Source organism: Cupressus sempervirens, chromosome 1 (genome assembly GCF_028749045.1).
Source record: "Cupressus sempervirens isolate cs-2001-9-10 chromosome 1, ASM2874904v1, whole genome shotgun sequence".
Classification (NCBI taxonomy): Eukaryota; Viridiplantae; Streptophyta; class Pinopsida; order Cupressales; family Cupressaceae; genus Cupressus; species Cupressus sempervirens.
Genome location: NC_143118.1, coordinates 16,629,200 through 16,773,378, shown reverse-complemented (window position 1 = coordinate 16,773,378; position 144,179 = coordinate 16,629,200). Strand labels below are relative to the sequence as shown.

The 144,179-nt window shown below is 35.7% G+C and overlaps 1 protein-coding gene across 2 annotated transcripts; it reads right to left on the bottom strand.

The window, feature by feature from the left end:
* Positions 1–47,061: 47,061 nt before the first annotated feature.
* On the bottom strand, positions 47,062–132,030 carry LOC149575938 (alpha-L-fucosidase 3-like). Of its 2 annotated transcripts, XM_089816038.1 has the most exons (5): positions 131,654–132,030; positions 130,452–130,631; positions 78,984–79,147; positions 65,450–65,720; positions 47,062–47,405 (listed from the first exon to the last, which is right to left on the bottom strand). In XM_089816038.1, the coding sequence occupies exons 1-4, from the start codon at positions 131,910–131,912 to the stop codon at positions 65,697–65,699; spliced, it is 627 nt and encodes a 208-aa protein (XP_089672164.1). In that variant the 5' UTR covers positions 131,913–132,030; the 3' UTR covers positions 47,062–47,405; positions 65,450–65,696. The 2 variants fall into 2 exon arrangements, with proteins under 2 accessions (XP_089672164.1, XP_089672166.1); XM_089816040.1 differs by lacking the exon at positions 65,450–65,720 and having other exon boundaries at positions 47,204–47,405; positions 131,654–132,006.
* Between the last annotated feature and the right edge of the window lie 12,149 nt (positions 132,031–144,179).

The window sequence follows — 144,179 nt, the reverse complement described above, 5'->3', positions numbered from 1 at the left end:
TTGATATGCACTATTTCTACTTTCCTGCTATTTGTTCCCCCTTTCTTTTCTTTGTTTATTTTGTAACTATCCCTATCACATGTCTCCACCTTGCATATATCTTCTCTTTTAATATTTCTCCCCCTTTTTGACACTGATGTCAAAGGGTTTATATACTAAGTGTTTATTTATTAAGGAATTTTTTATTAACTTCCATTACAATCTTGAGAGCAACATCCCAATTGTCTATTGCAACATATAGTGATTTGATTTGGATGGTTGTCTTTGCTACAAGGAGAACTAAGCCATCCAATGTTGAAGGATTAGGATCTTTCTTTAGTATTGTTTTAGCATAGGCTAGTTCTTTCTATAGGATTTCCATGTGAGGGGTCAAGGAAGCTTGAATTTGGACTAGCTTGGCTCTTCTATTAGCCTCTTCTGCTATTAATATAGCTATTTCTTTCTGTGTGTAAAGTGTGGAATGAAAGTACTTCTCACGTTGAGCTAGGTTTTGCAGTAACTGCATACTAGATATTTTCAAGTTTCTTTCCAGACTCATAATCCTTTGGCTCATTTCTTGTGTGAAGAGTGTGGGATCACACAATTTGGTGTACAATGAGAATATATTCTCAATTACCTTCTTCACTTTTTCTATCTTTGTAGCCAATTCCACTTGTGATAGTGCTATCTCACTAGATATATTCTCATTTACCTTTCCTCAAAACTTGTTTTCAAACCATTCCATAAGTTTTGCATTGGTTTCCTAGTCTTCATTTATCACTTGTTCAAAAAATTTTGACAATTGTTCCAATATTGGCTTGGTTTCATTAGGTGTTTGCAAGCTGAATGCATCTAAAAAGATGTCTTTTACCTCATGTAGTGCTTGCCTTTTCTTATACTCCTTTCTAAGTATTTTTTGGTTTTTCTTCCTTTCTAATGTCTTCTACATCTCATTGATCTATTCAAGGCTCATGGTTGCATAGTCATATTTTGGTATAACAATTTCCTCATCTAGTGTTGGGTCTCCATAGTGAAATACCCTTGCAACCTTTGATGAGCTCAAGCTTGTTGCAAAAATTTGAAGTGACATTGTATCAGTGCTCAGCTCCTGAAGAACTTTTGTAGGAGTGTCAGTAGTTGGTAAATTAATAGATGTTTAAATGGCTTCCTACTCCTTTTCCTTTGGAATTTCCTTCTCTTCTTTTGATTTATCTTGATCAATCACAATTACCTATGGTGCACCTTGTGTTTGTGCAGTAGCTATAGATACCTCTGTCTATCCTATTTGTTCCTTTGGGGGCTCCTCTACAATCTTAGTCTGTTCAATCATGACAACTTTAATTGTAGTGACAGTGTGTGATGATGTATCTTTTGATGCTTTCTCTTGAGGTTGTCCATTGGTAGCTGTAGCAATGGTAGAAAGTGGTTCTTGTGTATTCACCTTATCCCTAGTTAGGTCAGCTACTACTTTCTGTAACTCATCCACATTAACCAATACTGGATTGTCACACAATTTTTCCTATAGTGTAGATCGGTCAAGGATCTTCTTTAGATCCTTTGCAGTTAGTAGATTGATATTTCGAATTGACCTATCAAGAAAATCTCTTACTTTTACTATCTCTGCAAGTGTGCTTGTGTCATGTGGAGGGCTTAATGGTGGAAATTCTATGTCTTGCACACTTTGATATGTTTGCTGCTCTTCAGTAGTTGTCATTTCATCTCCCTTTTGTTGTGCCTCCTCCACTATGTTATCTACCTTTTCTTTCTCTATTTCACTTTCTTTGTCATTATCTTCCTCTTCTCCATTGTTTCTTCCCTCAAAGGGATCCTCCTCTCCTTCCTTAATAGTAGTCAACCCATATATCAACTTCCACATTTGAGTTGATTTCTTTACAACATCTTCAATCTTATTTTGAAGAATGTTGAATGCCCTATACTTGGGTGCAAATTTCCTACCATGCTTTTGATTTGCTTTTTTTATTTTTCCCTTTTGATAATTTTGGCATCACTTGTACCAATGAGGACTCTCTTATTTCCTTCTCCATGCTTAGGCAATAATGTCATTTATTCTCAATAATTGAATATAAATCCTTGGGCATTGTAAGTCAAATTTGAAAGGGGTATTCTTGAATTTTTCCATCATGGCATACACTAATTCCTCAACCTTATTTTGATCTTCTCTATTTAATTTATTGAATTCAATACTTTTCAAACCAATTAAGTTTGCATTATCCCTAATATTATCACAAATGTTTTCAATATTAGACTTGGGAGCATGACTTACCATCTCAACTAGCTAGTGTCATTTGACTCAGTTTCTTTATCAGATTTTGGTTGTGCAACATATTTCCTCCTTAATTTATTTTGTACTAGACCTGGTTGCTTAGTAGCCTTCTTCTTCTCTTTTATTTTCTCCTTAGCCTTTTGAGTGTTGGTCCTTGTGGTTTCTCTTTTGGTTGGAGTAGTAGACTTTGCGAAGCTAGGTTTAACAATTTTCTTACCCTTGGGCTGAGCTGTAGGCTATGTCTTAGCCTTTCTCTTCTTTGACTCTTGTTTTTTTGGTGCTTCCTCAACTTGTTCCTCCTCGACACTTTCTTCTTCATCTTCACCCATACCTTGGGTTAGGGAAAGAGGTTCTTGGCCTTGATCTTGTTCTTCCTCTTCTTCTTCATCATCATCTTCATTATCACCTTCAGCTTCTTCACCAAATTATTCTTTCAGCTCTTAACCATTTTATCCTTATTTTTGAGAGTTGAGGCAGTTGTCAACTCCATTTCAACCTTGGATTTGACAACATCATAATTTCCAAAGATTATTGTTACCTTGTCAACTTCCTTTGCAAGTAGTGCAGTGATGGTTACTGATGCTTCATCGATATTGATTTCATAACCCAAAGGCCTTAGCCATCTCACTATGGGTCCTATAGCCTAGATAAAAGTGTAGTCAATATCTACCAAGAAACAAATTTCATTGAAGTACTTCTCCACTAGGGAAACTGGGATTCTCAACCTCTATTTCATGGATTGCTTGAAATCCTCAAAGTAGTTAGTCATTACAGACTCAAAATTATCTCTCATTTGTTCTATGTACTCATTTATTTGTATTTCCATAGACCTATTGGTCTTCCATCCTACCTTACCAAAAGAGGGAAACTCATTTTGAACATAGAAAAATATACATATCAAAATTGAACCAAATTTGCATTGAGCACTTTTGGATCTCCTTATTGCTCCTAAACTCTCCATGATTTGCTACAACTGTAGCTCTGCCAAATCATAAGTATGATCTTTCTTCACACTCTTATATCCTACATTGACTACAATACATGGCACACTATTCAATTGGCTTGACTAAAAAAATTTGTGAGATATGACTCTTACTACAAATTCAAGAAGTGGATCCTTGATGGTATCAGTGGTCATTCCTCTCTTGTTCTATTTAGCCCCTATATTTTGTTCAATCACATCTTTAGAATCACTTCTTAGGGTCTTAGGTTGTTCTAGGATTGGATATCCTACAACCCTATGCACAATTCTCTTTGAAAATTTGATAGGTCCTCCTAGCCATAGGCATCCATCATGGATTTTGCTCAAGACAATTCATATCCATTCAGTCTTTAAAATAGTGGGGAAATCTAGATCATGGGTTAAGCCCTTCCTTTCTACTATAGACACCTAAAAATCCTTTAGAAAATAATATTTTTATTTTCTGAAAAAAATCCCTGATGACATCATCATTAATTAATTAATTAATTAATTAATTAATTAATTTTTATGCCATTAAATCCCTTTATCTTAATTAAAAATATTTAATTAAGGAATCCCTCCCAAAAATGTTTAAATCTTATTTAAACGTTATTTCCTTATTTATTAATTATTTAATTAATAAATTGACCAAAAAACCCAAAATAAATTAAAAAAATTTTTTTTTACCAAAACTTGGCCAATTTTCTTAAGACCATTAACCTCTTCCAAAATCTTCTAATCCTTCTTTAATTTTGATTAAAGGCTAATCCCATCATTTCCTACCCCTAATCCCAACTCAAAATATTTAATCAAGATTAAATATTAATCCTCATGTTTATTAAAAATATTTTAATAAATATCTCCTCAACCCAAACCCTTGAAATAAATAAAACTTTATTTATTTCATAAAATCTTATCCTAGGAAGTTCTAGACTCTTCTAGAAAGTCTTCATCCTCATCCAAAACCTAGACTCTTCTAGAAGATGTCTTTAACCCTAATCCTAATCCCCTCCTAACCTTGTCACATTCCCTAAACATGGGTTAAGACTTGCTAACTCAAGCCAAAGTTAACAAATATCTCCTCCTTCACCCACCCTCATTAATTGCAATCCACTTGCCATCCACTTGCCTAGTCCTAAGCCATCTCTAACCCTTCCTCTAATCATTTTTACAACCCTAAGCAAGCTTAAAACCCCCCTAAACCCTCAAATTCGAATTTCATGGTATCTCTCACAAATATCTTCAACCACAAAACTTTATAAAGCCCACAAAGTCATAAATGTTCTTACAAAGCACTTATGAAGGGTCTTTATGAAGATTTTATCCCTTGAGCCTCCTTTGTTGACTCATCCTTCCCCTTTCCTCCATCCTCTCACCATGTGACATGTGTCACTCCTTGATTGGTTGTAAGGAAGCACAATCCATGTGCTCTCCTCTCATGCAATCTAAGCCCTCCATGAGCTTTTTCCCATCCTTGCATCTTAGCCCTCAATCCCTCAAGCCTCTTGCCTATAAATTGGATCTTTCCCCTTTGCAAAATAACACAATCCATGAAGTAAAGTTATAATGCTATTTTGAGAGCCAAATCCATACTAAAGCCATCTATCCACACCAAAAATCCACAATCATCCATTGAAGCCTTTGAAAGCATATTGAGCATACATCCTATCCATTTAGATAAAGCTACTCAACAAGAGAGCTTCTTATTGAGAGAGTCCATTAATGGCTCATATTCTCAATTGAGAGCTCATCTTAGTCTATCTTGAAGATTATGAATTTTGTTTAGTTTGTAGAAGCTTTATTTAAATTTGGTTTCTATTAGCATACTAACATTGCTCATATACATCTACAATTTGGAAATTTTCTTTCAACATTATATTCTCACATAGTTTATCATATGCTTGGTAAATTTCCATGTCTCCTATCCCTCCAACCTTATAGTTATAACATTTTCTTACATCCTAAACCATTATGACCTTGGGTGGAATAATTGATAATGTGTCTGCTAAGTTGTTCTTATATGCAAACTCAAGAATAGCCCTAAATTCTAGCTACTTAACCTCATTACTAACCAACTAAAATTCAAAAGGTTCCTTTTCCTTAGGATTTCTAGAGCTACAAGCCATCTTGCAAACTAGGGTTTCAATAGATATTAAACTATGTGACTGCATATCTCAGCATGTGAAGAATACCTTTAGATCAATGAAATAATGCTTGATATTTGTTGAAATCCATACAAAAGCTTCAATCTCTTCTCATGAGTCACTTCTTCACTCTGCTCACTCTTGCTTTGTGTTTGTGATGACAAAAAATGGGCAAAAATCTACCTTATACGCTTTCAAAATATAGCATTTAATGCATGGTGCATGTACAGTTGTAAACTCAGCTTCTATACAATTTCTATTTCACTCGACATCCATTAGTTTTCCATCACTCAACACCTATTAAAATTACCCTTACTCAGCTCCAATCAGAATTTCCTTTACTCGTTAGATACTACTAACTTGGCTTCAACTAACTTTGGTTGACAACTTGGCACACACTAGATTTTACTCGATAATTGAAGAGAAATTTTCACACTTGATAGTAAGATGAAAACTTAAAGTTTGACCTTGGTTTTTCTTTGTTGACTTGCATCTTTATTCATGTTAATTTTTCCTTTTTAGCACTAACTTTATCTTGGAATTGATGTATGATGAAGCATTTAAAAATCAGTCCCACATACCTCCTTTTGCTTAGTTTGATGAGATGTGATCACTTGACCTTTTAGGTGAAGTGATCCCTTCATTTGATGTGCTACATCCATATTTCTTCCTCCATGTCTTGTTCATCTATCCTCTGATGTGTTCAACATCAACCTTTCCTTTTTCCTTTGTTCAGCTCTGAGTTAGGTGCCTTTGTCCTTGTTGGGCAGTGCTTGCTGATATGACCAGTCTTCAAACAACTAAAGCATGTATTTTGACTCAACCATCTATTGTAGCTACCTTTGAAATGTTTTCTTATGCAATTCTCAGGAATATGTCCATTTTCTTAACAATAATGATAGCTATATCTTGTATTGTAATCCCAATTATAGAAATTTTCATGGCTTCTTCCCTTGTTTGATGACCATGTGAACCTGGATCTACATTCAAAGGATTTGTATTCAAACTTCTGATGATTGTCAAAATGCCCTTCAAATCTTGGTGCATGCATGGTCTTTTTTTTGCATTCATGTGCCTGATGACCTTGTTTGTTGCACTTGTGACATTGAATCATGTTCTTTGGTTTGATATTTTGACTAGCATTCTTTCTTCTATAAACATTAGCTATGTGTCCTTTCTTTCCACAATGATGACAAGTGGATTTAGAGTTCTTACCTTTATTATTTCTTTCCTCAGTAGCTATGGATGATTCTCCTTCTTTAGTGCTTGTATAGCCCAATCCTGATGTTTCTTCACTAGATCTAGGGGATTTCATTTTTTGCTCAAAGTACTTGATGGCTTCATTAGGCTTATTGAGACTTTGAACAAACTCCTCCTCTCTTTATAGGTCATTTTTTAATTTCTCATTCTGCCACTTTAATTTAGTTATCACAATGTCCTTAACATTCAACTCATGATGGGCATTCATCATTTGGTTTAGGGTGTTCAACTACATGTTTGAGATCCTAGACAACTCTGCTAATTTTTTTTCCAATCTATTTGACAAAATTCTCTTGTCTTATTCAATCATGGCCATGTCTTCTATAGCTTTCTTCTTTTTCTCAGTCACCTCATATAGCAATAGTGCTTGTGATTCTTGCTCCAACTTGAGATTTCTTATCTCCTCAGCTTGTGCTCTGTTCTTGTCCATGATCAAATTCATAGTAGTTACCATCTACAAATAATTTTGTGGTGTCAATCTCTTTGTATTGAGTATCATTTTCTACTATAGCAATCTCTTTCCTTCTCTTTAGTGAACTTCTCAAGGCATCTCTAGCTTCATCTAGTTCCTATAGTAAGAGATGTATCTTAGTCTCTTGATTCTCAATGGTATTTCCCAACTTGTAAACTTCCATCTCAAGATATTTTCTCCAAGCTATAAGGCTTCTCCTAATGATAACTTTGTTACCGATTGTTAGAAATACAAATGGTAAATGTATACTTCTAAGAGGGGGATGTGAATCAGAAGTAATAATCTCTAACCAATAAAACTTTTAACTTTAAATCAATGCATGCATAAACATATTTAAATAACATGAAAAATAAATGCATCCAGATAAAAACTTGACACCATATATGATTACCTAGAAACCCTCCAATAAGAAGGTAAAACTGGGTGGGGATGACACCCACAATTCTTCGCTAATATAGCAATAAAATTCACCTGTTAAGGTTACATGATTTGACTATTCTCATGATATGCCCTGTGAAAGGGCCTGCCCTATTAAAGGATTAAAAGGATTCTTAGATCCTACCCTGTTAAAAGATTTTAACACCCTGTTAGAAGTGTGCTTGGCTAAAGGAATTTGGAACACTCACTTGGAATATCACCTTGTTAAAGGATTTCACAATGACTATTAAGTCAACCTTAATACAAAGGATTTCACTCTAACAATATAGTTGTTAGAAAGTACAATAGAATGTTTGATCTGATACACTTACAATCTGGTATTGCTAATTTTAGATCTCAATTTAGTTCTTCTTAGTCCTTTCTGATTTGATATGAAATTGTTGTAACCTTCATCCTCTGTTCTGATAACTAATTCTATAATTTTGTCCTTCTTCTAAGTCACCTTGAATGTATACTGATAAATTCACCCCTTATACTTTATTCAAATCTTCACTAGTATCACCTCCTCTCATGCATTCTCTAATGTTCTCTCTCATACATACTGAATTATGGGGCTTTGACTCCCTTTAAAATACTTCGGTAGCTTAGGGTTAGGTATGAATCTATGATTGAGATTCATCCAATTTTTCCACTGAATTCTTTCCATTTTTCTTATTGGTTGCATGTTGATCGCATAGGGAATCCAAATAGATTCAATCTTATCTTCAAAGCTTCAAGATCTATCCATATGTTGGCTCAAAAATGGTTTACATAATTATTTGTGCCATCACAAACAACTAGGTCAATTCTATGTTACTCGGCACTTGTTAATACTAATGCTCAACACATACTACAATTCTGTCTTGCTCAGTACTTGAACTTGCTTGACATCTACTATTCACTCAACACTTGATCTAATTGGCTCCATCTATTTGTTTGACGTTTGGTTTACTCAGCACATGAGTGACTTAACACTCATTGCAACTCAGCATATGTTACTAGTGTAGACACCTAAATTTGATTACACTGCTTTGGTAATCTAATTTAGCCATCTCTAAAGGCATCATTAATTAAATTCTTATTTAATTAATCTTTTGCCATCCCTAGTTGATTAATTTAATTAATCATCTATAGTCCTAATTAATAAATCAAATAATCTATTAAATCCTATTCTTCTATCTAATTCCAAAAATCCCCATTTATTAAATAAATCTATTTGATAAATGAAATCCTCAAATTCAAAAACCCCTAACCTATCTCTAATCCTCCATTTAGCCTAATCCACCCCATCCACCCATACTAACCAAGCTTATCCACTAACTCACCCACCCTCATTAATGCCATCCACTTGCACATCTCTAACATCCCTAATCTAATCCTAAACCCAAGCCTAATCCACCCCCTAATGTTGTCACATTCCTTAAACAAGTTTAAGACTTTCCTAATCCAAACCAAAGTCTCCCCTCAAAAATCCCAACCACTAAGTCATGAGTGCTCTTACAAACCATAAAAGACTCTTACAAGCCCACTCATGACTCTTACACCCATCTTCCACACTCTTCCCTCTTCCACACTCATTCCTCTTACAACCCTCTTACATACTCAAACCCACTCATCATGCCTTTAACCAACCTTTTACCCTACCCTCTCACACTAATCCTCCTTGTGACAAGTGTCACCTTCCCATTGGTGCTAAACAAGCACAATCCATGTGCTCTCCTTTGAGTGCATCCTAGCCCTCCTTAAGCCTTCATCCATCCTTGCATCTAAGCCCTCCATCCCTCTACCCCTTAGCCTATAAATTGAATCCCATCCCAAGCCATTTCATCAAAAATATTTGAGCTAAAGTTACCATGCTATTTTGAGAACCAAAGCCATCAATCTTACCCTTATAATGCCAAATTGAGAGCTCACAAAGCTACCAATTTTCTATTACCCATCTCCATTGAAGCAGCTTTTGAGCGTCTTGAGCATACATCCATAGCAAAAGGACACATCTACAGAATCAAGAAAGCATGGAGTGTTTTCTCTTGTGAGGTTTGCACTTCTTGTTTGCTTTCTTTGTCTAAGCATATATGTGAATTTAGTTTTTGGTTTGTGAATGTTTACTTTATTTGTTAATGTTCTTTGCATACTAATTCTTGTTCTACAACTAGCTCGGCATGAACTTAGTAAATTTCTTAAGTGTGTTGACACTCAATTGTCAAAACCAATCTAAGATCAACGCTCAACAAATTACCCAAGCTTCTATTTAAAATAGCATTTAGACCATTTTAAGCATTTTTACGCGTAGAAAAAATAGCAAAAAAAGTTTTAAAAAAATTTCCCATAGTTAAGCTCTTGTTTTTGAAGATTTTGGCTAACTAACTAAATCGCTTTTTTTTTTTTTGTTGTCTCATTGCAGGTTGGAGCACATATGGAACCACTAACCATGCTTCTTGCAGGTTTTCATGTTGCTAAAAAATGAACTTGAATGCTTAACCATTTGTCTTTGAATGCATGTTGCTAAAAAATGAACTTGAATGGTTAAACACATTTTCCATTGAATGAATGTTGCTCAAAACACACTCTTGAATGCCATGGATTAAAATCAACTTTCCTTGGAATGCATGCTTAAAACAACAAATCCAATCTTGAATGGAGCTTCTAAAATTGAACAAAACAAATCTCTTTTCCACATGCAATCTAGGTAAAGTTTGATTTTTGGACATTTAAGAAACTTTGTTAAGTTAAAATACAAATTTACAAAAATCAATTTGAGTAGTTCCTTGGACTCACCTCTTTTCTAATCACCCATCAAATATTAACCATTGGTTGCAATCTCAGCGCCATTTATGGGGATGGGTCTACTTGAAAAAGGTGTTAAATGTTCCACAATCTAACTCACTCACTTGGTCTTTGAACGTTTGCTTTAACTTTATCAAAATTCTTAAATGGCCAAAACTCTAGATTAAATCGATCACACTTCAAGTTTGGGCACTAAAATTGAACAAAAACTGACGTGGAGAGCCTCCAGGCGCGTGCTTGAAATCGAATCTCACACACTTTTGTTTTGGGCTTAAAACAAACTCACACTCAATCTTGAATGCCTTGAAGAAAATTAATCGATACTTGACGTGGAGGGCCTCCGGGCGCACGAATTTGCTTTTGTTGACCCTAACTCTTCTTATTGTTTGCATTCTTCGATCGATTTACTTTTGTTGGCACTTCAAGTTGGAATTGAACATTGTCTCTTAAACATGAGTGCTTGCAAAGTCTAGATTAGCACACATAAGAGTCAGTTGGTAAAAGAACAAGCGTGTTTTTTAGCCCAAGGTCATCCAAGTCTTCTCTCCCCTTTTCGTCTTTTGAGGCCATCTTGGGTGCATAAGATTAGGATCCAAAACCTTGTTTCTTTTTAGGAGGCCTGCTTGGGGATTTCATCACCCCTTGGACAACCTCAACACCAGCATTCCGACAGAGTATAAGAATCGGGAGGTGAATCGAAAGACACCTCTCTTGGGATCAAGATTTTGTCATTCGGGCTAAGCCTCAAGGAACTTTATACCCTTGAGAAGTGAAAGAGGAGAAGTGGGTTACCGCTCCTCTCGACTGTGTGACATCCTTTTGGTCTCATCTATGGATTTGGGCCTCACATACCTTGCGTATATCGAGGACTCCCTAGCTAAACCAATTGTCAGCCTTGCAGAAAACCATCTACGATGTTAATGTGTTTGGAGTGACTGATCGAAACATTTGTAGAACATACACACTCCTTGGCGCAAGTATCACATTCTGAGAACCACAAACTTCTATCTGGGTGTTCCTATCTATTGCTTGTTTTTATTTTACTTGTTGAATGAATGTTTTCCAAACGTGCTCAATATTAGCTTAGGGCACACTTAGCGTAGTCACTGCTTATTTTAGAAGTTGAACAAGTTGAAGCAAAAAAACTAACATTTTTTCCAAAGTCAAGCGAATTCAGGAATTTATGTCGGAACAACCCAAACCCAAATAGAAGTTTCACAAGGTCAAACTCAAGCCATCTCTAGCATACCAAGAAATTTCAGCCAAGAGAAAAGAAATAACACCAAGCCCACGAATTGCCAAACTCCACAAAGCAGAGGACAAAGCTACCGACAAAGCACTTCAAGAGGCCTGGTTAGAGCGCACCATCAAATTTAGCCAACATCCAGGAGTTAATCCTGCTTATGCCTTACCAACTAGGCATGATTTCTATGATTAGACACCCTTTTTTCTCCACATCTTCTTGGATAAGCTTCACTTTAGAGTCATCTTTGTAAAAAAGCCAGCCATCTTAGGTTATCCCCTTAAGAATTATTAGCTCATCCATCTCATTTAGAATCATACCATCTAGCCAGTAATCAAAAATTTGCACATCTAAGCTTTCAAAATTGTTGTCACCTTGCTAAAAGTTTGCCATTCCTAAAATCTTCCAAATCCACCAATCTCACCAAGGTTATCCCTTTGACAGAGCTTTGTCTAGGGTAATCTAGCTTTATCACTTGTTATCCCTCATCACCTTGAGCTAAAGGTTGGGATTCGCAAGTGGTCAATCTCGTGTTCTTCCTAAAGGATCATCAGTCTATCCTTAAGTTGACACAATCACCACCAATCTTGCACATAGGAAAGTAGACCTTTTGTGGTTTGACAACATAAATTTGAAGTTAGAATCCCCAACCCAATCCTCCATAGGTTTTGTCATATAGCTTTGCCTCAACCTAGGAAATCATTTGCATAGAAAAGCCTTCCCCCTTTTGCATCCATCAGCATTATTGCATCTCATCCCTAGGAGCATTTTTCATGCCACCCGTCACTCGCTTAGCCAAGAAGAAAGAAACAATGGAGCCCTATCATTTGGATCGAACAGCCTCACCCCCCCCCCCTTGAGCACTCAGCCATCCTTCAGCCCAGAGCAAGCTATGCCATCACCTACTGACATTGAAGCTTTCATGAACCAACCAGGAAATGCAGTATTGGTAAACACCATTATAGACAAAAACAAAGAGACAATCATGGCTAATTTTCGAAGGGACAATGTAGGAACCTTTGACTTTGGAAGACCCCCTCCATTATCAAATCCATCTCACCCGTTGTTTGGGCAGCTGCCACCACCCATAGGCTCTTATGATCCAAATTATCCTCAATATATTCCAAAAGAAGAGCCTCCAGCCAATCCATATGACCCAACAGACCCAAACATACCATCATCCACCCAAGTTGAAATCTCCATGCCGCAAGCCAACCCAGTCACCACCACTCCATCCTTGGTTCATACCTCTCCGCTCCAAACCCCCTTTACCCAAAATAGCACACCATTCACCCCCTTCACTATTGCTGCTACTGCTCCCCAACCTAGCCTTCCAAATCCAACCATCTCCCAAATCAGTGCTAGCATCTTTGGCCAACCTCAACAATACACAACAGGGATGTCACCCATGGGGCCAAGTAATCAACCTTTCATCACCCCCAGCTTGTTCACTGCAGCCCAGAACACAATCCCATCATTTCCATTAGGTCTTGGGAGCTCAATACCATTAGCCACAAATCTACAAGCTACTACCCTCACTCCACAAAGCTATCAAATCCCACAAGCTACTACCAATTTTCTACCAAGCTCCCAAATGACCCCAGCTCCCGCCACCACTCTACCAAGCTTCCAAATCCAGCCAACAAGCTATCAAACCTTATCAGTTCCATTCCCAAGCTTTCAATTCCCACCACCTCCACCACCAACTAATCCATTACCTCCAATTACCAACTAATTTTCAATGCCACTTCTAGGAGGTAATCCACCACCCCAGCCAACCACCAATTATTTGCAGATACCATCCCAAATGGGGGCACAACCCACATATATTAGTCAAACCCCAAAAACCCTCTGATCCTTTCCCCAAGCCTCACAACCATCTTATACCTTACCTCCACAAAGAAATCCATTTATCCCACAGCCAGCTTATGTTCCTCAACCCCAACCTCAAATCCCATATCAACAGCAAGCCTCATAGCACATGCAGCAATATGCGCCACCTCCCCCTCAACAACCCGTCATCCACCATGCAGCTGCCCAAACAATGTACAATCCCTATCAGCAAATCCCTCATAGCCATCCATATTCAGTGGCCCCATCCAGCACATACCTACCTCAAGGCACTCCTATATTGGGGGCACCCCAACCATCACCTATCAATTCAGAGTGGGAGCAAATGAAGACAGCTCTGAAAGCCATCCAAGAAGGGAATGATCCAAAGACATTCAAGTTTGAGAATGTGTGTCCTTATCCATTTGACAGAGCCATTACCACGACACCATTTCCCAAAAACTTTGAGGTACCTAAATTTGACAAATTCAGAGGAAAAGGAGACCTTGTCACACATATCAAAGAATTTTACATGCATTGCCAGGATGTGGCATACAATGATGTCTTCCTCTTGCGCCTTTTTCCCAAAAGCTTGGCTGGACCAGCTCTTGAGTTGTTTTATAGAATCCCCTATGGCACAATTAAAAACTTTGCTGAATTATCTGAGGCATTTGTAGCCCAATATGCCCATCTTGTTGAAACAGAGCTATCAATAGTTGATCTTGTCCACACCAAAAAAAAAGGTGGAGAAAGCCTTGCCGAATACCTGCAAAGATGGCAAACCCTTACCACCCGCATATCCTGCACCTTGCCAGAACGCCATGTGGTGAAAATGTTTATTGATAATGCACATCCCAGCTTGGCTCACCACATGACCATGAACTATTGGCAGACCGATAAGGATATCAAAGAGAAAGGAATGATCCTTGAGCAAGGACTCATCAAAGATGGTGTGGTAAAGATTTACAAAGAGGCCAACCAAAATCAATCACATTCCAATGACAAGTCTAGGTATTGGAACAAAAACAAGCATGTTGCAAAAGATGGGGTTACTGACACCAGACATGTGAATATCATTGGTCCTTCTCAAAACCAGTCTAACCCACCATATCAAACAAACAACCAACAAGCTCTCAATTACCAACAATGAAATAACCAAAGCTATCAAAACCACAATACAAGACCCAACTTTCAAGGGTCTAACAATCAAGCTAATGCCATCAATGTAGCTGCAGGGCAAAAGCCCAGATTCCAACCTGCACCTAGCAACTATACACCCCTTGGTGAGCCATTGGATGTTATTTTTGAGAAATTGGCTAAGGAAAACCTCATCAAATTTCCTCCTACCCAGCAAATTGATCCAAGCCAATCCAAAGCTGCATGGTACAAGGACAATGAGTATTGCAAGTTCCATAGGGTAAATGGTCACACCACCCTCAGATGCATGAAACTGAAAGACTATGTGCAGGACCTCATTGATCGGAAGGAAATCACTGTTGGTGCCCAAACCTCTCCCAATGCAGGCTTACAGATTTATCAAAATGCTTTTCCTCCACACAACAACCAAAATCCTGGAAAAGCACCTATCCAAAATAACACCAACAACCGCCAGCCAAACCAACAGCATGGGAAGAACAATGACCACACTTCATCCTATATAGACTATGGTAGCCTTATAGGTTGTATATCTGAGAAAGAGCCTTCTATCAACGTTATCAATATCCGAGGACCAGACAATGAGTGTGCGGTCACCACTCAAAGAGCGTAATTTAACATCGTAGGCCCACCAATTTCATCAGCACCATCAGCTCCATCAAAAAGCCGGTACAATATCTTGGAACACCTTGGGAATATGCCAGCCCAAATATCCATTTTAGACCTTCTCCGCACTAGTCTTGTGTACAAAGACATCCTTGACAGTGCTCTCATAGAATCCCGTGTCCCTTTCGATATCAATGCTACTGATTTTCGTAATCTTGTTGGACACCTTTCATCCTCATGTGCCCTATCTTTTAAACCCACCGACATACCCGCGGTTGAGCTAGATCACACCCTTCCGCTTCGCATAGCCATCATGGTATCCAATTTTTCTGTGAAAAGAGTAACGATAGATAATGGATCAGCCTTGAACATTTTCACCCTAAAATTCATAAAACAAGTTGGGTATACTGAGGCAGATATGATCAGTGAGGTTATCACCATCAAAGCTTATGACAACTTGGAAAGGACCACAGAAGGGACTATTTTGCTACCAATCAAGGTTGGGCCGGTCATTCAAGAGATAGTTTTCCATGTTGTTGATCTAAACCTACCATTTAACATCCTCCTCGGTCGCACATGGATTCATGCTATGAAGGCCGTTCCATCCACCTACCATCAGTGCATCAAATTTCTGCATTAGGGCACTGAGGTAACCATCCATGCCGATCGAGAACCCTTTGCTTACTGCAATGCGGTTGAAGCTTCATATACAAACCATTACCCTGGAATAGACATCGGCACAGCCATCGCCAACTCATCCCACACTTGTAATGACACAAAAACCATCCTCGCCTCCACCCTATCTACTGTAAAGATCAACAACAAAGGTTGTGGAGAATATAGTCTATCAGATGCATTTGCTGTTGGAGCAATCCCACTTGATCCACATACCCATGGACAGCCAACATATCACAAAGCTAAGGAGATTCCACCTCCTCGATACAAACAGTTTGGCCCAACCACCTTTGTGTCCTCAAAAATGTCTCTTCATGAGGAGCTCACTCCAGATATCAACAATTGGTTACATAAGTATGCACCTCCAAGAAATCAAGCATGCCTTGATCACTTTAGCCAGAAGTATCCCCAACAACATAAGCTCATCACTAAAAAATGGTACTATCAAGGAGGTGGACTAGGACCAGAAGAAAGGGGCATGCAATGTCCCATCGAAGCACATAATTGGGAAACGAAGTCAGGTCTTGGCTTTGGCATACCCACAACTGGGGGTACCAACGAGAACGGTCACGCTTTTTCAAACATCCACCGCGACCTTGTCAAAATTGAAGATATTCCCGAGGAAGTTGAAAAGAGAGCCTACGACGATATCCTAGACCAAATCTTCCTAGGAGACTCTGTTCTCCGAGAACTATCCATCCATCTCATTGACCTACCACTCGCTCATCCACAACTTATAGATTGGGACCAACCAAGTGTCATACATATTGACGAGTTCGCATCAGAGGAAGCGCTTCTAAGATTCATGGGAGCCGAAACTCCTCATAAGAAGACAAAGCTAGACTCTGCCTACATCTACAAGCTAGATCCCAAGGGGTATTTTGGAGAAAATCCCCAACCTAGTTTCGATACACCCAAAACTGGAACTAAGGTAAATCTAGGACTAGCTAAGGCAGTGAAGAGAACCCCTCAGCAAGAAAATCCAGAGCCACAAGCAAAACATGAGGATTTAGTATTGCCTTCTCAAGATAATCGACCAGAGGTGTCTTCTATTCTAATAGAGGATACTACAGAAGTCAACATTGGTTCTTCGAAGATCCCTAGAATTGTTTACATTGCTGCATCCCTATCACAAGACCAAGCTGACCTCCTCTTTGAGGTTTTATGAGAGAACATTGGTCGATTTGCATGGTCATATCAGGACATGCCAGGACTTGATCCAAAGCTTGTAGTTCATCATCTTGCAGTCGATCCAAAGATCAAGCCCGTCAGACAAAAGCTTAGAAAAATGCACCCCAAGGTGGCATTACTAGTCAAAGCTGAACTAGAAAGAATGTTAGCTGCTAAGGTTATCCGACCTATCGACTACTCAGAATGGATCTCCAACATGGTCCCTGTCACTAAGCCTTCTGGTGACATCAGAATCTGCACTGATTTTAGAGATCTTAACAAAGCTTGTCCAAAGGATGATTTTCCCTTGCCCAACATAGATATGATTGTAGATATTATAGCTGGACATGAAATTCTGTCCCTTAGGGATGGATTTTCTAGGTATAATCAGATCAAGATTGCAGAAGAGGACCAGCATAAGACAACATTCACTACCCCTTGGGGAACCTTTTGCTACACCATGATGCCTTTTGGCCTAAAGAATGTTGGGGCTACCTATCAAAGAGCTATGACAGCCATTTTCCATGATCTTATCCATAGCATTTTGGAAGATTATGTGGATGATATCCTAGTCAAATCTCACACCTTCATGGATCATCTTGCTGACCTGGAAAAAGTCTTTGATAGGTTGGCCCAATATCATCTCATGCTAAATCCCAAGAAGTGTGTCTTTGGGGTCACATCTGGCAAGCTTCTAAGCTTCATAGTTTCTAAATGGGGTATAGAGATCGACCCCAAAAAGGTCAAGGCTATCTTAGACATGCCTCCTCCCCAAACACTGCGACAGCTTCGCTCTCTTCAGGGAAAACTTCAATCTGTCTGGCGCTTCATCTCCCAACTTGTAGATAAGTGTACACCATTTTCACACTTGCTAAAGAAGAATGAGAACTTCAAGTGGGATCTTTTATGTCAGCGCAGCTTCGATCAGCTCAAGCAGTATCTCACCAATCCCCCTATCTTGGTTCCACCAGTTCTTGGTCGTCCCTTGATCTTGTATTTATCAGCGACACCTACTGCTCTAGGGGCACTTCTAGCACAACATGATGATTATAGTAGAGAGAGAGCCATCTACTATATTAGTAGAACCCTAGTTGGTTATGAACTCAATTACACTCCTATGGAAAAAGCTAGTTTGGCAGTTGTTTTCTCAACTCAAAAGCTTCGCCACTACATGCTAAGTCATACCATCCAACTAGTCTCTAAGATTGATCCTCTCAAGTATATGCTCTCTAGAACAGCACTCATAGGTCGGCTAGCAAAATGGGTTATGCTACTAAGTGAGTTTGACATCCAGTATGTGGACAAAAAGGTAATCAAAGGGCATGCTATAGCAGATCACCTAGCTGATGCACCTCTAGTAGATGCATATCCTTTGCTCACAGAATTCCCAAACGAGCATATCTGCCTAATTGAAGAATAGCCCCCATGAAAGCTTTATTTTGATGGCTCATACACCTCTCATGGATCAGGGGCAGGAATATTATTAGTTACACCTCAAGGAGATTACATTCCAAAAGCCTTCAAGCTACAATTCCCTAGCACCAACAATATAGCAGAATATGAAGCTCTTGTAGCAAGATTAAAGATAGCTACAGAATGGAATATCACTGAGTTACAAGTCTTTGGTGATTCCCAGCTCATCATCAAACAAGTCTTAAATGAATATCAAACCAAAGATGAAAAGCTATTACCCTACAAAGAGCTAGTTGATCAGCTAACCCAGCATTTTACAAAGCTTCAGTTTACACAAGTGCCTCGAATGCAGAACAAGGTAGCAGATGCCATGGCCACTATCGGCTCGCTCTTGGAAATTCCCCAAGAAGCTACGCAGTATGAGTTTTTAGTTGAGCAGCTCCTCACAGCTGCCTATGCGAATGAGGATTCAAACTGTGTTTGTATCTTGGTTGGTTCCCAATCCCCTTGGTACCATGAAATTCACGCTTACCTTAATGATGGTATCATATCCCCTCACCTCACACATACCCAATGCCAGAACCTCATCCGAAAATCATCCTGCTATGTTATCATAGCCAATACCCTATATCGTCAGGGTTATCATGATACTCTCTCTCGATGTTTAGATGAAAATGAGGCCGCGATGGCATTAAAAGAAGTACATTCTAGACTTTACGGTGCCCACACGAGTGGTATTGTCCTAGCACGACAAATCCTTAGAGCAGGCTACTATTGGCCTACCATTGAAGAAGACTCTTGTGACTTTTTCAGAAAGTGTCTCCCATGTTAGCAGCATGCAAATCTTGTGCACGCTCCAGCACAAGATCTACAGCCTATTGCACCACCTTGGCCTTTTGCTTGTTGGGGCCATGATCTAGTTGGAACTATCACACCTCTCTCATCTGATGGACATAAATGGATAATAACAGCTACAAACTATTTCACTAAGTGGGTGGAAGCAGTCCCCCTAGTCTCAGCTACAGGAGTTCAAGTCTCCAAGTTCATCTTGTACCACATTGTTTGCCACTTCGGCATCCCATCCACCATCTTCACTGACCACGGAGGTAACTTTGAAAATCTCAACATGGAAGAATTATGCACTTCCCTCCGCATCCATCACCGCTTTTCTATCCCATATTTCCCACAAGGTAACGGCCAGGCAGAGGCAACTAATAAAACCCTCCTCAAAATCCTAAAGAAAGTTGTCAATGATTCCGGCCGTGATTGGCACCTTCAAATAAATCCAGCTCTATGGGCCTATCAAACTTCCTTCCGTACATCCACAGGCACAACTCCATACTCCCTAGTCTATGGTGTCAAAGCGGTATTACCTATAGAAGTTGAACTTCCCTCACTACGTATATCTTTGCGAGGGCAAATCTCAGATGAAGAATATAGAGTAGCTCGACTCACCCAGCTAGATCTCTTAGACGAGAAGAGACAACAAGCCTATGACCATCTCACAGTCTATCAAACTCATCTCAAAAGGAATTTCAACAAGAAGGTGCTCCCATGACACTTTCAGCCAGGTGACATGGTCCTCAAAGAAAATATGAAAGTCCAAGCAGATCGAGAAAAGAAAGGCAAGTTTGAACCTACATGGCTTGGTCCCTATGTGGCTACTGCCTCCTTTGGCTTCGGAGCCTACCAATTATCTACACCAAAAGGAGAACTCTTGAATGATCCCACTAACATCATTCATCTCAAGAAGTTCTATGCTTGAAGATCCTTGGTATACCCAACTTTTGAAAAAATACAAAAAAATAGTAAAGAGAAATAAGCGTCCAATGGTGAAAACTTGGCAATTCAAGTGCCTTGGATAGGTACCTTGGTGAAAACCTGGTAATTCAGGTTCCTTGTGTGCTAAAGACTAATCCATTATCTATCATTACCCTATCCCTCATCCATCCACCCACCATCCCATAAAACACCTGCTCATTCCCTTGGTGTTCCAATCAAATATCCAAAATCTGATGGAGCTTGTCAATACCTCCTGTACAACTTGTAAATCTTGTACCAAAGCTTGTATTATACCTTGTAAATCTTGTACCATACCTTGTATATATTCTAATCTTGTCCAAAGCTTGTACCATATTCCAGCTTGTAAATAATCTTGTATCCTAGCCTGTATCCTATCACATGCACACACAGAATCCCATTTTCCTTAAGCTTTTCACAAACCATCTACCTATCCACCTATCAAATATTATAGACATCCCATCCTTCACAAACATTTCCATCTCACAAAAAACCAAAACATGAACAAACTTGTACATTTGTAACATATCTTGGTCTGTCAGCTTGTACATCCTCTTTAGCTTAGTATCATTGTATCTATCTGGCTTTCGTGTTAGTTCATCCTTGGTCAACATCTTGCACACATTGCACACTTTGGTTAGATATTCCAATGCATCCTTTAGCTAGATCTCCTATCACCAAAGTGTTATCCTTCTTAGTTCAGCTTGCCAGACGCATCACTCATCCAGATCCATCAGCTTAGGTGCTCTCTGATAGATCCTTGCAGGATATAGCTATCCTCATGTCTGATCTTGGTCCGTTAGTACCTCGTCCTACCCATCTCGTTGGCAAATAGTTATCTTTTGGATTTTCGTTTTCTTTTGATTTGGGATCTTCCCTTTTGGGTCTTGAAATATCTTTTCCAAGCAATCTCCTTGTTCCCTCCTCAAGGTTGCCATGATCTTCCATATCATGGCATGCTGCGAATGGGGCAATTAGAGCGTAAGGTCTTGATCAGGTCTTTTTCTTGTTTTCTTTTTCTGCTTGTGGGTTACCTAGTGTCGTTTCCACGCTGCTTCCTCTAGGATTCATGTGTGATACTAGGGAAATCCTTGTGTGTTTGTTTTGAGTCAGTTCATCAGTCCTCTGGACGGTTGGTAAAAAGGCCTTGATGTTCTTGGTAACCCTGGCAATTAACCAACAGTCCTATAGCAAATCTAGTGCTCAACTACATGGTGGTACTTCTCTTTGAAGTATCCCCCTGCTCAAAAAGCTTCAATGGATTCCCTTCATCTCCATTATCCCCCATCCATATCCTACATCTGTTGCTCCTACCCCAGCTTATGCATCAGTATCTCTTTGAATCACTCCTCACGCTTAGCTTTAGGGATCCACAATCCTAGTCTTAGGGATCCACCAATCAAATCAATCCACCAAGCCTCATCTTTCGAGATCCACAATCCTAGTCCTAGGGATCTCCGAAACCCATCTTCCGCCAGTCTGACTCTTTGAAATCCTGTTGCATCAGCTTTATCATTCTATCATCCATCTCCCTACCATGGATTCCTTTTATAGCGCTCTGCTCCTTCATCCTCCACCTTCCCTAAAGTCTTAAGCTTGTTTCCTCTTCTGCATCTGATTCTCCTTTATCATTCTCCCATAGTGAGAGTTTGAGCTAATTCAGCCCCTTCTCTTCGCTAACCTGCATCTCAGCTCATCTCAATTTCTTATACTTTTCAAGAAGTCATCGAGCCTCATTTCTCTCCCCGTCGCCTTCTTGAGGGGGCATCATCTAAGTCTAGTCTCTCCTCTTCTTATCCGAGACTGGGGCAACCTTGTTGCTAAAACATCTTCCTCGTGTCGTCTTCATGCGAACTTCTTTGAAATAGTGTTGTCTCAACACTATGTCAAAGAGGGGCAAAATGTAGACACCTAAATTTGATTACACTGCTTTGGTAATCTAATTTAGCCATCTCTAAAGGCATCATTAATTAAATTCTTATTTAATTAATCCTTTGCCATCCCTAGTTGATTAATTTAATTAATCATCTATAGTCCTAATTGATAAATCAAATAATCTATTAAATCCTATTCTTCTATCTAATTCCAAAAATCCCCATTTATTAAATAAATCTATTTGATAAATGAAATCCTCAAATTCAAAAACCCCTAACCTATCTCTAATCCTCCATTTAGCCTAATCCACCCCATCCACCCATACTAACCAAGCTTATCCACTAACTCACCCACCCTCATTAATGCCATCCACTTGCACATCTCTAACATCCCTAATCTAATCCTAAACCCAAGCCTAATCCACCCCCTAATGTTGTCACATTCCTTAAACAAGTTTAAGACTTTTCTAATCCAAACCAAAGTCTCCCCTCAAAAAGCCCAACCACTAAGTCATGAGTGCTCTTACAAACCATAAAAGACTCTTACAAGCCCACTCATGACTCTTACACCCATCTTCCACACTCTTCCCTCTTCCACACTCATTCCTCTTACATCCCTCTTACATACTCAACCCCACTCATCATGCCTTTAACCAACCCTTTACCCTACCCTCTCACACTCATCCTCCTTGTGACAAGTGTCACCTTCCCATTGGTGCTAAACAAGCACAATCCATGTGCTCTCCTTTGAGTGCATCCTAGCCCTCCTTAAGCCTTCATCCATCCTTGCATCTAAGCCCTCCATCCCTCTACCCCTTAGCCTATAAATTGAATCCCATCCCAAGCCATTTCATCAACAATCTTTGAGCTAAAATTACCATGCTATTTTGAGAACCAAAGCCATCAATCTTACCCTTATAATGCCAAATTGAGATCTCACAAAGCTACCAATTTTCCATTACCCATCTCCATTGAAGCAGCTTTTGAGCATCTTGAGCATACATCCACAGCAAAAGGACACATCTATAGAATCAAGAAAGCATGGAGTGTTTTCTCTTGTGAGGTTTGCACTTCTTGTTTGCTTTCTTTGTCTAAGCATATATGTGAATTTAGTTTTTGGTTTGTGAATGTTTACTTTATTTGTTAGTGTTCTTTGCATACTAATTCTTGTTCTACAACTACCTCGGCATGAACTTAGTAAATTTCTTAAGTGTGTTGACACTCAATTGTCAAAACCAATCTGAGATCAACGCTCAACAAATTACCCAAGCTTCTATTTACAACCTCTATCTATCCATCTATCTATAGATGGAATATAGAACTAAAATTCAGCTTAGTATCCATCTTCTTCCATAAAGTCTTCCAAAAGTAGCCAACAAACTTACTATCTTTGTTAGAAATAATATATCTTGGTAATTCATGCAATCTAACAATCTCTTTGAAGAGAATGTTAACAACATGCTTAGCATCTAATGTCTTCTTACATGGTATAAAATGAGCCATCTTAGAAAATATATCCACAACAACAAATATAGAATCATACTCCTTCATTGTCTTAGGTAATCCAAGAACAAAATCCATATTGATGTCACTCCAAGGTTTCTCAGGAATAGAAAAAGGTGTATACAAACTAGTATTCCAACTTACTCCTTTTGCAACTTGACAAACTCCATAACTCTTTACAAATTTCTAAACATCCTTATACATTTGTGGCCAATAATACTTATCCTTTAGAAAACTTAATGTCTTATTGATTCCAAAATGTTTAACCAATCCACCACTATGTTTTTTCTCAATCAAATTAACTCTCATATCACTTCTAGGTATACACAATTGAATTCCTTTAAACAACATACCTTCTTGAATGAAATATTCATCATACTTACTCATGTGATATGATATATTTAGTGATCTGCACTCTCTCCACACCTCATAAAAATTAGGGTCAGTATCATACAACTCCTTCATTTCATCAAAATAAAGAACTTCAACCTTCATCTCAGTCAATAAAGAATTTCTTCCTCTCAATGCATAAATAACTTAATTAGTGACTCCACTCTTATAATTAATCACAAATGTGAAACTCTACAAGTACTCAACCCACTTCATATGTCTCTAATTCAATTTTTGTTGACTTTCCAAGAACTGTAAAGCTTTATGATCAGTGTACAATATAAAATGCTTAGGAATCAAATAATGTCTCCACTTCTTCAAGGCTTGAACATTTTCATAAAACTCTTGATCATAAATAGAATACTTCCTTCTAGCATCATTCAACTTCTCACTAAAGAAATAAATAGGTTTACCTTCTTGACTTAATATAGCTCCTATTGCACTACCACTTGCATCACATTCAACTTGAAATACCTTATTAAAATCATGCAAAGCCAATATAGGTAACTCAACAAAATTTTATTTCAAAGTCTCAAAATTGTTATCAGCTCCATGTGTCCACTTGAAATTCTTTTTGTCTCCTCTCATTGTCTTATTCATAGCATTACAAACAAAACTAAAATTCTTTATAAACTTCTTGTAAAAATAGCCAAACTATGAAATTATCTTACCTCACCCACATTATCAAGTGTAGTCCATTCCAAAATTTCTTTAACCTTCTCAAGGTCCATTGTCAAACCATCAGCTGAAATCACAAACCCCAAATACACAATCTCCTCTTGAATAAAAAAATGCTTTTTCAAGTTAATTATAAACTTCTCCTCTTTCAATCTCTACAATACTTGTCTAACATGTTGAAGATGTTCTTCCTTAGTCTTATTAAATATCAAAATATCATCCAAATAAACAATCACAAACTTATTGAAAATATCTTGAGTACTTCATTCATAAACCTCATGAAACTACTAGGTACATTAGTCAAGCCAAAAGGAATTACCAACCATTCATATAAACCATCTTTTGTCTTGAAAGTAGTCTTTGATTCATCACCTTCTCTGATTCTAATCTAATGATAACCACTCTTCAAATAAATCTTGGTAAAATACTTTTCTCCCCTCAAACAATCCATTATTTCATCAGTCCTAGGCCTAGAAAACCTATATTTCACTGTGATCTTGTTAATAGCTATGAAATTAGTACACATTTTCCATTCTCCATTCTTCCTAGGTGCTAATATAGTAGGTACAATACATAGACTCAAAATTTCTCTGATCAAACCTTTCTATAACAACTCATGCACTTGTTTGTTAAGTTCTTCATTCTTTGTAGGTATCAATCTATATGGTACTTTATTTGGAAAAATAGCTCCAAGAATCAAATTCATAAAATGACTTATACTTATTACAGGCAATAAATCATTAGGAATATCTTTTGCAACAATTTCTTTATATTCATTCAATAAATTTTCAATTTCTATTGGTGCTCAACTTCTACTAGTTTCTTCTACTCGGCCATCACTAATTGTTACTCGATCACCACTATTTTATGTCACTCGACTGCTACTAGTACAACTTGGCTTCCTAGGAATTATAGAAAAATAGACTTGCTTCTTCTTCATTTCCTTTTCAAATTGTTTTTCATTAACCATGCAAATTTTCATAGTAGTAGAATTAACCTCATCTGAACTTTCAATCAAAGGAAACAATATTTTTTTTCTCCCATTCACCCAAAGAGTATATTGTTTCAATCTTTCATCATGTACAACATATCTATCATATTGCCAAGGTCTACCCAAAAAAATATGACAATAATCCATAGGCATAATATCACACAAAAATTCATCAAAATAATGTCCAATCTTGAACTTCACAATACATTGTTCATGTACCAATATCTTATGTTCTTCTTTGATCCATGAAACATGATAGGGTTTAGGATGCTTCAACCTCTGTAATTATAACTTGGTAACCAATTCTTCTAATGCCAAATTTTGAGAACTTCCACTATCAATGATCACCTTGCAACATTTTCTAGCCATCTTATATCTACTCTTGGAAATACTTCTCCTTAGGATAGGTTCTTCATCACTTCCCTTATTACATAAGGTTCTTCTCACTATCAAATTTCCTCCAGCCTCAAGTCCACTGGGTGAACCCTCAGTGTCTCCTTGAACCACAACATTTATGTTACCTTTCCCACTTTTAGAATATCTACACTCAAAATATATATTCCCTTCTTTACCACATCTAAAATAATTACCATGAAAACCACCTCTACAATAAGAATTACCTCTTCCTCAATAATAACTAGTACCTCCTCGCTAAGAATCACCACCTTTCCACTCAATCTTGTCTTTTTATCACTCTTCCATTTAGATTTATCCTTATCTTGCACATAATTGTTAGATCTATCACCTCCTCCATTAAATCTACCTCTACCTCTCTGGAATATACCACCTCTACCTCTTTGTCTTTGTTCATGCTTCTTTGTCAAGATCTCCTTAGCTTTCAAGGTATATTAATATGCTTCCTCCACACTTTCCAATTTCACAAAACTTATTTCATTTTGAATCCTAGATCTTAATCCATTTGTGTACCTTGCAATTTTATTGACATCATCATCCACATGTCTAGATAAGATGTCCAATCTATATAATTTCTTATTATACTCCTTCACAGTCATGTCCCTTTATCTCATATTTTGCATCGTTCTCAACAAGATAAGTTGGTAATCAGTAGGGCAAAACTTTTTCTTCACCTTGTTCACCATTTTCACCCAAGTTCTAATCTTCTACTTTCCTCTCCTTTGCTTATTAGTTTGTAAATGCTCCCACCACAGTGAGGAATGACCCTTCAATCTAGTAACTACAATTTTTACTTTTCTATTATCAAGAGTTTTTTCATACTCAAAGAAATTCTCCATATTAGAGATGCAATCTAACATGACATTGGTGTCCAATTTCCCATCTTAAGGAACAACTTCTACAATAGGCTTTGAATTTTCCCTAGACAATACTCTCAACAATCTCACCTCATCTTGATCTTCTTTAGGTTCTAGATTAGGGTTTGGTGTTGCTGCTTCATCATCACTCACATCATCAAGATGCACTACTCTCCTTTGGGTTGTCTCTACAACATCTAATCTAGTTTTAATATGTCTCAATGTACCTAATACAACATTATCAATATTTCCTCTACCTTATAACCAAGTTCATGCAAGATTGTAACTCTCTGCAAGTTGTAGGTCAACTCCTCAGATCTAATACACCATAACCAAATGAACTTAGGGTTTTACATGATCCAATCTACACAAGGATGAACCTCAAGCTCTGATACCACCTAATGTAGGGAGGAACTTGGATAACTAGGGCCAAAGGCACACCCAACTACCAAAGTCACCTGCAAGAGTAAACATAGCAAAAACACAACTTAGAGAACTACAAGAAAATGAGATAGAAGAGAAAAAAAACTTTCTTGATTCATCAAATCATCAAAATACATGACCAATATTACAATTCAAACTTTGGTCTTCAATGATGATCTTTGCATTCTCACTCTACTTCTACTCTTCCTTATCTACCAATCATGCCTAAGACTCTACCCAACGCCCCTTTAAATACTTGCATAGCCACAAGTCATTGTGTTAAAAATTACCAAGTAAATAAACACTTTTATTAAATGCATAACCAAGCCACAAGTTGGATCTCAATAAATATTAAATAAAAATTATGAAATAAATGTGTAAGGTCGGCCCAAATTGGAATTAGATATAAACAGCTCAGCCAAAGAAGGACTAGAACAAAATATTATCACTCGACAATGCTCATCACGTACACGAGCTTGACACCAACAAGAACTTGGCAACAACTATGAACTCATAATCAACATGAACTTGGAAACCACTATGAACTTAGCATTGACCATGAACTTGGCATCGACTGCAAACTTAGAAACAACTATGAATTGACACATACAAAGAGCTCAATAGCAACAAAGAACTCGCAAAGACTAAGATCTCAGCAACACCAAGGAGCTTGATAACAACTAAAAAAGAAACATGCAGGATAACAATGCAACCTAGGATGCTCCTGCATCATTTTCCAATATTGCGAAAGTTTTTCACATACTCAAACAAACATGTTCCAATTTCTCACAAAACATGAAAAATAGTTATTGCTCAAAAACCCATTCTAGACACATATTAAGCCTATTCACCAACTAGGTCTCCTTTTATTATTTTTCTCAACTTTCATCTAGTAATTACAAAATATTAGCAAAAAATATTACACTTGAATATTCTTTTTTAATTACTATGACATAAACCAAATGTAGATATGGTTGTTCTGGACCAAATGTACAAACCAATGTTGCTTGCATCAGATTTGGGCATAATTAGGTTCTATTACAAAGAAAGTATGTGATATGTTTAAGATATAAAATCACCACTCTCTATAATATCTCACCACTCTATAATGTCTTAATATATTTTCAAAATAAGGAATATAAAACCTATTTCCTCATATGACCTCTCCCCATGTGTTTTTCACCAAACACTCACTAAAATGGATCCAAAATAGATATTTATATTTTGCACATTTCTAATAGATTTTGAACCCAAAAAAAGTTCCAAAACTATGCATAGGACCTTCCATAACTACCTCAATCATTATAGCATGTGCTTATTAAGGTAGAATCTCTAATGTTATAACTATTGCATCATTTTCATTCACTTTTCATGGTTAATTCACAATGTACGCCTTATAAAAAATTCTCCTTGCAAATGAAATGGTCAATAACTCAAAGATATATTAAAAGGGATCCATTTTGTGAGAAAAAATAAGATACATTCACATAATGGATTTAAATCCCATTGATTCCCTCAAAATAGTTAGATTTATAATGCTATCATAGACAAGTGTCAGCGCAATGTATGGATATCTTATTCTTTCATGATTGAAAATGACCAAAATGAACATGTATAATATTCTTACAATTATAACATAACATGAGGAAATCCAATCTTCACTCTTATCTATAAAAATATTCAAAGAAAGGAACCAAAATGCAAGAAATATAAACTTTTATTGGTCTCATAGTTTATTTATGTACAACACATTCACCTCTACATATCCAATGAATTGCATAGAATTTATAGACCTTATTGAAAATTTCCTTAGTCAATTCCAATTTATTTGATTCATTAAAGAGTCTAAAATAATCGATTTCTTCTAATCTCACGTGTAAGAATTTGCCTCAAGCTCTGATACCATGTAAGAATATTCATCAAGCTCTAATACCATGTAAGAATTTTCCTAAGGAAAAGAATGTAATGCCAAGATCTATAATCTCAATAGATAGAAGAAGAGAGAAAGGATGATCAATTGGGAATCTAAATAATGATTAAATTATAATATATTTATGACAAAATACATGTAGAAGCGCCTTAATATATATAGGCAATACAAGATATCCAGGAGTTATGCAAGTGATAAGCACAAAAACTAAGCACATTTCCACTAAAAGTGGATTATCCTCCACTGTACATGAAAGTATGTACACCGAAGGGAAGATAAGTATACAAATGTGTCACACAAAGAGAGGTGTGAGACAACATGTGCTAAAATAGAATTAAAAATCATGTGTATCTACACGACAACTAATATGAAAATGCAAACTCCTAGGTGTCTACATGGAAACTAATATGAAAATGAATTATTCTAAGTAAACTTAAGGATAGTGAAATTAGTGATATTTCATTACACTAAATAGCAACACCCCCCCCCCTCTTTAAGTGCAACTTAGGGGAATGCACTTAAGCTTATAAAATCTAGATGACAATGCAAGATGCGTCCCAACTACTAGGCCATGTTAGGTACCCATGTATACTATTCAATTGAAAATATAATGCAATGAAATCTCTCATAAAAAGTAGAAAGAGAGAAAACCTCATGGGAAAATCCCTCCCCAAAAAATAGAGATAAACAATGAGGAAAGATGCATATGTCAATGAAGTAATCAAGATCCCTCTATCAAGACATACATCATGCATTTCCAATAGGGAATCCCTCCATACAAAGGAAATAAGGAGAAATTAAATCCTTCCATAGTGAATAATGTTAGAGTAAATAATTAATAATTAATAATTTATTCTATTTACTTAAGCTTATTTAGGTTAATGTGTTTATTTAATATTTAGTATTTAATAGTTGTAGTGGTTAGTTGTTGACAACATGGGAGTTTGTTCCCTTCTAGCATGTTCCACCTTTTTGTGGAAGTGTGCTTAGTTGTCAACCTTATCTTCTACCTCCTTCTAGCTTGTTCTACAAGCTTCCATGAGGCCTTTATATTTGGTCTCTCTCTCATTGTAAATTCATCCATTCACATAGCAATTTCATTTTCCTACTATGAAATATTTTCTCTTGCTTTGTTTGCTTCAAGCTCTTGCTCCTTCGATTCCTCTTTAGCAAGCTATTTGCGTGCAAGTGATCTTGGCAAGCTGTGGAGTTGGATTTTATCAACTCCTACATGGTACCAAAGCCTCCCTACTGCTTCTTGGTCTAAAGGATTTTTGAAGCCACGATTCGGAGACACAAACCCTAGTTTGTTTGTGATTTTTTCTTCAATAAGGAGGAAGAGCCTTTTTTTAGTATTTTGAGAAAAGGAGAAAGAGGGTTTGACATAACATATTTGATATTTTTTGGGCTTTTTTCTTTATTTTTTGGAGGTGCAATGATGGTAATTCAGAAAAAATAACTACAAAGGTGATTTTCAAACAGCAATATCTCCCTCGTACTGACTCATTTTTTCGAGCAATCTTTTTTGTTTTGGGGTAGGATTCTGTGATCTACACATTAGTGTAGGTGGTTTGAGATCTCTATTCTTGAATTTTTTTTCAACTTGCAATTCCCAATATTTGTCACTTCAAATGCTTATTATGGGCTCATTTGGACACATAATCAGGTTCTATTTTTTTTGAAAGTGTATATTTTTTAGTCTACTTTCCATATCTGCAATTAGATTATAAATTCTATAGACAAAAATACAACTTTCAAAAATAGGCCCTAAATTGGCTATTGTAGTCGCACTAAGTAAAGAGTGCCCAATTTATACATTGTGGGGGTGGGGAGCATTTTCTTTTCTATAATTTACTTCAGAATAAGACCCTTCTACTTCCATCTTCTTCTTTCTTTCAATGGCAGATCCATCTGCGACCTATCTCACACAACACAACTATCACACCTAGAAGGCACAAATGACTAGGCTTCTCATGTTAAGAGGCTTATGGTCTTGTTTAGATGAGCACCAACCTGCTCTTATGTGCCCTTTTGAGGTTCTATGGCACAGGAAAAAAATGGATGAAGCCATGGGATTGATTGCACTCAACATTTCAGATAGCCTGCTATTTCACTTGGATGGTTTGACTACTCCACGAGCTTATTGGCAAAAATTTTAGACTTTGTTTGGTCAAGTGAATGAGTTTCGGGCACTTCAGTTGGATGCAAAATTGACATCTTTGACACCTACTAATTTTCCTACCATTGAGGACTTCCTAATGAAGTTCAAATCTATGCATACACTTCTGTAGGGATGTGAGAAAAAAAAACTAGTGATGAATGTATCTTTTTGATACTCTTCAAGTTGCAAGGCCAATATCAAATTTTCTCTTCCACCTTCTACTCCACTATGGATGCCTTGGGTGATAGACGCAAGATGCCTTCATTTGAGATCTTTTGTGACCGATTAACTTGTCAATAGTCCAAGATCAATCAAAGGGACTCACTTTCAGGTTCACAGTCACAAGCTTTTCTTGCCAAGGATACACAGGAGCAGAAACTAAAGTAGATATCAGATTCCTCTAGTTCATCATCTTCTAAGAAGAAGGAGAAAAAGAATATTGAGACTCCTATCTATCCCTATTGTAAGGAGGGACCTCGTGATGATTCATGTTGTTTTCAGAAGAAATTTGATGGCTATGAGAAACAAATTATGGATTTGCAAGCTCTCCTTCAGAACAGCACTATTTCCTCTCCATCCTCTTTTACCTCACAGGGGTCTTCTTTTTATTCTTCTACATCTTTGACATCTACACACAATATTGGATAGGATCATGAATTATAGGCATCCTTAGCATCCCCTTTATAGGTCCCTTGGATACTGGATTCAGGTGCTTCTCACCATATGACATCTTCTCAAGGTGTCTTCTCTACTCTTGATGCTTCTCCTATTCTTCATATTCTCATGGGGAATAATGTTTCTCTACCAGTCTACAGAAAACTTTCAGTTTGCACCCAAGATGGTATATTCAATGATGTATTGTGTGTTCCATCTATGTCTTCTAGCCTTCTCTCAATTTCTCAGATTACATGCAGTGGATTAGGGAAGACAGTTGAGTTCACTATTAATTTAGTCTTCATTCGAGATTGTCACAAGAGGTCTTATTGCTACAAGGAAAATTGATTCTTCCACCTGTCTCTACACCTTCTCACACTTTTTCCCATCATCTCCATTTTCAGAGCATGGCTCTCCTCTTTCATAGGAGCATCATGTGGTGTAGTCAGGATACTTGAACCTTTGTATTGTTCCTAAGATCCCTATTTTGACTGCCATACCACATCTAGTTGAGGGCTTTTCTCTTCTACAAGATTCTACTTCCACTCTACTTGATCCTCTAGCTTCATTCATCAAGCCTCCAGATGCACTTATTGTAGATACACCATCCTTGGGGATTCCCTTTCCGATTCCTCATACATTCTCCTTCGGGCATCAGCTAAGCTTTCTAGTTTTTCCTCTCATTCAAGGATTCCCTTGTTATGTACCCTTGTTTCTTCCACATTGGAGTTACATTGGTTCGATCCCTCCTTTAGGGGCTCCTTTATTTTAGGGAGGCTTAAGTATCTCTCATACAGGGGCTGGTTGTACTTATGGTTTTGAGCAGATCTCCTTAACTCTTTTCCGATGGAAGTTGTCCTTGGGGGGATTGGCTAAGGCCTTCCTTCCTTCACTTCATGTTTTTTTTTAGCATGTTATTTTTACCTCTTTTTGGGGGAGGGTTTTCCCTATTTACAGAGTTTGCATTTTCTTGCATTGTACATGGGTACCTAACATGGCCTCGTTGTCGGGACCCATTTTGCATTTCATCTTAGTTTTGTGAGCTTAAGGCATTCCCCTAAGTTGCACTTAAGGGGGGGTGTTAGAGTAAATTATTAATTATTAATTATTTATTCTATTTACTTAAGCTTACTTAGGTTAATGCATTTATTTAATATTTAGTATTTAATAGTTGTAGTGGTTAATTGTTGACAACATGGGAGTTTTTTCCCTTCTATCATGTTCCACCTTTTTGTGGAAGTGTGCTTAGTTGTCAACCTTATCTTCTACCTCCTTCTAGCTTGTTCTACAAGCTTCCATGAGGCTTTTATATGTGGTCTCTCTCTCATTGTAAATTCATCCATTCACATAGAAATTTCATTTTTCTATTGTGAAATATTTTCTCTTGCATTGTTTGCTTCAAGCTCTTGCTCCTTCGATTCCTCTTCAGCAAGCTATTTGCATGCAAGTGATCTTGGCGAGCTATGGAGTTGGATTTTATCAACTCCTACAAATAATGTACTATGAGTATGGTGAGTTCTTGAAGATTAAAGATGTTCCAATGCCTAAAAGCATCATTTCTCCCCTTAGGAAGAGAATACACCAAATACAACTACAAGAAGGCTTCCCATTATGGATAGGAAGAATGCAAATTATTGTGTGTCTAGTATGACAACTAATACAAAAATGAAAACTTTGAGGTGTCTATATGAAAATTAATATGAAATATGCATTATTCCAAGTAAATTTAAGTAAAGTGTAATCAATAATATTCAATTACACCAACACCACCCATTTCCAACTAGTCATTGGGATTTAAAAATTACAATTCCTAAATCCTAATGACTTCTAAATAAATCTCAACCATTATAAAACCCTTAAATTAGATCTCCTTGCATAATTTATCTATATCTAAACCTTTTTTGAATACCTTACCCATCTTACCCTCAAGAGTTTCATTATTTGGTCCTATGGTCCTTTTAGAACCATTAGGACATTTTGTAGTTACTATAGAATCATTACATGGAAAATCTATTATTGGCTCCAAAACCATGTAGTTGATCCTTGTAGACCTTTTCACTCCATTTTTTCTCCTTGTAACCTTCATGCCATCACCTAGTTCATGAGGCACCATCGTATGACAAAAAATGTGCTCCCATTGTATAGACAATTCTTGACATAACAAGGACTTTATTACTAACAATTATGACAATAAATGTTTTACAAGATTTTGTCAACTTTTCAAGATTAATTTTATCATTATGAATTTACTTCCAATATTTTACCATTTATATACTATGATTTTTTAAAAAGAATATGGATGGAAATTGTAGAAAATGTTTGAAGACAATTTCTTAGCATATTTTTTGAACAATTTTTTAATATTGTCTTTTTTATTTAATAGACAGATTAAAGGAAAATTTATAAATACATTATTCACAAAGAAAACAAGTAGGAAACAAATCTATAGACACCCATAAAAATCTAGCTAAAATATAGATGGGAGAGAAATCGAGAAACAACAACATGGAAATAAATTGTTAAACAATGATAGCAGTGTGTGGGAAAAGTTGAGGATTGTGATCATCTTTCTTTAGGAGGTAGAGAAAAAAAATACTTAAAGGTATGTTATTAATTTTAGCATAATTTACACTAATATAAGAGGGTATAGAACAATATTTTATTTCAATCTTGACTCAATGTGATGGGTCTCTCCCAAGCTATTGGAAGAATTTCACCATGAATCACAAATCAAATGCTCTTCTTCATCTTGACACACCAATCAACATCCCTACACTTGCATTCCAATTCCCAAATAATTCTTTCAAATTATATCCCGACATCAAAACTTGGAATTTGATTCACTCAATGTTGATTTATTGTTGTTTAGAAAGTAAATTATAATAACCTAAGACTCTTACTAGTTATATTTTCCCATTATTGTTCTACACACTTCTTCTTTTGGGAATGTATTTCTCATTTTTTAATATTTCCCATTTACAAATTTTGTAATGATATTCTAGAACTTTTTATGCTCAGCTTGCTAATTTTATCAAATTAGCCAAGATTTTCATATTTTGGTATCTCGATTTGTTATTATGCTTCCTTGTTCTATGCTTAACTAATTGTGCTTCATTGTGTTTTGATATTTTTAGAGGTTCTCTTGCACCAAACTCCCATGGACAAGATATTTCAAGGTTCCCTTGAATATCTTTCTTCTTTTGCCCTTTCCAATTTCTTTGCATCATAAGGAGCACATTTGCAAGAACAATGGAAACAACTTCTAGTTATTCCACATAGTGTTGAACCATCGCTTATAAAACCTCCAACACTATAAAAATATTATTAGAAGTAAACATATTTTTGACATTAATAGTATTTGAGTCTTCTTTCAGAATCTACACTTCTTCAAGATCTGTGTGATATTCACCAAATGTCTCTCCAAAAATAATAACTAATGAAATAGTCTATGAACAAACAACAACCTTGTCTTTCTTTGTACATTCAATTAGTTTCACTTCTTTAATATGAAAAGAATTATTTATCACTCCTTCCTTTATAAAATATTCTTTTCCTTTTTTATGTTTTATAACAATCTCACTTTCAAATTCTTCAATCTCTTTTTTATCACAAACTTGATTAGAAATGCATTCTTGTTGTGACTCTTCATTCTACAATATAGTATGCTCCCCAACATTTTTACCAATACCTTCCTTAACTTTCTCTACATGCCTTCTCTAAGTTCTTTCAACATAGCCTCATTATCCTCAAGTGCTTTTCTCAAAAAAATTATCTCCTCTTGTAGTATCCTCCTATTTTCTTTTTGTTTGAAGAAAAATAACTAGGCCCCATAAATATCAACATTACAAATTTTGGGGAGGCGGCTTAGAGAATATAAGAGCTTAGAGACTATCTGTTGACTACTTAGCCTATCATGAGTAACTTATATATCAATATTTTTAAGTACAAAAAGACCATAAACCCTTCATAACATGTGTAGGTATTAATATCCTTTCTTCCAACATCCTTTTGTGTTAAGAAACTTGTAGAAATAACATTATGTATTGTACCACTTGGGCTTCTCATTCCACTATGGTTATTCTTGTCATGGTGGTTGGATCCGCGTCTATTATTATCTAAATCTAAGTGACACTTTTACATTAGACTACTAAGATCGTCCATCTCAGATTGTGTGAGAAAACTTTGATAGCTATTAATATATGTGGAAGCTTTTACTTCCTCCTTATGGATCAGTAGGGATCCATCATACATCAGCTTTATGAACCTACTTTTGGGGATATCCAACAAAATAGATACCTATCACATTATAGAAAAATGTATGAGTTTAAGATTAAAATTACTAGAGAATCTTCTAACATTTTGAAATATCTCTTTATTTCTATCTTTCCAAAGAAGCCATTGAATATCACTAGTTAACACAAACCAAAATCTATTCTGATAAAAATTAAAGGATTCAACATAACCATCAAGAATCTCACTCCAAGACATTTCAAGCTTCTTGTTCCACTCAATGGGGAGACTAGGGAAAATAGGAAAAACTTTCTTAGCATAAACATATTAAATAAATAAATATTAAAAAAATTCAAGATTTTTACACATCACAAATAATAGGTTCAACATTGATGGAGGACAACACAATGCCAACAAAAAGTTTTTTGATTAAAAGAAGCCATCTAAAATAAACTTTTTTTCTCACAAGGACCTTTCCAAAAAAATCAAAAAAAATGCTAGTTTGAAAATGGACACTCAAATCACCAACATTGGTACACCTAGGTGAGGATAGGGTGATCATTCTTAAACAAGTCATAGATCATTTTTGTATAAGCATCTTTAAGAAGAGTACAATAAACCCATTTTAAAAACCTACCATGTGCATCTTTGCTCATTATTTTAACAACTCTCTCTTTGTTAATCACTTTGGATAATAGAGTAAATATCTTCTTTTGAGAAGTGGGGATACCAAATTTGGAAGAAATCTCATCCCATGACCCTAGCTTATTACTGACAAGTAGATCATTAATAATAGAAATACCTTTTTTATTCTATTTTTTAGCAGGATAACTTTGAGTTAAGGGAAAAAGCTTGTTATTAAGATATAAACCCCACCAAATTGATCTTTCAACAACTACATAATTTGGAGGATTACTTGTAGCACCCCTAAAAGAGATAACTTCCACCACTTGAGACCATGTATTCTAAAACGAATTTAAAACACCTAGTTGAGCCACAATAGTGAGTGCCACTTTTGTGGAATGAACAAAATCGACAATGCTAAAAACAATTCAAATTTTGGGGGTTCATGTGAACCCATAAATTATGTTCGTGTCAACCCTATTTCAATATATGTTCATGAAAACATAATTTATGGGTTTGTGCAAACCCTAGGGTTTGCGCAAATGTCTAAAATCATTATTTTTCGCTTGCAATTGATATCTTTTTTATAGACATGTTCATGTGAATGTTTGTTTGCATGAGCATAGAGTATATGTTCACGTGAATAGAGTGTTCTCACAAACATGTTTTATAAAAAAACTTTGTTCTTTCTTAGAAAAGAAGAAGAAAATGGCCTTTTGACCCTTGATACTAGGATCAAATGACCTCATACTGTAAATATAAAAATTTCAAATTGTGTTTCTTGAAGCAAGATTTCCAAAGACTATAATTTTAACAGGTATTATATTCATTAAGACTTTCAAAAGTGAGTTTAACTCATTGTAGGTTGATTAACAATTAAACATTGACTAACTTCAACACTTCGAAAAAAATTATAAATTAGGTCAATTTTTTTGAAATATCTCTAGGAAATTGATTACTGGGTTAGGTTTCTATTGAGAAAAGACAAAGTGATTTATGTACATTGAGTTCAAGTTATGCTTGTCAAAATGAACATATGTCTAAATTATGATTGATGTCACTTTAAAACTTTGTAAACTATAAAATATGCAACCAAATTGAATCAAACCAAATGTATCCTCTAGATATAGATGTTTCAAATCCAAAATCAAAAGAATTACCTCATTATCATTTGTAGAAAAAAATTTATGCTTGTCAAAATGACTATCACTCTCTAAAAAATTGATTTTTCATGTGTCACTTTTCGGGGGAGAAGAATTTTTTACTTAAATATTTTTTTTTTTAATTTTTAAATATGGTTACAAAGTAGGAACAAAGTACTAGAATCACTAGTTTATGTCGTCTTCAAATTCTTAATACTTTTAGACATATAGTCACCCAAATGTAAGGTTTATTTCAAAAATATTGATTTCAGTGTCAAAATTGGTCAAGAAGTGGAACCCATTATTGTGGGATCACCCACCTCAAAACCAAATATCTTTAGTTTTAAATCTCCCATAACGATATCCCATAGAGGAATGTTTCACCATTTTTTTCCTTTTTTGACTATAGATCTTTCAATATTATTCCTCACAAGAACCTTCCAAGGTTCATTCCCCCATTAGGCTTTATAAATCCCTTTAGAAGCTAGAGCTGACCCATGGGATTTAATGTCTTTCAACCCAAGACCCCTAATATTTCTAGGAAAACAATACCGTTCCCATTTTACACAATGTCTATTCTTAGAACCCATGTCATCTGATCATAGAAATTCCCTTAAAAATTTTACAAGCATATTATTCTAATACTTGGCAAACAACCAAGTAGAGGCAAAGTAAAGGTGATGAGAGGAGAGCACTTTTTGCACAACCTGAACAAGAGAGAGGGAATGAGTTTTCCACTTGATATGTTTCTTATTAATCTTACTATAGATCCAATCCCACAAATTAGAAATAGATGGCTCAATGGAAAAATAAATACCAAGATACCTTACAATGGTTCTAGGACGAGCGCAATTCCAACCCATATTTGCAACCAATTAGGAAGAGAATCTAACCAACCAAGAACACAGGACTTATATGGAGCTGCCTTGGCTCCAAAATCCAAACAAAAGAAGTTAATTTTTTCAAGGGGCTTAGAAATATTCTCTTCTGAAATCTCTAAGAAAATATTAATTTCATTAGCAAATTATGCATGCATTAGTTCTTATTAATTAGGAGTAGTAATGCCTTTGATAGGGTTACCAAACATCTTATCTCTGAGAATGTAAAACAAAGCATCAACATCAATCACAAAATGGGAGGGGGAAATGGGACACCCTTTCCTTATAGATCTTTGTAGAAAAATAGGATTAGACCATTCTCCATTCACATCAATCATTGTAGAAGAGTCTTTGAAGAGGATGTCAATCCATTTACAAAAGTAGGAAGGAAACCCAAAAGATTTAAGCATGCCAATAATAAATGGCCAATCAATCCTATCATATGCCTTTTTTAATTCAAGAAGAATCATGGACACATTTTTCTCATTTGTCTTTGCCCAATGCATGCCTTCCCAACTCATGATTATATTTTCTAATATATATCTACCCTTAATGAAACTAGTTTGAGTAATCAAGACAAAATTCTTTATGATTTCTACAATTCTTCTAGATAATACTTTAGCGATAATTTTGTATCATAAATTAAGAAGGGTAATAGGTCTCTAGTTCTTGACCAAAGATTTGTCCCCAGTTTTGAGAAGCAACTTGATAACACCTCTATTTACCTTATTTCTCAGAGATCCACATTCAAATGCATCATTATAGAAAGTTCCTCTCCTATCCAATCAATATTATCTTTATAAAAATCTGATGTAAGCCCATCCAATCTTGGTGATTTCTCATTGACCATAGACTTAATAGTACCAGTAATTTTATCAAGTGAGATGCATCTACTAAGACTAGTTCTATCTAGGGTAGAAATATTTCTAGGGATAATTTTTAAACAACCCTTCAAAGCCTCTTGTTGTTCTTGTCTATATTCAAATGAAAAGAGTTCAAAGTAGAACTTATAAAATGCCCCTCTAATCAAAATAGGACCATTTATTTTACCCCCTTCTAGCTACACATCTTCAATAAGATCTTTCTTTTTCTTAGCCCATATGATACTAAAGAAGTATCTTGATCCTATATCCCCTTCTTTCAACCAATTCATCTTTACTCAAATTCTTTAGCCTTGAATCTTATATCTTTGTAGAGATCTAATTTAATGCTTAGTAGAGATTAGTACTTGTTCTAAGATAGCATCTTCCCTTCTACTTTAAAGTTTTAATTTGGTTTCATTAAGCTTGTTTGTAATTCATTCTCCACCTTACTCCTTTCATTAGTAATTTTTTACTAGCAATTTAATAAACTTTCCTCTAATCATCAACTAACAGCTCCCATCGTTGGATTCAAGGACTAAGCACACATCTTGGAAAGATAAGTCATGATTCTAATGGAATCCTTAATATCATAATCTTTTAACTTGAAGGTTTTTTTTTAGATGTACAACAAATGTCAACCCTTTCATGGTTGAAAAGAATCAAAGTGTAGATGGGAGAGTTAATAGAAAGGGAGGCAAGGGACACAACTATAGGAGAGTACCCTCCTTTGCTCTAAAAGGAGAAGAAAGAAGAATCACAATACACCCTACCAAGTCTATAGAAGACTCTATTTCTTACCTCGTGATTATTACACCAAGTATGCTAGATATCCTTATATTTATTTCTCATGTGCTCAAGAGGATCCAAGAGATCAAAGAACCTTTTGAATTTAAACCAAAAATATTGTTCATTGCCCTTCCAAGTATGTTTTATCCCTTCATGTTCTTGTCACAACCATATTCCACCATGTTAAAATCATCAAAAAATATCCAATAAGCTTTGTGGGGGACTTGAGGAACACCAATCCAAATTTTTAGCTCGTTCCCTATTATCATTTGGAGCATAGATATTGCAAATTCCAACCAAATCCCTCTCACTTTTGAGAATCACCCACAAATCTATTTGACAAGGAGAGCATTCATAATCCAAAATATGATTGGTGCACCTAGGGAAAACAAGGATGGAAATTCCACCTTTCCATCTCTCATGATTGGAGTGAAAACCTAAAGCCTTATCCTAGAGATATTTTAGCATACAGGAGGCCTAAAAGCCTACTACTTTAACTTCTTGTAAACAAATGATATATTTATCTTTCACTTTATTACACCAACTCCTAAAAAAATATTTTATCTTAGTCATTTCAAGCCTCCTCATATTTCAGCTATGCACATGTAACGTGGGAGACATTTTATTTGGATGGTGGTTTCTAGTTTCTGTACAACCTACTAGAACAATTAAGGATATCATTCTTGTTTCTATTATTACTAGATTAAGAATGTTGCTCATATGATTTCCTTTTCTTCTTTATCACTTTAGTAAATTGATCTCTAAAATCAACATTCAATTACTTTGGGGTCTCAAGTGAGGAAATATCACTTTCCTTAGGGTTCACAATAGCACTTTTAATATTGTTGGCTTTCTCATTGATAGATTTAATAGCCAATTGTTGAGAATTCAATCTAGTGGGGATGATGTTATTACTAGCCTAAACATTCTCTTCTTGTTTTTCAACAACAAGAGTCATGGGGTGAGTCCCTATAGAGTTAGGGTTTCTATGATTAGTGGAGATAATAATGAAATCTCTATCATGCAAAGGACTCGAGAAAGTGATAAATTCACTTTTATCAATAGTTTCCATTTCAATAGACTTTTCCATTTGGGTGGATTGAACTACACTAGGGTTATATTTGTTCTTAGAGTTGGATATGTTATTCAAGTAATCAGGGGAATCCACTTTAGGGTCTAGTGTATAGTTGCCATCTTTAGGCTATTCTATAGTCACTTTAGCTTTATCAAACTAGGCTTTAATCATTGGGCAGTGTTTTTTAACATGACCATTAAGCTTGCAATGGTATACATTTTTATTTAGAAAAACTTATTGTGAAATATAGTTAAGAACAAAAACAAAATTAATATAGGTTTACAAAATGTGATAATAGAGATGCGTCAATGCTAAAATAGAGATTTTCAATTTGCATATTGAAGGACAAAAGTTTTTTTTTTAGCAATAAAAAATATCTTTGACTCTATTTATTTATTGATAATAAAATGTATATTAACTTTTTATTTGTTTTTAAAATCGAATTAAAGATGCATTCTGATTCTTGATAGACGTTTTATAAGGATCTATTATTATTATTTTGAGAAAAGTAAGTTGTACATCGACACAAAATTCTTAACAAATATTTAAATAAATTATTTTTTAAATGATTTAGAAACAAAAAGGAGAGGGGGGGGGGAGAAATAGATATTTAGAAATAAAGAAAGATTAACATAGGTACATGAGATAGAACATAAATATATAGAGATGAAAATATATAAAAAAGTATAGATAAAGAGGAGCCTAAAGAAGATAAAAGAAATAGAGGGAGGGACGATAAAACACTATCCAACATTTTAATTTGAATCATTACAAAATGACTATATATTTAATATTTTTATATATCCAAATTGATTAAATCTATATTTGTAATATAAAAATATAATTATAATAATTTAAATATTTGTATGTATATTTTTATAAAGAAATACTATAATTTAGTTATTATTAAACTCGTGAAGGAAAAACTTCGATAAGTTGTCATTCTTTAGAGCATAATTTTTTCTTCACTATTAATTTTTTCATTTTTTATAACTTGAAACTTTGGTTCACATACTTTTTTCCCCTTTAATAAAATATATTTTTAAATAAATCTTAACAGTGTATGTGCATTGAAAACACATATTTATCTAGGATTGTTCTCAACTAGTCCTATAAATCTATTGTGGAGGAGATTGGGGAAATTTTGAAGTCTTTTGAGGATTTAAAATTTCATCTCATATATAGGGATGACAACACCTCCATATAATGGGTTACTTACATAGGAAAAAACACAAAAAGATTTATTGGAATGATAAGAAAAAATTATTGAGCATCATTAATATGCAAGACAATGACATAAATTTGATGTAAATCCCTCTCTTGAAAGAATAATAGATTAATTCACAAGATTCCTTTAGGTTGTTTGTCAATTGTCTCGATAACTCATTTGGAGATTAATGTGATTGTTCATAAGGAGGTCATTATTGGTTCATTGAAAACTACAAAAAAACACAAAAATATTTAAACGTTGGAATGACAAGGAAAACTTGTTGAGTGTCATTATTGTATGAGACAATGACATGCATTTGATACAAATACCTCTCTCGAAAGAATAATAGATTAATTCACAAGTTTCCTTTAGGTTGTTGTCAATTGTCTTAATAACTCAATTGGAGACTAATGTAATTTTTCATGAGGAGGTCATTTTGGTTCATTGGAAATTGTAAGCTAGAAGCAATAATAATGATTCAAAAAAAAAATTGTATTTTATCTTTATGATGAAATGCAAGTCTATCAATGCAATTTAATATGTATCTATGATGAATTCCTATTTGACCAGTTCTTTAAAGAAATCACAAAAGATTTAGGGTAACAAGAATTTAAATTATTTTTCTAAAATTCAAATCTAATAGACATGAACTATCATCAAATCATCTTGTGAATTAAACCACCAGAAAGATGAAGGAAATCCACAAAACATAAAATAGAAGAAACACACAATTTATACTTTGCAGATGCAATCACCTAGGAAAATCATATGAAGTTGTATAGTGTATTAAAATTCATCAAATTGTGAAGCTACCACAGATATACATACACATGATACAAACTTATATTATTACGCCAACAGAGTATCTTCCCAATTATTAGTCACAACAAAATAATTGCAACAATAATAAACTACAATAGTAATGATCACATACATTAATCACACAAGCATAATTGGTTGATTATTTGAAATTTACAAATTAGCATCACCAATTCATAAATATCGAGTAGATAATAAAATGCACCAATTGTATATAGATTTATTAAAAAAATTGTCATCCTTAATTACATTGTTTGAATGTACTTATATAGTTCTCCAACTCTAAAGTAAAGAAAACTTGTAGATAAGGTTCCAACTATGCATAAAATTTAAATTACAATAAGAAAAAACTTGATATTATATGAAATTCCAAACTAGTTGCTAACTACTATACATATATTATTAAATATTTATATCATGCATTTATGCTCTATAACTTAAAAATCTATCCACAAAGGGAAGAATATGAACTGCAACAACACTTGTCTTCATCGCCACTTGAACTTGTCTTCTAAAGATATCACAATGAAATTTGGATATGTAGGATCTTGCTTCTATGCAACTAATAGATGACTCCAAGGCATGAAAAAATGACCAAAAAGATTCATACAAACTGCTCAAAATTGATCCGTTGTACGAAAAAATGTGATTATCCACAATTTTTGGACCACAACTCCAAATTTGAAAAGTGAAGTGAAAAATTTCCCAAGTGTTGATCTATTTTTAAAACTTGTTAGACTTGATGGAGTTGTCAAAGTTGTTAGATGTTAGAAATGCCAAAAATTAGGACTGCAAATTATTTGAAGTATTAAAACTTGGATTTCTAGATTTTAGTGCCTTTCAAACATGGTCTTCTAACATCACTACAGAATGTTTTGTGTGGAAGTGTTTAATGATCTCCAATACTTTTTCATAGTTTGACATAAGCATGGCCTTCAAATTCTTCTATTGTGCCTTTCTAAACTTTTGGATTCTTGAGCGAAAAACAAATCCTTGACATTATAGTGTGTGATGTTTAAGACATCTAGACATTATATACTATATATCTTCCTTCTATTTGAACAATCTTTGAAGATCCTTGCTTAATTGAAACATCTCTAAGATGCATTTCAATTGTTGTAGTATCATTGTTTCCATTAAATAGAATTGAGTCCACCATCATCATGATATATCTTGACATCAATTCTATTAAAAAATTATCTCCTTCCATGACCATTGAACTACATCCTTTCTCATTTCTCTAATCTTGTTGAACATAGATACCAATTCAATTACATTAGAAGAGATCATGTTGAGACAACCATCAAACATGTTTAATTCCTAACTTTCATACAATCTAAGTAACACTTAGAAAGCTTTGCTTCCTTATTTTCCTTGTTCATTCTCACCATTTCTCAAGCATCAGTATATCTACAATATTGTTGACCCTTGAACCATCTTCCTAGGACGTGTCTTATTGAGAATAATGGTCTAGTAGTGTTGCAAAATAATACCTATGCTTACTTCTTTCCTAGATGAAGTCCAACGGGTTGGAAGTCATTTATCACTAGAACATAAAGCAAACACAAAGTATAGAGATAGTGTATGTCAAAGTATTGAAGACTAAATAGAAAGAAAACACAAAGTATAGAATAATGGTGAAATGAATATGTGAATAAAAACTAGTATAGAACAAGGGTTGCATGCAGCACTAGTCTCTGCCTTTGGTAGACTTCGTGAGAGGTGTTTGTTAGTCAGATAGGATGAATGGATAGAAGAGAGGAGAAGTACTATAGAAAAGGATACATAAAGATTATTGGAGTGTGAGATTTAGTAAGCAGTCAACTGCATGTAAAGTTGGATCTAGAGGTGGATGTAGAGGTGGATCACCAATGAAGCACGTTGATGAAATTAATCTAGAAGATTATGTATGGAAATCACTTACCATAGCTATAGCAGCATTGAGGAGCCGACTATGCAGTCGACATGTTCAACTCATTTAATCATTTTATAATATTTAATAATTAAATTAAAATATTAACAAATTATATGTTGCATAGCCGTTTCCCAGAGTTGAGAGCAAAAAAATCCATCACGTCATCTTTGTATAACAACAATTTTAGGCATCACTTTTTGTTCAAAGTTACAATTTTTTTCTGAAACACACTAGTCAGTACATAGAGCAACCCTATAAATATGATACATGTGGAAATATTAAATTGCCTCTGACAAGATGTGATGCATTGCTGATCACCAAGAATGGCATAGCTGCAGACATGAGGAACACTAGATGAGTTTGAGTCAATGTGCATAGGACAAGAGCGGGCTGTATTTTTTTCCCTTTATTTTAATAGTAACACTAACATTTCCAATACAAATGGGTGTGGAAAGATAGATGTGGCAGAACTAGAGGAGATCAATAATAACACTATTGCAGACACTTCGAATGGAAAAAAACCTAAACCCATCTTGCCATATGGCTAGTGCCAATACTAAATAATTATCCCATGACAAATTGTCTAAAGTTGAATAGGCTCCCAACCATTATAGAAATGGACTAAAATGTACAAGCTTCTAATCTTTCAATGACCTTTATTTACGTCCATACCATGTTGATGGGCAATTGTTGGTTACTTTTCTGGTTGAAAGGATTCCTAGAAAAAGAAATTAAATCATAAGGAGATGTACCCTAAAATTCAAAGGAAAATCGTTAGTATAAAGAGTCATTTTCATGGTCATTTTGAAAAGATGAATTTCTATTAATTAACAAAATGGAAGATGAATTGTGCTATGTAATTATCCAACTTTCAATTTTACATTGATTTTTTTTAGATTTAAAAAGTGCAAAAATATACTTTAGGTATTTATGGAGAAGTTTTTTCATTCCTTTGTAAAAATGTCTTAAATCAAATGGCTTGCCTAAGTAAACAAGGTTATATACACATTAGAGTTTGATTTCATTTACCTAATCTTTATTATGATATGAACTAATTTAACACAAGTGAGATTCGCTTAAATTTGTAAACAAACCTAAGATAAATTATTTTCCTCTATTAAATTATTTGGACAAAAACTTAAGCAATAAATTATTTAGTCAACAATAATAAACCATAATTTGTTTATGATCATTCTCACATGTGTAACCATAAGAAAATTGGCTTATATTAGTTAGTGATGTGATTGAACATTAACTTGTGTGAATTATTAACTTATATTTTTTCAAGAATTTAATTAATAATAAAATTAAATTTACTAACAAATATAGTATCACTATATTGAATTTTGTAATTGATCTCTTTATCACCACAATACAACTTATTAATAGTAAAAAATTACTAATTTATAAAATGACAATATTTTTTATATAAAACATAATAATGCATATTTTTAATCAAAAAATATTAAATTAGCAATATTCAATATTTAATATTGTTTAAACTAATAAGTAAAATGGTGGACATATTATAGTTAGCGAGATAACAATTATCCTTAACCTTGGACATTACAACTTTCTCTTATGAAAAACTTTGGAGTCAAGGTCTTTCCTTCTAGAAGCTTTGTTCCCAATATATGTTGAAAAGCTTCTACTAGATGTATGCCATCCCAAAATATATGAAGAGTTGAATCTTCACATACACTTGCATTTGGTGAACCACATTGTTGTGTTGAGTCGAAATTATATTTTCCATCTTGGGGACCACAACAAGCTTGTAGTGGGTACTTCACTCCTACATTAAGTAAATTAGTGTTAGTTTAAAAAGAGACTATTAGAAACAATACCAATAGATTAAATTTTACTAATTCTATGTAGATTTAAAAAAAACATGTATTATGAAAGAAATACAAAAGTTTACCATCTAATAATAACCTTGAGAGAAATAGATAATTAAGAAATGGAGAGAAACAATGCATGTAAGATTTCTAAATGTGTATTGAAATAATTTTTTATAAAAATTTAATCTCTTTTATCAAAAAAGTTATATAATCTATAATTATAGATATTTATTACAATAAAATTAATCCCTTTTATTAGAATATAATTATACAATGGATATTTAGGATGATAATGATCATTTGAATTTGATATGCTTTTGAGATATTATATTTCTTATTGATTTTAATTCAAGGCAATATTTTTTCCCTTAATAATGAGTTAAGGAAACTGTAAGATTTTTTTTTAAAAGTATTAAGATAAGATGTATCATTAATTTAAGATTAAATTCTTGCAAATTGTATGCATAAGATTAAAACAACATATATTATACAATTTTTTTTCTTTCCTATGTATTCAATTTAATTGTTATCACTTGTTTATTTTAGATCTCATTTACTATCTTCTATTATCTAGTCATACTAAGCATGTGTCATTGCTCCACTCATGTGTCACTATTAAAGGATTTTCTTCCTTTATAGCCATAAATCATATTCCATCTTCATCATAGAAATTTTATTTCTTTGAAATCAAACACATCATCTTTATCAACAAAGAAGCAATCTTTTGTAATCTTTGATTTGTAAGGTTTTCTAGGTTTTGTCTTCCTCTCTCTTTTAGGACATTGATATGAAAAGTGACCAAATTCTTTACAATACTAGAAAGAAAAAAAATTATTACTTCTTGGTTCCCTCTTTTCTATTAATGAAATAAATTCATCAATTTTCTTATCTTCTTTACTTAAATCTATTTGTTCTCTAGAAAAATCTCCACTAGTGCTTGCACTTTTGGTTAGTACTAATTTATCCTTTTGTACACTAGTTCTAAAAGCAATTTCAGATTTGGTAAATTATATTTCACTCTTGATTTATATGCCTGTAATTTTCCAATCAGTGTTTCTCTATCAAAATTTGGAATGGCTGGTATAATCTCTTCAATAATTAATATTTTATTCTCATGAGCAAGTGTCAAAGATCTCAAAATTTGGTAAAATACCTTAGTTTCAGTTATAAATCCTCCACAACCTTTAATGTTTGCAACAATCTCAGTGATCCTTTGTGAGAATTTCCTAATTGATTCATCCTCCTATATTCTAGCATTTTCAAGCATAGATTTCTAATTATGTTATCTAGACTTCTTTGCATGCTCATCTCCTTCACAAATTGCTTCTGACCTTTTCCATATGTCATGAGCAAGTTGCAAGTTCTTCACCTCAACAAATTATGACTCGGGAAGTGCAGAGATCAAAGCTCCTCTACCATACATGTTGTACATGAAGGTGTCATTATCCTTAGCCAAGAAAGATTCCAAATATGTTTCTTTGTTAACAATCTTGCTATATTTTGTAATCATCCAATAATCAATTCCCATGCAAAATAAATGAGTCCTCATCTTCTTCTTCCAATTGTCATAGTTCTCTCCATCATACTTTAGACTTTCTTTCCTAAATGATGCCATGCATCTCCTTAATTTGGTAAGCTTCCTGATCAAGGACTTGATGCTTTGATACCAATTATTAGAAAGTAAAGTCCACCAATATAACTAGGAGGGGGTGAATCTATTGTACGCTTAATCTAAATCTAAACTTAACTTTTGAAATCCAACTTCAATAACCAATATAGAGAGCAACCATAAGATATGAAACATGCACAATGACCCAAAGATTTGTTAACCAAGGAAACCCTTGATCAGAGGAAACCTCTTGGTGGGGATGGTACCCACAAAATGATGTGCTAATATAAAAGTTCCTTGTAAAAGGATATGATCATGTTATCAGCCAATTACATACAATCTCTCTCTCTCTCTCTCTCTCTCTCTCTCTCTCTCTCTCTCTATATATATATATATATATATATATATATATATGAGTCCCTTTTAGAAGATTTTGAATCCCATTCAAAATATTCTATCCCTGTTAGGAGCGCAAGGAAGAAATTTGAACCTATTGTCCAAATTGTTTTAGAACTATTACGCAAAACAGATCTCTAGGATAACATATCCCAAGTAGTGAACTGACTAATAGAACAACTCAATTTCCAATAGTTCATTTGAAGTTCTCAACTTAATCTCAACATAATCATCTTCTCTTTTTAACCAAATTTGCATCCTTCTAATCACATCCAAACAATAGAAGACATTATAACATCCAATGTGACATCCACAACACATGGAAACATCATTTTTTTATACCTAGTCCTAATAATTAATTGAGTTGGCTTGTCAAGGATTTTCCAAAATACAATGAGTAATATAGGACATCAGTAAGATATTACAATAAAGTTCCATACGTTACAATATACTTTACAACTTCCTAAATAAATTTATCACAAGATTCGCATGCTAGCATGAACAAATCATACATTACACTTCAGGGACGTCCACAAAAAGATCTTCAACATCTTCTATGATGAACATAACATTAAGAACATATCTTCAACCACGATCCAAGACCACTTAACCAAATTATTTCTCACTCAATAGATACAATTGAATTACCAGTTAATTGTTTACTACATACTAGCCTACAACTAGCCTTCACTAAATTAATTGTAACTCGTGCAATATTCTAAATAAACTTTCGTGAACATAGATGTAGCATCTAAACCTATCCTTAAATACTAGTCTAAGCCAACATAACTTAACTCTTCATATCCAAACTACATTGATCAAATATACCTCTATGATATTCCAAAACTATGTCTATCATATACTAGGAATTGATGAAGGGTGCTTCCCTTAAAACCACAAACACATAACAGAAATACAAAAGCAACAACAATTTGTGAGAACAAAATATGGGTTTCTTATTAGCTCTATAAATGTCAAATTATAGAATTTTGAAATAAAATATGCAAACCCACATGGGTGCCTTCTTTATAATAATACGCAAGATAGAGTTGTGAACTATCACCAAGAACTATCCTAGACAACCTACATGCCTGACGCAGTGCAAGGCAGGAAGAATCCCCAAAGGAGGTGTCCTAGCCCCCAGCAAATAACCACATAGTGGAAACACAAAAGAAAAGAAACACAAATGCAAGATCAAATACCAAATCACAACTCTTTATTCATAAAATAACTAATTACATGCAATATGCCCAATTGTAAGGCCTTTTGAGTTAGGGCCAAATACAACAACAATTACAATAAAAGTTCTGCAAGATCCAACTCAATCCTAGCTAGCCCAGATCTGTAACATAACAACAATCTAATAGAAACCTCCAAGATCTCAACTTGTGCTTGCAAGCCATCAAGCAACCTCCTTGTTTCTAAACTATAGCCACTAGCCCTTCTAACAAACTCGCAACTCTGGCACAATCCTGTTATAAATTGCCTCACATTTGGCGCTCTGTCCAGAGACTTAGGAAAGCTTGCCCTTCAACTACTCTCCCTACTCACTCCTCTGAAATGAATGAGTCACTCCATGAATGAATTAATAAGAGTCCACAAGACCCCTTACTTATAGCCAACTAAGACACAAGTCAGCCTAGCAATTATAAAATTAAATAAACCCCTTGCATTAAATGCATATTTAAGCCACAAGTCGGCTCACAACAAACATTGAATACAAAATGGTAACCCTTGCATTAACCCATAGTTAACACATGATAACCACACAAAATACTTAGGACAAGCCCCAAGTTTTCAACAAAGATTTAAATGCACATCAGAGAGATGACCAAGACCACAAATAGGTCCACACAAACTCCCAGATCGATCCACATCATGATCACATGCTACATGCATTAAATGGACCAAAAACTCCAGTCAACACCAACACATTGTCGAGTGTCAGAAAACTCCCAAACAAAATCAAGCTCCCACAAGAATTGTCGAGAAACTAATACATGTCAAACTCCAAGACCATGATGAGCTCCACAGACCATGCCAAGCTCCCAGACTATGTTGCGCTCCTAGATCATGTCGAGCACCACTTCTCCTTCAACCAAGTGCTAATCCAAGCACCCTCTAAAGAAACTATTGAGCCTCCTCCCATGAACTACAAAGTAGTCACCGAGAAAACCCAAGATGTTCCTGCATCAATGTCTTCCTTATATAGGCAATTTTCCACCATCTAAGAAGGTCCTAGATGTTTATTCCTAACCCTTGAGGTTGACCAACCCTAAAATTACATATAGAGTCATCTCAAAATAATTATAATTTTTATTTTGGGATTCTCAAGTAGCCCAACTTGTAAAGTGCTTAACTCAAACATTATTGGATCAATTGGTTATTATGACCCCATTCTGGAATGTCTCCTATTCTACATCACCTAACTCGCATAAATTCTAGTTAGTCGAGTTTTGACCCCATCTAGGGCTTCTAAGGCCTTCAAAACTAAGCTCAAAATTTTTATACCAAAAATTCATAGCAAAAATATGCAGTAACTTCACAAATATTCATGATATGGCAATGAACCTCAATTGACAAGTTGATATATCCAAGATGAAACTCCACCTTTGAAATTAGAATATTCTGAGCTCATACGACTGACTTACTAAGTAACAAGCTTCCACATATAGAAAATTTACACTATGACAACCCTTATTCAAGAGATAGAAATGGAATATTTTTGGGTGATGCAAGATTTCTCTTACACCCAAGATGTTCACGTATTAGGCACCCAAGGTAATTTGATAAGTGACCTTGTCACATCTCAAGTGTTCAAAGGAAAACTAAGATGGTCAACCTCCTACCTCGTCATCCATGATCAATATTCTGCTGACCTTCATTTCCATTTGACCAGATATTCTTCACAAGTCTTGTTCCTTGTACTTCTTCCAACGTAATTGTCCAGTATCTCCTCAATCTCCTTCATATCTGAAGTAGTTGCTTGAATACTCCACTATGCTTCTGTGATTTCATCTCCATCACCTTCTTCATTATACTCTCTTAGATTTGGAATGTTAAAGGGTAAGAGCATAGATCTATGTCACCTCTTAGAGCCTCTAAACATGTTTTGGTCAAATCTCATTTCTCTATCAAAACCTAACTTTTTTCAAAAACTAAAAATACCCTTTTATAGATCTTGGACTCAATATCATCATTACATAAATTTCATAGTGTTTTGAATATTTACAATATGTTATAATTAAAAAATATGATGAGTAGATATTTTAACATTTGAGAAGATGCTCCTTCTAAAATGGAAAAAAAAAATAGTAAATCATATTTTTAAAAAGTAAAATTTAGATTTAGCTCTAGAGGAGAGACTCATCTTCAAGAATATGTAATTTATTTTCAAAAAGGTGTAGATTTGATAGCAAAGTTTTGACAGGAGAGAAAAATTGTTGGTTTCTGATAACGTCGACCTTGAGTACTTACAACAAAGAAAATATACATCAAAAATCAATATTTTGTTTTGTGCCCTAGCTAAAGTATATTCAAATCGGAGCAAAAAATGATAGTTTGCATATGCTTGTTTGATGGGAACTACACTCTATATCTTTTGCAGTTAAAAGGACTTCAAAGTTTTTTAAAATGCATAAATTCTTACTCAAAATAAATGAAAAAAATACAACCATAAAATTCATCCAATTTCACACATTTCATTAGTTTACATCTTCTTCAAATTCTAAACACAAATATCATCTCTATATCATTAAACTTGAATAATTTGTGTTATGGGATCCTTTTTCTTTATAAAAGGTGACACAAGTTTGTGCTTTTACCCTAAATATGAGTATGTAGTTCAGCAAGAAACTATACTTCATAGGCAGTTCCAAAATCATGTCTTTTCAATATCTTGCATGGTCCAAACTTCTCTATTTTTAGCTTTTTATATGTTCCCACTAGAAATTGAACCATGACTTCTTCCCCAACCTAAAATTCCTTGTACCTCTTTTTCTCATCTTCCTTGGCCTTGTATTATGTATTCATCCCTGTAATGCTCTTTTTCACCTCCTGATGGATTTTCTTTAAATGTTCTACAAAATCCTTAGCTTCAACACTATCTATCTCTCCTTTATCCAACTTCCTCAATTCAGAAGCATTTCTGGGACTACTCCCATACAATCTAGAACACTATTTACAAGTACTTCTATTGATAAAATTATTATATGCAAATTCTATCTATGGTAAAATCAAATCTCATCCTTTCTGGCTTATCTTCAACCAAATATCTTGGCAAATTCCTATTGGAAACTTACAATTGAAACAATTGTTGTTTTGTTATTGATGTCCAATCTATGGATGAGACATATTGCTACCTAATCTAAATTTCATGTCTATTTAATTGATGAAGAGGATTTGACAAGTTACTAATAACTATAGCACCTAGAGGAAAGGTTGAATTTATGAAAAGGAAGCTACAATGGACATTTGATTAGATAAGTTGAGCAAAAGATAAGTTGATTTGATTAGTAATTGTTTATGTCAAGAAAGTTAAGCTAAGTTGATCAAAAGAGTAAAATACTAAGGAATGTTGAGTAATGTTAGTGTCAACTGAGCTACATTTAGTGTCGATAAAATCTAGTATTAATCGAGCATTACCATCAACCAAGAAAGTTAGTTGATGTTGATCCAAGAAGCTTTAGAACAATTGACTATTTCAGTATTGACTGAGTATCAGAATTTAGAGATTATCAAGTGATAGTAAGAGAACAAATTCAAAGAAATCGTAAGATCAAGCCAACTCATTCGATTTCTTGGGAGATGGAAAATGTGTTGAAGATAAGATTGATCGATTGGATCATTAAATTCAAGAAGGTGATTAGGTAAAGACCTAATAGATGGATTCTAGAGAAGTTTCTAGAGGATGATCAAGAAGATGGACAAATACATTGAATTGAATTGAATCTAATCGTAAACCCTAATATCTACGGTGGATGTAGAAAATAGTGAAGCACAAATTGCCCATTTAAAGAGATACATAACCGATCATTCGGTGCGATGTCCAGCCATGTCTAGTCAAGCCAAGTCGAGCCTAGCCAGTGTGTGTATGAGTGATTTTGTATGTGAAGAGAGACATACAGAGCAAGGTTGATCAAAAGCACACAAGTGTGTAAATGTGAAGCTAAAGGAGAAAGCTTGCAGATATGATGCTACTATTGATAAGAGAATTAGAGAAAAAGGCTTAAGTGTTGATGAGAAGAGTAGACTAGTTGCTTGAAGGGTGACCAAGCAGATCAAGATCAACGATGACAGTGAAATTCTTATCAGTGAACCAACATAAGGACCGAATAGAGATCTGAACCAGTAAAACTGAGTTGTAAAACATAGATCAAACCCATTAATTTATTTCTTATTATTGTAAATTATTTGTATTGGAATCCTTTTAACAAAGGTTGACCTAATAGTCATTTGAAGACTTAATAGTCTATGTCAATCCTTTAACTGGGTGACATTCTAAATGGAATTATCAAAGTCCTCTTACAAGGCCACTCCTAACAGGGTGATTAAATCCTCTATCCAGGTCACATTTAACAATTTGTATGTAACCTTTAATAGGGTTGACTCCTAACAGAGCCCACTTCGAAAGAGTGAAAAAGAGTGACATGTTGTTGGTGGTTTTTTCCAAAATGGGTTTCCACATAAAATCTTAGCGTCAAACTATGATGAAAGTTTTATGAATGTTTACATTTGGTAATTTTTTCATTATGCAATACAAGTTATGTTTATGACAAATTTTATAGTACAGACCGAGCAACATCAAGATAAGCATAACAATGAAGTGATTAATGTTTAATTGTTCAAGTGGTACATATAGACCTTGAGTAACTAATTCAACCCCCCCCCCCCCCCCCCCCCCAATGCCCACTCTTAGTTATTCTAAACATTTTTAATAGTTCCCCAAACTCATATTCACAACCTTTGTTTATCCATCGGTCTGTGGATCATATGATGAGTTGAATTCCAAATTGTTTTTCAATTTCTTCCACAATGTATGCTAGAAATACCCAACCAACTTGGTATCTTGATAAGAAACTATACTCTTTGACAAACCATGCAGTCTCACCATTTCTCAAAAAAAAAAACTCACACATGAAAAACATCACTAGTCTTCTAGCAGGGAATAAAATGTGATATCTTTGAAAACCTATCAACCACCACAAAAATCAAATCATGTCCTTCTCGACTCCTTGTTAAACTAAGAATGAAATCCATGCTAATATTCTCCCATGAATTCTCTCATACAGGTAATAGTCGATACAACATTGTATTCTACTTCACTCCTTTTCTATCTAACATACTCTAAAACTCTCTACAAATTTATTGACATCTTGTTGTAATGGTGGCCAGTAATAATTATCATTAACCAAAGAAATGGTTTTATCTCCATCAAAATAGCTAGCCAATCATCCATTATGTGTCTCCTTGATGACATTCTCCCTCATAGAACTTCTTGGAATGCACAACTGACATCCTTCGAACAACATACCATTCTAGATTATGAAATCCATCCATTTTGTCCTATAAAGAGTAATAGATTTTGTAAAAGCTTTCCAAGCTTCACAAAAATCAGGATCCTCTGGATACAAATTTGGGAGTTCCTTGAACCTAACCACCTCAATCTGACAACAAAAGTTATCTCCTAGTAAGAGTATCGGCAATTCTATTAGACTTCCCACTCTCATGTTTCAAAACAAATGTGCAAATCTACAAAAAGTCAACCTATTTCAAATGCCTCTAGTTCAATTTTCTTTGACTATTCAAATATTACAATGCTTGATGATTAGTATACAAAAACAACTCCTTAGGAATTAGATAGTGTCTCCACTTCTTCAATGCTTGAACTATAGCATAAAATTCCTTATCATAAACATAATGTTTTCTTTTGGCATCATTCAACTTCTCAATGAAATAAGAAAAACATCTACCTTCTTGGCTCAAAATAGCTCCTATTGCAATACCACTAGCACCAAAGACTACTTGAAACATCTTGTTAAACTCTGGAAGTGATCAAACAAGTTTTTCTATAACTTTTTATTTTAACAAATTAAAACTCTTATCTGCTCCTATCGTCCACTTAAACTCTTTCCTATCCCCTCTTATATTTCAATCAAGGGTCCACAAACACTACTAGAACTTCTAATAAACTTTATGTAAAATATTTCTAAACCATGAAAAGATCCTACCTCCATAGCACTCCTTGGATTAGGCCATTCAAGGATAGTCTTCACTTTCTCAAGGTCCATTTTTAGACCTTTTTCTAAGACAATAATTTGAGATACACTAACTCTTTCTTCACAAAATTGTGTTTCATCAAATTAATCAACAACGTTTCTTCCCTCAACTTCTCGAACACCCTACAAATATGCATTATATGCTCCTCCAATTTCTTATTGAAGATCAAAATGTCATCAAGAAAAATAATGTCAAACTTAACCAAAAAATATTTGTGTACCTCATTCATGAGCCATATAAAAATGCTCAATGCATTGGTTATCCCAAAAGGCATTACAAACCACTCATGCAACCCTTCCCTCATCTTGAAGGTGATCTTCCATTTATCTCCTTCTTTGATACAAATCTAATGATATACACTCTTTAAATCTATCTTAGTAAAATACACATCTCCACTCAAATAATCCATAATATCATCCATCTATGGAAATGAGATTTTGTACTTGATTGTGATCCTATTGATAGCCCAAGAATCTATACACATCCTCCATTCTCCATTCTTCTTTGGTGCTAATACAGTTGGTACAACATATAGACTCAAACTCTCTCGAATCAACCCCTTTTGTAATAATTTATGTACTTGTTTATTCAACCCTTCACATTCTATTGGTGTCATTATGTGTGCTTCCTTGTTTGGAAAACTAGCTCCTGGAATCAAACCCCATCTAATGACTAATCTTCCTCATTGGTGGTAATGCACCAAAAAAATTATTTAATATAATATCTAAAAACTCATCCAAAAAATGTGCAACATCTGTAGGTACCTCTTCTACTTATTCTTTAACATCTTTTGGAATTATAGAAAACACATATTTCCATGCCTTATGCCTTGTAGAAACTTCTTTCCATCAACAAAACATACTCTAGTGGCACTACAAACCTTTTCTTATTTATTCTTCAATAGAATTAGCTTATGGTTCACCCAATCATTTGTTAGAATGTAGGTATTCACATGACCATCATGTACAATATGCATGTCAAACTACCATGGCCTACCCAACAACATCTAAAATATGTCCATACGTATTATATTGCAAAGTACCTTATCTTGGTAGCTTCCAATCTTGTTCTTCACTAGGCACTATTCAATGACCATGACTTGTAGTCATCGTGCACCCAAGAAATGCAATATGGACACAAGTGTGTTTTCCTCTTGAGCTTTAACTTTGTGACCATATCTTCTAACATCAAATTTCTAGTCCTTCCACCATCAATTATCAGATCACAATACTTATCTTCACACTTTCAATTGGTGTGAAACAAGCTCCTCCTTTAATTAGGTTCATTCTCACCACTCAGTGGAACTCTTCTATAAAGCAGGACTTCTACTCTTACGGTATCTTCAAAATGTGATGATTTGACATCCTCATCCACTTTTACAACTCTGGTCTAGCCCTCAATTCTTATATTTTTCCTTCCTTGGTGCTAAGGACATTCAAGTCTGATGCTGGAGCATCTGAGGATCAAGGTTGCTGACTCAAATGTGGATTTTGGTTGAGACTTACTTCTGAGGGTCATAACTTTTGACTCAAATGTGGGTTTTGACTAAAATTTTACAAGTAGTTGCATGAGGAGGAGCTATTTGGATTTATGGTCAAGCTCAACTTGATTGGTGGTCGTTTTGACATCTTTTTGGGAGCTTAAAATATCATCTTGTCCTCCAAAATTGGATTTTTGTGTTTTTTTCCAGTTTTTTAGAAAGTTGCTTTTGTAATAAAATTGAAAACATATTATTGATTTTGTAGATTAGTTGGTAATTCATCTTGCCTTAGCTGGGGACTTTTCTTGGGAAAAATTAAGATTCATAGGATGGGTTTTGAAAATTACCAAAAATGGAAAAATTTGTTTTTTCCTGAAAGTCTACCAAATATAGTAATTTTTGAGATTGTAATAAGTAGTTATTTTTTCTTTCATTGTAGAGGAGAGTAGAGTTTTAAAAAAAAATTAATGAAGAATCTAGCATTCTGAAACTTCTATGTTGTGTAATTTTCTAAGTTATTGTTTTGGAGGGCTTTGGCTACATCAAAATTTTGTATGACTCTCTTCTCCATAGCGAAAATATGTTCCATAGAAGTCTCCTCTTCCTGATCCTTACCCTCTTCCTCTTCCTCTTTCATGTCTATTATTCTTATCATTGAAATAATTGAAATTATTTCTACTTTAATTTTGACTACTGTAGCTAGCCTCATCCTTTTTTCTTCTAATCTTCATTTCAACCTCCATAAGTCTGTTTGCCAGATCTTACACAACGAACACTTCCACTTTGCTTGTTTTCAAACTTCTTGCTCAACTTTTTCTCAACTCTTACAAAAATCCAATATGTCTCTTCAATATTGTTCATTCAGACTAGACTTAATTCCTCTTGAATTCTTATCCTCAACCCATTAAGGTAATAAGAAACTTTCTCATTATCAAATTCTGCATGACCTATTTTGATGAGAGCTTGATAGAAATCTTTTGTATACTCCTGAATAGATCTTTTCACTTGCTTCAACCCTTGTATTTTCTTCAGTGGATCAATCTCATAATCCATGGGAATAAATTATCACTTTAATTTAGTTATCATCCTATCCCATCTTGTGATTTTCTCCATCCCTCTTCTATTTCACTCTAATTGAGTCTCCTACCACCAAATCTCTGCATGACTCTTTAGTTTGGCATTCACAAACTTGACCCTATTCAAGATCCTCAATATTTTCATATTCAAAATACTCTTCTAATTCATTGATCCATTTGATCAATTCCTTCAGGTTAAGATTTCTCAAAAATGTGGTAACCTCAAAGTTAGGTCTTTTAATAATCTTGGAGATGGCCTTAAAAAGACATTCTTCTTTTAGGTTGAAAACCTTCTCTTCTTCCTAATCAATATTTGCTTCTTCTCTTTCATCCTTGCTTTCATATCTTACAATAGGATTCATTATTTTGTGCACATGTTCTTCTAATTCTTGTAGTTGTTTGTGGGAGGGTGTTGGAAAGTAAAGTCCACCAAGATAACTGAGAGTGGGGAGGTAGGGGGTCTAGGTGTATTAGTTATCAGATCAATATAACTTTTATCAACCTTATTAAACCTTAAACATGTGATCAATATAATCAGCACCCATAAGAAGATACACATACACAATAACACCAGATATGTTAACTAGGGAAACCCTTAATCAAAGGGAAAACCCCGGTGGGAATGGTACCCACAAAATTATGTACTAATATTTAAGTTCCTTGTAGGAGGATGGACCGTATTAGGAGTCAATGAAATACATTCAGTACATATCAGTCCCTGTTAGGAGACTTTGAATCCCTGTTAGGAGATTCCAACCCTATTAGGAGTTGTGGAAGGAAGATGGATCCAGTGTCCAAATAGCTTCAAGGGAAAGACCATACATTGCCCAACTGACCTCTGTATCATTCTTTTCAGAATAATATAAATGCAACTTGAACTTTTTCTCTGCCCTCTTAATTTTCCATTACCACACCAAATACTTCTTAGATCTCAATACAAGATCTTCAACGTCACATCACATTGATCCTTTTGATTGCTTACTCGCATTTAACAACTTCACATATTACTTTCACAATTCACACTTACATATATCATCACAAGGAAAATAATTTTCCAGTATACCATGTCCTCAAAAAAATTCATTGAGCCAGCTTTGAGGCTTTCCCAATTAATTATAATAGGACCTTATTAAGATAATACAATTCATTTTATCTCTTCACAATTCCCAAATATTGCCGGCTCATAGCCTTCACAACTTTTCACACGTGTGACCTCGGGCCTCACGCACTCAATGATATCATCATAAAGATGTTTATTGTCATTGTCTAACGTTTCTCATCATGATTCTATCCCTGTTAGGGGATACAATACAAACACTAGAAACTACTTCTGAGGTACTCAATCTGCACACTGTCCCATTTAAATCACAAATAACTCTCACATGTCTTTGACTTCTTGCATGTGTACTTGTCCACATCATTAGGACATATTGTCAAACATATCCTCAATTGTTCTTGACTTCATCACCAAAACTTAGTTTGTACAACCTTATTCTATGTATGCTAGTCTTTACAAAAGTAATACTATGTTGACATCAATGACAAATAGAGTCATGAATGCAACACGTTAATCTCTTAAATTCTCTAGCAATGCTTAGGATACTCCCCCAAAGAAATGCCATGAGAAATTATGCTAACAGAGGGCTCTAAAACCCTCGAGTGTAACACTTCTATCTCTTCTACCACATTTCTTTCATGGAGGCAATTTTACGCTTTTACTGAAACCCTAGTGCAAACTACCTCAAAGTTGATAATCTATCTACACATTCAACCCAAATAATAGTCTTGATGCAAACTGCCTCACTATTGGGTGATCTATCTAGACACTTTGGAGCTCCTTCTCTAATACCACTTAATAAAGGGTGCTCCCCTTATAACCACAAACACATAATAGAAATACAAAAATAACAATAATTTGCAAGAAAAAAAATGGGATTATTATTATCTCCACAAATGTGGAATTCTGAAATACAATATGCAAACCCACATGGATGTCTTCTTTACAATAATTTGTAAGACAAAGTTGTGAACTATCACCCAAAACTATCCTAGACAACCTACATGCATTTCTTATATAGGTTATTTTCCACCACTCGAGAAGATTCTAGGCATTTAGCCCCAACCCTTGAGGTTGACCAATCATAAAATTACATATAGAGTCAATTCAAAATAATTACAATTTTTGTTTTAGGATTTTTAGGTAGCCCAACTTTTGAAGACCATAACTTGTGAACCGTTAATTCGATTGGCTATTATGACCCCATTCTGAGATCGTCATTTTCTATACTATAGTGGATGACTTGTGCAAGATTTAGTCAATCGAGTTTCAACTCTCATTCTGGGCCTCTAAGGTCTTCAAAACTAAGCTCAAAGTTTTAATACTGAACTCCATAGTAACTTCATGAATACTCATGATATGGTAGTGATCCTCAACCAAGAGGCTTATATATCCAAGATGAACCTCTACCTCTAAAATTGGAATATTCTAAGCTTGTATGACTAACTTACTAAGTAGAAAGCTTCCCCAAAGAGAAACTCTGCACTGAGATAACCCTTCTTTAAGAGATGAAAATAAAATATTTTTGGGTGATGCAAGATTGCTCTTACACCGAGGATTATATATGTGTTCTTGATCATATATGTATTGATCAAGAATACATTTATGTTCACATCAATGACACATTAAGTTGTGAATGCAACACCTAATAAATCAATCTAAGTGCCAACCAATCAAAAATCTCCCAAAAATATCTCCCTTTGGTAAATACCCAACAATATGATAACAAAGGGGAGTGCCCTTTATTATATAACTTGGGTTTAGTATTGACATCCCTTCATCCTATTTGGATTTTACTAATCTAACTTGAGTTATATTGAGAATTATTTGGAAACCCCTATTTATCTTGTATTGAACAACTTAGTGAAAAAGTGGTTAGTTAACGAATTCATCTCACATAGTTTTTATGGTTAAATTCATTTCTTCCATTTCTCCCTAAACACTTCTACTAATTTTGAGAAGCTATTCTTGCAAATGATGAAGGGGTTGTGTCAATCTAACTCAATGGTTTCTATATGAGGGTATTTTTTCCTCTTACCTTGAATTCCTTACATACTTCTCCTATTTAGGTGGAGGATCCTTACATATGGAGGTGTAAAGTATTCTTGTGGATGAGAATGGGGCCTCATGTCATTTCTAGCCAACTTCAATCTTACTTCTCCTATTGATATGGAGACATCCTATTAAGGTAGAGATTTTTGTTGCACTAAATGTTGGGATTCATTTTAGGGGGTGTTTTTGTTTCTCTTATATCTAATTTTGGCTATAAGAGAGTAATTGTTGCCCAGACTCCTTTTTTTTTTTTTTGTCTTTTTTCTCTTATTCAAATGGATATGAAGGATAGCGTTGGGATCTTGTATCTATATCAAATGAAGATTATGGGAGCCTTTCTAGAACCCATTTCTCTAATTATATGTATCTTTCCTAGTTTCTTTTAGATATGTTGCAAATTTCACATGTTTGTTGTGGTTAACTATAGTTGTTTGGAAACAATTTGGGGGCTTTAGACACTAGTTGTTATAGCTTATCTTTGTTTAGGTTATCTTTATGTCAAATTTTCCTACCTTCTTCTTATGTTTGAACTTAATGTTTAAGTTCTAGACCCACTATGGTCTTTTAAAAAGTATTTTAGGGCCATTTCAAAACATGTTTTTACCTCTAATTAAAAACTTACATAAGTTCCCATCTTTTCTAGAAATTAAATAAATAGGATTATTTTTAGAAATCCTAATTTATATCCACTTTATTAGTGAAATTAATTAACTTGCTGACCTCTTACTTTCTCATTACTAGTCCTACTCAAATTCCTCCAATCATGTAGAATTTACATATATGTATAAAAGGTGGATCCTTTATGTATGTAACATGATCCAAAGGTCTTGCCCAACCACCTAGGATAGCCCTTTCATCCTTGTGGTCCACTCCTTCTGAGGGAATCGTACATCATATGTTCTACTTTAATCTTGGACCCCTCGTAATCCACCAATCAAATGATAAATACTTGTCCGCCCCTCACCTCTCCAAGGGTCTTCACCAATTTGACCCATTAATATTTTATTTTAATCCTAGTCATCTAATCCTTGTGCTAAAAGGTTATAAATTAGTCTCAACCAAACCATTTTATCTCTCCATGCAATACAACCCTATGTTATTGGCGAAAACACTCAGATATTGTTAAATCCACCATCCTCAAATACAATCACAATGTTTGGTACAAAAAGAGTTTTTTATTAAAATATCAAAATTTTAAGTAAGCCCTATGTTTTATATTGAATGATGCATTTATTTTTCAAAACATAGGTTGAATTTTTTAATATGTTCTCTTATGCTCAAAATATTGCACGAGCTTCAAGGAGCTCTCCCTTACATCTATTTTATGGTTAATAGGTCAAAGTTGAGATAAATTGTTGTTGTTGAAATTGATTATTATTATTAGATCTCCCTTGCATTTATTCCTACATCAGCCTCTTCATTTTCTCAGCATGTTACTCTCTCTCCATCATTATTACTTCAATTCCAACACCCATGTGTTCTTAGTCAACTCTTATGTTTCCTATGAAGGATTCCACCAAAGCTTGTAGTTATCTCATGGATTTTAACATCTCACAAATCCTTCCTAAAATTCTACTTCTTCTACATTATTTATCTAACCCTTCTCTCATCATCGTAATTATAGATCCTAGTTAAAACCCTCTTTTTGCAAGTGATATATGAATTCATGGTCAATATCTTCTTTGGAATCGTTTGAATCTCAACACTAAGGATAGAAAATTGTTTTCTTCAAGTTGTGTAGCTCACTTTGACACAATATTGATGAGAACACAAGGGTCACTTGTATAACTTGGATCTCCACTCTGATTCTCACAACCAATGGAAGTAGTTAAATTACCTTTATTTTGATTATGAAGCCATAATCTTGCACTTACTCACACTCAACAGAATTACTATTTCAAGGAATAAATAAACAAGTACACACTATAATACAAATATATCCATGCAATTTGTCATGTGCAAGAAGATGAATTATGAGATAAAGTAACACTAAGAAGTTGGCCTAAAAATCTCATAGAAATATATATTAAAATTGAAGGTTTTTAGAAGTATGGAAGACTCCTTAAGAAATCTAATAGCCATAGTAAAATTTAAGATTGTAAGACTATAATGCATGTTTTAGGTAGTCTCTATGCTAAATCAATAAAGTACAAGTATACAAGGCAATAATTTGAGTGCAATCCATTCAAAATTTAAAGGAAGGATGACAAAAGGGGGTGATGCACTAACACCATTATAGGAGAAATCTGGATAAGAAAAACAAAATAAACATGCATAGATAGAATAAGAATGACTAGGGAAGATGACCTATAAGTTGAACACCCTAACATCGCACTTCTCAAAACCCTATGTGTGAATTTCAAATCCCTCCTATTTTTTTTAACAATAGCTTACTTGGAAAGTCCCATGCTTATAACTACGGTTATAGGGCCACATCATCAAAGATGAAACCACATTAGCATGTTTTTTTTTCCAAGGTGTCTAAAACAACCAAAAAATAGGTGATACCAATGGTCATGTAAAAAAGATACCCATACTTGTACAGTTCATGTGACACCACATCATTGGTTGCATAAAATAACTAAGGGTACATTTAATTCAATCATGGATAGTCATCACAATGGTAACAATTTTAAAGTCACAACTAATGGTACAATATACTTTGTCAAAAATATTGGACTTCAAATTAATAAGTGTGAGTATTAAACCAACAAATGTAGGAATTAAATCACCAATAGCTATCATAACCATTGGAACACATGTAGTTACCAGATCCTCTACCCTAAAATATGAGGTACAATTTTTTTTTGTATGGTTCCTACTTACACTTCAATAATTGAACACCGCTAATTATGGGTGAGCTAAGCACATTCCCTATACTTCATGCTATAAGCAATTTCTTTGGAAAAAGAAGAATTAAAAGAAGTTGTTAATTTCCTTAATTCCTTATTTTTATGTGTTATACTTCAATCAATATAAATCAGAAACATTTATGAACATTTTTTTAAAGTAGAAATATTAATAAGAGAAGATTGGAGAAAAGTATTTACCATAAAATGTAGGATCACGGATGGCATTATAGATGATAGCATTGATGTCAAATAGTATCCATTGTGCATTGGATAATTCCTTACGCAATTCCTTCAACAAAATATCCAGTTGTCGATTGTAGTTGTTAATCAACTTATTAAAGGAGATCAAACAACCATATTCATCTTGAAGGTCTTTTGTTGGCTTGATAGATCCAAGAACACCAGGTGTACAACCTAGTGGCATCAAATTCATTACCATTATTTTTTAGGCACCCTCGTTATAGAACCTCTGCATAAACCAATAAAGGGCAATTAGAATAACATAATTATAATAAATGATAGATAATATTTATTAGTTGTAGAAAATAATTTAATATTAATTGATAAATGATTTACATATTATTTAGATTTAATATATTATCAAAATGATTTAATAATAGAGAGCTAAAAGATTTACATTTAATAGCTAATTAATTAAACAATCTATTAATAAATTAGAAATTGTATTGAAATTGATAGCATTTAAAATTAGAATTTAGAACTAATTAATATATATTATATTTTAAAATTGCACAATTATTTTATATCATTGTTAAAAATAGATTTAAAATGTTTAATTATTATATAATATTAATTCTTAAAAGTCAACTCTTAAGTTTTTAGATAGCAACTAATTTTCTTATCGTGAAATTAATTATTTGTATTTGTAATTCATAGTGAGAAAGTAAGGGGAAAAGGAGAAAAAGTTTCATTATGCTATTTCTAGGTATCCAAGAGATGGACGATACACATATGAAAAATAAAAATAAATGTACTTAAAAGACTAAGAAAAGAAGATGAAAATTGAAATAACTTGAGAAGGGAAATGATAAGTGAAATAACAAAATTTTAAAAATTACAAATAAAACAATATAAACTATATAAAAGTGATTTAATTTTGCTAATTCTGACTTTTTCTTAATGTGTATAAACATTACATCATTCATATTCATGGGACTAGATTTGTTAGTTTTTAGGATACAAATATACAATTCATTTTTTATTTTTTTCTTTATTTTTTAATATTCATTAGTATTTGTTATGGTTTGTTAAGAAATATTTATCTTTTGAATGTATTATAGATCAATAAATAATGAATAGAATTGTAGTTTTGGGTGTCAAAGTGTTCATCATTTTTCTTGGTATAAAATTTACATGGATATATATTTCATATGATTCAAATTATTTTTTTGGCTTCTTCTATTAGTATCCTCATTATTTTTCATGTATTGGTGTCTTATTATCTAAAAGATAAAAAATTGCAAGTAGATCTATAAGAAATATTAACGAGTATTAAAGTGATTATGATTGAATGAGGAAGGGATTCAAAATGTGATTATTTAGGTGACATGATCACAAAGTTGAAATTAGAGGATTGAATCATATTAGTAAAAGTGGGGAAGCTCCCTTTTTTCTTGTATATTTCAAGTTGGAATTTGAGGGAGTCTCTAATTCCCCATACATCTCTTTTTGGTTTGTGTGGTACTTGTTGTCACAAAAGCTTGCACCCTTGGCCAAAGGCTTACCTAAGGACAACGTCATGAAACATGGAAACAACCTCCAAGTTGTGGGACTTGAACTATGAGGTTGAGTCTTCGGAGAAGGTTGACTTCCTCTACTATTAGGGTGCACTTAAACTATTCTAGAGAGAAAAGGGGGAAGGAATACATGAAAGCAACTACCTAATCTATTCTAAAGAGATGATGCACCAAAATAGGGTGTCTAGGCCAATCCCTGCCCATACATGCACAGTACTATTATTATGACAATCCTAAGATATATGGATTGAAACTTTGCTTTAATCTGTAAACTACACAAAGATCATACAACCATATGAGTGACACAAGGAAAAAATGCTTCACTTCTTATCATTCACAGGTCAAAGAGATACAAAAAATGCAGATTACAGATATTCGCAGTACGTCGAAGAGAGGCACACAAGCTTACACAGTACGACGACAATTGAATCAAACAAGGCAGAAAGTCATATAACTTAGAGGCAAGGAGGGAATTTACAATAGCGTGCCAAAACAATACTAGAGAAACAGAGAAGATTCGTCCCTAAGAAAGAGTAAAACATTTGCCTTTATAATGCAGGCATAACTTAGATAACTTCTATTACAAGAAAAAATTCAACCACTACAATCAAATCTATAGAGAATAATCACTACAAGACTGGAAGATTTGATCTCAACATGAATTCATACATGAAAATATTACTTCTTCTGTAGTGCCTCTCGTGTTTGCAATCTGTACGTTGTCTATTTTTGATTCGAGAGATACTTGTTATTCTTTTTGATATTTGTACCTTGAGATGACCCGAGGTTTGAATGTTATATTTTGATTTCTGTACCATAGATGCTTTGTTTCTATGTTGTTCAGTTTATCATATTTGCATGTTGATGCTATTTTGAGATGACACTAGATCTATGATAACTGATTATCTGGTTATATGATGTATTGGTCACATCTATGGTTTTTATGATGTGATGGACCTTATGCTTTGGTTATTTACTTCATTCTCGTCTTTTATGATTAATGTGAATGTCAGTGGTGTAAATGGATTAATGAGTTATTTATTGCTTTAATTGCTTCGGCTATTATGTTATATGCAATTGCACTTGATCATGTGTTTTAGTGTGCAGGAATTATATCCCTGGCAGTGGCCTATGGAGTTAGTGATCCAGTTGTTCATATTTTGTCAATGTTGCTCCTATATGGTTGACCTATCCTTATTTAGTTGTTTTATATTAAAAACCTTTCGGTGATTAGTAAATCCGAACTCATTGCATTATGTGATTAGACCAGTGAGCATCTCTGTGCATTTAGAAGTTTGCATTCGTCGTGAAAGTGTTAAGTGATTTTCTGTTATTTTGGGTTTTCGGGTTTTAAATCTTTTTTGGATTTAATTTCTGGCAGCTTTGCCTTAGGTAAATTTCCATTGCGGATAATAACCTATTTTCGTTTGGGTCGATTCGGAGTTTAACTACTCCAGCTAGCTATTTTCCATAATCAACTATTCACTCAAAAGGAATAAATATTAGAAAAGTGAATTCATTATTGACTTCTCACATTTTTGGAAAATTGAATTTGGAGAGCAAATTTGGAAATCCTCTTCTGAAAGATTATTGTTTTGCTCGTTGTGGGAGCTGTGAGCATGGGATCTTTACGAGGTTGGTCTCGTTGGATTCGGCTCGAGGAGTTCTCGCTTTGCCGTCAGTTTCAGCAATTTCGACAAAGTATTTATTTTATTCTACAGGTTTCAGTTTCGGCCCTTTTTGCTGTCAGGTAGGGCCTTCCCGTTTTAATGTTTTTGCTATGTTTCTACTTCCGTTTCTTGTAGCATTATGTTAGGAGGCTATGAACTAGTGTTCCCCTCCATTTATGTGTGCTAGTTCTGCCCGATTTGTCGAGTATGAACGTTTTACCTATTTTTGAAATGGGGGTTTGGGTTTTTGGGCCGTTATGCTGGCCGTTTTTGCATACGGTGTCCGTTTTCAATTATTTTTGGATTTTTGGGTTTTTGAACCCAAAGGCCAAATGGGTTTTAATTTTGAAATTTTCTCAAAATTTGAGGTTTTTACCTCGTTTTGCGTGTTGCCCTATTTTCTCAAGTTTTCTTAGCACATTGTGGTTTATGGACTTGGATGAATCGTTTGGATACCAGTCGAAACACTTTTGCATCTTTTTTTGCATTGGGATACGTGTAGCATCCGTCATCCCGATTATGTTTTCGGTCGATTGACTTTTGTTTGCATTCTCATCATGCCCTTGTGTATGATCTATGTGATGGTGGTGCGCCACACACATGTATATTGTCGAGTGACCGGCGGGGCCCAATCTTCTGTGGTCCTTCCGGAAGTTGTGATCATTGGGGTTGGGTTGGGAGTTTGCATGCCTACGGGAACTCATCACTGGATGAGCATGGGTAGGGTAGGGTAGCATATGGAGGGGGCTTCTATCTCACAGCCTGGTGAGCCTAGTCCCACAGGGTTGGCAGAGGAAGTTTTAAGTAAGTGATAATTAAATAAAACATTGGGTGGTAATAAAATTTAAGATAATAAAAAAGTATATGCGAGGCCCTCCGTTGAGGAGTTGAAACGCATGATCTAAGCTTGGGCTTGTCGATGCCAAGCGACTCTCCATGATGTCAGTCCCTACGTAGTAGCCCATTGAGGTGTCTGACCAGGACCTGTAGTTTATGCATTGTTTATGTCTTGGATTCAGTCATCATACTACTTGGCGTGTGTGTTAGCCATGGTTGTTGTTTTGTGTATGTGTGGTTGGATCATTATCTCCATCAGCACGGCGGGTGTGGACCTACGGGTGCCACGTGGTTGGGAGGTGTAGCTACCTTTACCACTGCTAGGGATCGGTGTACAGAGATGGTCTATTGTTTTAGCGTGATCATTGCTGGATGTATCACTTGGTACTTCGATTTGCGGAGTATGCTTTCTAGTGATTTATGCTTTCATTGGGATGTTGTTTTCCATGTTACATGATGTTGGTTTTATGCATTCCTTATTATGATGTTTAGCATATGGTAGATGATGTTATCTAATTACAGGGTTATCTTATGCTTTCTACAAGCATGTTAGATTTCATTTACTTATATTGTAGCATGTTTAGTAGTGATGTCCCTATCATGGCAACACCGATGATCTGATCGGTGGCTTGGGATGTTATGCGCGGGGGATGGCTAGGGCCCACGATGGTCTTATGACGCCATTGATGGTTGGGAGGAACCGCATACTTGTGGTTGTTTTATTCATTGCGATGTTATTTCAATTGTGGTGGTGTTTCCTTTCTGTACTGTTCCTTTTCTGTTTGTTGAATGTTAGATTCTGTTTTCTGTATTTCTATTACTCAGTTCTAGTTCGAGTGTTCTAGCCTCGAAATGTGGATCCGGTACTCCCTGGTGTGGAGGTTCTTTTGTCAATTTTTCCCCGTTTTTGAGTTCTAAAAGTGTTTTTGTTTTGTATGGGCGACATTTGTTCAGCAATGTGTGATATTTAAAAAGTGTTGCACGCCCATACAAAATGTATCATACGATTCTGTAAAGCGTCGCACACCTCTTTGAGAAGTGTCGCGCGACACTTTCCAGCATCTCATGCCTCTTAGAGTTGTGTCACAGGACACTGTTAAAGTGTCGCACGCCTTAAGGAAAAGTATCACCCAGTCCCTATAATTGTCACACTCCTTGAGAAATGTTGCGCAACACTTTTCTATGCTACATTAAAGTATCACACAGTTTTTGTAAAAAATCTGCGCGGGTGGACAGCGGGCACTTTTCGTCGTGATCCGAACTTTTTAAGAGTTGATCCGGATACCCTTTTGGGCGTTCTTCAACCCTATGTTGTTGCATTTTGATTTTTGATGGTTTTTCTTGAAATCTAGTTTTTGAGTTTCTGATTTAGTCCTTCGGAGTTTAAAATATATCGTTTAAGTATAAGTTGATACTTAAGATATATTTTAATACATGTGACGATTCATTTGAGATGGGTTTCAAACCTCTACGGGCTAAGATTAAGATTCTAGGAAATTTCAGGGCTTCAGATTTCAGACTTAGCCAATTTTCATGAGTCTGTTTTGGTCTTTTAGCTCGGTTGTTCTCTTATGTTTTCTTGTTTGTGTTTTTCTTAGTGGTGATATTTGGAGATCCGTTGGGTGTCAGGATGGTCGTTAAGTCTTTCGTTGCGAGTTGTATGTTCTGTGTATGTTGTTGTTATGTGCACTTACACTTGTTTTAAAAAAAATTATTCTGGCTTGTTTTCATCCTTGTTTCCAAGTATCTCCGAGCAGGGCATTACATCTGGTATCAGAGCCCATGTTGCTACATTGGGATCTCTGTTTTATGCTTCCACTATGGTTTTGTTTGATGTTGTGTGTTGCTTTGTATGTTTTATTTTTTATTTGCTATCTTGCTCGTTCATGGTTTTTACTCTTATGCTTGTCTTTGCTACAAGTCTTTGCTTACCTGAGAAGAAGTGGAAGAAGTGGAAGAAGTGGATAGGATGAAGTGGAAGAGCTGCAAGTCTTTGCTTACCTGAGAAGAAAGCACACTTCCTTACATGTTTGTGGAAATCATGGAACAAGGATGGCCAGTAGTAACCAGCTCTCATAATTTACATTGCAGTAGTTCTTGTTGAAAAGTGGCCACCATCAGGACCATCATGAAGTTCTTTCACTATCCTCTTTACTTGATATGTATTAATACATCTTAGTAGGGCTCCATTGAAATCTTTCATAAAAAGAACACCATCAATTAAAGCTTAAGGAATAGACTACAGCCTGAAGTACCTTCTATTAACTTTACCCAACCCTTGAGGGTACCCATTCCTAGCTAAGAAGGTCTTCATATCATCCATCCACTTCCTCGAATTGTCACTTCTTGCCTCTTGTTGTTCTACTAACACCAAGACAACCTCTTCATCAGGTTCATGAGATGAGATCATTTGCTCGCACAACTCCCTTCCCCTTACCAGCTTGGTAATCTGAATATCCACATCATATTCCATTACCTTGGTGATCCAACTAGCTCTCCTCTCACTAATGTATTTTCTCATTAAGAAATCCTTAATACTAGCATGTGGGACCAGCAAGTGGATTTTGTTATGAGATAGTAGGTGTCTGAATTTTTTTAAGGCTCTAATGACCACAAGGTCTTACTTTTCCACATAGCTATAATTATTCTCATATTCTTTAAGTCCTTCACTGAAAAAAACAATCGGTTGCTCTTCATTTTTATCATTTAGTTGAGTCAAAATAGAAAAAACATTTGACCCACCTCCTAAGGTATAAAGGATGAAATCCTTATCAAAATTCAGATTAATGAGAGTAGGAGTTGAAGCTATGGTAGCTAGGTTAGGAACTAATCTTCTCACAAAATTTATTCTACCAAGAAAACTTTGTAAACCTTTCTTATGACTAGGAAGAGAGAGGGCAAGTATTGCCTTTTTCCTTTCTAGATCAATGGTCAGACCCTCTTTAGATACAATATGTCCTAATAATTTCCCTTGATTAGTGGTGAAGACACACTTGCTTGGATTCAGGGACACTCTATACTCTCTACATCTCACAAATACCTACTTGAGATGACCAAAATGCTCTGCCACATCCTTTGAGTATATTGTGATATCATCAAGGTAGACTAACACAAACCTCTCAATCATATTTTTGAAAGCCATCTCCATTTATTTTTGAAATATGGAACCTGCATTTGTTAGTCCAAAAGGCATCTTACTATAGGCATAGGTACCCCATTTGGTAGTGAAAGCAGTTTTATATCTATCAGTCTCCTTGACCAACACCTGATTATAACCTGAAAATCCATCTAAGAAGGAGAATCTTTCTAAACCACTAACTTTAGACAATATATGTTCCATAGAAGGGAGAGGATGATGATCTTTAAGGGAGGCTTGGTTAAGATCCCTAAAATCTACACACAGTCTAATCTCTCCATTCTTTTTCCTAACAGGGACAAGGTTTGCCACCTAAGAGGAGTGCTTGATAGGGAAAATGATATTGGCCTCAATTAATTTGGACAGCTCATTTCTCATTAGGGGCTCAATCTTGGGATTTACTAGTCTCTATTTTTCCTAATAGACTTGACATTATCCACCAAATCTATAGTATGTTGAAATGGACTAGGGTCAAATCCCCTCAAATCATCATATGTCCAAACAAATATATCAGCCACTATGATTGGTACATGATCTCCTTTGTTTGCAACAAGATTGATGCCTCTTTCCTTCACTTGGTCATCAAGGTTGAAGCCACTCTCTAAGGTAATGAGACCCTCAGGTAATTTCTTGGAGCTGAGGTTGATGATTTGATCACCATACCAATCATGCAATCTCAACTGATTTCTATTTGAGAACTCTACTTCATTATGCAAAAAACTCACAATTTGTGCATCAAATTCAAAGACCTGCCAATGGTTATCATTATCAGGAACAACGGGCCTAACCACCATTTTAATTTTCTATCTCTTCTCATCTTCAAGGCCTCTTGGGACATCATAAGATGCACCCACTACCGCAAGTCTGTCAACATATCTATTTTTCTTTCTAGGAATGCTTTGAATATTAAATGCACTGAAACCTTCAAGCAAATCCCATACCCTATGTTTGTAAGATTTGAGCAAACCATTCTTAGTAACATTTTGATTCGTTACCTAATTGATAATCGACTATCCCCATACACACTCAATGCTTGGATTCCTCTTTTCTGGGCAATTAAGAGACCCTGAATCAATGTCTCATATTCGGCTACACTGTTAGTACAACTAAAATGAAGCCTAAATGACAAATTGTATTTTTCTAACCTAGGAGAAACCAACATTACACTAGCCCCAAACCCATTTTTATTTCTTGATCCATCAAAAAACATACTCCATATCCTACTTGTATCCTCTTTAGTTTTCATCAAATTAGGGACTAGAGAATTCTTTTCTAATATACAATAAGTGCCCAAGCCCATCTCTAAGGTTTCTGATATAGGATCAAACTGATAAGCATGAGCCCACTCATCCAAGAGGAAGTCAAGTATATTAGCTAAAGAAGTGACAGACTCATTTGTTGTATCATTTTCATCTATTTCTAGGATGGTACAATTCATATTAATGAGGTTGGGAGTGTAGGACTCAATATGATGGAATGCTAATGGCTATGCTTTGGTTGAAGCCTTGGTTCCATATCTACTTCTAAAAAACATATATGACCAATCAAAAGATATGTAACCACTTGTTTGAGCAGTGAAGTCTCTTGACAGACAAATAGAAAAATGTGGCTTGACCTCAATAATTGATATATCCTGAACTACAGTGCAACCTGGACAGGCATGTAAGGTCATTTCAACATTTCTAAGGATTCACACATTCTTCACAGTACTACCATCTAACTATAATTCCTCCTTGACAATAGGTTCATACTTCATTTCTAAACTATGAGCAACACATTTGGGAATTACTAAACTATTGGCTCCTAAATCAATCATGTAGTTGTCAATGAACTTATCTCCTATAATCAGAGAAACATAGAATGAAGGAGGTCTAACCTTTTTGCTTATTTCCACTTCCTTAGATGGTTGTACCAAGCTTACAGCATTCTTCGTGCTAGGTGGCTGATCTTTGAGTTCAATGCTTTCCAACTCCTACTGCAGCAACCTCATTTGTGACGACACAATAGTTACAGCATCCCACATAGAAATGTTCACATTGATCTTTCTCATCTATTCTACCACACTAAAAGGAGCATTAGATGTTCTAGCAGGAGCCTTGGAAGTAGAAGCCTAAGGTGGGGCAGTCTGTGGGTTGTTCACATTATCTCTTCTTTCACCCTGTCTTTGTCGTTCAGAAGTATCAACAGGTTGATTCACATTGTGTTGCTGGGTGACTACTTGTACGTGTGGCGATACACTTGATGTAGAAGTTTGATTAGGAAGTTGAGGAGCCATCTCTTCCATAGCTCTTTTCTTGCTCTTGGTATTTCTAAGCACAGGAATCCTAGTTTACATCACCATGTTCTTCCACTAGGCGTTCATAAAAGAACAATCATCCTATTGAAAGGTATCAACAAGTTGAGTAGCATTGTGTTGCTGGACAACCGTTTTCTCAAGTACAGTTAAAGCCAACTAAGATTCTTCCTTCTAACACATGCAATATCCATAGGAGTAATTACAAGAAGGGCAGAAGTCTTGATCTTGGGAAAGGTTGTTCGATGGGACTAAGGCCTTGTTTAGGTTGGTGTTTGAAGACTGGGGATGGTCGATAGGTCTATTCTGATTGTAGGGGCATGACTCTGCTTTGGAGGTCTATGATGCATGGGACCTTGACTCTGGAATTGGAGAGGCTTATTATTCTGAGCTTGTTGCCTCTTCATGGTTACCAACTCATTTCCCATTTTCTGCACTACTGCACTATTTTCCTCCATCTTCTTTTCCTGATCAAGCATACTTCCATCTACATTCTACATCAATGTTTGCATCATAGCCTCAATACCATCAACTCAATTAGAGGATGTAGAGGTCATTAGGACTACAGCACAAGGCTAACGTATAGAGGGGACATGAATAGGAGCTACAATGGGCTGATGATTAGGTATGTCAAGGAAGAAAGGCATTAGGGGTCTTGGAGCTAACTTCCCTCCTGATATCAAAATATGTTCAGCGCTTATGGCAACCTCATAAGCATTTGGTAAAGTGTCTCCTCCCATAGATTGCAAGGTGGTAGCAATATCACTGTTGAAGGCTTAGAGATAATACAAGAATGCATTACCAAGAGAGGGCTTCATTGCAGTAGGTATTATGCCCCATGTTTTTTGAAATCTATAATTGAAATCAATCATACATTCATGGGGGGCCCTTTTCATAATTGTTAGTTGTTCTAAAAGTGACAGGTGGTCACTTTTGTCCTCAAAATGCTTGCATAGGGCTGCCCCTAACCCATCCCAATTAGTAATAGAGTTGTGAGGCAAACCTTTATACCATTGTAATGCCTTTCCTTTCAAAGATGAGGCCAAGATTCGGACTGCTACATCATCCTTGGTGATACCATGAATGTTGCAGACATTAGATACCTCCTAAATATGTTCAATGGGGGAGATAGAAGTTTCACCAATAAGCTCAAGTACACTTTTGAGAGCTAATACTGGTATGTCATGCCTTTGGGCTAATAGGAGGGGGCTCCCACCATTAAAGGTGGCGAAAGCATGAGCTCTAGCCATATAAGAAAGTGTTTTGTTGATATGAGCAGATGGTATTCTAGGTTGAGACCTAACAACAGGAGGATTGGAGATAGACCTTGCAGGGATATGTGTTACTGTCACACTCCTAACTATTGATAAGGATACTCTTACCTTTCTTCTTGGATTAGAAACAGAAAGCTCTTGATACTGTAACTTAGCTTTAGAGAATGCCCTTGTGTGTCTTTTACACATGAATTATGACAACCTTGGTCTAGAAACCAAATGCATTTGAAGCTTAGAGTCGTTAAGTACTTCTTAACAACGGGCCTCTAGAAGGCTTTATACTGAAGGCAATACTATCTCCTCAACATGAATAAGGAATATTTTCTCGACGTTAGTGAAATTTAAATATCTTTAATGCATGAGTCCCACTGGGCGTGCCAAAAACTGTTGTCACAAAAGCTTGCACCCTTGTCCAAAGTCTTACCTAAGGAGAGCTTGGAGGTTGTTTCCATGTTTCACGAGGTTGTCCTTAGGTAAGACTTTGGACAAGGGCGCAAGATTTTGTGACAATAGTATCCAAGCTAAACAATGAATACCTTATTTTTACCTTCAAATGTTAGCACATTATAGGACTATAGGCTAACCTTGGAATATAACTATTCAACTAACTTTTATCCTTATCGAAAAAATAGTTATGATATGTGAATTGGATTAAAAAAACCATCTAATATTGATGGGATATCAAACTTGAAAATAAAATATTATAGGTAATAATTTTGACTAGTCTTGATTTGGTTCTAAGGACTCCTCTTTAATGCTAATGTGGCTTATGATTACTAATACACAAAGGGTCTCTCTTTGTGTGTAAGGTGGTATAGGGTGGTGGTGTTTTTTGGGGTTGTGTGGTCTTCAACTAGATGTTCCAATGGTGAAGTTGTTTTCAATTCTTAGTTGTAGCCCCATTTTTTCCTTCTATTTTTGTACATTCCAATTTCAAGAGGGTATTGCCCTTTCTTTTTGTGGGAAATTTTTGAATCAATTGATTACTAGATTTGTTTAATCTTATCTTGCATATCTAGTTGTTGAGCTTCTTTGTATCTAAATTATGCAAAAACTCTTTTACATTATATGGCAAACTATTATGGTATAACTCAAGGAAGAGGTCAAAATAATAATATAACTTAAAACAATAATTGAGACATTGATCGATCAATTAAGGACTACCATATAGAGGTCATAGTGCATGTAGGTTCATCCATTCATTCATTCTAACATAGAGGATACAAGCTTCTTGGTAGAGGGTAGTGTGTACAGAAGTCTGCTAGCCCTTCCCGGTTCTAGCAATATAACCCTCCACCCAAATTGGGTGGGAACTCTAGTGTGAATAGTAGGCGCTCTAAGGTGAATAGTAGGGGCATCAGCTCAAAATTCTTACTGATCATATGACTACCTACAATTCTATAGGGAGTAACCTTTGCATGCAAGGATATTAGTGGAGGTAGCTTAGTTGTTGGGAAAGATTTTCCTAAGGTAGCAAAAGTTACTGGTTTTATATATATATATGGCCTTCTGTTTTAAAAAATTGATTGGTCTTGGACTTTCATATGAATACCTCCACCACACTGACTTCTTGAAAACCTCAAATAAAGTATGAGATAATCTTAGCATTGGATGATTGAGAAGATGAACTCTTCCAATAATGTTATAAATGTGTTGATAAAAATTTGCAAGCATAGAGAAGAATGGATTGTATACACCACCTATGGGACTTTCCCACACCAATTAGATTCTTTTCTTTCTTATATTTTTGCAATGTACATAAGAAGTATAAGAATTTTACAATATTTACAACTCAAAAGATTTGCGAGTATGGATCAAATTTCTATAATATGCATATGAAGCGTCATGTAAAGTGTAGATTTTCATTAATATTAACTATGCTCACATACATATATTGTAAAATGCTAATGTACACAAATGAATTATTAATTATTCCTAATGATACCTTTAAAAATAAAAAATAGAAAATAAAACAAAAATAGCTAAATGTTAAAATAGTACATCTTGTAATCATATGTTTATCTAATAAATTTGATTGAAAATATATGTTCAATTGAAATTTCATTTTTGCAATGTACACAAGAAGTATAAGAATGTTACAATATTTACAACTCAAAAGCTTTGTATGGATCAAATTTCTATAATATGCATATGAAGTGTTGTGTAAAGTGTAGATTATCATTAATATTAAATATGCTCACATACATATATTGTAAAATGCTAATGTACACAAATGAATTATTAATTATTCCTAATGATACCTTTAAAAATTAAAAATAAAAATAAAACAAAAACAACTAAATATTAAAATATTACATCTTGTAATCATATGTTTATCTAATAAATTTGATTGAAAATATATGTTCAATTAAAATTTCACAACATAATATAGATCATAAGTCGATATGTTCTACTTCAATATCAAAATCAATCTCAATGTTTATTCTAGAGCATAGGTAGTAAAGGATATCCTTTAGGAGAATAACCTATATTCAATGCTATCAATGGTATTGGAATATGATTTTAGCTTTCTTAAGGACAGCTATCCTCTTTGTCCATACAAAGTTTAGAATGATATTTTTCTTGTAAGTTCATGAGATAATTAAAAATATCAATAATTTATCTAACTTTGCTAGATTTGTCTATGAATCTCATATTCTTTATTACAACAATTTATTGGTCAAAAATACATAATTTCAAAATATGTTTTTGAAGATATGCAAGTTAAAATCACAATGCATGAAGAAATTAGAATTTGATCTTACCTTAAGTGCCTCCTTCATAAGTTGGATTGTTTCAGTCACAAATGTATCTCCATTACGATCACGATTTGTAGAGAAAAATTGTGAATAGTCATTATGACCAATTTGAATTATATAAACTCCTTCCGAAAAATCTTCAATGGTCAAAATGCTTTTGCTAGAACTCTCTATGAAAACATTAAATTATTGTCATAACCTTTAAATCTCAAGAAATAATTTTCCAAATAACCAAGCAAAATGAAGAAAATGATGTAACTTTAAAGACTAGATTATTGCATTCTAAATTACACTTGTATACAAATAAAACAAAAAGAAGGTGCAAAAGACCCAAAAAATCATGATATCCAAACATTGTTAATAAATTAGCAATAATAAATGTCACAATATTGTAAACATTAGAGAGTAGATTAAGAAAATAGTTCAATCGTGGATTTTAAATCAATATTTTGGTGATGTTTCTATTTTTTAACTAAAATTAAAAAACATGTGTATAAAACTCATTTTTAACATGAATAGTTATTTTTATATATCTCAAAACTATATAATGGTAATTGCACAAAGATGGGGAATAAAAAGGATGTCACTTTATTGTATTTTTTCAATTTAAGACATAGAACAATTGCACAATAATGTATGCATGCAATATGAAACATGATATGGCTTGGGTAGCTTGAGCCTCAAGTTTGGGCAATTCAAAACATAAGAGTACATAACCTATAATGTGTATGCATTATGTAAAATAATAGAAAGGAAAAAAAAAGGGCAAAACCTCATGTTTTTCATAGTCTTGTAATTTTGGTAGAGCTAAGAGCCCTCCCACAGTGCTTACACCCCTTTGGTTTGTAAAGTTTTCTACCGAACAAGACTGAAAATTCCTTTATGATGGGAGGAAAATCTAACATGTTTGAAGAAGTAGTTTACCTCTTGTTTATGTTGAAATTTAAGTTTAATTTAAGTTTTCAATTAATTTTTCTTTGATCGGTTATATTTTTAATCAATTTTATCGTCAAAGTTTATTTTATGTTTAATCAGGCATCCTCAAAATAGAATTTTTTTGATTGTCAAGAGAAAATAATATTGTACAAGAAGATAACCCTCTACAAAACCTTCAAAATGAAGAAAACATTCAAGAAAATTAATCCTAATTGTCTCCACTAATTCAAAGACTTCCTCGTAGAACATGAAATTTTGTTAAAACACATGGAAAGAGGGGAAAATGAATTAGAATATTTGGTTAGGAGGTTAAAATATTTAGTTCAAACAAATCCTGGAAGGGCTTCACTAGCACATTATCTAGAATCAATCTTGACCGATGTAGGCATAGATAGTGGGCAACTTCACTTATGGTATAATAACAGAGAAGAATGAAGATGCTATTATAAAAATAAATTAGTGTATGAGGATATAAAAAAGGAAACAACCACAAAAGATAATACTTGAAAATAAGGAAGGTAACATTGAAAGCTAGCTCGGCCCTATAAAGAGGACCAGGGCTAGTACCAAGAAGATGGCCTTATTAGAAAGTAAAGTCCACCTAGATAACTAAAGTGGGGGAGGTAAATCAATTATCCAATCAAAAAAAAATTTGCAAACCTTACTAAATCTAAAACATGTAATCAAAAAGTGCAACAACCATAGCACGATTACCATACACAATAACACGAGATTTCTTAACTAGGGAAACCCTTGATCAGAGGGAAAGCCCCACTAAAAATGGTACCCACAAAAGGATGCACTAATATATATGTTCCTTGCAAGAGGATGGAATCTATTATGAGATAATGAATTGCATTCAATACATATCACTCCTTGTTATGAGTCTTTGAACCCCTGTGAGGAAATTCCAACCCTATTAGGAGTTGTGCCAACCTTGATAACAGTTGTGGAAGGCATAAGGACCCATTGTCCAAATGGCTTCAGGAGAAAGACCACCAAGCTCACTATCTAACAAATATTAGTATTATCCTTTGCAAAATAATACAAATAAACAACTATCCACAACAACCTCTTTGCCAAATACAGTTCTCTATCAGCTCATCATGCCTTATCCACACCAAACACTTCTCTCATCAATAGATATTCAATATGAGGTTCACCAGATCTTACATCCAAGTTTGCATACTAGCATTACAATCTCTTTGATGACACCTCACTCATACATTACCATAAGGAAAACAACTTTCCTTTATACCAAGTCCTTAAGCTAATTATTGAGTCAGCCTTGAGGCTTTCCCAATTTACAAATATAATATAGGACCACATTAAGATAACACCGTTGGAAATTTGGCTAGGGTATATACTATGAAGTTGTCATTTATGGCAATATATAGTCAGTTTAAAGTGAGAAAAGTATGAAGATAAAGTTTTGGTACTAAGACTTAGAAAATTATCTAAGCATTATGCAGTTTATCAGGTAGCATAGTTAGAGTTTTAATTGGCATAGTTCATAAAGACATTATTGGCATGTACATAGTTGGTGATAAGACAATCTGTCGAGATACCATACCCAAGAGCATGAAGCAGTACAAATAGAGTTATGATAGTTTTTATAGTTACAGTATTGAGCCAACAGAATAGGACAGAGATAAGGAATCGATTATTTTTGGTTAAGGAATTATTTTATTTACCAAAAAAAATACTTAACTAATTAGGGATGACATCCTAGATGTTAACCCTAAGTGGGTTAAGTATTATTTTTTATTTTGTGATACATGTGGAAGGGTGAAGGTCACTATTGAAAAATATTATGAAATGTCATGGTATAAAGGACAGTTTTGGAAATGCAAAGAAAGTGTGATGTTGATGCAGAAGCATCCTAGGTGTAAGAGCAATCTTGCATCCCCCAAAAATATTTCATGTTTGTTTCTTGAATAAGGGTTGTCTCAGTACAGAGTTTGTGCATATGAAGGCTTGTTGCTTAGCAAGTTAGTCATACGAGCTCAGAATGTTCTAATTCCAGAGGTGAATGTTCGTCTTGGATATATTAGCCTATTGGTTGATGCTCAATATAAAATCATTAGTATTGTGGATTTATTGCAGATTTTTGGTGTGCAATTTTGGTATAAAAACTCCAGGCTCACTATTGAAGGCCTTAGAGGCATCGGATGAGCTTTGAAATGTAGTTGATCGGGGTTAAACTCTGTAGATTAGAAGCTAAGGATTCCAAGAAGTGGTTATAATAGACAATCGAAGAAATGGTTTCAAAGTTATGGCCTTCCAAAATTGGGACAACCAAAGTGTTAAAGGTGTATCAAGCCAACTCTATATGTAATTTTAGAATTAGTCAGTCTCAAGGGTTAGATTTGATGTCTAGAAACTTCCCGAGCAGTGTAAAATTGCTTATTTAAGGAATGCTTATACATTGTCTAGGACAACTCTAGATGATAGTTCACAACTTTATGTTGCAAATTATTGTAAGGAAGGTGCCCATGTGGATTTGCATATTGCATTTCATAATTTTGTAATTCCACATTTGCGGCGATAATAAGAAGCCCCTATTTTGTTCTCACAAATTGGTGTTATTTCTTCGTTTCTATGATGTGTTTGTGGTATTAAGGGAAGCACCCTTCATCATATGTGAAGTGATATAATTGTGATATCTATGCTATTGTTATCTGCATATGCCAAAAACAATCTAATTGCCTCCATTCTAGCAATAGGTGCAAATATTTTCTCATAATCTATGCCTCATTCCTATGAATAGCCTTTACATACCAGCCTTTCTTAATTTCTCACAACCTCACCTTGTTCATTCATTTTATTTATGAAAACCCACTTAGTTCCAATAACATTCTTTTCCTTAGGTCTAGGAACCAATTCTCATGTATCATTTTTTCAATCCGATCTAATTCTTCTCTAATAACTTTAATCCAAAAATCATCTTTACTAGCTTCATCAGTACTTTTAGGTTCAACTTGTGAAATCAAACATAATTCTTCTCTTTGTATATTATTCCTTGTCATCACTCCTTTGTCATTTCTTCCAATAATCTTATCAATAGGGTGATTCTTTATCAAATTCTTATTAGGTCTCATTGTCTCAACTTTGACTTCAGATATAGGTTCTCTCCTTTGTTCTTTTCTATGTTCTACAATCTATTTTTCATTTTTCAAATCTGCGTTAGTATCATAAAATAACTCAATATTTTCCTGATTAGTCTTTGGATTAATCTTTTCATCAAAATTATAATCAAACATTCTTTCTTGGGCTCCAAACTTCTCATCAACTTTAACATTTGTCCTCTCAACAATAGTCTTAGTTCTCTGATTAAAACATGTGTAAGCTTTTCTTTTCAATGAATAACCAAGAAATGTACCTTTATCACTTCTTGCATCAAATATACCAATATCATCTTCACTTACTTCCAAATATTCTTAAATACTTAATTAAGGGTGCATATGTCCAAACAGAAGCTCATAGAGAGTCTTCCAAAATAAATTATTACATATTCATCTTTCATCATTTTAGCTTCTTGAAATAAACATATCTAGTTCTGCAATCCAACCTTTCTAGCATGCTTATTACCTTCAAAAGTAAATTCCAAAGTTTTCCAAATTTCATGTGTTAAATTTAAAGAATTTATCTAACTGTACTCATTTTTAGGAAGAGTTGTCAAAAGTGCTTCTCTAGAAATCATATTCCAAAAAAACATTTCTCTCTAACATTCAGTACATTCCTTGAGCTTATCCTCTCCAACCATTTCTTTCTCACTCTTATTTATTAGCCAATATCCTAGACCCATGCATAGCACATGTGTCTCCATCTTCTCCTTCCAACTGTCATAGTTGACTCTACCAAAATTTGGACTTTCTTTTTTGAAAGTTATCACCATAGATCTCCTTAAGTTGTTAAGTTTTCCCTTCAAGGACATGATGCTCTGATACAAATTGTTAGAAAGTAAAGTCCACCAAGATAACTGAGAGGCGGAGGGGGCATGGGTGCATCAGTTATCCAATTAAAATAACTCTAATCGACCTTATTAAATCTGAAACATGTAATCAATAAGTGCAATAACCATAGCAAGATCACCATTCATAATAGATTTGTTGACTAGGGAAACCCTTTATTGGAGGGAACACCCCAATGGGGGTTGTGCCCACAAAAGGATGTACTAATATATAAGTTATTTGTAAGAGGATGGACTCTATTAGGAGTCAATGAATTATATTCAGTATATATCGGTCTCTGTTAGGATGCCAACCTTGTTAGGAGTAGTGGAAGGAAGAAGGACCCATTGTCTAAATGACTTTAGTAGGAAGACCACTAAACTCAGTGTCCAACTAGTCTTAGTACTATCCTTCGTATAATAATACAAAAAACAACTATCCATAGCAACCTCTCTTCCAAATATACTCTATATGTCAGCTTGGCATGCCTTATTTGCACCAAACACTTCTCCCGTCAACAAATATTCAGTATCAAGTTCATTGGATCTTACATCAAAGTTCTCATACTCGTATTACACAAAATCTCTTAGATCACTATTATTTCTAAAAGTTGTGCCTATGACTCGATTCTAACTCAGCCAACTTCGAGTAACATGGAAACACTCCTAGGTACTAAGAACTACCTAAGTTTAGGAGTGAATCTCCAAGTTATAGGCTGGCTCCTCTTGATGTTTCATTGATTTACTTCTTCGGACCAAAAAAAAAAAAAGAAAAACTTGAAAGGAAAAGGGATAGAAGGATTGCTTGAAAATTAAATATTGAAAAAGTAAAGTGGGGTGATACACCAAATGCTAGGATGAAGGTGTTGCTGGCCTGACTCGATGAAACACTTCTGGGCAGCTAACAAGAACTCAATATTGCAAAGAATCTTAACTTGTAACCTATATGAATAATCAAATCGCACTTATAGTTAAAACTGAGAGAAAATCTAGGGATTCAAAGAGAAAATCTAGGGATTCAAAGAGAAAATCCCAAGAAATTCTATCAAATCATAAATTTAAGCCATAAGAAGACACAATAAGGGTTCTAAGACTATTCATTCATTATGATATCAAAGGTCATTGAACAACATTCATCCAAATTGACTGTAAAAAATAAAGTGATGTGCCAGAAAAGCATGAAGGACTCCTAAGAGATCTTGACAATGTTATCTTGCATATGGCTTCAAAAATGCCAACCCCTTCTCCACATCTTGGGAATCCTTAAATAGATCAAGATTGCAACAAGCTTCAAATAGGAGGAGCACATGTCAGATAATCAATGGGAGAGTACAGATATCTCTGAGAATTACATTTCACCATTAAATTTTACACCTCCCACTATGGGAAACCTCTAGAGAACAATCATGAGAAAGCCAAGTGCTACATGTTGCAGGAGTACATTAACTACCTTTTGCTTCTTATGGCATTCAAAGATCAAATCCACAACCACCCCCGCCAACATAGCATTAACAGTCGCAACTGTATTTAAAAAAAGATCATATGTTCCTCGGTGATCGTCCCATGGAAGCGATATGATCTTATTTCCACCACCCTCATACTCAAATGCAGATCAAACATTCATTAAACTAAGCCATTTGGATCACCAACTCGTCCCAGCAATTAATGTCAACCCGTACCACTTCATTCTACGTTGATAGTCTGCCACCTTGGGGCAAAATTTAACTAAGTGCCAAGACAATGTCTGTAAGGAAACTCAAGTGTGGAAATAGCTTCCTACACTAATCTCTTAAGGAAAGTATTGTGCAAATTCTTTTAAAATCCTTATAATTCCAAATTCAATATTATGTAAACAATAATATTGCAGTCAACCATGAATACAAAAAACAAATAGAGAAATAATAACACATAAACACAAAGATATGTCGGTGGGGAAAAACCTTTCGATAAAACAACCCCACCCCTCTAAAACTTGCACAATGTATATCTTCAACTCAAAGGTTACAACACACTTGCAGTACAAGCTCTTTTAGGACATGGAAGACTTATCTAGTGTGCAACCAACAATACATTACTCACACTCCTACTCAACTATCTACAGCCCTCAAAGTGCTTATATAATGCGCTTAGGGAATCTTCCAAAGATAGTTCTAACACGTCATAGGAATCCATCATAACTATTTCAGTCATGATTTCCTTACACACAATTAAATATTCTAAAGATAGCTCTTACACATCATAGGAGTCTGTCATAATTCAAGATGTCGACACATGCTAGTGGAGTGACACATCAACATGCCAACTAGACATGTACACTCACACTTAATTGCATTATTTGCAAAAAATACATTTACAAAACAAATAATAAGAATAAGAATTATCCAAGGTTGAGACACCTTATTCCTAACATTCTCCCACTTGTCGAACACCTTGTAAGAGCAACTGGAACATAATAAGAACACTGCTATAGGCCGAAAGGCCCATAGACTCCAAACACCATTTGAACTTCTCTATGTCCACTGGTTTTGTCAATGCATCTACAACATTCTTTATAGTATCTACCTTCTCCAAATTTACCTTTCCATCTTCCACCATATCTCTCACAAATTGAAACTACACATCAATGTGCTTCATTCTAACATTATAAAGTTGGATTCTTTGCAAGGCAAATAGAACTCTAACTATCGCAACAAATAGTAATTAGTCCTACATCAACACCAATATCAGAACACAATCTCCTAAGCCAAATGGCTTCCTTACAAGCATGAGTAGTAGCCATGTACTCAGCTTTTGTAGTGGACAAAGCAACTATAGGTTGTCACTTACTCATCGAACTGATGGCACCACCAAACATAGTGAACACATGAGCACTGGTGGATCTCCTACTGTCAATATCACCTACCCAATCTAAATTCACAAACCCACAAATACAAATTGAATGCGGAGCTCCAAAAGAGTTACCATGATAACAAATGGAGTAATCTGATGTACCCCTCAAATATTTGAATACTCACTTAACTGCATCCCAATGTACCTGTCCAAGATTAGCCATAAACTGGCTTAGAACTCCCACTGCTTGGGCAATGTTTGTTCTAGTTCAGACCATAACATACATAAGACTGCCAACTACACTAGCAAAAGGTACTCTACTCATGTCCTCCACCTCACTAGGAGATTTTGAACAATCATCTACAGATAATTGTGTTCCCATAGCAACAGGAACACATAATGGTTTACAATATGTCATGTTGAACATGTTCAACACAGACTTCACATACTTACTCTGACTCAACCAAAGTTTTCTGATAGACCTATCTCTACTAATTTCCATATCTGAGATTTACCTTGTTGCCCCAAGATCTTTCATCTCAAACTGTGTTGACAACTAAGATTTAAAATCAGAAATCATACCCTTACCTTCCCAAATAGCAACATATCATCAACATATAATACAACAATAAGAAGGTGATCATTTTCAACTCGGAAGTAAACACAATGATTTGATTTTGATCTTACAAATCCAATCGACAACACAAAGGCATCAAACTTAATGTACCACATCCTAGGAGATTGTTTCAAACCATACAGAGACTTCTGTAATCTATAAACCAAAGATTCTTTACCTTTAACAATGTAGTGCTCAGGTTGTGACATATAAATCTCTTCCTCCAAATCACCATGAAGGAAAGTTGTCTTCACATCCATATGTTCTATCTCTAAATGATATGATGCAACAAGAGATAAAAGAAATCTAATAGATTTCAACTTTGAAATAGGAGAGAATATTTCACCATAATCTATTCCCTCTACCTGTGAATACCCCTTCGCAACCAATCTAACTTTGTAGTTTTCAACACTACCATCTGCACAAAATTTCTTCTTGAAAACCCATTTGCTACCAATAGGTCTTCGTCCTTTAGGGAAAGGTACAAGGTCCCAAGATTTTTTTTTAATCTAATAAAGCCATCTCACCATCCATGGCCTCAATCCAAGAACCTGCATCTTCCATATACAAAGCCTCTTTCATAGATCTAGGCTCATCAGTGTTAGTAATCAAAGCAAAGGAAAAACTGGAATCTAACATAGAATAACAAAACCTTTCTGGTTGCTTCCTTACTCTTGTGAATCTCCTTGAGGGCTAAGGTTGGCATTGTTCTTCTTCTTCTTCTTCTAAACTATCAGAGCTACTAGAGCTCTCCTCATTATTAGACCCAACATGGTCTTTTTGTTTAGTCTTCTCAGGGGTAGGAGGCAACTGAACAATATCTTCCTTCTTTTCTTTTTCATCTAGTTGTAGCACAATAGGAGAAGATGTTAGCTCTCTAAAAATAATGTTTCTACTAGACAACACCTTACTACTCACAGGATCCTAAAGCTTGTATTCTTTCATACCAACACTATATCCGATGAAAATACATTTGACAACTTTGTTTTCCAACTTAGATCTTTTCTCCTTTGGAACATGTACATAAGCTTCACAACCAAAAACACGAAGATGTCTAATTGAAGGCTTCTTACCAGACCACACCTCCATGGGTGTCTTACCAACAAGAGCTGATGTAGGAGATCTGTTAACCAGATGCAAGTAGTGGCCACAGCTTCAACCCAAAACTTTTGTTCAAGACCGGCTCCACTAAGCATACTCCTAGCCTTCTCCATCAGTGTCCTGTTCATTCTTTCTGCAACTCCATTTTTTGTGGGGTATAAGGAGTTTTCTTATGCCTCTTGATACCTCATTCTTTATAGAACTATTCAAACTCTACTGAGAAAAACTCACCACCATTGTTAGTTCTCACACACTTAATCTTCTTACTAGTCTGATTCTCTACAAGGGCTTTAAATTCCTTCAACCAACTTAAGACTTGTTTCTTACTTTTTAAGCAATAAATTCATGTCCTTCTATTGTAATCATCTATGAAAGATACAAAAACTACAAACTTGGAGATTGAAGGAACTTTTATAGGACCAAATACATCGAAATGAATAACATCCAAAACATCAGAAGATTTGTGAGAACTAGAGTAAAACTAAACACAATTTTGTTTACCATAGACACAATGTTCGTAGAAGTCAAAATCGAGATTATAATCATTTAACCCCTCAACGAGGTTCTTGTTCTTTAGGGTTTTGAGACCCTTCTCACCAATGTGACCAAATCTCATATGCCACAACATTGTCTTTTATGCAGGAAGCTTTCCTTCTAATGTGTTTGCACCCTTAGGTACACATGTGGCACTACCATCAAAACCAATAACCACAATCTTCTTTGTTACTCGTTCAGATGGTGGAGATGAAGTGATAGTTTCTCTCTTCTTTGAAATAGGAGAACTATTGCATTGAGAAATGCATACATCAAGCTGAAATGGAGTACCTCTCCTAGTACCCTTAGCAAGCACCATAGCTCCTCTCATCATCTTGCATCCATCTTTAGAAAAAACAACTTCCACACCTACATCATTCAGCATACTTACAGATAATAGGTTTCGTGCTAAACCAGGGATGTGCATTACCCCGTTGATCCCCTTTACTCGTCCATCAGGGAATCTGATAGTGACCCATCCTTGTCCAACTATCTTTAGGTGAGAATCATCACCCAAGTACACCTTTCCACCATCAAAAACTTCATACTTTGAGAACCAGCTTTGATGAGAGGTCATGTGGGAAGAAGAACTTGAGTCTATCAACCACACATAATCAAATGCCTGTGCTGCCAAGGCTACAATGAAAGCATCGCCATCTTCTTGAGATTTCTTGAACCTAAATCTGAGACCTTCTTCTTCTTGTTTGGCTCTTTACAATCTTTATAGAAGTGCCCAATCTCATCACAGTTCTAGCATTTTGCCTTGGAATTTCTAGGAGTCTTTGATTTTCCACGGGATTTGGATCTACCCATTCCAGACTTGTCATTTTGCTTCCCTCAGTCATTGGATCTACCATGAACAACAAGAGCTTCCTTAGCCAAATCTAATGACTTTCTCCTTGTCTCCTCAGATGACAACGAAGACACCACATCATCCATTATAAAAGTGACTAAAGTACTTCCAAGAGCCATCACAAGATGGTCTCATGAATCTGGCAAGGAACATAATATGGTCATACATCGATCCTCCTCCTCTATCTTGATACTAGATGGTTTCAATTATGCAATCAACAAATTAAAAGCATTTAGATGATCTATAATAGATCATCCTTCCTCCATTCTTAGAGAATACAACTTTTTCCTCAGGAATAACTTGTTCACCAGAGATTTGACCTGATACATAGACCCAAGCTGTGTCCACAAACTATTTGCGATCTTCTCATCAAGAACATTCAGGAGAACTAAATCACCTAGATAGAGTCTAATAAGACCCTTAGCTTTCTGATCCTTGAGATCCCAATCTTCTTGAGATGTTATTGTGGGTCTCATATCAAGTTAAGTCACATCCCATAGATCATGATCTTCAAGCAAGTCTTCCATCTTGAGTTTCCACAACTCAAAATTACTGCCATAAATTTTCTCCACCTCCATTTTTCCTTATGATGAACTAGCCATCTCAATCTACAAATAAGATTTAGAATGCTCTGCACAAAACTCCCACTCAACTTGAGATTAGCTCAAAAAACCCTACCCAGCAACTAGGATCAAAAGTTGATCAAACTCTGATACCACTTGTAAGGAAACTCAGGTGCAGAAACGGCTTCCTGCACTAATCTCTTAAGGAAAGTATTGTGCAAATTCTTTTAAAATCCTTACAATTACAGATTCAACATTATGTAAACAATAATATTGCAGTCAGCCATGAATACAAAAAAAAATGGAGAAATAAAAACACAACATAAACACAAAGATATGCTGATGGGGAAAAACCTTTCGATAAAATAACCCCACCCCTCCAAAACCTGCACAATGTATTATCTTCAACTCAAAGGTTACAACACACTTGTAGTGCAAGCTCTTTCAGGACATGAAAGACTTATCCAGTAGCAACCAACAATACACTGCGCACACTCCTACTCAACTATCTACAGCCCTCAAAGTGCTTATATAATGCGCTTAGGGCATCTCCTAAAGATAGCTCTTACACATCATAGGAATCTATCATAACTATTCCAGTCATGATTTCCTTAAACACAATTAAATATTCCAAAGATAGCTCTTACGCGTCATAGGAATCCATCATAATTCAAGATTCTGACACATGCAAGTGGAGTGACACATCAACATGCCAACTAGACATGTACACTCACACTTAATTACATTATTTGCAAAAAATACATTTACAAAAAAAAAAAAAAAAAAGCAATTATCCAAGGTTGAGACACCTTATTCCTAACAATGTCCACATGTTACAACATGATAGGTCAGGTATGCCACCTTTGGTCGATTTTAGCAAAGTCATACATATAATTGAAAAGTCAACCTTAATTCTAACCACCAATCTCTCGATATTATGATCTTACAACATACTGGGAGAAGGACCCCTCGTAATATCTCACCATGAAAATTCTAGCTTAACAATCCTACGATTGTTGGAAATCTTCCTTGTATCATAGCATCGCAAGCCCATGCAAATAGCTCTACAACCATACGCTAAATCAAGTGTCATAGCATCGAAACATGCCTCCTAGCCCCTTATGACCTTTCAACCACTCCTTTCCTTTACTGGCATAGCATTGGTGGCTTGATGTTTATCCTTCACGATCTTATGATAAACCATGTATTGTAAGATTGTAACCCATGTAAATGGTGCCTAAGATCTCATGACATACTACCTATCGTAGTATCAAGGCTTCAAAATAGCACATGCATTTTCTTTTGCTTAATATCCCTGGGCCCACCTTGCCCTATCTCTTACGATCTTACAACACTGCTTTGTCATGCCATCGGGCCTCTTTGCTCTGGCATTTGTGACCTTACAACAAACTAAAACCATAACATTCAACCTGGACATGTGCCACCTCCTTGCCTTGTCGCCATAGATAAGGGCATTGCAGCTTTTGTTGGCGAGAAAGCAATCACTATAGATAGGCCAGAGATCTCTAGTAGAAAATATCATTGAATCTCCTTTGTCCCTCTCGAAAACTTTGGCCAATAGGCATGCATCTGTATGTTGGCCTATTCTAACATCACCCTATAGCATTGCAGCCCACCATCTGAAGTTGACCCCATATATCCACGTGGAAAGCACTCGCTATGATGCTTTGGATAAAGATCTTGCAGAAAGGGCGACATAGCGAGGACCGTCAATCCAAGGAAGATCGGCGGCTAAGAAGATGTACGATAAAATTTGCCAAAAATGAGGAGAGAGGGTCCACCCTGCCATAAGTCCACTTATTACCTTGTCGCTATGGATAAAGAACTTGCAATTTTTATCGGCAACAAAGAGATAACCTTATGATCCATCAAAGATCAATGGCCTTCGGGATACCTCTAATTTTATGACAATTGGGACCCACAAAATATGAAGCTTATAATAAGATTTGTGTAACCATAGTTATGCAGATTTGGAAGATTAAAACCTAGGGATAGAATAGTAAAGCATGGTCAACCTTTTACGTATCTTCTGATTACATGGTCATTAAATGAGTTAGGAACATTATTTTTACCACTGTAGGAAATATGGTTAGTCAACCTACCTATTTATGCATGGTGATAAAAATGGGTAACACTTTTGGCAATTTCTACTGAATGGTTGCCTGATAGACATCAAGCTAGTAGCCTTATTAATTTATTAGGTACATAGTCAAACCAGGAACGATAATGGACCTAAAACAATAGTTACACATGCTTAAATATATGCACTTGGATCAGGAATTTCTTGGGGAAGATGTTGAGAAGAGAGACACCTTATACTAGCAGGTGTGTGACAGCTTACTTGCTCGGACCTCTAGGATCTTAGGAAATTATTGAAAGAAGGGAAAACTACAATTAAATGCACTTGTGTTGGATTGCACTTAGGGAAAATGGGAACAGGGAATATATATAGAACAAGAACCTGAGGTCATACCTCAAAACAACACTTGAGGTGAATCCCATTCACAGGGATGGGTAGGACTTCACCTTCCATAGTTGCTAGCTGATAAGCATTGTATTCTTTGAATTTTGAGATAACAAATGGGCCGGTGCACATATTATCAAACTTGTTATGATGGCAAGGTCTACTTTTAAGAACATCCTACTGTAAAACTAGATCTCCTTCTTTGAATACCTTGAGCTTAGACCTTTTGTCGAACACCCTCTTGGTTTGCATTTGTTGGTGTTCCATTATTTGTAATGACTTACTCTCTTCCTCGAGCTCCATCAACTTAGCATAACTCAATTTAAGGGTATCATCATTTTCGAAAAGCATTAGACTATCAGGGAGTTCCAAATACGGGAACTCTATAGAAATAGATAGTTTAGATTGATTCCCATACACAAGAACAGAGGGTGAGTTACCCACAATCCTCTTGGGAGTGATTCTATCGAGCCATAGAGCTGATCTCAACTTATAATGCCAATCACATTTGTTACCTTCTAAAGTCCTTTTCAAGATCCTCAGCAAATTCTTATTTGAACTTTCAGCTACATTGTTGCCTTGAGGATAATATTTTGATGAAGTATTAAGGTATACTCCATTCTTCAATGCCCATTCAGTTATTCTTGTTCCCATGAATGCCAAGGCATTGTCAGATATAACAGAATCAGGAACTCCAAATTTGCAGATTAGATTGTCATAGAAGTTCAGAACAGAAGTCTTGCTGGCCTCTTTCAAAGCTTTTGCCTCCGTCCAACGTTTGAAATAGTTTGTGGCCGTCAGTTTCCATTTGTGGCAAGCACTAGAATTTTGATTAATGGGGCCCATAAAATCTATGCCCCACTTCATAAAGGGTTGCTCAATCATAATGGGATGTAAAGGTAAGGCATCTAACCTTTCTTTTCTAGAAAATAATGCACATTACTTTCACTTTCTTGCCCAGGCATGAGCATCCCAAAATAGGTTGGGACAATAATACCCAGCTCTCATGATTTTATATGTTGTTATATTTGGAGAAAAGTGACCTCTTGCATCATGAAACTGCTCCAACAACTTGCCAGTATCATTATTATCAATACATCAAAGGAGGACTCCATTCATATCATTTCTAAACAAAAGGCCATTCATTAATATATAGGGTACATGCTGCAACCTAAAATATCTTCTTTTAGCCCTATTAAGCGAATGGGGACATTCTCCAGTTTGCAGAAAATGTGTCATATCTTGTAGCCAGCTCTCTTGTTGACCTTGTTGGGGAACGTCCCAATTAACAAAGAAAACCTTTGCTATATTATCAGTGGTTTGAGTCTTCTCATTAGCCAATTGTTCACATAAGCTTCTTCCCCTTACGAGTTTCGTTACTTGAATGTCTACATCATATTCCATGACCCTAGTTATCCAATTGTCTCTCTTTTCATTGAGGTCTTTGCTCAACAAGAACTCCTTCACACTAGGATGGGCCACCATATGATGAATCTTGTTATAGACAACAAATGTTTGAACTTCTTTAAGCTTTTTACCACGGGAAGCACGTGCTTCTCAATGAAGCTATATCTCTACTCATAATCTTCTAAGCCTTTACTAAAGAAAGCAATAAGTTGTTCTATATCTTGCTCATTTTGTTGAACCAATATTGTAGAAATTGTATCCACACTACCATATGCATACAAGGTAAAATCTTTTGAAAATTTTTGATTCACCAGAGTGGGAGCAGTAGATAATGCTTCCTTTATCACCTCAAAACTATGTCTATCTTCCTTTAACCAACTGAGACCAATATTTTTCTTAAGCAACGATGTCAATGGCTTCAATAGGTTAGCAATATCTAGAATAAAGAGTCTAACAAAGTTTATTCTTCCAATGAAACTTTTTAATCTCTTCTTATGATGTGACAAAGGCAATTCTAGGATGGCTACGACCCTCTCAGGATCAATGGTGATGCCTCATTTGGATACAACATATCCCAATAACTTCCCCTCATGGACAGAAAACACACACTTCTTTGGATTGAGAGATATGCCAAATTCCCTACATATTTCTAGGATTTTTCTCAAGTGTTCAATATTTTCATCAACACATTTGGAGAAAACAGTGATATCATCCAGATAGATCAACACAAATTTGTATATCAAGTTATTGAAAGCCATCTCCATGGCCTTTTGGAAAGTTACTCCTACATTAGACAAGCCAAATGGCATCCTCTTACAAGCCATGGTACCCGAGTTGGTGGTGAATGCAATCTTGAATTGGTCTTCCTTTTTAACTAGAACCTGATTATAGCTAGAATATCTATCAAGGAGCGAAAACCTTTCTGAACTTGAAACATATTGGAGCATTTGTTTCGTAGATGGTAGAGGATGGAAGTCCTTTAATGACACTCTGTTGATGATGCAGGAGCATCTAGAGGTATAAGGGCAATCCTGTGTCACCCAAAAAAAATGTACTTAGACTTAGTTTCTGTTTCATGTGTTTTCATTTCTGGATACCCATTTGGGTCAAATAAAGGTTCCAACTCTCATAGTTCCACTATTAGTGTTCTAAGATAGAGTATTTGAACACCTTGGGACACGTGTAAATGCCAAAAAATAGGAGTATGTAATTGAACCATCATTTTGGTGAACTAGGAGGTGCAAATTGGCCAGATGAATGTAATTGCAATTTAGAGCATTCCAGAAAAAGAATCAGGTCAAAAGGCCCCACGGTTTGAAAGTTATCGCAGTTTTTTAATTTCTGGAGACCTCCTAAGAATGCTTCAAAGTCAGGTTAGGGGCATTAAATGACCTTGAAAAGGGCCAAAAAATGGGGGACAAGTGAAGCTGGTTCATAGGGCTATAGAGCGCTTCAAGAGCTTTTCGAAAATGTAAACGGTTCATCAATCGAAGCTACGGTTCAAAAGTTATGCCTCCCGAAAGTTCGGTTACCATTTTTGGATTCTTCTAAATTTGCACCAACTTCTAACGCGGATTTTGGAGCCTTCTACTTGGTCGGTGGATGCCTTCTAGCACTTTCTAGAATGTATTCCTAGTCCTTAACCCTCCAGGGTCTATTTAAGGACATTTCTGGCATTGTAAAAGGCAGTTCGGAGTGCAGTTTGAGAGGAGGTACTGAAAGGAGAAATTATCTCCAGATTTATGCTATTGTAAGCCCATAGGGCATGTTTTGAAGTCTATTTTCTCTCTACTAAATGTACTAGCTTATTTTCATAGTTAATACAATTTCCCTTTTCCTATTGTGTCCATTCTGTGCTTGGGTTGTGTCCCCATCAGTTGAGGTCTCTAAAGTCAACACATAACCTTAGCTCTCCATTATTTTTTCTAACACGGACTAAATTTGATACCTGGCTAGTGTATTTGATAGGAAATATTATTCCACTCTCAATAAGACTAAAAACCTCATTTTGCATTAAGGGCTCCAACTTTGGATTAACAAGCCTTTGCTTTTGCCTTATGGGTTTGGAATTGGGCTCCAACTCAATTGTATGTTGGCCAAGGCATGGGTCAAATCCTTTAAAATCAGCATATCCCCAAGCAAAAACATCACTGCATTCTTGGAAGAGCTGGGCATAAGATTGCCTTTCTTCAGTAGGAATTATTTTGCCAAAATTTAATTTATTTCCCTCCGCAATCTCAAGTTCTTCGTAATGATCCTATTGGACTACCAAGCTGGTCTTATTCTTCTTGAATTGGTCATCGATGTTAAAGATAGACTCTAGGGTGACCAATCCTTTAGGCAACTTATTAGAGCTGAGTTGTATAACCTGGTCACCATATTGCTCTTGCACCTTTCATTAATTAAATTCTAAGTCAAGGTCCTTCTCAAGTAGAAAGTTCTGGATTTGTTCATCACTATCAAAAACTTGCCAATTGACGTCATTGTCAAGTATGGAGGCATGACCACAACTTTGATATGTTTGTATACATCTTATTTGCTAATGTTATCAACTATATCAAATTGTGTCCCTACAGTAGCTAACCCATTAGCATGATGGTTCAATTTTCTAAGGATAGCAACTATGTTAAAAGCACCAAAGTCCTCAATTAAATCCCAAGCTTTGTTTATAGTTTTTTAGCTTATCATTTTTGGTCATATGCAACCCTCTCACTTAATTGGCAACCAACTCACGGTCACCAAATACTTTTATGCATTTGACAGCCCTCATCCTAGCCCATTCTAATCCTTGGATTAGCCCTTCATATTCAGTTGTATTGTTGGTGCATGTAAAACTAAGATGAAAGGTTGTATAATACTTACCCCCCTGAGGAGAGACCAACACTACTCCCCCACCTGAACCATTCTTGCTTCTAGAACCATCAAAATATAACTCTCATACTTCATTTGACTGCTCATCAAAATCAATAGTATCCTTAACAAGGTTTAGTGTTATTAGCTTAGCTTCTTGGAAGACATAATTCCCTAGACCAACATTTGTAAGATTTTCAATGCTAATGTTGTTAGTCTCATTTCTTGAGGATTTTTTTGTTGCCCACTCATCTAGTAGAACATAAGGGATATCATCAATTTGAGTATTTGTATCTTGGATGACAAGATCTTCCCTTTGATCAAGTGCAGTGCAATTAACATTGATCACATTGGGTGTGAAAGGTTCAATGTGGTCCTTGGCAAGTAACTTGGACCTGATAGTTACTTTAGTTCCATACCTAATCTTAAACAACATATGAGACCAATTTGTTGATAAATAGCCTCCTATTTTGGCTATGAATTCTCTTGACAAGCAAAGGGCAAAATATGGGGGCAAATCTATCACAAAGATATCTTGGGGAATAGAAAAAGTAGGACATGCATGGAGTGTTAGGCTTGCATTATTTATGATCCCTAAGGTGTTGACACATGAACCATCTAATTCGACCACACCCTTTTCTAAGGGTACATATTTTAAACCTAGCTAATCTGTTATCTTTTTGGGCATGATGGAGCTTGTAGCCCCACTATCCACCATACAATTATGCACCAAATTGTTTCCTATAATTAGTGAAACATAAAATGGTGGAGGTTTCATATCCTTACCTTGGGTTTGACCCCTTTCTGGTTGTCATCTTGGATATCAGCTCCTTGATTTGTAAATATAGCCTTCGAAGCCTCATCAAAAACTTGGCTTGGAAAATCTGTTGCCAAAGCTTCCCTCAACAAGCCAACTTGTCTTGGAATGGATAGGGAATCCAACATGAACATGGTGATGCTCATTCTTTTCATGTTCTCCACAATGTTAAATGGCATAGTAGCATGCACCCTTGTTTGGGTCTTGGAAGCAGTTGGATGTGTTGGTTGTTGTGAATGTTCTTGGATGACAATAGGGATATATATTTGTTTTTCTTTCCTTACTTGAATTGAAGATGGCTCTTTAGTTGGTAAACATTTACTTGCCCCTGCATCGCTTTCTAGAGCTCTCTTATTTTCTCTAGTGTAAACACCACTTGTAATATTATCTCTATTCATACCACAATGTTCCTCTACCTACCAATTCATAAATGTAGTATCTATAGGAGGAACCTTTGATTGCCTCTCGACCTCAGTATCAGGTGCAGACTGCAAACTAGAATAATTTTGAACAATCAAGGCCTGATTCATCATCGCATTGGAGCATGTAGCCTAATTATGTTGTTGATTGCAAGGGTAACACCATTCATATTCTATTGCTGAGTTATTTTGAGTAGGGACCATATCTTTGGTAGTGTTTGAAGAGGGGGGGGATATTCAAAGGGCTCAGATTATAAGGCCTAAGGTCTTTGATTATAGTTTTTCCTATTAGGTTGATATTGACCCTGAAACTATTGTTGAGCAAGTTGGTTTGAAGTTTGATTTTGAGGTTGGGATGGCTGTCTATCTTGGTATCCTCCCCTTCTAATATTCACCTTCTCATTGGAAGGCTTTGCATGAGACTCTCCATCCTTTTTTGGCTATCTCTTAGCTCCTACAGTTTCGATGAAGGACCTATTTTTGCTACTTCCTGGCATGAAGTAGTTGGTATTGAATTTAGAGGTGGTACAGCTAGGGGTGTACTAGGTTGGATATCTGGATATATATAGGCATTAGAGGCCTAGGAGCAATCTTACTTTCTTGGATAAGACTATTTTTAGCTCTTATGGCTATGTCATAACCTTATGGTAATGAGTAACCTCCCATAGATTGTATCATGACAAAAATATCACTATTCAAGCTTCTTAAATAATATAGGAAAGCATGTTCTTCTGAAGGTCTTACCTAAACTAGTATCCTGCTCCATGTTCTTTGAAATTTGAAATTAAAGTCCATCATTTGTTCATGAGGAGTTGTTCTGATGGTCGTGAGTTACTCGACTAGAGACAAATATTTTGACTTGTCCTCAAAGTGCTTTGGTAGGAAATCTCCCAATGCATCCCAGAAAGTGATGGAGCCTACAGCAAGGCTTTGAAACCATTGCAAAGCTTTTTCTTTGAATGAGGTTGCAAGCAACTTCACGAAAACATCCTCTTCTATAACATTATGCACATTACATAGTGTAGAAACGTCTCTAATATGATCAAATGTTGTTTTCCTTCTCCAATGAAGTTCGATAAGATTTTCAGGGCAGCTAGGGGAATATGATGATGTTGAACAAAGAGTAATGGACTCCCTTGGTTGAAAGGAGCAAAAGCGAATTGTCTTGCCATTGGTACTTGAAAGAAGAAAAAAGATTCTTCTTCTTGGTGTAATGACTTGCCTTATTATAGTAGGACTTGATGGTGAAGGGGTAGATTGGTCAATTCTTGTTTGAATGAGCATATCTTGAATTCCTTCAGTTGTTCTACCTTTCCTCCTAGGTGGGGATAGTTCTCTATATTCAAAACTTGCAGAACTACTTCTTGTTTTCACTTTTCTCATAAATCATATGCACTTATCTCTTCCCACAATTAGAGTCACCAGATGTGTATATTCTATGCCTCTACACAAGTTGCTTTACTATTGCACACACCAACAATAGGAAGAAGGATATGAAGAAAATATTGGAGACTCTTTTCTTGTCCCACCGAGCATGCTAGAATTGTTATCTCTAAAAGTTGTGCCTATGACTTGATTCTAACTCAGTTAACTTTGAGTAACATGGAAACATTCCTAAGTAGTGGGAAATACCTAAGTTAGTAGTGAATCTCCAGGTTATAGGCCGGCTCCTCTTGATGTTTCACTGATTTACTTCTTCGGACAGAAAAGGGAAAAAAAAACTTGAAAGGAAAAGGGATAGAAGGATTGCTTGAAAAGTAAATATTGAAAAAGTAAAGTGAGGTGATAAACTGGATGGTAGGATGACGGTGTTTCTAGCCTGGCTCGATGAAACACTCTCAGGCAGCTAACAAGAACTCAATATTGCAAAGAATCATTCACATATAAATATTTCACAAGAAGGATTCAATTCAGACAAGATGTTAAAGGTAATGTTAACATTCACAACATCACAAACTTGAATGGAAACAGAGTATCTCAACTTGTAACCTATATGAATAATAAAATCCCACTTATAGTTAAAATTGAGACAGAATCCAGGGATTCAAAGAGAAAATCCCAATAAATTCTATCAAATCATAAACTTAAGCCACAAGAAGACACGATAAGGGTTTTAAGATTGTTCCTATATTAAAATATCAAAGGTCATCGAACAACATTCATCCAGATTAACTATAAAAAATAAGTTGATGTGCCAAGAAAAGCATGAAGGACTCCTATGAAATCTCGACAATGTTATCTTGCATAAGACTTCAAAAATGTCAACCCCTCCTCCACATCTTGGGGATCATTAAATAGATCAGGATCGCAACAAGTTTCAGATAGGAAGAGCACATGTCAAATAATCAATGGGAGAGTATAGATATCTCTGAGAATTACATTTCACCATTAAGTTTTACACCTCCCACTATGGGCAACTTCTAGAGAACAATCATGAGAAAGCCAGGTGTTGCATGTTGTAGGAGTACCTTAACTACCTTTTTCTTCTTGTGGCATTCAAAGATCAAATCCACAACCACCCCCGTTGGCATAGCATTAACAGTCGCAACTGTATTTAAGAAAAAGATCATATGTTTCTCGGCGATCGTCCCACGGAAGCGATCTGATTTGATTTCCACCACCCCCATACTCAAATGCAGATCATACATTCATTAAATTGAGTCATTTGGATCACCAAATCATCCCCTCGATTGATGCCAACCCACATCGCTTCATTCTATGTCGATAGTCTACCACCTTGGGGCAAAATTAAACTAAGTCCCAAGACAATGTCCATGTGTTACAACATGATAGGTTGGGTATGCCACCTATGGTCGATTCTAGAAAAGCCATACACATAATTGAAAATTCAAGCTTAACTTTGACCCCTAATCTCTTGATATTACGATCTTATGACACCCCTCATGATATCTCACCATAAAAATCCTAGCTTAACGATCCTACGATCTCTAGAAATCTTCCTTGTATTGTAGTGTCATGAGCCCATGCAAATAGCTCTACGACCATATGATAAGTCAAGTGTCATAGCATCGGAACATGCCTCCTAGCCCCTTACGACCTTATGACCACTCCTTTCCTTTACTAGCATAGCATCAGTGGCCTGATGTTTATCCTTCACGATCTTACAATAAGCCATGTATCGTAAGATTGTAACCCATGTGAATGGCACCTAAGATCTCATGACATACTACCTATCATAGTATCGGGGCTTCAAAATAGCACATGCGCTTTTGTTTACTTAATGTTCCTAGGCCCATCTTGCCCTGTCTCTTATGATCTTACGACACTTCTTTTTCATGTCATCGGGCCTCTTCATTCTAGCATTCGCGACCTTATGACAAACTACAACTATAACATCAGAACAGGACACGTGTCACCTCCTCACTTTGTCGCCATAGATAAGGGCCTTGCAACTTCCATTGGCGAAAAAGCAATCGCCATAGATCTGCCAAAGAGCTATGGCAGAAAACGTCGTTGAATCTCCTTTGTCCCTCTCGAAAACTCTAGCCAATAGGAATGCATCCATATGCTGGCCTATTCTGACAGCACCCTATCGCATTACGGCCCACCATCTAAAGTTGACCCCATATATCCACATGGCAAGCACTTGCTATGTCACTTCGAATAAAGATCTTGCCGCTATCTATGGCGACATAGTGAGGACCATCAATCCAAGGAAGATCGGTGGCTGAGAAGATGTATGATACATTCTACCAGAAATGAGGAAAGAGGGTCCACCATGCCATGTGTCCACTTGTCACCTTGTTGCTATGGATAAAGAACTTGCAATTTTCATTGGCGACAAAGCGACTGTAGACACCTAAATTTGATTACATCACTTTAGTAATCCTATTTAGTTATCTCTAAAGGCATCATTAATTAAATTCTTATTTAATTAATCCTTTGTCATCCCCTAGTTGATTAATTTAATTAATCATCTATAGTCCTAATTGATAAATCAAATAACCTATCATTTATCAATTAAATCCTTTTCTCCTATCTAATTCCAAAAATCCCCATTTATCAAATAAATCTATTTGATAAATAAAATCCTCAAATCTAAAAACCCCTAACTTATCCCTAATCCTCCATTTAGCTTAATCCACCCTATCCACCCATACTAACCAAGCTTAGCCACTAACTCACCCACTCTCATTAATGCCATCCACTTGCACATCTCTAACATCCCTAATCTAATCCTGAACCCAAACCTAATCCACCCCCCAATGTTGTCACATTCCCTAAGCAAGTTTAAGACTTTCCTAAACCAAACCAAAGTCTCCCCTCAAAAATCCCAACCACCAAGTCATGAGTGCTCTTACAAACCATAAAAGACTCTTACAAGCCCACTCATGACTCTTACATCCATCTTCCACACTCTTCCCTTTCCCACACTCATTCCTCTTACATCTCTCTTACATACTCAACCCCACTCATCATGCCTTTAACCAACTCTTTACCCTACCCTCTCACACTCATCCTCCTTGTGACAAGTGTCACCTTCTCATTGGTGCTAAACAAGCACAATCCATGTGCTCTCCTTTGAGTGCATCTTAGCCCTCCTTAAGCCTTCATCTCTTCCCGCATCTTAGCCCTCCATCCCTCAAGCCTTTAGCCTATAAATTGAATCTCATCTCAAGTCATTTTAATCACAATCTTTGAGCTAAAGTTACCATGCTATTTTGAGAATCAAAGTCATCAATCTTAACCTTATAATGCCAAATTGAGAGCTCACAAGGCTACCAATTTTCCATTACCCATCTCCACCATTGAAGCAATTCGGCAAGCAATTGAGCATACATCCACATCAAAGGACACATCTACAAAATCAAGAAAGCATGGAGTGTTTTCTCTTTTGAGGTTTGCACTTCTAGTTTGTTTTTCTTTGTCTAAACATATGTGAATTTAGTTTTAATTTGTAAATGTTTACTTTAATATTAATGTACCTTGCACACTAAATCTTGTTCTACATTTTGGCACGCCCGGTGGAACCCCGCTATGGGTCATTTTTTATTTTTTTTCATCCATTTCAATCTACAATTTGCTTTTAGAAACTAACAATCTAATGGTTTGTTGTTGTTTGAATGGGTGCAAGGTGTTTTTTGCTTGTTTTTTGTAGGTTGAAAGACGCACTAGAGAGAAAGACATCCCCTTTAAAATTCAAAAATAACCAAGAAAACAAAAAATTTTGGAAAAAACTCGTGTCCGTCGGTTCCTTTCACACAATGTCGTCTCCGCCTGTCGTCTCTGCAGTTTGGCGTCTTTGTTTGTTGTCTCTGCAAAACGTCGTCTGCGCAAACTCAACCGTCGTCTCTGCAAGCTCAACTATCGTCTGCGAAAGATAAACCGTCATCTGCGCCTGCACAACCGTCATCTGCGCAAGCTCAACCGGCGTCTCTGAAAGCCCAAACTATCGTCTGTGAATTTTGGCGTCTCCGCCTATTTTTCGACAGCCTATGTCGGCAAACTCAAACTGTCGTCTCCGCTTATCTTCTCTGTCGTCTCCGCTGACTAGCATCTCCGTAGTTCAGCACCTCCGTTTATTGTCGTCTCTGTAGTTCAGCGTCTCCGCGGATTGACGTCTCCGCCTGTGGACTGTCGTCTCTGCCTGTTGTAATGTTTTCTCAGATTTGTCGCCTACTTTTTGGCTGTCTTGTCCAAGTCATTTTCTTTGCATGCTTTCAAAACTCTAACAAATGAACCTGTATGTTTAAGAACACCAAAAAATACTATTAAAAAAAAAGAGTATAAATCAAAATTTGTATTTTAGTGGTTGCGTAGGAAATAGACCATTCTAAGCATTTTTACACATATCAAAAAGAACAAAAAAAGTTTTAAAAAAATTTCTCATAGTTAAGCTTTCATTTTAGAAGATTTTGGGTAACTAATCAAATCGCTTTTTTGTCTTATTGCAGGTTGGAGCAACGAACTTAATCATGTTTCTTAGGTTTTTCTTGGAATGAACTTGAATGTTTAAGCATTTTTCTTTGAATGAATGTTGTTCAAAAACACACTCTTGAATGCCATGGATAAAAATCAACCTTTTATTGGAATGCATGCTTAAAACAAATGACCATAATCTTGAATGCCAAAAATCAATTAATCATTGCAATATCTCACACTTCCAATTTGGGCTTAAAACACTCTAACACAATCTTGAATGCCTAACAATCAATGAACATCCCATGGTTTTGACACATTTTCAATGACGCTCGCATTTCTTATGTTGACGATCTCTCGACTTCCATTATGTTGATGACGTTGTCAAATTGGAATGAACATTGTATGCCATAATCACAAGTGTCTTCAATCATAGCTTACAAAATCTAAATCATCAATTGGAATAAATGTGTGTCGTTTTAAACCCAAGATCATGTATGTGGTCTTATTTTACACTTTTTAGGAAGCTTGCTTGGGGATTTCATCACCCTTTGGGATGACCTCAACTCCAACGTTCCGACGGAGTATAAAAATTGGGAGGTGAATCAAAAGACACCTCTCTTGGAATCAAAATTTTGTCACTCGAGCTAAGCCTCAAGGAACTTTATACCCTTGAGAAGTGAAAGAGGAGAAGTGGGTTACCGCTCCTCTCGGCTGTGAGACATCTTTTCGGTTTCATCTACAGATTTGGGCCTCATGTACCTTGCGTATATCGAGGACTCCCTAGCTAAACTAAATTTCATCCTTGTAGAAAGCTTCCTAGGATGTTGGTGTGTTTGACGTGGTTGCTCCAAATTTTTGTTTGCTTGTTTGTTCATAGCTTTTGAATGAATGATTGCCAACTTTGGTCAAAATCCCAAAAAAGCAGAAATCTCCTAGCTCAAGGCATACTTAGCATAGTCACTGCCTCATCAGAACATCACCCAAGCTCCCTTAGTTCTTTTCTTTAGAACAATCCCAAATCCAAGGTCCATCCAAATCACACCCCCCCCCCCCCCCCCCCTCAGCCAACTACAAACCCAATCCAAAATCACACCCAAGCCTTTAAAGAGTTGTTGTCACTCTGCTAGAATTTGCTATCCAATCAATCCTACCAATCAACCAATCTCACCAAGGTTATCCCTCTAACAGAGCATTGTCTAGGGTAACCCAGCTTTGCCACTTGTATCCCTCATCACCTTGAGCTAAAGGTTGGGATCCACAAGTGGTCAATCTCGTGTCATGCCCATAGGATCATTAGTCTATCCTTAAGTTAACACAATCTCCACCAATCCTGCACATAGGAAAGCAAAACTCTCACCTTTTGATAGCATGCCCTTGAAGTCTTCCATCCATAGGAAAGCCAAAAATCTCTAGCCAATCCTCCTTAGGTCTATCATACAACTTTGACTCTCCCTAGGAAATCTTTCATCAGCCAATCCAAAATCTGAGCTTAATCCAAATCCGACCATGAGCTTCCGTGTTCATCCATATGCAAGACCCCATCCCCATCAAACTCATCGTCAAAGCATGAAGTACCAATCCTATCATGATGTGTTCAGTCGTATTGTCCTTGCTCCTGCCACCTCCTATTCCAATGATGATGAAAATCTTGTTGACTATGAAGGGTATCTTGAGAGCCTTAGAAACATTCCACCAACTATCCCCCAAAATTGAAGAGTTATTCCAAACTATCTAGTCATGCCGTCTGATATCCCAGCTTCTCCTCCATCACCCAATCAACCAAGCTTCCAATCTTCCACCCCCATCACACTAGCTATTCCTGTCAATCCACCTCCACCTCTGACACACGAGTCTCCAAGGAATCTCCTAGAGGAAATACAAGAAAAGTCGCCTCCAGCAGTCGATGAGCCATGTCATCTAATCAAACCATGTGAAGTAGTCAGTGATGAAGCTTCCCCATCTATAATATCACCTCCATCTCCCATTGCTATCATCCCCATACCATCCATCAAATTGCTCAAAATCCTTCCACTTCCCACAAGCATCAAAATCCCAACACCTGTCAAATCCCTCCAAATCCTATCCACATCCCCTCCAAGCATTTCCCAAATCTCTCGCAATGAGCCTTATGCATCCATCTTCTACTCACCCATCTCCACTACCGAATCTCCCCTCTATCCCTTCGCTACCTTTGAAGAATCCATCCCTTCACCTCCTATCGCACCATCCACTCCAATCCAATCCTATCAAGATCCTACCCAAAAGCATGTTGACATCCCCCAAAGCATAAATGAAGATATCGTACCATGTCTTCCATCCATAGTGCAGTCACCATCCCCTCCATCTCCAAAACCTCAAGCCATACCTCCTCTACTACAGGATATCTTTTCATCCCATCAGCTAAATCAAGAGCCTACCCTACCATCTCCTCCGTTCCATGCTTCTATCTTACCACCTATCCAAGCTATTCCACCATGTAAAATCTACCCTCTTGGTTCACTTACATTCATCCATGGTGGCCTCCTCTCAGCAGAAGAATTAAGAACAGTATCTCCCAGTCGCAGTACATCTGAGAAAGCACTTCCACCATCTTCCACAAACAAGAAGTATCCTCAGCTAGTTCAAATGCTCAATCGATGGCATTATCAAGGTCAAGGTTTAGGACCACAAGAACAAGGAATCAGAAAGCCTATTATTGCACAAAAGAATCCAAGATTTCATGGTCTTGGATATGTATCCAAAGGCTCACCGTCTAAAAGTGTTGGTACACGCCATCCCCAAACCAAGCCTATCTCCAAGCCCACCATGCCGGCCTCCCATCACTCCTTCAAGAAATCTTATGCCATCCCCCCTCCACCATCCTTGCAACCCAAAACAACCTAGCATATCCCCCCTTCATCCGCTAAATCCATTTTGGGTCCCTATGTCCCAAAATCTACCATCCTCCTATCAGCCATCATAAAAATCCTATTCCCTCCATTCCTACACAAGATCAACAAAGGAACATATCACTGCACATCATCCATCATCATCCCCCTACACGCTCTTCCATATCCTCTCCATCTCACAAAGCTTCTCCTAACCATCTTCCCAAAGCTTACCACAGCAATGCGAATGCCAACTTCAAAATGCATAAAGCTAAAAATCCACATCCTAGGAAATCATATGTCTATTTTAAAAGACATACTCCGAAAAGGCAAAATCCAATCAAAGAATGCAAAACAATGCAAAAGCCTATGAAAAGAAAATCCAAAACCATGTGGATCCCAAAGAAAAAAGTTGAAACCCAATGCATAATGGCATCCACCATTGCTAATCCTCCATCCAGTGACTCATGTCCCCCATCTCCTAACTCCATCTTGGGTGCCTATATCCCTAAGCGCACTTCCACAAATCCTCCATCAAGCCTGCATCTACCATCTATCCCCCATATGCTCTTTTCACACATGTCCCAACATGTGCCAATGTTGATCCTGCAAGCATCCCCATCTCACACTCCTTTCCAGCCTTTTCATCCCTCCATCTCCTACCATCAATCCCATCTAATCCAATCTATTGCATAAATCACACATCCGGTGTACCAACAACTACCAACAAAATTGAACATTCCAACAGCCAGTGAAAAATCCCAAAAAAAAGTCAAAAATAACTGAAGAAAGCCAAAATCATTCCAACTAAGTCCAAAGTCAAAAAGTCAAAAACAAAAAAATAATAAGAAAAATAAAGCGTTCACTAGTGAAAACTTGGCAATTCAAGCGCCTTGGACAAGTACCATGATGAAAACTTGGTAAACAAGTGTCATGCGTAATCTAGCCTTCCCCAGCTTAGCCTATCACCCTCATGCTTTTGGTCATCTCTTGACATCCAACTCCATCTTCCAATCTATCCATCTATCCTCCACCCCCCAGCTTCCATCTCACACCATCCACTTATCTCCTGCAGCTTCAGCCAACCATCGCAGCTATCATCCATCTCCCTAGCCCCTTCAGCTTTTTCCATCCTAGCTTCAATCCTATCACATCCATCATAAGACCTCCTTCTGCATGTCATCTTCTGACTGGGGGCATTGTATTCCTTGGAGATCTTGTCTTGTCCATCCTCCCTTGTCATTGGTATCTAGCTCTAGGCTATCCTCATGCAAACCCAATGTCATCTCTTTATATCCATCATAATCCTAGCTATCTACCATCCTATCCAGCCATCTCATCCTGCTCCTCTAGCTATCCTTGGTCACAAAATCTCTCATCATCATTGGGATGCATTCTCCTTAAATCCATATCTTCTGCTATCCCCTCATCCTTAGCTTCTGCATCTTGCACCAACATCAAACCATCCCGCTATCCTATCATCCTGAGCTTTTGCCTGCTTGTAACTATCTTGGTCAGCTTCAGCTTGTAAATATCTTCGTCAATCAGCTTGTACATCCTCTTTAGCTTAGTACCATTGTATCTATCAAGCTTTTGTGTTAGTTCCTCGTTGATCAGCATCTTGCACACATCGCACAACCCTTGGTTAGCTATTCCAATGCATCCTTTAGCTAGATCTCCTAACACCAAAGTGTTATCCTTCTTAGTTCAGCTTGCCAGACGCATCACTCATCCAGAGCCATCAGCTTAGGTGCTCTCCGATAGATCCTTGTAGGATATAGCTTTCCTCATGTCTGATCTTGGTCTGTTAGTACCTCGTCCTACCCATCTCGTTGGCAAATGGCTCTCTCTTGGATTTTCACTTTTTGATTTGGAATCTTCCCTTTTGGGTCTTGAAATATCTTTTCCAAGCAATCTTTTTGTTTCCTCCTCAAGGTTGCCATGATCTTCCATATCATGATATACTGCGAATGGGGTAATCTGAGTGTTAGGTCTTGATCATGTCTTTCACTTGTTTTTTTTTCTGCTTGTGGTTACCCAATGTCGTTTCCACGCTGCTTCCTCTGGGATTCATGTGTGATACTGGGGCAATCCTTGCGTGTTTGTTTTGAGTCAGTTCATCAGTCCTCTGGACGGTTGGTGAAAAGGCCTTGATGTTCTTGGTAACCTTGGCAATTAACTAACAGTCCTATAGAAAATCTAGTGCTCAACTACACGGTGGTACTTCTCTTTGAAGTATCACCCCGGCTCAAAAAAAAAAGCTTCAATGGAATCCCTTCATCTTCATTATCCCCCATCCATATCCTGCATCTGTCGCTCCTACCCCAGCTTATGCATCAGTATCTCTTTGAATCACTCCTCACGCTTAGCTTTAGGGATCCACAATCCTAGTCTTAGGGATCCACCAATCAAATCAATCCACCAAGCCTCATCTTTCGAGATCCACAATCCTAGTCCTAGGGATCTTCGAAACCCATCTTCCGCCAATCTGACTCTTTGAAATCCTGTTGCATCAGCTTTATCATTCCATCATCCATCTCTCTACCATGGATTCCTTTTATAGCGCTCCGCTCCTCCATCCTCCCCCCAATCCTAGAAAGTCTTAAGCTTGCTTTACTATTGTGCCTCTGATTTCCTTTTATCATTCTCCCGTAGTGAGAGTTTGAGCTAATTCAGCCCCTTCGCCAATCTGTGTCTCTGCTCATCTCGATTTCTTGTACTTTTCAAGAAGCTGTTGAGCCTCATTTCTCTCTCCATTGCCTTCTTGAGGGGGCATCATCTAAGTCTAGTCTCTCCTCTTCTTATCTGAGACTAGGGCAACCTTGTTGCTAAAACATCTTCCTCATGTCTTCTTCACTCGAACTTCTTTGAAATAGTGTTGTCTCAACACTATGTCAAAGAGGGGCAAAATGTAGACACCTAAATTTGATTACACCACTTTAGTAATTCTATTTAGTTATCTCTAAAGGCATCATTAATTAAATTTTTATTTAATTAATCCTTTGTCATCCCCTAGCTGAAATCCCCATTTATCAAATAAATCTATTTGATAAATAAAATCCTCAAATCTAAAAACCCCTAACTTATCCCTAATCCTCCATTTAGCTTAATCCACCCTATCCACCCATACTAACCAAGCTTAGCCACTAACTCACCCACCCTCATTAATGACATCCACTTGCACATCTCTAACATCCCTAATCTAATCCTAAACCCAAGCCTAATCCACCCCCCAATGTTGTCACATTCCCTAAGCAAGTTTAAGACTTTCCTAAACCAAACCAAAGTCTCCCCTCAAAAATCTCAACCACCAAGTCATGAGTGCTTTTACAAACCATTAAAGGCTCTTACAAGCCCACTCATGACTCTTACATCCATCTTTCACACTCTTCCCTTTTCCACACTCATTCCTCTTACATCTCTCTTACATACTCAACCCCGCTCATCATGCCTTTAACCAACCCTTTACCCTACCCTCTCATACTCATCCTCGTTGTGACAAGTGTCACCTTCCCATTGGTGCTAAACAAGCACAATCCATGTCCTCTCCTTTGAGTGCATCCTAGCCCTCCTTAAGCCTTCATCTCTTCTTACATCTTAGCCCTCCATCCCTCAAGCCTTTAGCCTATAAATTGAATCTCATCCGAAGCCATTTTAATCACAATCTTTGAGCTAAAGTTACCATGCTATTTTGAGAACCAAAGTCATCAACCTTAACCTTATAATGCCAAATTGAGAGCTCACAAGGCTACCAATTTTTCATTACCCATCTCCACCATTGAAGCAATTGGGCAAGCAATTGAGCATACATCCACATCAAAGGACACATCTACAAAATCAAGAAAGCATAGTGTTTTCTCTTTTGAGGTTTGCACTTCTTGTTTTCTTTTCTTTGTCTAAACATATATGTGAATTTAGTTTTAGGTTGTAAATGTTTACTTTAATATTAATGTTCCTTGCACACTAAATCTTGTTCTACAGCGACAACCTATTGATCCACCAAAGATCAACGACCTTTGTGATCCCTCTGATATTATGACAAATGGGACCCGCAGAATATGAAGCTTACAATAAAATTTTTGTAACCATAGTTATGTGGATTTGGAAGATTAAAACCTAGGGATAGAATAGTAAAGCATGGTCAACCTTTTACATATCCTATGATTGCGTGGTCATTAAATGAGTTAGAAACATTATTTTCCCCACCCTAGGAAATATGGTTGATCAACCTACCCATTTATGCATGGTGATAAAAATGGGTAACAATCACACTTTACTCGCACATTACCACAAGGAAAATAACTTTCTTTTATACCAAGTCCTACATCTATTTATTGAGTCAACTTGAGGCTTTCCCAATTTAAAAATATAATATAGGAACACATTAAGATAATACAATACATGATCATTACAACTTTCAATCTTTTCATAATTACATAATAATGTTGGCTCACACTCTTCACAACTCTTCACATATACAACATCGGGATGTGCATACTTGATTACTGCATCTTCGTCATGTCTTCTACCTCTGTACAACTGTACTTAAGGAGATTTTGTATCTATTAGGAGATATAATCAAAGCATCAGTAACTACTCCTTAGGAACTCTATCTGATGTTGTCTTCAATAACTATGAACTAGCTTCATGTTTTCGCAAGCACACTTAACCACATCATTAGGTGCCTCTGTAGAACACATCCTCAACTACATATAACCTTATTTTTAATCCCCAAATTGAGGGACCTCAATCTCTGTCTTCGGCTCTATCAATCTTCTACAAAATAACATGTATGTTGACATCAATGACAAATATTGCCATGAATACAACATATGATCATTGTAATACCTCTCCAACAATGCTAAGATACTCCCTCATAAGAATATCATCAAAATTCATGCTAATAGACCTCGTCTTCCACCAATGAGTTGAAAGAGATCAAGAAAGATGTGGGTAGGATGGAAAAGCTCAAGATGGAAGCTGCAAAGCTTTTGAAAATTATGGGTTAATTGTGTTGTGATTCATGTGCCTAGTTGTTTTTTTATTTATAGGTGATGTCTTTTGTGTTCTACTCCTTTTAGCTAGCTTTTTTTTCTTGGTTGGCCTTTTCTACCTTCTTTCTTTGGTTTGGTCTAGGCTTTAATGTTTCATGTCTAATGATTTTGTAAAAAGGATTTTAGGGGCCCCTCAAAACCTATTTTTATATAATCAAAAACATTTGCAAATTGTTTTAAAAACTGGGGGGGGGGGGGATGGGAGATTATGAGATTATCCTTGGGGAGGTGCCAAATTATTTTGACACTCTAGAGTCTTATGTTAAAGGTGGGGGTTCATCATTTAATAGCAAGGGGGAATGTCATGACCCTAATGCACCTAGGGTGCTTGTTAGCGAGCCACAAGTGGAGCATGTTAGTGTTGCTTCTATTGTGAAGAAACATGTAGATGTGAGCATACTAGGCATGATTAATGCTCTAACTTAAATCCCATTCAATGTACCACTCCTTTAGTCAAAGATGACCATGGTTGGTCTAGAAGGGGCTATATGTGCCAATCATATGGATCTATGTGCTCATTTGTCTCTTCTAGTAAAGAGGAAGAGGATGACAGATTAATGATTGATGATTACATCAATGTGGCATTTGGCATTAATGTACAGGTAAATATTTACAAGTGTGCTTTTATTTTCTTATCACATTTCATATATAAATGACTGAATAATTAAATTAGTATCTATTGATTATTTTTAAATTTCAAGGAAAGAGTGTTAGTAGCAGTGGTAATGATCCCTCAGCCATGTTTTACACCATGTAATGACTCCACAAGTATGTTTTGAAAAAATAATTTGAATTAAAGCATTTGATGACTATGCAATTATATGAGTGGTTGTCTTATAGCTTATTGTGCATGTACATTAGTCCATTTTTGGACCACCAACATTCACATTGGACAACTACCATGGAGATCATATCACTTATGTTGAGTTATCTTTCTTTACACATTAATTTTATTTACTTGATTATATTTATTTAATAAATGAATGAGTAACTAAAAGAGATGACAAATTATGATTAATATCTAAAGTCAAAGTGGCCATGGTGGTGATGGCATTCCTTCACCTAACTTTATGACTCCATCATTGAGTCCATGTGTATATATGTACTAATGCATTATAATTGACATGTCAAGAGTACATTCTTGTATGAATGATTATCTTATAAATTTGCATTCATGTGCACCACTTAGATGTTATAGCTTGAATATCAATACCACAAAGTAAACAACACGGTGACACCTTTACAGAGGTACCATTTATTCATTGGTGGAGTTGTAAAAAAATTATATGTAGCCTTGACAACTACATTTAATACTCATGTTGTTTCATCTTCAACTATTAATATCAAAGACTCCTATTGTTTATGATTGTGAATTATGGATTTGTTGTAACTATAACTAATTGTCAAGCATTGACAAAGTATGAAAGAGATTACTTAATTTTAATTGTTATTTTAAATGTTATTTTTATAGTTTATATTGAAACTTGTAATGATATTCATGTATGTATTTTGATTATTATTTTGACCATTATCGTAGGGGCTTATAACTCCAACTTGTCAACATGCCCTTTTGGCAGATGTACATAGTGAATATTTCATAGTGGTAAGAAAATATTATGTTTTATGTGTACTTATAATTCATCTTTGATGCATATTAGTTATTGAAGCTTATACTTTTTATTATATCATCTAAAGTGTTAGAAGAGTGTAGATAGGACTAGTGAGCACGTTTGAAAGACTACAACAGCTATGTTGATGCATCAGTCAAAGACATCCTATGATTTGGTTTCTACCCTCCTAGGAAAGGATTAGATTGGGGATATGCACTATATACCCATATGACATCACACACACACACACACACACACACACACACACATTGTTGGAAATATAAGAGGAGTAATTGAGAGAGGAGGGGTGAATCAGTTACCACAAAAATAAATCTTAGATCCCTTAGATGTCAATACAAATCAAAACATAAACTCTAATTAAACTATATTATGTTGTTACTTGGAAAACACACAGGCACTTGGTTAACACTAGCAAATATTGTAACTCGGCAAGCACTGAGAATCAACTATAACTTAGCAATAATTGAATATATTGATCTTGATGTGATTAACCTTAAACTTAACTTAGTTGCATACACATAAACGAAATAGCATGAACAAAAGTGACACCAAGTTTAAATGTGGAAACCCAATTTGGGAAAAACCACCAATTGCAACTAGTTACTATTTTTCACTCTCCTAAAGCAAGCCCTGTTAGGAGCCAATCCTGTTAAAGGTTACAAAACACATTGTTAAGTGTGACCCTATTAGAGGATTTAATCGCCCTATTAGGAGTGAACTTGTTAGAGGCCTTCAAGACACTTCAAATAGAAATGCCACCTTGTTAGAGGATTTATAAATAGTTCTTGAGCCAACTCTGTTAAGAGATTTTAGATCACTACTACAATGCTTAGACAGTAACAATGAGATGACCTAATTTTTTATGCAACTCAATTGCTGATTACAGATCTCAATTCTAGCTTTAATATTTGATCCTTTATGATCGAATGTATCTTTGCAGCTCCACAAGGATATTCTACGTATCCTTCAAATTTGCTTCCTCTTAGCATCTTCAAATCTGTTATTTTCTTGCACACATTCAATCCTCAACTTGATCTTATATTTATATCTTCCATAATGTCAAGTTGGCTTGTATACAACTTAGAATACGTAATATTCATCTCCTCAATAGGCTAGAACTAACAAATAAATCAATTGAACTCAATATGCCAAAATAAGAAAATCCTTCGTTAGCTGACCCTACTCAATAGACACTAACCAAAAAAAAAAAATTCTTCATTAACCAAGTGAGCTTGGTTAACATTGGTTCTCATGCCAACTTGCTTTGTCTCCCGAGTGAACTCGGTAGATACTACCCTCTGTAAATTCTCTTTGGTAACCGAGTGATCTCGGTTAACACTCATTATCTTTCAACTTTCCTTTGTCTCTCGAGTGAACTCATGATCCAGGAGGATCTTCAGGACCTGAAATTGAAGTGTTCTAGTTTCTCTCAAAAGCAATGCCATTGCGTAGAGCATAGAATTCTGAATCCGATGCAACTTGAACGAGTGAAAAAGGAGTCCGTACACTTAAGTTACAGCTAGTCAAAGTTGGGTCAACCTCGGGTACAGAGACCATCAGAAAGGTGAAAATCAAAACTCCCCGAAACTGGTCAACAATGGATTTCAAATTGAAGAGCTCTCTGAGAGCTTTCTAATGACGGTCGTTTCATTGAAAACGGAGTCCAGATGTGGAAGATATCATCATTTGAAGTTACGAAAAAAAAGAGGGAAATGACGACGTCAGCATTGTGATGTGACACCTACATGGCAGATGGTGCAATGTATTTCACCAAAATACTTGTCCGGATTTGAACCTCTAACCTACGAGCTCCAAGACACGGCTAGTGGCCATTGAGCCACCGCTTGAATTTGAAATTGAATAGGCGGACTTTATATTTAAGGTTTATTGCGCCGAAAATGGCTTTTAAAGAGCGGCCGGCGGGATTGGAACCGCCGACCAGCGGCTTGTTTAAGATAGTCATAGTCGTTGCGCTATATTTAGCGTCCTTATAACCAACCTATTAAAAATAGGTTTGGTTAGGATTTCGACCCCTAGATTTGGATCAAGGCCAAATTTATAAAAGGCCAAAGGGGGTAATACGAAATCCAATTCATTAATAGGCCCTATATTTAAAAAAATGGTTATAGCCTAATTTTGACACATTTTGTTGTATAAAACGGGGATTGTAGGCCATTGTTATGGGGGGATGTAGAGGAGAAAGTGAGAGTTTCTCTTATGAGAAGAATTCTTGTAGGGAATGAATTATGATGTAATAATGCTCAATCTTTGTAGTAAAGCCTTTTAGGAAAAGTCTTTTCTTGCTCTTTTAGAAACCAAACTTGTGGCTTTGAGAGCTTGTATGCAATGTGGTTCGAGTAAGGATTTTGTATGACGACTTTGTGGATGGACTAGAAGATGTTGTAATCAACTTTTGGAGCATTATTAATTAATCGGTCACTCAATTGAGATAGACCCGGAGACGTAGTCCGTTCAGCCGGACGAACTCCGAGATCAAACCGGTTCTCTCTCTCTTTCTCTATTTCATGTGCTTTAATGTGCTATTTAAGTTTTAATTAACTTTCATTTATACATTGCACTAGCACATCAGGGGTTTCCAGAATAATCAGTTCTCTGTAATTACCTTCCATCTGCTTTATGTCATTTCTTAATGTTTAATGTATTTTCAGTTAAACATTAGGCATTAAGCTTTTGGACATTTATTCTGCAATTTATCACTTAGTATAACATTGCCTTGGTCCTAATCAGATCAACTCACTAGACACTGACTTTTGAACTTGGCATACATAGGAATGCTCAGCAGACACAGGGAACTGTCTTCATTGCCCGAGTGAGCTTGGCAGACACTGACTAGTGAATGTATGACATTTTGTGTAACATCAAAGAAAATTTACAATTGATCAATTATTTTCAACACACACACACACACACACACACTTTCTATTTTAAGTATTGATATATGCAATTCCTGTGTCATATAGATCAATATACGTAGATCATGTGTCATGTACTATTGATGTATTCAAGAACATTCTCTTTAGATACATTTGATAACAATCCTTGGAACTAGTAACTTCATTAAATAATTTATATTTTCTTTGGTGAACTCCCAACTCTTCAAAATCTATGCCATAGTACAAAATTAGAGCACATGGTGACTTGTATAAATTAATCTTAATTAAGAACATATTGCATGCATGTCATCAATCGTTTCATTTAATATAGTGAGGTTCATGTTTCTTTAAATGATATCATAATGATTTCAATTATTTTTATGCACTTAGTTATTTCAGCCAACTTTTGGTCATTGGTTTGCAATTAACCTTCTAATCATGCAATGTTGCAAAGTTGGCAATGACAACTTTTGCAACAAGTATGCAACTTTGTCATTTTGACAAAAAATAATTTGGATGTCATGTAATGTCCCCATTTTAGCAGTTGACCAAGTGTGTGTGTGTTAGCCTTCTTCTACATGGTCCCGAGGGCTAACGAAGGGTTTAATGGGATCCTGGAGTGTTTTGGCCTAGTCATTTCTAGTTTGGGCCAAAACGAAGTTGATTTACTTAGTTTCAGGCATACTTACTATTTTTAGTAAGTCGGCAGGACACAGTGCAGGTCAATTTTGGTGATTGGATTCGATACTCCTCGGTGAGAGCTTTCCGATGAGCTATCACTCACATTATTCAGAGTTCGATTGCTAATACATTTTAATGCCTGAAGTTTTATTAAAGTAACTTCTAATTTAATTGTAAAATATTAAACTGTTACTTTAATATTTATTTTATGGTGATGTGTACCCAAGGGAGACATAAGGGGTATTTTAATATATGTTTTATATATTACACATCTTTTATCCCACATCGCCCATATGAGTTGAGCGGACCCTTGAAAATAGAATAAAAGGAAGCATTTGTGGCTTCATTAGGCAGGTTGAATATCAGAAGAAATTGGTGTGTGAGTTGCAGCTCCGTTCTTGGCATTTGAGGACGTCTATCCTCTCTTGTAAAATTCTAGACCTCATTCCCTTAGGGTTTGGCCTTTGGAATTCTTTGTTATTGGCTTCATTATCAGGCAGTTTAGTTGCATTTTCGGCTACAGACAGATTTGGTATTTTGCTCATATCTTCTTCACTACTTGTCTGACGCTTATGCCGCTTGGAGGGAATGGTATTATGAAGGTAGTGGACTGATTGAAGGAAAAAGTATTGTAGCAGCAAGTTTGTAAGCATGGGCTGGAGTATTATGTCAATACTGCTGAAGTAATTAGTGAGTTGATAAATCTGCCATGTATTTGGTTTTATGAATTTTGAAAATAACATTTTATTAGCAGCAGTTCATTTCCACTTTGCATATCATTGTAGTTTCTTTCTTGTTTATGTTGTATGATACCAATTCCATGCACAAAACACAACAAACAATAAACGTTTGATTTTCGGAGTTATAAGGGGTTCAAAACATTAAACGGAGAAATAAGAAGTTGAATGCAAACTGTTTGACATAATTCCTTTCAGCAATTTGGTTTAGTTTTTTGGGACATCCAGGGGTGCCCATTACAGTGGTATCAGAGCTATAAGTCTTGCCATCCTGTGGAGGTCTTATAGGAAATTTCGAACAGCCGGATAGAGGGAAAAAGTGTTTGACGAAATGTCAAAACACTAAAATCAGAAATAAATAAAAAACACAGGCTAAGCATTTATGTTTGAGCATGCGACAGGGGTCTTATAATTTCCGCGATACCAGAGCAAGACAAAATAGGATTTCAGACTTGCAAAGCAAACAGTCTAGTAGATCCGTGCAGGTGGACATTGAATCCAACCATACAGACACAGAGGAGATATTCTTTGATTAGGACAATAATATGGGTGATCAAGATGATAGGAATACAGGATTAGGCGGAGGCGGAAATGCTGGTCCAGATCAGGGAGAGGTATTGTTCAGATAGTTACTAGATACATTAGAGCAGGGGCAGCGTATGCAGCAGGAGCAGAATAGGCGAATGGACATGATGTTGCAGCTCATGGCTAGACAGATGGGTGTCAATATTAATCCAGGTGATGCCAACAACAGAAACAATAACAACGAGGGAAACAATAACCATGGAGGCCAAGGCAACAACAATGGTCCTGAGAATAACATTAATGGTAATAATGGACACGGCAACAATGGGAATGAGGCTGATAACTTTAGACACGTTGCACGCCCAGCGCAGACTGCGAGCTCGAGACCTCTTCTACCCACTTTCCCACGCAGAGATCCGGTTCAACCAGTAAACGAACCGTAGATTATCGAGTTACAGGATCAGTTCAGGAGGGACTGGGAGGCTAGTGGACCGGAGTTTCAGGCGGATATTTCTCTTAGAGATTATATGGACTTGAGGATGAGACACATACCTAAAGCAGGAGGGAGGAATCAAAACTTTGAGCTGAGGAAGAAAGTTGGAAAAAAAATTTTACCTTATTATGATGCTTCAGGAAAGATGACTGCACGAGCTCGGGTGCAGAAGGTAGATACATACTTGCAGCTAAATCCTATGCCTGAGGAGGAGGCTATCAAGTATGCGGCTATGCACTTGGATGGCATTGCACATGAATGGTGGCATCATGGCATGGTGACTTTGGGGCATAATCAGATTACATCCTATGAGGAATTCGCCAAAACATTGATTGGAAGATTTGACACTAAGGATCTCGAGTTACATTTCAAGGAGCTAGCACAGTTAAAACAGTCAAGTTCTGTGGATGCTTACATTACCGAGTTCCAGCGCTTGTCTGTACTTGTTACTGATATCTCTCCTAGGAGATTGGTGGTGTTATTTTGTGATGGTCTTGCTGATCCATTACGAGGTTGGGTGAAGGGACATGATCCACTCACCTTAGCTGAAGCAACTAAAAAGGCACGAGATTTAGCCCCTTCGGTATACAAAGGAAAAAACCATTCAACAGATTCTTCCTACCGTAAGGACAAAGACAAAAAACCATTTCAGAAAGAGTATAGCAAACCCAAAGAAGGATCAAAAGGACTAGACAATGAAACCTTGAATGAACTTCGAAAGAAGAAGCTGTGCTTCCATTGTAGAGAGCCTTGGGACTTATCTCATAAATGTTCTCTCAAGGCTAAGGCAAATCAAATGGAGTATTTTTCAGCAGAAGAGTCAGAGTCAGAAGGGGAGGATCAGCACTCCGATTCAGATGAGGGTAACACTATAGAGGAGAGCAACATTCCTAAGGATGATAGATCGTTGGCACGCTTGATAGGGGCCAAAAGGCAATCACATTTAAGGTCAGGGGTACTATCTAGGGGTAGAAAGTGATATCTCTTATTGACATTGGGGCTACACATAACTTCATAGATGCATAGTTGGTAGCCAGGAGAGGGTTACAGACAGAGGAGCATGATGGGTTTAGAGTCATGGTGGCTAACGGTGATAAGTTATTATGCACTCGGAAGATATCTAATCTTCGCATCAAGTTTGGAGATGGCTACGAGTTGGAGGATGAGTTCTATGTTGTGGACATGGGAGATTATGATGTCCTCCTCGGCATGACATGGATGGCTTCACTAGTTGAGTTCACACTCAATCTAGCGAAATTGGAGATGAGATTCCAGCATGAGGGCATAACTATGCTACTTAGAGGACTTTTAGATGGAGGTTGTAGAGTAGTGTCCTTGAGGAGAATGCAGAGACTTTTTCGTCATGATGACATAGAGTGGCCGGCAGAGTGCTACATTATGCCAACTTCACCAGAGCCACAAGAAAAGAGTCATCCACCAGATGTCCAGAAGATACTTGATAGACACGCAAAAGTATTTAGCGATATTCCTCATAGGGTTCCTCCTGACAGAGGGATGGAACATGTTATTGAGCTCAAGGAGGAAGCCAAACCAGTTATGATTATTCCCTATCGTCATCCTAAGAAACACAAGGATGAGATAGAGAAGGCGATTAAGGATTTGTTGGAGATGGGGCATATCAGGCCCAGTAAGAGCCCCTTTGCTTCAGCAGTAGTATTGGTAAAGAAGAAGGATGGGACGATGCGCATGTGCATCGATTACAGGGCATTGAATAAGAAAACAATTAAAAACAGGTATCCCATTCCTAGGATTGATGAGCTGATTGATGAGTTGCACGGGGCATGCTTCTTCACCAAAATTGATTTGCGATCCGGATACCATCAAATCAGGATGAGAGCAATGGACATTGAGAAAATAGCCTTCTGATGTCACTATGGCCACTTTGAGTTCATGGTTATGCCATTTGATCTAACCAATGCACCTGCTACATTTCAAAGTTGTATGAACCAGGTATTCAGGAAGCATCTGAGGAGATTTGTCTTGATCTTCTTTGATGACATCTTGGTCTTCAGTAAGACCTGGGAGGAGCACTTACATCATCTGGACGAGGTTTTATCTATTCTGGAGAGAGAGTCATTGTATGCCAAGGAATCTAAATGTGAGTTTGGCATGACTGAGCTCCTTTACCTTGGGAATATCATTAGTGCAGATGGCGTTCGGGTTGATCCTAAAAAGATTAGAGCTATTGTAGAGTGGCCTACTCCCACAAACCTTACATAGCTTAAGGGATTCTTTGGTTTATGTGGTTTTTATAGGAGGTTTGTTAAGGGATTCTCACAGATTGCTACACCCTTGACAGATCTTACCAGGAAAGGAGCCTTCGTGTGGACAGGGGCAGCACAGAGGTGTTTTGAGCATTTCAACCAGGTAATGTCTTCATGTCTAGTTCTAGCTCTACCGGATTTCACAAAGCCTTTTGAGCTTCATTGTGATGCATCAGGTGATGGGATTGGAGCAGTATTGATGCAGGAGAAGCATCCCATTGCATTCAAGAGTAGGAAGCTCTGAGGAGTTGAGAAAAATTATTCTATCTATGACCGGGAGATGTTGGCCATAACGCATGCATTGGCCAAATTTCGATCATATTTGGTGGTGGATGTTTTGTGATCAAAACTGATCACAACAGTATTAAATACTTCATGAGCCAGCGTGATCTTAATGACCGGCAACAAAATTGGGTGACTAAATTGCAGGCTTATGACTTTGACATAGAGTTTGTCAAAGGTAAGAAAAATGTGGTGGTTGATGCCTTATCTCGGAGATCTCGCTTATGTGCTCTGGCAGAGATTTCAGGAGATTGGAGAGATCGGATTATAGCAGAGTATGTCGAAGATGCTTGGGCTTCTGGATTGATTTCAGGTACCATACAGGATGATCGCTATGAGGTGATAGATGGATTGATCAGAGTTCAGGACAGGGTTTATTTGATTCCATCATCACATTTGAGAGAGGCGATACTGAAGACATTTCATGATGCACCCACAGCTGGACATCCGGGGGTCTTCAAGACCTACAGGCAGATCTGAGAGCGGTTTTCATGGAAAGGGCTCAAGGATGATGTTCAGAGGTATGTCAGGGAGTGTGTGGTTTGTCAACAGAATAAGGGAGAGCACACATTTCCTGCAGGTTTATTACAGCCCTTGCCCATTCCTAATAGGAAATGGGAAAGTATTTTGATGGACTTCATCACTGGTTTACCACGAGTGCAGGGAAGGGATTGCATCTATGTGGTGGTGGACCGCTTGACGAAGTTTGCTCACTTCTTTGCTATTCTATCCACTTATACAGCGGCACAGGTGGCAGATCTTTTCTTTAGAGAGATATTCAGGTTACATGGGCTGCCCAGAATCATTTTCAACGACCGGGATAGTAAGTTTATGAGTGTTTTTTGGCAAGAGTTGTTTAGGTTGTGTGGTACAGATCTTACACCGAGCACTAGTTATCATCTGCAAACAGATGGGAAAACAGAGATTGTGAATAAATGGGCGGAAGGATATTTGAGGAACTATGTAACTAAACAACAAAAGGCTTGGATCAGATGGTTGCATAAGGGAGAGTATTGTTATAACACCACTTATCATATGTCCATCAAGATGACTCCTTTTATGGCACTCTATGGTTATGAAGCACCTAGCTTCATGGATTTAGTTTTGGGGGACAGTAGAGTGCCCAAAGCCAAAAACTTATTGCAGGATAGTCAGGACATCCTGAAAGTGCTCAAAGAGAATATACAACAGGCCCAGAATCAACAGAAATTGTATGTTGATCAGCACTGAATAGAGCGTAGCTTCGAGGTAGGGGATATGGTTTACTTGAGGCTACAACCATATAGACAGTCATCGCTCAAGAAGAGTGGAGCTGAAAATTTGAAACCTAGATTTTATGATCCCTACAGGGTGATTCGCAAAATGGGCAAAGTCGCCTATGAGCTTGAGCTTCTAGAGGGCAATCGAGTACACAATGTGTTTCATGTGTCTAGGCTTAAGAAAGCCATTGGTCAGAGTGTAGTGCCTTCTACAGATTTACCCCCTTTGGATGAGGAGGGGAAGCTTGTGTTAGTACCTGAGGCTATTCTGGACACCAGAGAGAGGAAGCTTAGAAACAGGATAGTGAAGGAGTATTTGGTCAGATGGAAAGACCTGTCGGAGGAAGATTCTACATGGGAGAGTGAGCAAGTTATTCAGCAGGCTAGACTGAGATTGCTTGAGGATAAGCAATTTCAAGGGGGGCGAACTGTAATGTCCCCATTTTAGCAGTTGACCAAGTGTGTGTGTGTTAGCCTTGTTCTACATGGTCCCGAGGGCTAACGAAGGGTTTAATGGGATCCTGGAGTGTTTTTGCCTAGTCATTTCCAGTTTGGGCCAAAACGAAGTTGATTTACTTAGTTTCAGGCATACTTACTATTTTTAGTAAGTCGGCAGGACACAGTGCAGGTCAATTTTGGTGATTGGATTCAATACTCCTCGGTGAGAGCTTTTCGATCAGCTATCACTCGCATTATTCGGAGTCCGATTGCTAATACATTTTAATGCCTGAAGTTTTATTAAAGTAACGTCTAATTTAATTGTAAAATATTAAAGTGTTACTTTAATATTTATTTTATGGTGATGTGTACCCAAGGGAGACATAAGGGGTATTTTAATATATGTTTTATATATTACACATCTTTTATCCCACATCACCCATATGAGTTGAGTGGACCCTTGGAAATAGAATAAAAGGAAGCATTTGTGGCTTCATTAGGCAAGTTGAATATGAGAAGAAATTGGTGTGTGAGTTGCAGCTTCGTTCTTGGCATTTGAGGACGTCTATCCTCTCTTGTAACATTCTAGATGTCATTCCCTTGGGGTTTGGCCTTTGGAATTCTTTGTTATTGGCTTCATTATCAGGCAGTTTAGTTGCATTTCCGGCTACAGGCAGATTTGGTATTTTGCTCATATCTTCTTCACTACTTGTCTGACGCTTATGCCGCTTGGAGGGAATGGTATTATGAAGGTAGTGGACTGATTGAAGGACAAAGTATTGTAGCAGCAAGTTCGTAAGCATGGGCTGGAGTATTATGTCAATACTGCTGAAGTAATTAGTGAGTTGATAAATCTGCCATGTATTTGGTTTTATGAATTCTGAAAATAACATTTTATTAGCAGCAGTTCATTTCCACTTTGCATATCATTGTAGTTTCTTTCTTGTTTATGTTGTATGATACCAATTCCATGCACAAAACACAACAAACAATAAACGTTTGATTTTCGGAGTTATAAGGGGTTCAAAACATTAAACGGAGAAATAAGAAGTTGAATGCAAACTGTTTGACATAATTTCTTTCAGCAATTTGGTTTAGTTTTTTGGGACATCCAAGGGTGCCCATTACATGTCATTGCAAATATATCCAATATGATTAAACAAAACCATTTACACTATTAAAATGCTCATTCCACATACTTTGAACTATTTGACCACTTTGACCCCTTATTGACCAAAAATTATTGCTCGATTTGGCTAACTGCACCTTAGGAACACTTTAGTCCAATGTACTCTAGAACTTTCCAAATGCTCTATGGAAAAAACAATATTGCAACTATTCTTTAACTATCCAACCAGAGTTAGAGTAGATGACAATTAGGTGCCATAATGAATGGCTTGAAAGATGCTTGATTATGCAAATTTTCTTGACTGAGCAACATTCCAACTTTTGTCACTAATTGAGATCATTTTTCCAACTAAGAACCAAGTGAAATCTCTCAAAATCGTGATAGATGCTTATATTTGTCTATAAAAAGGTCCTATAGCACATGGAATTTTTAATACAATGCACAAGCTCCAAGATATGGGCCTCAAAAGATCATTGATCAATATGGTTTAGTGCACCTTTCGAACACTCCAATCGAGCATGGTTGTAAGCATTAAAGAAACTCCAATGGAAAATCATCATTTTCTTTAGCATTTACCCTAAAAAATGGATCTAATAAAATAAATGATTGGAGCTCACGATGAATAGTTTGAAAGATATATGCTTATGCAACTTTCAACTAAGCAACAATGCATGAACATTTGGCACCAATTGAGATCGGTTTGCCAAATGAAAACCAGGCGAAATCTCTCAAAACTATGGTAGATTCTTGAAGGCATCTATAGTATGGTCATGTTGATTAATAGATTGGTCTCTTTAAATTATTCCTTGACTCACTTCAACCCAATTACAATAAATCAAAGCAACGAACAACTAGAGAAATCATTATAAGATTAATGATTTTCCTCTAAATTTTAGAGGTACAACCCTCTCATCATAGATATGCAATGACTCTTGTTTTAGTTGTGTGTGTGGGTGTGTGGGTGGGGGGTATACTCTTAACTAGAGAGTAGGAAAGCCATTTAACAAATTCTCATCACTATGGCATATATTTGCAAAGATTAAATTGAAATATTGAAGATCAATAAGTTGATAACATTGATTTCCACACATAGATGAAAACCAAACATTAGTATTGATTATAAGTATGGATTTTCTACTAGAAAAGAAATAAACAAAAGTCAAGAAAGTGACATAACCCACTACACTTTAAAATATAAAATCAAAGCACATTTTAATGTTCATATTTTATTACCTTCTCATAATACATCTGTCACCATTAAATTATTATTTTTTAAAGTAAATTGGAGAGCAACAAGTTTTCCATAATCTGAGTTGACTTAGCTATCCTAATAGAAGGGTGGTATTTTCTAACAAAAACTTCTCCCTTTAGTAGAGAGTTTGAAAATATAATATAAGGACCTTTCATCCTCCCCCAATAGTTACAATAAGAATTTCTTGAAGAGTAAAAATTATAAAAATTTCACAAGTGTCCATCGTGTATCATTTCTACAAAGCTCCAAATAATTCATCCTTTGATGAGCTAACAATATTTCATATTTTGATGAACGAAAAACTCGAAGGAATTTCCCAGCCATCAAATCCAACAGGAAGAACAGGAAGAAAAATCCCAAAATCTACAAGGACAACTCTAGTAGAAAAATCTTGATAATCTTGAAAAGTGACCCTGGCAGTGGAATTATGGAAATAGGAAAAGCACATCTATAAATGGAATTCTAAAAATGGTAAAAGCACCTAACAATGGAATTCAAAAAATGAGAAATGCATCTTTGGCTGTAAAAATTCCAAAAATATGAAAAGCACCTTTGGTAATGGAATTCTAAAAATGGAAAAGTGCCTATGGCAGTGGAATTCTCATAGTGGGAAAAGAACCTCTGGCAGTGTAATTTCAAAATTGGGAAAATCACCTATGGTACAGTAGAATTTTGAAAATGTGAAAAGCGCCATTGTCAATGGAATACCCAAATATAGAAGGATGGCTAAGAAAATGACTCCATTTTTATAAAAAACAATCTCCTTTAGACAAGTTTCAACCAAGGGGTACCAAATTTTGGGCAATATGTCATATAGCACTTGACAGTTTGTTGATAGCCCATATGGACCCTAAAATACAAGCCTCAAAGGATTGTTGCCCAATTTGTCTTAGTGCGCCATGGGAGTACTACGATCTAACATGGCCATGAGTATTCTAGTGACTATGTGGTTCAAACAAGGTCATCTCTATCATTTACCCAGTCAACTAGACCTAATGCAGTAGATGGTTAGGGCCCATAATGAACAATTTGAAAGATACACAATTATACAACTTTCAAATGAGCGAAAATAAAACTTTTAGCACCAACCGAGATTTTTTTTCAAATAAAAACCAAGTGGAATCTCTAAAAATTGTGGTAGATGCATGTAGGTGTCTATATCATGGTCCTATAGTACTTGAAAATATATTGATACCCCACAGGAGCTCCAAGATATGGACCTTGAAAGATTGATGTCTGATTTGCCTCAGTTCACCTTGGAAATACTTCAATCTAACATGGTTGAGAGTGTTCAAGAAACAACGTGAGATAAACAAGGTCAACTTAGTATTTACCCAACCAAATAAAGCTAATGAAGTAGATGATTGGAGCCTAGGATGAATGGTTTGAAAGATGCATGATTATGGAACTTTTGACTGAACAACAATACAACTTTTGGCACCAATTAATATCAATTTTCCAAAAGAAAACTAAGTAGAATATATCAAAACTATGGTAGATTCCTATAGGAATATATACGATGGTCCTATAGCACTTGACAGTTTGTTGATACCTTGCATAAGCTTTAAGATATGGTTCTCAAAATATTGTCGCTTAATTTGGCTTAGCACACCTTAGGAACACTTTGGTTCGGCGTGGTTGTGAGTGTTAAAGAAACCAAGTAGGCCAAAGAGGGTTATGTCTAGCATTTAGCCAACCAACCAGAGCTAATGGAGTAGACGGTTGGGGGCCCATGATGAACAATTTGAAAGATGCATAATTATACAACTTTTGAAACCAATCGAGATCGGTTTGAAAATGAAAACCAAGTCTAGAATCTATCAAAACTATGGTAGATGTATGTATTCATCTATAAAAAAATTATATAGCACTTGAGATTTTATCAGTACCCCGCATGAGCTCTTGAAAACAGGCCTTGAAAGATCATTGCCTAATTTGTATTAGTGCACCTTGGGAACACTCTAGTCTGGCATAGTTGTGAGTGTTTGAGTGAATATATGGGCCATACAAGGCGTCTCTAACATTTACCTATCTAGCCTAGATGGTTAGGGCCTACAATGAATGGTTTGAAAGATGCATGATTATGAAACTTCCAACTAAGCAACAATGCACCTTTTGGAACTAAAATCGGTTTTCCAAATGAAAACTAGGTGGAATCTCTCAAGATTGTGGTAGATGAATGTATGCATCTATAGCAAGGTTATGTAGCACTTGACATTTTGTCAATACCTCATAGTGGAGAACATCAAAGGACTATTGCCTGATTTGGCTTAATGCACCTTGGGAACATGCTAGTCCAACATGGCTATGAGCATTCTAGCAACTTTGTGGGATAAACAAGGTTGTCTCTAGTATTTTCCTTGCCAACTAGAGCCAATGGAGTAGACAATTAGGGCCCACAATGAAAGATTTGAAAGACGAACAATTATGCAACTTTCAATTGAGCAAAAATACAACTTTTGGCACCAACCGAGATCAGTTTTCGAAATGAAAACCAAATGAAATCTCTCAAAAATGAGGTAGATGCATATAGGCATCCATAGCATGGTGCCATAGCACTTTCCATTTTGTTGATACCCTACATGAGTTCCAAGGTGTAGGCTTCAAAAGGTCATTACCTAATTTGACTTAGTGCACCTTAGGAACACTCTAGTCTGGTATAGTCGTGTGTGTTTAAGTGACTCTATGGGCCAAGTAAGGTAATGGTGTAGAAGATTTAGCATTTGAAAGATATCCAATGCTTCACATCTTAGGAAATTTGAAAGAAATGGAACTAACAAATCATCAAATTAGATAGTAATATGATTTTTGTAGGATTGTAACATAAATAAGCCACCTAGATCTTCAAGGGAACTATTATCTACCATTTTATGTGAAAGAGGGGAAGATTTTTTTTAACAAGATCTCATGCTTGAACAGTACATGCATCAATTGCGATGGTTAAACACGTTTATTAATTTTTCATATGGACAATACACATGCAATTGGCAATAGAAAAGTAGATTTTTGAAAATATAAGACTATAACATATGCACTAAAAGATGGAAAAGACGCCAAAAGGTGTGATTTAGTAATTGAAAACCTTCAATTGTATTAGCTCATAAATATTTTTCACATAATAAAATTACTTATGAGTATGGAAGACATACACATAGAGCTCAATGGTTGGATTTGTAATTCAAGTTGTGCAAGGACACATTTCCACTAGATATAATTGTCTTGGGTGTGGACTTTGTAGATAACTACACACTATAACAACCACAAAACAAGGGGCAATCAAAGTATTATAGTTCTCAAAAGGTTGCTATATTTGTTCATATAATTTTTATGCATTCATGTTTCAATACAGAGCAGGACAAGAAGATATTGAGGGAGTGTTTTTTTTGCATCAACAATGATCACTCACATTCTATAGAGTTCATACAATAAGAAGTTGTGCATGAGTGATTCATTTTCACATGAAGAGATTTATACATTTCAAAATATCTTTGACTAATTTTAATTTCAAGATATATACTTTAAATTTTGCAAAGAATTGTGTCTGAGTTGAATCCAAAAATATTTTGGATGTAGATCCTGGACTCAACTACTAATCATCTTTCTTACAACATCTCTTTGATTAGGAGTGTTTAGTTGAAACTTGTGTGTTATTCTCCCAAACTATTCAATAAATTATGTAACATTAGATCGCTATCCTTAGATGGATAAAGGAGGAAATGAAAAACAACCAACATATGGGAAGAATTTAATCTTACTTGGGAAGAGCTCTCTAGGAATCCAACAGCTAGTTGTGAAGATCAAATATATAAGGCCACAAATGAAAGAATATATATACTAAACCTTTATTTTGTTATAGGGCCCCATTTTTTTGTAAAATCTTGGCCATTAACTACCACTAAGGATGATTTAGCATAAAGAAGAGGATGAAAGTTCTTCCTCAAAGGGTAGATAACACTTGAACCAAAACCTAAGAATTATCTTATATCTATTGTCAAGATAATAAATGCTTATAATAATTGTAGAGAAGAATATTGAATAAAAACAATCATTGCAGAGAAGAACTCATACCATTGCATTTTTGCCATTTTTTAAGCCACTTTGTGTGGATTTTTTTGGTGCATGTTAGTATCTCACTTGATTATCTATTTTTGGTGAACTTATTGACCTTAAAATAAAGGCAAACACTTTTATGTGCCATATCAAATGGAAGTGTCATTAAGTGTCTCACTCTTAGGTCATTGTAGTTTGATTGGAAGGGTTCTTCGATCAAATGTCATATAATCTCAATCTAAGTAATGAGGATAATAATTATAAATCTCAAGCCCCTATTTTTCCAAAAACAATTATTGAATTTTTTGAAATGAGGGATTGACTATGATAATTAATATACTTGCCCAATATTTATCATACTCTACCATATTTTTTGACAAATTTTAAATAATACACAAATTCACCAAGATAATAAATATGCTTATATATATTATTTGTCAAAATATCATAATATTTTTAGGCAAGAGTTTACAACACAAAGATAAATTATGAACTTCTTATCAAAAGATTTTCGGTTCAAATCTACTCAAACTTAATACAAAAGAATAATTAATCTGAATAAATAATAATAAATAAGTAACGAGTAATCTACAGTTCAGCTCATTACCAATTTAAAAAGCATCTAAAATAGTATACATTAATGAAAACTGACCCGAATGATCGAGAGCTAAGGCCGCAGCTTTGAAGAAACGAAACTGATCAATCTGAACAGAAAACGAAAAGAAAGTCGAATTGAGAGTGGCTCCGGCCGATGCAAAATTCACGCCATGCTTAAAATTAGACCCCAGCGATCTAAGATATGGATCCACCAATCCGTACCCCAAACCCTGAGCTGCACAGTTTCGACGATTATTTAACAGAAGATTTAGAATTACAAATTCCGTAACGAAAAAAACGTAAAACAAGAGGAACATGTTTAAAAACTTGAGCAAACTTGATTACAGGGCAAAAAATGGCAATTAACTGCAGAGAAAGAAGAAATAAGAAGAAATGCACAGGAAATTCGTTTTTTCAAATTGATCAAAGTTCATCACAAGGAAAATAATAGCAAAGAAATCGTAGAAAAAATAAATATATAGAAATTCGTCTAAAATCAGAGGACCTTTTTTTTCAAATGATCAAAGTTGATTGTAATTGATTGTAAAGAAACTAAATTGATTGTAAAGAAACTAACGGCAAAGGAATCGTAGAAAAGATAAACATGCAGAAATTCATCTAAAATCAGAGGAATTTCTTTATCTAAATGATCAAAGTTGATTATAATTGATTTTATGGAAATATAACATAACGGGAAAGGAACTGCAGAAAAAAGGAAATATAAAGAAATTAATGTACGATCAGAGGAAGTCTTTTATCTAAATGACAAACTTGATTATAATTGATGACAGCTGTAGAAAAGAAAAAAAAAAGAAGAAATGCATCCAGAGTCTGGAAAAGCTTTTTTGATCAATTAAAAATTGATTACGAAGAACAATTAAAAATTGATTACGAAGAACATAATAGCAAGATGCACAAACAGAAGATATAAAAAGAAAATAAAATAAGACAATCAGATGATTTTTTTACAGATGAGTAAATAAAGTAAGAGAAACGGAGTAAATTCTTACAAATGAGGAAATACAATAAGACAATAAAGATGGATTTTTTACAAATGAGGAAATAAAATAAGGGAAACAGATGAAATTCTTACAAATGAAGAAATAAGATGAGACAATCAGATGAATTTTTGACAGATGAGGAAATAAAGTAAGAGAATTAGATGAAATTCTTACAAACGAAGACTAAAAATACGAGAATCAGAGGAAATTCTTACAAATAAAGAAATAAAATAAGAGAATCAGAGTAAATTCTTACAAACGAAGTCGATTGAAAGGCGGCCGTTGCCGTATCGGCCGGTCGGACGGCCGAAATAATGAAGACCATAAGGAGGGAAATCGGAGGCTTGGCGCCATGGCCTAGCCGCCATATTTTCTCCAACGTCTAACATGGACGCTCCAAAGACGAACAATGGAGGTCTGCATTCCCCTGCCTCCCCTGAATGTACCAGAAAAACCGTCACCGCTACAACAAGAAGAAGAAGCCGTTTCTTTCCCTTCTCCTTCCAGCACGCCATTTTCCACTGAATAAAAATTCTGGCTCGGAGGGTTTGAATTTATGTGTAAGAAAAATGGGGAGAGTAGCGAATCCGTAGGCCATTTTTCCTCCCGCGACTTTCTTTGTATTCTTCGAATGGTCTACGATACATAATAGTAATATTATAATAGCAATATTTTTGGGGGAAAGTCGGTAGCGCATGCATTTGTCAGTGTCTACTTGTGATGGATCATGTACTTGAGGTCATAATTAGGGAGATGGTCAATAAGATGGCCAAACACGTCATTCATATCTTAAATTAATTCAATTATAGTTTGACAAACCCATTATACATGTATTCTATATTAAATTTTAAGGTTAGTGTGATTTTAGATTTGTAAAATTCATAAGTCTTTAGATTCGATTGCTAGGATATTAGGTTAGTGTGTATTCAAAGATAAGATTTTAGATTTGTACAATTCATATGAATGTATGGTAGTCTTTAGATTTGATAGCTAAGACATTAGAATGGTGTGTGTTCAAAGATAAGATTTTAGATTTGTACAATTCATATGAATATATAGTAGTCTTTAGATTTGATTGCTAAGATATGTTTATCATTAATGTTTTCTATCATAATATAGTGTCATCCATCATCACCATGTAATTATTATCATGTATGTACTATGTTTTTAAGTCTTTATAGAAATATATTAAGTTTTTAGGTTAGTGTATATTTGAAGATAAGATTTTAGATTTGTATAATTCATATGAATGTATTATACGACCTTTAGATTTGTTTGCTAAGATATTTTTATCATTAATGTTTTCGGTCATATAGTGTGACCAATCATCACTATGTATTTATTATCTTTTGCTAAGTTGAATAATCACATTATTCATGTATTCATAAAAAAAATTAATGCATGATGTTTTAAGCTCTTAAGTTTTCATAAAATACATTTCATGTATTTATTTATTTTGTAGTTTAGGACAATTTTAACAAATATGTTTTTAACTGATAGACTTTTTGTGGGAGCTATGCTCTAATAAATGACATTTATTTTCTAATAGATATTAGCCTTCTCTCTCGAAAGTTTTCCTCTTTTGACTATAGAAAACATTTGAATTTTTTTCTCCCTATTTTTTGTTGGAAATTAACAAATGATTATGAATCTAAATAGCAAGTCACTTTTCCCCTATTCTTATCTAAATTTTTTGGGGCTTATCAAAATCCAAAAAAATATGATTTTCTCCCATCATTCAATTAAATAAGCATATCTAGTCTTTAGTTAATTTTTATACATACACAAACATTTTGTTAAACACATTATGTGCTAATCAAACAATTGTGTGTGTAGACAACCTGAAATTGGCAAGACTTTGGAAGCATGATTTTCATCAAATTAGTAAAGATTAAGGACAAAATCAAAGAAAGTGAGGAAAAACAATAGAGATTTGGATTAACCACAACATCAAGATATTTACGTATTTAATTAATTGCCTAATCCTTGACCAATTTAGAATTAAAAATTCCAAAAATATTTCAAAATGGAAATTTAATTCAAAATGGGAAATCAAAAATCAAATAAAAAAAGAGGAAAATGCAAAATTGAAAAGAAATGCAAATTTAAATAAAACAAATAAGTCATTATCCTCTCAAAAGTGAAAATCTACCTTTTTGGATTTGAAAAGAAAAGCAAATGCTCATTTAGATCCTCACAATCCAAATCTGTTGGACTTTTCCTCTTGGGGTTTTATGAGATATTTCTAGATTTACCATTAACCCTAGTAAAAAAAGTAAATCCTACATCTTTACCCCAACCCCTTCTAAAATCTTATAAATAGAAGGAAAAATCAAGAGAAAATGACCCAAGTTTTATGCATCCTTACTATAGGCATACTAGAGCTAGCAATTGTCAAGTCATTTAGCATCATTACTATAGAGAATTTTAGCACCATTTGGCATTTTTTTATCATCATTTAGCATTATTTAGCATTGTTTAGTATCATTTATGCTCATATCTATAGCACTTTCATGTTCATATCTTGTTAAATCTTGCATTCATATAGATCTCATTGTTAGAATATTTAGAATAACTGAGAGGGGGGGATCAGTTATACAATGTCCAAATGTACCTATTGAACAAACAAACACTTAAACAACTTTAGATCTTATCATTTCATTTCTCGACCTCTATTGTAAACTATTTGCAACATTAACTAGTTGTTCTTTGTTCTTTAAAGTAACAGACTTGTAGAATGTAAACTTAGAACAATAAACCATCACAATAACATTCACACAAGTTTGACACTAGGATTTTACGTGGAAACCCAAGTTGGGAAAACCACCACCAACATGTCACCAATTTTCACTCTTCCGAAGTGGGTCCTATTAGGAGCCAACCCTCTTAAAGGTTACAATACACACTATTAAATGTGACCTTGTTAAAGGATTTAATCACTTTGTTAGGAGTGGCCTTGTTAGAGGACTTTAGAACATTTCATTAGAATGTCACCCAATTAAAGAATTTACACAAATTGTTAGGTCCTTATGACTATTAGGTCAACCTTGATTAAAGGATTTCAAATACTGTTCACAATGATTAGAAAGTAGCAGCAGGTTTGATATGTTTAGTACAACTCACTTTGCATGTTTAGATCTTTGTTTAGCTCTTAATACTAATTCACTGTCTAGCCTTTTGTCATCTTCAATCTCATATTCACTTGGCAAACCTTCAAGAAATCACCCTTCACTTCTTCTCAATTAAGCCTTCTTCTCAATTTCATTAGTCAACAACATCAATAACAACTCCAAATTTATGGAGCTCCTTCATATGCAGATACAACACAACACACACACATACCATACATCAAAAATTCACCTATGTGCCTCCTTAAATAGGTAGTTATAATATTTTTTTCTTAATCAACATTATAGATCTTAGGGTTCATGATTTGATTCATCAGATACAATGTATCTAATCATCATTGTATTTATCTCTTCTTTTCTAGAAACTTCTTCTTATATTTTATCTCGTAGATCATTTACCTAATCCTCTCCTAGAATTAAATGATCCAACTCATCAATCCTCATCTTCAACATGTTTTCCATATCCCAAGAAATCAACTTAGTTGACTGGAAATTATGATTTCTCATAAACAATTAAAATGTTGTTCCTTGGCCAACACTAAGTTCCAACACTCGATCATCACTGAGTTTCTCAGTCACTACATAACTTCTTTCTCCGCGCAACACTATCACTCAGTTGATACTGATGCTCAATCAACACTGATTTTTCTTGGCACTTACCGTGGCTCAGTTGACACTAGCATCACTCAGCATGTAAATTGAAATTCTTTGGTCTTTACTATGTTGCTTAGTCAAGCCTGCATAAGTGATCCATCTTTCCTTGCACTGTCAAGACTTGAACATTACTGTCTTTTCCTCTCTTAGCATGATTTAAACAATGATTTTTTCTTGCCAAAGTCTAACTAATCAAATGTCCATTTGTAGCTTCCTCTTCATAACTCAACCTTTCCTCTATATGCTTTTGTTATGAAAAACTTGTCAAATCCTCTTCATCAATCAAATAGATATGACATTTAGATCAAATAAAAAATTGTCTCATCAATAGATTTGACATCAATGACAACACAACAATTTTTCCAATTGTAGTTTCCAATAATCTCCCTCTTTGGAATTGATGGAAACACCTCAATATCTCAACAAAATGTTTGCAAAAACACTTTAGGTTACCATATAATCCAAAATTTGCATAGACTTTGAGTAACACTCTTCAATATATCAGATTGTTTGATTAATATCCTTAGTTTCATTCTGAACTCCCTCTAAGTAATCAATTTCTCTTTCTTGAATAATCTCCCTCTTTGAAGATAATCTCTTCCATATTGCAATCTCTCCCACTAGGGTTTCAATCTCTCCCTTTAGTATTTTGTGGAATCAATATCTCCCTCTTTGACAACAATGTGAAAGACACTATCTCTTTGATTCATACATCTTGATTATGTAGATAACTACATGTCAGGCTTGAATTCTTCATCTATCACCTTTATATGGCTGATATGTTATGTTCTTCCTCTACTTCAGTACTACCTTAGGCAACTCCCAAAGTAGAATTGTTTGCATCAACGTGTAAGATAGTATGTTCAACAAATTTGATGCAATGCTTCTTTGTAGCTTAAGTAGCTTTGTTTAGGGGAATATGTTGACATTATAGTCAAAAAAAATTTATTAGTGACACACACTTAATCAAATGGTTAGTAGCTACTGAGATTGTCATGCAATCTACTATGTTAACCAAGCAATTCAGGTTCTACTAAGTTCTATAGTTGCTACTAAGTTTCAGGAATAGTATTCAGTTCGCACTGAGTAGTATCTACCAAGTTGATGATTATCAGTGTAAACCAAGTTGCATAGTGTTTACCAAGTTTCATAATGCAAACCAAGTTCTCCATTGTATACCAAGTTCATAGCATCAGTGATGTGAATCTAGTGTTGATCGAGCTAGGATGCGGCAACCAAGTGATTCAATTTATATCGAGCTCATAGTGTTAGTGTTGATCGAACTATGTAGTGTCAACCAAGTGATTTAGTTTATATGTTGAGTTTCACAATGTTCACCGAGTCACCACTATTGATCGAGTTCAAACTACTTGGAATTAATTAGTATGAATCGAGCTTCTACATCTACTGAGAGCATGATGATGCTGAGTTTTGACAATGATTGTTGAGTATCGGAACCTCACCAAGTCTGTCATCAAAACCTGAGTTTTAGCAGCTGAGTGACTTTGTGTATTTTCGTGAAACTTGCATTGTAGCCGACTCTGATGAATTGTAATTTGGATTGGTATATATGTAATGTATTGTATCACATCCAAAGAGAATGAATAATATAAGAATATGGAAAGATATGTATAAGAGTAGTGTGAAGTAAGAAGACTACAAGCAGTATAAGGAGCAACAAAGATTTATCTATCACAACAAGGTGATCATAACACTCCAAAGGAATCTCAACTAGCAAATCAAGTTGCAGATTAGATATCAGCAACTGGTTCATCATAATAAGTGGAATAGTTAAATCCTTTCACAACGTAGACTTAATAGTCTTTTGTAAATCTCTTTACCAAGTGCATACTTCATTGTATGTTTTGTAAATCCTTTCACAAGGTGGACCTAGTAATCCTTATTACTCCTAATAGGGAAGATCATCATAAGTGATCAATTGTAAGCCTTAACCGGACAACTTTATACTATAGTACTAAAGCTTGTGGGTATCATCCCCACCACAGTTTTACTTTCTATTTGGAAGGTTTCTGGGTCACCATCTCTTGTGTCAAAGTGTTATGAATGTTTTAATGCTTTCAGTTTTTCATGCATGCAATTAGATCAGAATACATATGAAGGATTAATTGGTGAAATAAGAATATGTTTTATTGGTTCCTGATTCACCCCTTCCCTCGGTAACCTAGCCTATCTTATATTTCCAAGAATTGGTATAAAGCTTTGTGGTTCTCAAAGAAGAAGTTTAACAACTTGAACAAAGATCAGAGGCAATGGAGGTATTCAGACTTGATAAGGTTATTGACAATGAAAAGTTGGATTTGGAATTGGCTATTGGGCAACTTAAGAAAGAAAAGGAGCAAATCTCTTGATCCTTGAAAAGAAGAAAAGATCTTGTAGTACAAATGAATGATGAACTCTACACTGAAGAAAGAATTGAAGATATATATTTAGAAAGAGATTCAGATGAAGCTAATAAGGCAATTAGAGAATTATTAGAAAACAATTGTAACCTTCAAGAAGAATTCAGAAAGCTGAAAAGAGAAAAAGCAATTGAGTCAGTAAGATTGTGTGAAGTCATGGAAGAAAAAGACAAGGCCAAAGAAGAGATAAAAGGAAAGAACAATTGAATTCAACATCTATCTCTTCAACAAGCAAACTTCATTGATCAGCTTACTAATGCAAATGAAGAAATCATGAATCTAAGATTAGAGAATGAAAGATTGCAAAATGATCTAAACATTGAAAAGAAAACCAATGAAAGGATGATGAAATCTCAAGTAGACATGAATCGGTTGAAAGAGAAAATTCAATATAGGCAGAAAGGTAAAGTAGGAATAGGATACATAGAAGAAGGTGAATCTGTCATGCCCAAAAATACAGGGCAAAAACACACTAACAAATTTTTTATTTTTTTTTTAGGGTGATAACAGGATGAGATGTAATACATAAGTATTTGAATAAAAATACTTTACTTCCCCAAACTCATGTATAATTACAAAATTTAAGTACAAAACAAATGCAAATTTTCTTAACATATTTTAAACTTAAAATTTTATAGCTAAGTATATATCAACATGTTATCTAATTAATCTAGATTAACCGAATGTGATTACCAATCATAAAAATGTGCAATAAGGTAACACCATCACATCTAATTTTTAAGTAACATTTGCAAAACTAAAAAAATAAAACTATAAGACTCATTGAAAGAATATTTACTCAATCTCTTTTTCTATAAAACTACCTGGTTCAAAGGCTCCGTCGGGAAAGAACCAGTAAGAAAACCTGGCTTCGTTGCCACTTCAACAAAAGTTTAAAAATACATTTCTACACAGGATTCTAATCTCGAACATAATTGAATTTCAACAATCAATATACATTTCCATCATGGCCCTTAATAAGGGACCCATTTCAATTTCTATAATACATTGTTGGGGATGTGGACAGAATGAAAACTGCCCAGGTGACAACCAAACATAACAAGGAGATAAAATCAGACATTCATATCCATACTAGGTTTTCACAATAGGATTCAACATTGAATCAAAACTAGGGAAAGGTGGATTTTTCCAACAGGAGAAGTCAGACACAACACCAAAATAGATGTCCAATCGGGGCTAAAATCTCAAGAACTTCCGTTCTTCCACAAATGCCCTTTCGAGGCTAATATAACAAGAACTTCCATTCTTACATACCAATACTCAAAATGTGGTTTGTACTGACAGGTAGGGGCCCATAACACCCTACCCTCTCTCCCTCTTCTTGTCCTGAGAAGAGACTCTACACTGTTGGAGTCCAACTAAAAAGCCCTTTCCCAAAATTGGCCACTTCTGCCTTATCCAACGGTGAGTAATGCCAAAACCCCCATACAAGAAAACTTCAAAATTCAAACAAAAACATGAAAGAAAAGCATTCAAGAAACATGGTTTCAATCCTTCCCAACATACCCAACATATATACAAGCATACAAACAACAACAAGGTAGCATAAGCATGAACCTTACATGAAAATTTGAACAAGGGAGATGAGAATTCCTACCTTCACAAAGAGGTAATGGCAAATGAACAAGTTTGAGTAGAGCTTTTCCCTTCCTCGCTTCAATCTTCCAAGACTCCTCTCTAAATGTAGAGATTGGGTAACAACCTCCACTACTCCAAGAAGGGCCTCTAAATAAGCCTCAAACTCAACCACCAAAAGGATCAATAACTTCTCCCACCCACCTAAAACTCTAGAAGCTCCTAACTCAACCCATACTATGGTTAACCACTAAGTGGAGGTGAGATGAGACAACTCATGGTAGCCATAGTCAATTTTCGCACAAAGGCAAAAAGAGACTTTTTGAGTGACCTCAAAAGTCAATAAAAGGGGCTTAGGGGTTGGAAAAGACCCCCAACCCATACCCATACCCCTTGGGTATAAATATTTCATGTTTTAAAGCCTTAAGAATTGATTTGGGGACTCAACAAAAGCTAGGAAAATAATTAGGACCATCTAACAACTCTAGAAATGCAGATTAAGCACTAATCTGGATTAGGGTGACTAAACTCGATTAAGAACCAAATTAGCAAAAAGACACTAACTTAATCCAACTTAGGTCCAAAGGTTACACAGCTAACCCTAGCTAGCACGCTAGAATGCATAAACAATTCACGAGTGTCAAGTGACACTATAAGAACACAGTTACGAAACATTAACATTTATTAATCACGAAAAGATACATTCATACATCTCATAGTACAATAAGAGACGAACAACATGGTTTCCACGAATGGCACAAAGGGATCAGTTTCGTTCCTCCGTCAAGTTTCTTGGCTAAAATATCCTGCACACTCATTACACACATCAGTAGCCCCATAAAATCACATGCACATATGTATATACGTATAAGGGAAATCACATAAATTAAAACATAGTGCTTCAATTAATTAACTATTTAATTCATTTCTACTCACATTTAATCATCAGTAAGCACAAAATCAGAATAACATGACTTATTTATTAATTCAAATTAAATACTAGTATAATCATCATTAGGCATGCATATACCTAAACATCATAACAATGCCAATTAAAGAATATTGAACTATCTAAAGCATAAAATTTAATCATCGAGGTATCAAAATCAACATCCTTATCATCAAGTGAAAAATGTCTTGTATCATTATTAGTAAAACTTTAATGTTGAATTAGTCGACGTAATGTGGTAGTTCTCGAATCACTGAGTATTAAAACATGGATGTATCAACTTCTCTTAATTTCATTAGGACATTCACAACATAAAACATTACTTCATATCCATCCTAATCTCCTATAATAGTTTTAACATAGAGATACATATTTAATAAGTACATGCGAGGAGGAACCTCACAAAATCATCCAAGCAAAAAGCTCAAAAGAATCAAAGACCTACTTGCAATCACTGTGGTAAGTTAGGTCATACATCAAAAAAATGTTGGAGTAATGGTAAAGCTAAATTCAATGGAAAATGTTACAATTGCAATAAGCATGGTCATTGAGCTAATGAATGCAAAGAGAAACTTAAATTTGAAGGAAAATGTCACAAATGCAAGAAGCATGGGTACAAATCTTCTGAATGCAAAACCAAGATATTGAACCTAGCAAAACAGATTGTGAAAGCTATATTTCATTGGGACTATTGTTGAGAGATGAATGCTGATGGTATTCCTATGGGTTGTTACTATGATGATATGTTACATTCATGACTAAGTTTGTCATTGATATCAACATAGCAATCTTCTATGGTATCTAACAGAAGAGCGGCAAAAAGATCAAGTTGGTACAGACAGCTAGTTGAGTATTCTAACTATCTAAGGTTATGAGAGATATGTCTAAGTATCTATTATATGTAGTTAATGTTGGATGAATAAATAATAAGTCTAGAATAAGTTATGTAAGTTTTAGTGATGTCTATTCTAAGATAGAGTTTACAGAGGCATGTTCTGGTAAACTTGTTATATCTCTTAGAAGAATTGTTATTCTTAGAATTGAGGTTGAGGATGTGTAGAACACATTTTAGTGATGATGTAGCTAATCTTTCTCGTCATAATATTGAGTGTACAAAAAGTTATTCAAGTTGCAAGGGGAAAGATTAATGTTATCGCTAAGTATAACATGTTATTGATGTGCTCCTATAATGATTAATTGAGAAGGTCTAATAGCCAACTTAGGGAATTTTTTTATGGACTCAGTATAAAGGAATGACATTTTTCTTTATCATGAAATGGATGAGAATTGTTTGGATGATATTTGCAAGCAGCAGAGAGAGCAGAATGTGAAGTTGAGCAGAGCAGAGAAAAAGTGAAGGAACCTTCATTGTCGAGGTTTTGTTGAGTGATCTGAGGTTTGATATTTTGATCTGAGGTTCATGACCTAGTCTACAAGGTCTGGCAGTGTTCGGTTCAATTGACAGAAAAAAGGAAAGAAGAACATAATAGTAAATTGCATGTTTGAGCAGTGAGCTCTTCTTGTAGTTGAAATTACATGTTTGGGTAGTGGGCTCTTCTTGCATACATTGTACTACAACTCCTAACAGGGTTGGCACAACTCCTAATAGGGTTGGAATCTCCTAATAGGGATTCAAAGTATCCTAACACGAAATTTCCATGTACTATATATTGTAATAGACTCCTAACAGGGTCCATCCTCTAACAAGGAATATTTATATTAGTACATCATCTTGTGGGAATCATTCCCACTGGGGTTTTCCCTCTGATCAAGGGTTTCCCTAGTTAACAGATATGGTGTAATTGTCTATGTGCATCTTATTATGGTTGTTTTTTACTTTGGTTGAATGGTTAAGTTTGATTAAAGAAGATAAATGTTTTAATTCTTCGATAACTGATTCAACACCCACACCCCCCCCCCCCCCCCCCACCCAGTTATCTTGGTGGACTATTGTTTCTAACAACTACAACACATGGTGTAGATGCCACTATTGTGGAGAATTTGGACACATTGAAGCAAACTATGTGAAACATCACATGAGGGCAAGAGACACCACCAGAAGATGTTTTATTTGTATAGAACTTGGACACCTTACCAAGAACTATATGAACACTAGAAGAATTGAAGATGAAAAGAAAGGAAAGGCTGACAACATCATAAAGTAGATGAGGTAGTAATGGATTCCAATATCTTCTAATAATGCAAGTCTGAGCCATGAAGCACATGTCACTGAAGAATTGGGTAACTCAAGCATTTATACTTGATCTCCCATAGAGAAAACTAGAACTAAGACTTTGAAGTAGACATCTTACATCAATTCTAGTCAGCTAGAAGGAAAGATCCATATCATCATTCAAGATAGAAAGGGATCACCGAGTGTCTAAAGTAAATCTAGGCCTTACCGAGCTAGGTTGGGTTGCAAAACCTTGCCGAACAAGGTTGAGATACACTAAATCATTGTGTGGACATCGACTCATGAATGCCACTACCGAGCACTGAGGTCAAACTGAGTGGAAGATAGTATGTCACCAATCAAGTGATCGTACCAAGCATTTATGGCAATTGGAAAGTGAAAATTGTTAAAAGGAATGGAATCGAATTCATTTATCACTATGAATTTTTGAAGAGTTATTTGCTAAGAGAGACTTCTATGCTTCCAATTGATCTGTGCATTTTGTTGCTAAATATTTTTGTGTTTTCATAAACACTACCGAGCATGGCATCCTCCAAATGAAAAAGCAAGAAAGGATCCAAAATGTTGGTTCAAGGAGTTGATTGGAAGGCACCAGACTTCAAATTGAGTTCGGCAATTGTAGAAGCGCTTGATCCATTTGGATTTTAGTTGCAGATTCTACCAAAGGTACTACTTATTAATGATATTCATTCACATTTTTGTTGTTCAATTCAAGACATTGGAACCTTAGAGATTGATGAGGCTCTAGAAAGGTTATTTGTGAATGGTGCATTGAAACCTAAGCATCAACACTTGGAGACCAAGGGTTTAACTCACATTCCAAATAAAATGGATAAGGTTTATCCTTAGCCATATACACAATGGGCGGCTATGGTTGGAGCAACTTATTCAAATAATGAAGAAGATAATTCATCAAATCATAGGGCTCCCAATGTTGAACAAGGCAAAGACTACCAAAATGCGATGGAAGAGGTATGAAGGTTAGCAATGTGATTGACATGGAGCTGAAATTTGGAATTCATGTGATAGCACATAAAATCTATAGCTCTAGTCATTTGAATAGTGTGTCATGTGAGGCAGTTATTATGGCTCTCAAGGTGGTGAAGACCAACATGTCCTTCGACCTTGCTAAGCCAATGTTAATTCAATTTAGCAAGAACATGGAGAGCATCAAAACTTCAAAGAATAACCTATATTTAGAATTCCTAAGAAACTTGTAGAATATTACAAGGATGATGTTTGTTTCATGGTAGACTGTGATAAGGTATTCACTCAAGTAGTCAAACCTAGAGTGGTGTGGGTTAAGCCTCTAAGCTATGAGGTTAACATTGATGACACCAAGGATATCATTGAGGCACTATTGAATGAACCTATGGATCCGAAGGCTACATATATTGGTACTTATGATGAAGTCAAAGCCAAAATAGAACTTGAAATTAAGCCTCCTTAAGCATTCAGCAAAGGAAAGAAGAGGATAGCAAAACTGAGGCAAACAAGTTCTACTCTCCTATTGATAGAAGGAAAGGGAGATTATGTGGAAGAAGATGATGCAAAAGATGAGGCAAAATAAAATAAATAAGAAGAAGAAGAGCCAATTAGGAAGAAAGGTAACGTTATCATAACTAGACCTACCAAGTCATCTACTGTAGTATTCACTAGAAGAGCATCCAGATCAAGAAATAAATTGAAATTAGGTGAAGAAGAAGCAAAGGATATTATTTTCAAAAGATCTCCACCTATATTTCAAGAAAAATTAAAAGAGATTGATGTAGGAGCTGGCATGGAAAAATTTAAATCTCTCATATGAGACTAGGAATGCAGATGTGAAGAAGCAAGTTGAA

Bases quoted from the DNA above. Each gene is read 5' to 3' on its own strand.
- LOC149575938 (XM_089816038.1), bottom strand. From the start codon at position 131,912: ATGGCGTGCTGGAAGGAGAAGGGAAAGAAACGGCTTCTTCTTCTTGTT. The intron at 79,148-130,451 runs GTCAGTTTTCAT...ATGTTTTCATAG, and splicing joins CTTAGCTCTCGATCATTCGG to AGAGTTCTAGCAAAAGCATT. The intron at 65,721-78,983 runs GTAAGATCAAAT...TGGTTTATGCAG, and splicing joins TTATGAAGGAGGCACTTAAG to AGGTTCTATAACGAGGGTGC.